Genomic DNA, 140,545 nt, shown 5'->3' with positions numbered 1-140,545 from the left:
TGAGGTTGTGCTGAACTCCTTGCCCTCATCAGGCTCATGGAAGCTCCAGAATAGGGGAGGCATGTCCACAGTGCCCCCAGCAGGCCAGGGCAGTGGTAATGGGTGGGACACCTGGCATTCTCCTCCCTCAAGGCACCTGAACCATCCCACAGATGCAACTCTTGCCAAATCTTGAAAATCTCAGGAGTTTGGCTCAGAAGGGTCTTCTTTGGCTGTTCTTCATCTTATCTAATTTAAATTCTGCTGGCTATTGACCTGGCCTTACTGGATACATGAGTGGCAGTGATTTCAGTGGGTAAAGTAGAAGGCGTTTTCAAGGCTGAAAGATAATGGGCTTTCATGCTGAGGGACAGGTGGGCTTTATTCAAGAGTAGAAGAAGCTAGAAGTGAGATCAGCCTTATGGAGCACAGATTCAGCAATATATAGACCTGTAGAGCAACAAGTCCTCCCGACCAGCCAGAGAGAGGGATTTGTGGGGGGGTAAGAAGTGGGGTGGGGGAGGGTTCAGATGACTTTTGCACCTGTGGGCAGCCTATTGGCCGAGTAGGCAATGTCCTTTCTCTGTGGAGTGAGGGGTAGGGTGAGGATCTAGTGGAAGCAGATCCCTTACTTCAGGAAGTTCCTAGCTTGATTGGGAAGACCCAGGCCCTCCTTTCTGAGAGAAGGGTACATAGGTGTACACACACACGCGCACACACACAAACACACAGAGAATGCACAGAAACCACACTCCAAGAAACACACAAGCCAGCCCAGGGTGAGCGGTTGGACAGAGTGCTGACAACGGTGGTTCTGCTGGAGGGCTTGAAGAGCTCAGAGCTGGGTGGGGCCAGCTCCAGGAGAAGCTGATTTTTGTGTAAGGGTTTTGAATGTAAGGAGAGGGCTTGGCTGAGAAGAAGAGAAAGAATGTTTCAGGTGTGGTGGGTGTGCCCTGTTTGGAAGCTTGGAGGTGGAAGAGGATGAGTCATCCTGGCAAAGGTTTGCTTGTCTCCATTGGAGAAAGAGTTCCACATATAATAATGAAGGAGCTGCCTCCATTTTCAAAGCTGTTATAGGTGAGAAAGCTTGGGTTGTCTCAATGACACAGTGCGAATCAGTCCGCTGTTGTCTAAGATACCAAAGGGAAGCAGCAGCCAGGGACGCTGATCATCTGAGTGGTAGATTTTCTGAGACACTATCCCTCTGGGCCTGGTTTTATACCCTGGAACACTGTCATAAAATGAGACAAGCTACATGGACAGAGCAGCTTGTATAGCTTGTATGTTAGGAAAGCAATACAAGCTCTGAGACATTTGGCCTTTGACTTGGGGTCCTGGGGGTGAGCAAATATCTCTTGGGATGATGCACAAGTTGGACAAGCATTTTGCTCCCGGTGTACGTGCCCACCTGGAAAGAACAGTGGAAGGCAAATACTTGGCTGGGAGGATAGGGGGTGATTCTATGGGATCAGCTGGGTGCCGGCTCACCTTCCCTCGCCGTCTTTGGGACCAAGAATTCTCCTCAAAGAAGTGGCCTTGGAGTGTTCTGGAGCTGCACTTGGCTTCTCTCTCTTCCCTGGTTTACTCACTGCCAGGGAGTTCTTTGGGTGGGAGGAGGGCCTGGTGGAGTAGAATTCTGGTTCCTTTCTACAAGTAAATGGGGAAGTTCAGCCTCTAAACACCAGGCATCTGGGCACCTTCACCACAAGGGTGGGCAGGGCACAAGAGCCAGCCAACTGAAAGGGCCAGCTCAGTCCAGTTAGGCCCAGCCCCAGCCTGTGCCCAAGATCCTAAGCAAAGAAGAAATACAATTTCCGAAGTGCAGGTTGGTGGAGAGATGGCTGCAGCTACTCTGCTGCTGTACAGGGGGGATGAAGAAGTGAGTTCTAGAGAAGTCAGGGGACCAGGAGGAGCAGTGGAAGCCTTCAGAGCTATCACCGTTGCTCTCACTGAGAAACCCCATTTTCTTGCTGTTGAGCTTGACTTTCAGGGGGTGTTACCAGCCAGACAGCCCAAGGTCAGGTGAGGGGAATGTGGGATTCTGTTGTACACACGGGATTCTTACAGACAGAGCTCACCTGAGCCCCTTGATTATGTGGCATACTGCAAGGTGTGACTATGGTATGTAATGTCTCTGGACCCCTCCGCTCCCACACTGCCTCAGCCCCAAGTGAAGCTTGCCTTCTGCCTGAGAAGCAGTACTGGCTGGGGTGAGGCAGCCTCAGTCTCACAGGGGAGCCGTGCAAAGCAGGTTAAGGTAGGCATGGGGCTGTCTGCCTCCTGATTACAGGTGGACCTTAGGAGATACCCTCAGGGGCTGCCTGGAAGGGCCCAGAGGTCTTGGCCCACCCACACTTGTTATCACCAAAGTCCCCACAGGGACATGGGAACTGGATTTGGGAATTATAGGCATTTCAGAGGTTACCTTGTCCACCCTGCCTTCGTGGTAAGAGTCCACCACACCCAGCACACAGAGAAGAGTGTGTGAGAGGAAGGGGCAGGGCGTGGAGGGAAGAGTAGAGAGAGTTACTTCATCTGGGCGACTTCCAGGGAGGTGGACGGCACTGTGGACAGGTTCCCTCTCAGAAGCGGCAGGGCTCAGTGGGCGCTTCTCCCAGCAGGAGGCCTCGCCTGGGCTCTGTGGAGCTCTTTGTCTGTCACCACCTCAGATTTTCCATCCGAAAGTAGCTGGCTGACCCATGCCTGCCCTTGGATGAGAAATACCTGCTCGTGGGTTGAAAGCCAAGCAAACTCCAGCCTGCAGAGTGATGGGAAGGATGATTAAAGTGGGCAGGATGGCGGGGAGGCAGATGAGACTGGCCATCAGCGGCCCAGGGTCCTGATGGGGCATATGTGGCTATGGCCCCGCTTCGCCTGAGAGCTAGTTCTGGACATCTTCGCCCTGAGATTGCCTTCATTCATCTCCTGGTGAAGGCAGCCTTTCCAGAGGGGCAGCTCCTGGAACATTGAGAGGCACAGCTGACTGTACTCAGTAGGAGCTTAGAGTAAGTCAGAGACTCAGAGGGGCCACAAGGCAGAGTTCCAGGATGTCACTCACAGGGGGAAGTCCCTTCAGGAGTCAGGCCTGTAGGTGGGGCTTTTGAGAGTAGGGCTGCCTGAGGCTTGTCTCTCAGGGATCAGGGAAGGATTCTGTGACAGCCCTGAGGCAGGCAGTAAAGGAGGTGATGGGAAGCCTTTGATGTGGACCCTTCTTCCTTGTGAGCCAAGCCCTCTCTCTGGAGGAGGAAAGCTGGACTTCTCTGAATGACATCAGGCTTGTGTTATTATAAACACAGAACCACAGGACGTTGGAGCTGTACGAGATCTTTGGGGGTATAGAGAGGCCAACTCCTCTTTTTACGGAAGAGAAAGCGAGGCCCAGAGAGAGCAAGTGACTTATCAAGTGCCACAGTCAAGACAAATTTCAACACCTGTTGACTCCCAGGGCAAGTCCTGTCTGCCACAACCCAATAGCCCTAATGCCCAGTTGGTCCTCCATGATGGAGTGGGGAGGGTCGGGGACAGTGCCCTGCCTTGTGAGTTATGGGGTAGACATCTGACATTGGACAGAGGAGGTGGTTCCAGGCAGGACCCAAAGCTTCCCCTTTGCTATGCCCTCTGCTCCCTTCTGCCGCAGACCCGGTTCAGATATCCCAGTTCCTGGAAGAGACTTGGGAGTCTGAGTGGCCATGGCAGATGGAGGGAGGGGTTAATTTAGCCAGACGAGCCCGTTCCCATTGCTGTCAATTTGATGCTGACTTATAGCCACCCTATAGGACAGAATAGAACTGCCCCATAGGGTTTCCAAGGCTATAATCTGTATGAAAGTAGACTGCCATATCTTTCTACTGCAGAGCAGCTCCTCAGTTTGAACTGCTGACATTTCTGTTAGCAGCTGACCACTTAACCACTCTGTTGCCAGGACTACTGGCAGCCAGAGGAAATCACCATCAAACCTTCATCTTCCTAGAGGATGTTTTTGATGTGGGAATCTTCCATCACTTTAGAGATAGCCTGTTGCCATTGAGTCAACTCCGACTCCATGAAGGCCCAGATTGTTAATATACTCAGCTGCTAACCAAAAGGTTGGATGTTCAAGCCCACCCAGAGGTGACTTGGAAGAAAAGCCTGGGAATCTGCTTTTGAAAAATCACCCGATGAAAACCCCAATCCCGCACAATTCTACCCTGACACATGTTGGGTCACCACTTTAGAGATTAAAAAAGTAAAAACCAAACCGTTGCCCAATTCTGACTCAGGGCAAGCCCATGCGTTTCAGAGTAGAACTGCACTCCATAGGGTTTTCAATGACTGTGATCTTTCAAAAGGAGACCACCAGACCTTTCTTCCAAGGCCCAACCTTTCTGTTAGTAGCCAATCACTTAATCATTTCTACCACCCGGAGACTTCACTTTAGACATAAGGAGTACATACTCCTCTTAGAGGCCCCATTGGAGCTTACCTTTATGCCCAGAACCCATCATTAACAAGAGGGCCCAGTAAGGAGCAAGCCTTTCTCTGGATGTCCAGACCATAGGGACAGGGCTTGCCCCGCATGGAGTTCATGGTGTAGCTGAGAGAATGGAACATCAGGCAGGATGTGACTTGGGGTACACACAGTAGGCCAGTATGTGTTTAGAGGTAGAAGAGCTTTCCTTGGGCAGGACTGGTCAGAAAAGTCTTCCTGGAGGGGGTGAAGTCTTGAGCTCAGGTTGGTAAAATGGGTGAGATTACATGGTTATGGCCAGGGAAGGAAGGCAGACTCTGCAAGGGGGCTGTGTGAGCAGAGTCATGGAGGTGCAACACGCCTTCATGGACTGCGAACAGACCAGCATGCGTGGAGTTGGGGCTGTCCTTTCAGATCCGCCTCACAGCCAGTGAAGGGGAGAAGAGGGGGGTGGCCCTACCAGGAGGCCAAAATCCAGTTCTGCTTTCTATAATTCAAAATCACTTTGCTGCTAATAACCCTAATGACACTCTGTTCTCCCACAGAGCCTGTCATTTGTGGGTCTCCAAACACTCTGAAAACATTAATTAATCCTCACCAAGGCCCTTTGAGGTTGATCACTGCTCCCCCTTTAACAGCTGGAGCATCTAGGTGATGAAGGAGGGGGTGGAAGGTCACCTGGTCACTGAGGGGGGCCGGACTGAGATTTGAAACCAGAGTCCTGCCCGACTCAGACTAACCAGTCTTCGCTGCTCTGTGGCCCTGACCTCAGGGCTCTAGACCTCTAGTCGAGATCCTGCCAGCCTTCTCTGGGTGGGAAGCTTATCTTTATGGAACGAGGAGTTGTGATTCCTTGGAATGGAACAACGGTGCTCAGAGGCCCTCCAAGACAGCTCTTCGCCTGTAGGTGTCAACCAGACAGCTCAAGAAGCAGGGCAGCCGTTAGGCCTCCAGGAAGGGGTTGGCCAGGACTTTTGCAGCTGTCACTATAGCAGTCTTGCTGGCCCCTCTGCCAGCCCTGGATGTGGAAGATGTGGTGATCAGATGGAAGTGGCCACTGGTGACATCCCACTCTCCTCTTCTGGTTGCTCAGACTGGCCTCCTCCATGGGGTGTGGTGGACTTAGATGCAGAGGTGATACCCTGGGGAGGAGGGGTGGTGAAGAACATGACCGTCACTTTCCTAACCCCCTTCCTTTGCCCTCAAGGTTCCATGTATGACGGCTTAGCTGACAATTATAACAACTACGGGACTGCCAACCGGAGCAGCTACTACTCCAAGTTCCAGGCAGGAAATGGCTCATGGGGATATCCGGTAAGGAACGGCTTCCATTCAAAAAGATTTGGAATGTTTGTGAGGCTGGTTTGGGGTTTACAGTGGAGAAAACCTGCAGTGTTTACTAGGAAGAGTGATGCAGGTAGGAAGCAGCTGCTTTGCTCTGTGAAGTACAGCTCACCAATTTTGACCAGGTCTGTGCACTTGGCCATTATTTCATAAGTGACTCTTAATGCATCCTCCTATTTGGGCTGATTGGATATTTCTGAATGTCTTAAATGAGAGCATTTTAGAAAAAAGCATTAAGAAAAGAGCTTATTTAATTTTTTTCCTTTCCCAATATATCTTAATTAATCATAAATTTAAGAGAAGCTTGAATTTTCTATGTCCATTTGTAGACCAATTTAGATGACTGTAGGAAAATCCTAAAGGGGGCTCTCTGTTGAGTATGGGTTGATGGTCAAGGAGGGGAATCTAGAGGTCCTCTGAGACCAGGAGAGCAAGCCCACCTCAGTGACTCCTGAATAAGAGACTGTGTGCTGGAGGGGAACGTGCTGGAGTTTGTAACAGTCAGACAAACCTGGGTTCAAATTCCAGCTCTTGAGCAAATGACTTCAACATCTGAGCCTCAGTTCACTGTAAAGAGGACATAACAAAGTCTGCCTGTTGGGGTTATTGCCTGGATTACATGGACACGAAAAAACATAATGGTTAAGATTTGTTTTTTTTTTTAATTAACACAGATAGAGATGACTCTAGATCTCTTAATCCTGGCTCAGTCACTATCTTTCTATGTAATCTCAACCTACTATCTCAACCCAACAGATATTTATTGGGCCCTAACTCTGTGCTAAATGCTCTGGATACAACCTTACAAGTCAGGCAGGAGCTGTGTTCTATTACAAGTCAGAACTATTGGACTAGATGACACCCAAGCTTCTTGCAGTCCCCAAATTCTATGAGTTTCATTTACTTTCGTTGATTTCAACAGAAACCTCTATCATTCTTGGGAATTCCTTTGTGAGTCCGGTAAGACAGTACAGATGGGGCTGGAGGCTGCTTTTACATGGGAAGCTGGGAACACTCTCTTCTTGAGGCTCCTTTAGGCGGTATTTGCTTTGAGCAAACGTTGCTCACAGATGTCACCCTGGTTGTTGAAGATCCTGAGGTCCTGGGCTAAGGAGAGGATGGGTAATTTATGAGTCAGTGGTCCTTATATCATTAGTTTGAGTCCTACCTTCCTTCCTAAAGTCTTCTTGGGGCTGATTCTGGAGGATACGTCTTTCTTGCTTGTTACAGATTGAGGATTAAAGGGAAAGGTTAAGTAGATTTGCTGCAAATTTATGCCCCTCCTTTACCTTTTCCCTGATTCTTGATGTCAACCGACAACCTGCAATGCCACATATATACAGTTGACTGAGCCCATTAAGCTGGTTGATCAGGCCCAGGTGTGAATAAAGAGCTTTGACACAAAGGGCCACAACCATGCAGACTCAGAAAATGACTTAGTAACGCAGTGTAAAGACCCAAGAAAAGCAGATCCCTGGACCAACAGTCAGAGTGAATAACCAGGCTGACAGTACAAAAGTTACATGTCTTCACAGAGAATCAGAGGTTGGAAGACTTAGGCTCTAGGCATGGTTCTGCCACTCACTGGCTCTGTGACTTTAGATAAGCCTCTTAACCTCTCCAGGCAGCAATTTTCTCATTTGTAAAATGGGTATGACAATACCTGCCGTGTCTACTTCACCCCCAGGTTCATATCGTGCTTCATTGACTGTGATGTGTTATCAAAGGGGCAGTGTGTGATTATTACACTTGGAAATTTGTAACTAAGGCCTATAAGGGGACAAAAAACCAAACCAAATCTGTGGCCCTCAAGTCAATTGCAACTCATAGCGACCTTATAAGTGCATCTAAAAAAAGATCCGCACATGGCCAACATTGAGAATTTTGCTTCTGGTTAATTAGCTCAATCCTCAGCCATCTCACCAGCTTTTAATGCTCCCAGTCTGCCCCCACCCCTCCCTATGCCCAGTTTCTGACAACCAGTGAAAATCCTTTTCCTTCCCCCCTCCCTCAGACCCAACCCTCCTCACTGGCGGGACTTCAGACATGACTCATGGCAAGGTAGCTGCTGAGGCATGTCCTGTCTCCTCTCAATTCAGGAGAGGCTATGGGAACAGGGAGAAGCTGAGCACACACTAGGTTTTGGCAAAGGGGGCGGGGGGCCAAGTAGGGAGGAAATGGAATAATTGATATTGGAGCCAGACATATAATCAGCCGTGGACTGGGCAAAAGCAAATGGGGTCCAGGCTTAGGGAAAAAGAGAACTGAAGAAGAGTAAATAGAAATCCACGGTGGTGAGATAATGCCATGCCTGTGGGATTTTCCCATGGATGGTACACCTGGCACAGAAGGATTTTAGTTCCTTCCCTCTGGTTAAACCAATATGGCAGCAGAAGGCAGGGAGCGTGGGGGGGAGGGTGTGGCTCTCAGCAGAAGCGTTGTCAGCATGTTCTCAGGAGCTTATTAATACTGATGAAGGACCGTTTCCTACAGATACTTTATGTTCACTCAGTCAGCCAACTTGTATTGAGCAACCGCTGGGGCAAGGCAGTGAGCTGGGTGCTATGGACACAGATGAAAACACTGTCTTTGCCCTCAGCGAACTTCTAGTCAGGTTGGAGAAGCACAGAGGTCAACAGACAAACAGAAGGCTGGTCTTAGTTGCTATACTGGAGTATTCCACCAAAACCGCCATTGTTCAGAATAGTTCGAGAACCTCTAAAAAATTTAAATAGACTGTCTTCAGTATCTTTTAGGAGCCATGTAAGAAAACCAGTCTCATTTCTTTATTGCTGTAGTTTGTGTTTGACCATAAATGACATTACTCACTTTGAACACCTCACTCTTCAGATTTGGCTCCAGTTCCAAATATCAAACCCACCCTTAAATAACAAAGATTTGTCACCACGAAGTATAGATTTTATTTAAATATATAATGAATCTACAGGCAGTTCCAAAAGGGAAGTATTTTAAATGTTTAAAAAACATTCTTAGTGTTATTTTATAGTTTTACCTCATATTCTATATCAGGAGATGCAGATCATCTAAAAAAAAACCATACTATTTGTAGCCCATGGTCACTTATATTACAAATTAAGAAAATTGAAGATAGTTCCTTTTGTAATAGAACAAAACTTGTAACAAAGTCAAAACACGAAACAAACCAACCTGTTGCCTTACAGTCAATTTTGACTCTCATGGAACTGCCGTCCCTTTGGGTAGCAGCCGCTGCTCTTAACCGCTGCGCCACCAGGGTTTCCACAGCCTTGCAAAAAAATATAAACTGGTTTAAGAAAAAAGATTGACGCAAAAAAGGTCATTGGCTCAGCCATTCACCTCTCTTGACTGGCTACTCCTACTTCCTCCTTCTTCAGAGACAAGTAAATGTCTGCTGGGTGACAACATCGGAGCCCCAGGACCTCAGGGAGAGGGAGGAGCCAGGAGAGCTGGGGCAAAGGACCGCAGTCTTCAGCCCCTTTCAGCCCCGATACCCAGTTTCACAAAGACTCGCCTGCATTGCTCTCGTTCTCAGAACCAGACTTGTGAAATATTAGAGCCCCAACTGGACAATTTACAGTTGAGGAAACTCAGGCCCAAAGAAGATAAATGACTCATCTAAGGACACAAAGCTGGTTGATGTTTCAGCAGACTAGACACACTTCTAGCCTAGTGGTGTTTTATTTTGATTACCCCAGACAATTGCACTTTTTATGATGGTCATTTCATGTTTTTCTGCAATCTCAGTATTTTAACACTACAGCCATGTTCTAGGGATTTGCAAGAGATCCGTGTCTTTTAATTCATTGGTTTCCTTTCTCCCTCTGTCCCTGTCCGCAGCAAACAGGCTGAATCCCTCTTTGAGGAGTCATCCTGGCTCAAAAGAGGCAGGAGAGTAGCCATGTTTTGCCATCCTAGACTCAAGCTGGGTTCCCTCAAGCATTACTGGGGGTCAGGGTAAGGTTGCCAGATAAAATACGATGTTTGGGACATACTTACACTAAAAAATTATTTTGTTCTTTATCTGAAATTCAAATTTCACTGAGTGCCCTGCATTTTTATTTGCTAAATCCAGCAACCCAAAGTCAGAGTATCTCCCCATTCATTTCCTGTAGTAAAAACAAGACCCACTAAGGTGCTCCACTCCTAGGCTGGGACCTGAACAGAATTACTACAGGCTGTACCATTTTTGGTGAGAAAATGGAGGCATGGTGACCCGTCTTAGGGGTCCCTGAACACCTTCCAGTTGGTCAGCTGAGGACCAGGATGAGGGGGGTAGAGAGCAGGAGCCATCGGAAGGCACGACCCTTCTATTCCGAAGTGAAAATAGGTTTTTATTACATGAGTTTGTCCTCCCTAGATGAAGCTGAAGCAAGTGATTGATTCTGATTTCCAGGGAATATTTCTGGATTAGATGATAGTCCCTCTTCTATCAACCCCAAATCTAAAGAGTTCTCCTATTTTCAAATCAGGAAGCACACCTTGAGCATTCTGTTCTTCTGGGAGTCATTTCATATGAAACTTTCATTCGTTGTGGATTGGACTAGAGCATCCTGCCCAGGATCTGCCCTGTAGAGGAGAGAAGCTCTGCAGGCACCATCAGCCAGGGGGTCAGGAAAAGGCATACTATGACAGCCACCATATCAAATCACCCAGCCATGCTCAATTAAATCCCGCTGGCTCTCCTGAGGGTGAGAATACCCAGGAATATAACCAGGGAGAATTCTGCCTCTATCTTAGTTTGTCCTGTTCCTGACCCAATTTCTCCACTTTAACCCAGGACTTGCCAGTAAATCTTTCTCCCAGCCTCTTCTCAGTTGTACTTGGCTAGTTGCTATGTCTGTATTGGATGATTCCATTATGACAGGGCCTCATGGACAACTTGCTAGGGACCCTTACGTTGAGGATCCTGCCCTCCTAAACCCCAGAGCAACCTGGGTGACCTCTTTTACAGGCGAGAAGACTGTGGTTGCACCAAGTTTCCATAAAAACCATAAACCAAGCCCACTGCCAGCAAGTCAATTCTGACTCATAGTGACTCTATAGGACAGAGCAGAACTGCCCCATAGAGTTTCCAAGAAGAGCCTGGTGGATTTGAACTGCCGACCTTTTGGTCAGCAGCCTTGGCTCTTAACCACTATGCCACCAGGGTTTCCAAAGGATTGGGAAATCCAAGCACAGTGCTCTGCAGGCTTGTGGTTCAGCCTCGGTCACAATTAGCCACGTTGACTGAGCATCCACAAGGGGCAGTACTCTGTGCCAGGTACTGCAGAAGGGGTGCCAGAAAGAATCACTCAGGACCCTTGTCCTTGAGGTAACAGAAAAAGACCATTCATTGTGGATTCACAGTTAACAGAGGCAGTTCCAAGAGAGCCTGATGTGGTGGAACAAGCACTAGGCTTTTGACAGGAAGTTCAGGTCCAAATCATCCCAGCTCTTCCCCCAGGCAAATTCTTAACCTGGCTGAGCCTCAGCTTGCCCATCTATGAAATGGGGGGGTTAAGGATATGACATATCTGACGAGCAGTGGGAGGCCTGGATTCCATCTCAGCTGGGCTGCTACAAGCCTTCACCTCTCTATGCCTTGGTTTTCTCATCCACGGAACTAGGCAGGTGGACCAGGTCCTAGCCAAGGACTTACACAATGCTGACTTTCCAGGACTTTGTGTGTCTTGAGAACAGACTCTGAGTGGTGGCAGGCCCCCATAGCCAACGCCTGTGCAATCTCTCCAGGCCAGTGAGGACCCGGGGACAGGGTCAGCAACTCTGACCGAGACCTCAGCTCCAGGCCTGCAGATAGATAGCTTATGGCTTCTGCACCTCCTCCCTGCTTTATCAGAGCATCTCCAGGCACCAGGAAGACAGCAGTTAATTAACCCTTGAAACAGAATGGAGAGTTGGCAAGACCTCATTTCCTTTAGGTTTACGGAGAGGGAAACTGAGGCACAGCAAAGTGCTCTGCCTGGTCACTATCTGGATGTAAAACTCAGACCCAGCCCCCCTCCCTCTGCCCCATTTCTCAACTCTGAATGCCACTTTTCAGATGCACAAACCGGGTTCCTTTGGCAATGCCTGCAGGGCCCCTGTGTTTTCTTGAAAAGTCCAGGTGCGGGAAAGATAGAGAGTGGATGCAGGCTCCTATTCCCCAGCAGCTGAGAGGGAGCGACTGATGTGTTTGCCAACTCGGTGTACCTTCTACTTCCAGCTTATGACTCACCCCTGCCCAGCCCTGGGATGTAGGAGGGTCCCGAAGGGCCCCAGGCTCTCACCCAACAAGAAAAGGCAACCATCCTACTTGCTGAGGGACAGAATGTGCCTCCTGGAAGAGAATGGAGGCGAGTGAGCAGAGCAAATGGCCAGCTCTCGAGACGCCCCTCCCTGTGGAGAGGGACAGCCCAGAACTAGCCTGTTTTCACAGAAATATTGCTGCCTCTGGAGACGTTACCTGCATCTGAACTGCAGAGAAGGCTAGGCAAACGTCTAGGCTGTGGAGTGTTCCTTGGGGTTCTTTTGCAAGCCACAGTCCATCAGAATGGCTTTGCTTTCCATGTGCCTAGTTTCTGTCACCTTTCAGGTTGGGGCCAGATTCAAGCGGTTCCCTTCCAGGGCTTGTTTTTCCCTGCATAGCTGATATCAGCCCCTTAAAGATATTTGAGGCCTCTTTGGAAACCCTGGTGGTATAGTGGTTAAGAGCTGGAGTGCTAGAGCTGCTAACCAAAACGTCAGCAGTTAAATCCACCAGACGCTTCTTGGAAACCCTGTGGGGCAGTTCTGCTCAGTCCTATAGGTTTGCTATGAGTTGGAATTGACTCAAAGGCAACAGGCAATGGGTTTGGTTTTTGTTGTTGTTGTTGTTCCTCCTGACTCAGGGTTGGAAAAACGTGGGAGGCCTTTTAGAGTCAGAGATCATGTGGAGAAAAGGAAGAAGCCCTGGCCTGGGGGCGAGGGTTCTCCAACACTGCCCAGATGACCCTTGTAGGACCTCTTCCCTGCTGGGCATCAGGCTTATCATCAGTAAGACCAAATGGTGACTCAGATGGTCTCCTTGCTGCTCTTCTGTCTTTCCTGGTGGAGGGAAGTCAGAGAGCGCCCCCTCCCGATATTAGCACCTCGGACTTGCAGAGGGAGGAGAACAAGGTTCAAGGAATAAAATGAAATGATATCAAGCTCCAAGGGGGAGCTTGAAAATCAATCTGAGGGACCCAGGGACAGGTTTCTAGGGGAGCTGAGCTTTGAACTGGGTGTGAAAAGAGAGGAGGCCTCTATCTTGGCGGAGGGGGCCGCAAATGAGAAACACTCCTAGGTCAGGGGCTGTGGTCTGAGAGCAGCCCAGGGCCTCCCTTTCTGATGCTTCACAAAGCACAGGTGTCACGGGAGGGCAGCTGGCTGGTTGAGAAAGCAGCTCCGGGGTGTTGTAAGTCTCCCTGGGCTTCTGCACCTGGTTTCCAGGAGCACAGACCTCAGGATGCTTCTTTAACCTGAGGGAGCACCCCGGTCCTTCTCCTGCCCCGGGGAGGAGCATACAGACCCAGGAGAAGTCAGATTCTCCTGGGCACTGCCCTGGCTGTGTGGATTCTCAGGGAAGCGAGGGCAATTTGGCCGGAATGTTCCGGGAGAAACGTCACTGCCCAGGGACACAGTGTGGTGGCTACGTGGTTTCTGGGGCCATCAGTGGGCCTTTCTCTCAGGGTCCACAGGGTGGAACTCCACTCTACTTGTGAGAGACGACAGAAGCTGGCTTGTGTCTTCCATTAGCTTCATCAATCAGCAAATCTCCATTGAGCACTTCCGTTCCATTGGTGTAGAGATCTGAGTTTATGGCTAGACTGGGAAAGCTGATGCTTGGATGGACATGGCGTCAATTTCAGCCAACCTGATGTGATACTGTGAGGCAGAGAATTTCCATATAGGTTGGGTGTTGTTCTCCCTGCCTTCTGTCTCACACATGTATTCAAAACCCTAGAAGCTTAGAGGGAACATATGAAGAATAAGAAAAATTATAAACTCCTTTTTTTTTATTTCACTCCAGAAGATAATTAGTGGAGTTTTGTTTTTGGTCTTTTTTTTTTTTTTTTGGACACAAATGAATCTACTCAACCAACAAGTACTTAAAATCCTTACACTGTAGTTCAAAACAACGAATAGATGAAACATCATAAGAGAGAATAGAATTAAATGCTAAATTTTGTAGCACAAGCTTACATCAGCCTCTCCAGGCCTCAGTTTCCTCGTGTGTAAATGAAGGGTTGGGGCCAGGTGATCTCTCAGGCCCTAGCCCCAGAGTCCTGGAGGTTTGGGGATGGGCCCTCAGGTTCTGGATTAGTAGGCAAGTGGCAGCTTGCAAGGCTGCTTGAGTCCCGCCGCACAGATCTTCAATCAGCACTCGTGTGGGAAGGCTTCCAGTCTTCGGCCCCAGTCGTTTAATAGTCCCTTGAATTAAAAAAAAAAAAAAATTTTTTTTTTTTTTGAATTAGTGTAGCATTTTAAACTTACACAAAGTGCTCATGCTCTCATTTCTCTACCTGATCCTGCAGTCTTGGTGAGCTAGGTCCATAAACCAGGCACAGTCATTCTAATTTGAAAATTTCAGGAAAATCAAGCTACAGAAAATGCAGGGACTTGCCCAGAACCTCCCAGATAGATCTGGAAGAACTGAGCCAGCCCTGTGGACTTGGGGAGTTGGGGGTGGGGTGGGGCTGAAGACGGAGGGGAGGAAGGAGCCCAAGGGCACAGAGAAAAGGGAGCCAGGATCTTCTCTCGGCTGGACAAGCTCCACAGACAGGAAGAGGGATACGGGGGGAAAGGCCATCCCAACAAAGCCCTGGGTAGATATTGGGGTGCCTCTTCTCTAGTTTGAGGGTTTTCCTGTTGTCACCGGCCTCAGTGGGATGAACGCAGCAGCATTTCCCAAGCGGGTGGGAAGAGCCATCCCCACCCTTTGCCAGGGTGAGGCTCAGCACTGCCCCAGGGCTCTGGCGTGTCTCTGCGGAGGCCTCCCTGCCCCAGGAGAGCAAGCTCAGCTGAAAAACAAAATCAAATCTGGGGGGAGAGTGGGAAAGGGGGCAGGTAGAGACACTGGTGAGGAGAGAAGTGGCTGTGAGCTCTACAGTGGAGCCCTGCCCTCTGCCGCAGCCTCTACACCATGTACCTGGAAGGTGCAGGGCTGGTGGGGTTTGTTCTGCAGCCCTGGGCGGGTTGAAAAGGCAGCTGTGACTTCCAGCAAGGGCTGAATCAGACTGTCAAAAGAAAGAAGAAGCCTTACAGGTTGCTCTGTAGTTGGGGAAAGTAAGGCTCAGAGAGGTGAGGTGACTTACCCAAGGCTGCATAGCTAGTCAGTAAGAGGACCAGGACTGGAAGCCAATCAATGACTCCTTGCCCAGTGCTCATTGTTACACTGTTACATCATGCTGGCCTTCGCCCCTGTGGCAAGTGTCCCAAGCTCAATCCATTGTATTCCTCTCACAACTTTTGTGAAATCATCATACTGTTATTTACTATTTTTATGGAATCATTTTTCAATTTCCATGCTTTTATGTTGGAAGGAAACTTTATATCACTCATTCAAATAGAAAAACGGTATCCCTTGCCATAAATGAAGGCTAACCGTAATGTTAATAACCATAATAATAAATAGAATAAAAAAAAAAACATTATTTTTTAAAACAAAACAACATTACAGTTCAAAGGACTAATGGACCACGTGAACCATGCAGCCTCCACCAGCCTGAGCCCAAAAGAACTAGAAGGTGCTCAGCTACACCACCCACTGGCTCTGACAGGGATCACAAAAGAGGGTCTCAGACAGAGCGGGAGAAAAATGTAGAACAAAATTCAAATTCCCCAAAAAAAGAAGACCAGACTTACTGGTCTGACAGAGACTGGAGGAACCTCCAAGACCATGGCCCCCAGACACCCTGCTAACTTAGAACTGAAGCCACTCCCGAAGTCCACCTTTCAGCCAAAGATTAGACAGGCCAATAAAACAAACAATAACTCATGTGAGGAATGTGCTCTGAGTTCAAGTATACAAGACCGAATGGGCAACACCTGCCCAAAAGCAAAGACGAGAAGGCAGGAAGGGACAGAAAAACTGGATGAATGGATGTGGGCAAGAGTGCTGAGGGTCTGCGTATCGTGTCAGCACTGTTTGAGGCCCTTTGCCAGGGAGAAAAGTGACAAAGTAGCACCTCTCCTCACCAGGGTAACCAGTCACATGGCCTGGCTGAGTAATTTTTTTTTTATGGGACATTTACAGATGATGTTTCTGACAGTCTACTGTTCTCCGTAATCAAGTGCCTGTGGAGTGCTGAATTCTGTGAGATTGACCTTTGGAGCCAACCTGGAGAGGGTTCACAAGAAATCCCAGCTTCTTCCATCTAACTCTGACCATAATCAGCTCTCAGGGGACTCCACAGTGCTGGGGACCAAGAAGGAGGGAGCACTCTGGGAGGAATCCTGGAGAGAGGTCAGGGACAGCCAGTGACCCGTCCCTCCATTCTGACCCCACCCCCAGAAGCTCAGAGCGGGGTTGTCCAGTGTATGACCAAAGACGCTCAGGAGACTTCCAGGAGACTTCAAGGCCCCTCCTCAGTCTCAGCGTGACTCCCTGTGTTCGCAGCCCAGCTTGTGCAAACTCAGCAGTGCATTTGGAGCAAGGGGTGGCTGGAGGGGGACAAAAACAGTCACTCTTCCATGCCTTCCCTCTCATGGTTCTAGCCAGGATGGACCAGTTGTCATGGCTCCAAGGCCTCCTTGCCCACAGGCGTCCACTGGCACAGAAGGTCTTCCGGCTTGATAGCGTTGGCTCATACAACTGAGCAGCTACACTCTTCTTAAATGTCTCTAAGGAAGAACTTGCTGGACCTCCTACAATCAGCCAAAAGAGGGGCGCTTCTGTGTCTGGAATCCCTGGGGAGGGAGTCTTCTAGGTGTCAGGGCCAGCACTGGCTGGAGAGGCTGGTGGAGTTCTGGAGCACCCCAAAGCCTGCCCCACAGAGTGCCCTCTACCAGCAGAGGTCTTGCTATTGGGACTTGCTAGGCATCACCAGACATGGGGGGCAGAGTGGCTAGAGGGCAAACACTGGGTGGGGCAGAAGTCCCAAATCCTGGTTCAGGGCCTGCTATACCTTAGCTGTGTGCCCCAGGCAAGCCTAGAGTTCTCTGAGCTTAATATGCTCCCAGAGAGAATGAGGGTGCTGCCTTCCCCACAACACCTCCTTGACAGGGCAGAGGGGCTGGTGGTCTTGTGAGTCTCCAATAAGGTGATGAATGGAGAAGCTCTTTAAAACCTGCAAAGCGCCATACACTGCTGAGGTATTCTTAGGATATGCTCGAGAAACTTCCAAAGACCTTCCCTACCTGGGTCCACTCCAGGCTAAGTGATGCGTGTCCCACAGAGGCAGGTGGAAAATGGATATGGAACTGTGTGTGAGAGTGTTGTGTGTGTGTACATGTGCATACGGCATGTGCCTTCCAAAGGGGACGTCCGTTGCCCAAGTGCTGGAGGGCCCAGCCAACTGGCCCTCCCTTCATGTGAAATTCTTGATTAATCAGCAGGAGTGGTTTATTTCAACTGTTGATATCTCCAAGTAGCTCTTTTTGCGGCCAAGTAAGCATATGTCCCTCAGGATTTTTCTACGTCACAGCCTATGGTCCTTCTTTTGAGTGGTGCAAACAGTTAAGCACTTGACTACTAGCCAAAAGGTTGGCAGTTTGAACCCACCCTGAGGCACCTTGGAAGATAGGCCTGGTGATCTGCTTCCAAAAATCGCAGCCTTATAAACCCTATGGAGCAGTCTGTTCTGCACACATGGGGTCACCAAAAGTTGGAACCAAAGGCAATTAAAAAAAACTTCTTAGGGCTGGGAAGCACCTCTTGACTCAGGGCACAGAGGTGGCTCAGGGGACCAGGGGACTTCCTCCTCAGACTTCCCAGCACACGGCAGGGGCCATTTGCACAGTGAGCTCTTCCTGCCCCTCAAGTGTGGCCTTCCACAGCCTGGATCACCATCCAAGATGCCAGGAATTACTTCACACTGGGCATCTGGCAAGGCCCCTTGCCTCTCCCTCCCCAGAACGAACTATCAAAGCAGTCACTCAGGGAGTGGCCGGTCCCCGGGTTTGAAAGCTGAAAGCTGCGACCACAGAACATGGAGCTCCTGGAACATGGAACATGGGGCAGACTGATGAGGTCTTAGGCTTGTCTGAGCCCAGAACAGAGAGATGGGGTTCAGAGTCCTCCACCCTTTGGACCTGTGGGATCACATCTGCAGTGGCAGCTGGCTGCCAGGGGCTCCTTTCCAAACTGAAACAGAGATGCCTGCGTATTGAACCTCAGGTCCTTGCTTCCCAAACTCATCTGGGGGCATCAGGAGCTGAGACAAACCTACTTTCTCAGAGGAGGTGGGGAGATAAAAGAGAAGATTTTCAGACAATCTGCCTTCTCCCACAGTTTAGTGATGAAGAGGGAAGCAGGATTTGGGATGGAGCTGGGTGCCGAAGCTAGCACAGCTGTTTGTTCAGGCATCAGATGTTACTGAGCGCTAGCTCGGAGCTAGGTGCTGGGGTGCGCAGGATATCTCCCCTCTGTAGCCACAAGCAGCAGCAGAAGCCATGGTGGGCCTGACCCTCCAGGTGGCCAGAAAGTCAGACTTGGAGCCTGGAGCCCAGGAGGGCAAGATGCTTCTTTCATCCCAGACTCATGACCTCCCTGGAGAGACCACCACTTTCTTGAAAGACCCACAAGCTACAGCCCTGAGTTTTATCTTTTCTACTTGGGTGTCAGCTGTCCGGATACTTTAGAATGTTTGTTCTGCATTATCCACATCCATGTCTTGATACTGACAGATGTCTGCTCACAATTTCCACCCTTCAGGGGCTCTGAGGGACCCTGACCACTATTAGCCAGATCTCTCAGGATGGGCATCCAAACTTTCATCTCTTTACATTTTAGAAATCCAGGTGATAAAATGTGCCAGCACCTGGCATCAGGATGTTTCAGATCTCATGTGTCTCTTCCCAGTACTTGGGGATCTTGTCATCCACTGGCCATTGGCTGAAGTTCACAAATGTCTATCAAGTGATTTCTGGGGCTGGGCCGTCTCCCAGGTAGCCATTGCTGGTCTTAGAGTGCTGGTGATGGAATTATGAGTACTGCTCCTCCCAGCCCTGGAGGACAGCACAGTCAGACACACCCACCACAGCCTTCTCCTAGGATAAACAGGATTGCTCTTTGCCCAGACGTCAGTGCTTCTGAGTAGTGGCACTGTTCTGTCCAAAGCAGTGTATCAGCCCAGGGTGGGACCCCCAGCTTCTAGTCAGAGAGCGAGGGTGTCCAGGAGGAGGCAGGAATCAGGGCCCTCCCCCTGCTGGAGTCCCATCTTTGGTGACTCAGGCCCAGTGGCTCCCACGCTGACTCAGACTGCCAAGTAAGCAGCCACCCCTATCCCTCTGGGAGAATTCTCAACACCCTGGAGCCCCATCTGCTCTCTTCTGGGCGGCCCTGGGTGGGAGAGGACCTGCAGTCTCCAGATCCCCTGGAGAGGTCAGAGCAAAGCCACCCAGCCCTCGTGTGCATCATTATAAAAGGCAGAAGTACACCTTGCCACCTTGTGACTGGTTGGCTCTGCCCAGCCCCCAGTAAAATGAAGAGTGTTACTGTATTCTTCCTGCTCACAGGGCTTCTCAAATGGGCACTGAGTGGGGAGTGCAGGAACCAGGGGCAGAGCAAGTGGAATCTGTCCTCGAGGTGCTTCTAACCAAGGTCCTCTCTCAGGAGAGCCCTCACCAGGCCTGAGAGTACATGGAACCCGTGAAATTGCGTGAGTGCACGCATGCTCATGAGAAGGGCATTGGGAGATTTACGTTGCTGGAGATGGCCCTGTTGAGCACTTTGCTGGGTGTGTGATGGGGCAGGGATGAGCAGGGTGTATCCTGCTGCAGAGCCCGTTCGGCAGGCCCCATCTTGCTGGCAGAAGCGTGGTTTCAAAATGGACTAATAGCTGGGGACACAGACACTCTTTTCATCTTGGCCTGCCCAGTGCATACTGAGCTCTCTGGAAGCCAGGCAGCTTCTGTCCAGGCAGCCAGAGCTGGAATGAAACTTTCCAGGCTTGGCCAACCAGCTGCTGTCACCCAGGAAGCATCCTGGACCATCACAGATTGAACCCATTCTGTCCCACTCTCATAGACTGGCTCATCCTACCTGGATCCCTGCGCCTTCCACGTAGTTCACTTAGTTCATGGCAGCTCTCCTGTGACCACTGAGGCTGAGGGAACCCCAATGTCCATCAGTAGCCTGGATGGAGTCTCCATCCCCAGCCCAAATTCCCAGGGCAAGTCACAGCACCACTTTCATTGAGTGTTTGTTGTGAACCCAGCCCTGTTCTAGGCACAGTAAAGATCTTCTTTGCCCTGGAGAGCTCGGGGAATGACAGAAGCCTACATTAGCACCTGAAGAACAAACAAGACTAAGACCACAGGCAACTGGGTGTGAGAGTGAATAATTCCAACTCTGGGCACCTTTGGTATCTGGGGAAAGGGCTTTGGGTTGGGTTGGAGCAGGCTTTGTGGAGATGACAGATTTGAGAAGAGGCTTTGAAGAGATGGAGAATTTATGAAGAGGTTGACAAGCACGGCTGTCCAGGGTGGGGAAGAGCCTGAGCAGAAGCAAGGGTGATGTGGTTGGCCGGGGCGGGGCGGGGGAGGGGTGGGAAGGAGGCGTGAAGAGGTGTGTTGGGGCGGGGAAGAGATGACTGGATAGGCAGGGTGTGGCCAGCCTGATGAGTTTGTCTTGTATGTTATAGAGACACTGTAGGCTCTCAAGCAAGGCATGGTTAATGAAAGCTTTGTATGAGGAAGGTCGCCATGATGGCATCACAGGGCAGGGGCCAGAGCCTCAGGGCTGGGTGGGAGGTGGGGCTGAGTCACTGGAACTGCCCAATGGTGAACCGATGAGAGTCAGAGCCAATATCTGAGCAGTGGGGGTGGGAAAGGGGTAGTCAGAGGGCATCTCAGATGGAAAGATGCAACAACACCATTTCTTCCTGGTGCTTAGTTACTATCCTGTCCCATGATCTTGGGTAACTAGGAGCCCTTCCAATGTAGAAGGAGCCTCTGCAGATTGAATGGGACTCATAAGGGTTTCCAAGCTGACTGTATTTGGTTATATAAGGCCTGGGATCTTGGGTTTGTATTGCTTTACTTTGGTCTAGTCATCCTTGAGGACTCAGTTTCCTTGCCTGTGGAATGAGGGGATTGGCCTCTGAGAGCTTCCTGACTTATGCAGTATCAGGAAGAGAAGATTACACTGAGGGGCTGGGGAGCATTCAGTGTGGGGTTAAAATGCCACACTCCTCCAAGAAGGAAGGTGGAAGAAACATAGGTTAGTTACAAGACCTAAGTCATGAGGAGAAAGCTGAGGGAAAGCTCCTTGCTAAAAGCAGCCCTGCATGGCCCAGCCTAAACTGTGATTCCATGAGTTGACCCCCGACGAGCCCCACTGGTCTCTCAGGTAGAGAAATGTCTCTCTGGACTCACCTAGGCCTTCCATTTGGCTCTCCAGCCCAACCTGCTTTCTGGTTGAAGGGTCAGCTCTGCTCCCTGGAAGTTGAGTTTCCAGCCTCTGGAATGTTCTGATCCATGGACCATCCCACTTGAGGCTGGAGTTTCCCAAAGACACGTGAGATAACCTGACAAAGGGTATGTGTGTATATGTGTGTTACTGTCCTTTGTCTTCAAAGAAGAGGACTCTGCCAGCTGTGACCACTAGATCATTATCTGAGTGTGGTGGTGTTACTGGGAGACCCAGCCCAGGCAACAAAGATTTCTGGCTGTTGTGGGCATGTGTGTGTCTGCGCGCACTGCCCTTGCATTCTGTTCTGGCTGCAGCTGCTCACTCAGAACCTGGAAGGGAGAGTTTGGAAATCTGTGGGAGGCATTTTTGCTAGTCACAATGATAGAGAGGGGTTACTGGTATCTAGGTCCTGAAGGCCAGGAGCACTAAACAGCTTACAGTGCTTGGGACATCCTGCACAATGAACAATTGTGCTGCCCCACATGTGAAGTTCACCCACGTAAAGAAACACCATGCCATTCAGTCATAAATACAGACACCACATCATTCAGTCATAAAGCTTGGCTCCCTCTGGTTGCCCCATCTGGAGTCATACTATTCCACATTTATGGAACATATTTAAGCCTGTTCTGTGGCTGTGAGGTGAGACCAGCATGGGGCTCTAGATACTGGCTTGTACCCCTTTCCAGGGCTGCCCTGGCTTCCTTGGTTTCTCTCCCTTGTGACCAACCTGGTAGTTCGTTGAGGTATGGCTTGGGCGATGTAAAACCCTTTAGTCAGCCTGTCTCCCATCTGAGCGTCACGAGAATACTTGGTACCTACTGAACAAACACTTAGGTCATGCACTGTCCCGAGCTCTTTACAAACATTAACTCATTGACCTCTCACGACGACCCTAAATGCTGAGTACTATTATAACCCTAGTTTTACATGAAGAAACTGAGGTACAGAGGGGTTAAGTAACTCGCTCAGGGCCACCCATCTGGCAATCGATATGGCCAGGATTCAACCCAGGCAGTCTGGCTCCAGAGTGTGTTTTCACCCACCATGTCCTTCCTCTGCCGTGAGTCTCAGCTCAGTGAGCTTGAGGAAAGCACCAAGATTTCCAAGACGGCACGGCCACTTCAGCCTTATGGAAGAAAAGGGGAAAGGCTACAGGCTTCAGCTAGGTCACAGGTGGTCTGGGCAGGGAGGGCTAGGGGCTCAGCCTGCCTCATCTGAGCCTCGGAGGGTCTCGGGGGGGTCCTGGCTGAGAGGAAGCACTTCAGCTTCGCAGAGTGCCGGCAAAGAGCCATGGTGAGGGGACAGCCACCCACAGCAGTCCTCGGCCACCATGTTTAGACACCATGTGATGCAGGAGCTGGGCGGGGTTCCCAGGAGTGCGTAACACCCCTGGGGTGTAGCTAATGGGGGGGGGCTGGGAGATGCAATCCCTCGGGGCACCTTGCCTCCCACCGTGCCCACTCCCTGTGGTCAGCCCACCCTTGCTGAGACTTGGCAGGGATGCCAACGCTCCTTTTCCCAGCACAGAGAGCAAAACCCAAAGCCTCAGCCAGGCTTAATCAGCATGATTACATTGGGCTGGGTTGGGGCCAGGAAGAGTGTTTGGACTTTTCATCAGGTGTCAGAGATGATGTCCAGGAGTGTCATTTACTGAGAACAAGGGAGCCCCTTGTGCATTTCCATTTAAGGTTAGCCACCATTCGGCTGCCTTCCACAGTGCCACCCGCCACCGTCTTCCCTGGGAAGGGAACAGAGGTGAGGAAGGTGTGGCCATTGTCTAGCGCTGGAGGCTAGGTGCATATTTGGCACGTAATCTACAAGGCGTGCATTCCACGTCCCAGTGCTCGGGAAACTGCCTGATCCCTCTTCCTCGGCCTTGTTATCGTCTGCTCTTACCTCCCCTGACGCCCACACGCCAGCGCCCTTTGGGGTGGGCTGGTTTGACCTAGTTTGGGGGAGACAGTTGCACCTGCCGGCACGCACAGCTGGGTGTGTGGGCTAAGGAGACGAAAACGCCATTGCCAAGGTTAATAGTTTGTGGCTTCTGAGTTTTGAATGCCATTTCTGACTGGTAGCTCGACACCGAGTCTTCCTGGGAGCCTTAACCACAGGAGGTTTCCAGCTCTCTGAGACTCTCCTTGCAGAGAAAAAGGGGGGCTGACCCCTCCCCAGCCTGGTGTGGGTAGATCTGGTATGGAGGGGAATTACCCAGCTGCTTCACTGCCTCTCCCTACACACACACACACACAGAGTCATGGGGTAGGGAAGGCAGGCTCTGGGCTGCTGGACTTGGCCCTGGCTCATCCTGGGAAAGATGAGCCCCAAGTCAGCACCTGTGTGGAGACATTTTATCAGGCTCAGTGTTGATCCTCTAGTCTGGAACAAGTCAGAGCAGGCCAGATCCACCGGCCTACAAGCTCCTGGGAAAGTCCTCCTCGGACCATTCCTTTCTGGAGCTAATTCCCACCAAGTCTCCAGCTTTGCAGGTGCTTTCTTCCCAGGGAAGGGCTGACTCCCAGTTGGGCTCACAAGGAGCGCTATGGAGCACCTTTTCGGTTGTGTGTTTTGCTTTTGGACTAGTCCTCCACCCAGCTTCCCCACACACCCCACAAGCCTGACATTAAAGTCCGTGGAAGCCCTTACTGGGCCCCACCTGCAGGCCCCCAGCTGCCCCTACGTGTCCAGGTGTGCCAAGAGCAGAGAGTTCCTGTAACAGAGGGCCCAGGGATCAGGGTTATTTTCCCTCTTTGGCTTTTGAGGACTTCGGCCCACAGGTCCTGTTACCGTTTGCTTCTTACCCTGCCAGAGGAGAGACAAGATGAGGGGGTTAGCAGAGAAGTAACAGTGGAAAAGAGTCCTTGGGTTGTACAGTTAACATGCGCATGTGCTAACCAAAAGCTTCGAGATTCGAGTTTACCCAGAGATACTTCGGAACAAAGTCTTGGTGGTCTACTTCCCAAAAAATCAGCCGTTGAGAACCCTGTGGAGCACAGTTCTACTCTGACACACGTGGGGTCACCACGTGTTGGAGCCAGCTCAGCAGCAGCTGGTTTTAGCAGTGGAAAACCAACAGCCTTCAACCAGACTAGGAGGAGTTTTCATGCACTGAGGGCAGGTGGCCTGGGAAGGCTTACTGTGTCAGAAGCTGCTGGCATCTGGGAACAGTGTGGGCGAGGGCTTGGAGACATGGGCTCAAGTCCTGGATTCACCCTCCCCTCCCCGAGTGACTGTTGGAAGGCCGCTCCTCTCTGGACCATGGACTCTCCTCTTTGATTTTGCCAGTGTGGAACTCGATCAGTGACTGTCACACTTTTTGGACTGCAACCCACAGTAAGGAATACACTTGATATTGCAACCCATCTTTCACAAGCCAGCACTTGTCTTTACTACCTGTATCACACTGATATTTTATTTTCTGAGAGATTTTATTCTTTTTTTTGTTTTGTTTTAATGATAGTCACAATCCACTAAATTAATTTCATCATCCATAATAGGCCACCGGAAGCCCTGGTGGCGTACTGGTTAAGAGCTACGGCTGCTAACCAAAAGGCCAGCAGTTTGAATCCACCAGCTTCTCCTTGGAAACCATACGCGGCAGTTCTACTCTGTCCGATACGGTCGCTGTGAGTCAGAATCAACTTGATGCCAATGAGTTTTTGGGTTTAAGGGGCCACAATCTGCAGTTTGAAAACTAATGTATCAGATAATAGCTAAGGTTTCTTCCACCCCAAACATTCTGGGATTCTGGAACAGTCCCCGTAGATAATCCAGAAACAAGATTACCAAGTGGGGTTGGGGGGTGGACTGTCTCCTGTGGCCAGCTGGATTCCAGGATCCCTGGTCAGGAAACTTGACTGAGCCTTTCTCCCTTTCCTTGCCCAGATCTACAATGGGACCCTCAAGCGGGAGCTTGACAATAGGCGCTTCAGCTCCTACAGCCAGATGGAGAACTGGGGCCGGCACTATCCTCGGGGCAGCTGTGCCACCACCGGGGCAGGCAGCGACATCTGCTTCATGCAGAAAATCAAGGCGAGCCGCAGTGAGCCCGACCTCTACTGTGACCCACGGGGCACCCTTCGCAAGGGCACGCTGGGCAGCAAGGGTCAGAAGATCAGCCAGAACCGCTATAGCTTCTACAGCACCTGCAGCGGCCAGAAGGCGGTCAAGAAGTGCCCTGTGCGCCCATCCTCCTGCACCTCCAAGCAAGATCCAGTGTACATCCCGCCCATCTCCTGCAACAAGGACCTGTCCTTTTGCCACTCAAGGGCCAGCTCCAAGTGAGTGCTGCTAGGTTGGGGTAGGGGGCCAGGGTAGGGTCAGGTGGGAGGCAAGGCTTGCAACTCTACAAGGGAGCTCCCAGGATATGATGGGAAAGACAGTCTCTGCCCTCAGGGAGTCCCTGGCCTGATGGCCTCTGGCCTCAAGAGGCTGTCAGTGTGAAGGGAGAGACAGAACCCAAACACTGAAACAAATATGTTGAGTATGTAGGTTTCAGAGCCCTGGTGGCACAGTGATTAGGTGATACAGCTGCTAACCAAAAGGTCTACAGTTCAAATCCACCAGCCACTCCTTGGAAACCCTATGGGGCAGTTCTGCTCTGTCCTTTAAGGTCACTATGGGTTGGCATCTACTCAACAGCAAGGGGGTATATATAGGTTTTAAAGGGTCACAGATTATGAGTAGAGTGAGACTAGTTAGAGAAAGACATCCAGACCAGTGGTTCTCAAAGTGTGTTGCCTGATCCAGGAGCATCAACATTACCTGACAGCTTACTAGAAATGCTAATTCTTGGACCCCACCCAGACCTACTGACTCAGAAACACTGGAAGAGGGGCCCAGCAATCTGTGTTTTAACAAGCCCTCCAAGTTATGGTGATTCACACTAGCATTGGAAAACCTCTGACCTTGGGCATCCATGTTCCGAAAGAGCAAAGGACTGCGCCTTGGTGTAGTTGATGGGAGAGAGGCCATGCTCCATATTATGGCCCGGGTACATCCAGAAGACACACAGGACAAATAGACACACAGAATGACAGACATCATCTAGTGCTAAGGAACAGAACTCGAATCCTGCAGAAGCTGAAGGAGAAAGATTGTCAGATTAATGAATAGCACCGATCATTCAAACCAAACAAAACCCACTGCCGTCGAGTCGATTCTGACTCATAGCGACCTACAGGACAGAGTAGAACTGCCCCATAGAGGCATTAGTTTTCAAACTGCAGATTATGGCCCATTAAACCCAATCTGAGGGAAAGGAGACCAATCAGGGTGTTCTGTAAAGAGTCATGGATACAGGGTGACTTGGAGACAGGTGTCGTTAAAGACAGTGGGCCCACCCTCAGGGCTCGAAGACCCATATGGAACCTGTTACTGTGGAGCTGACACCGACTCATAGCGACTCTGTAGAGCAGAGTAGAACTGCCCTGTAGGGTTTCCAAAGCTGTAAATCTTTACTGAAGCAGACTGCCACGTCTTTCTACCACAGAGTGGCTGGCGGGTTTGAATCACTGACCTTTCGGTTAGCAGCCAAGCACTTAACCACTGTGCCACCAAGGCTCCTTCGGAGACCAAGAGATTGAATTGCCCTTTATCACCACCTAATGATGGAAACCGTGGTGGCGTAGTGGCTAAGTGCTGTCGCTGCTAATCAAGGGGTCAGCAATTTGAATCTGCCAGGCGGTCCTTGGAAACTCTATGGGGCAGTTCTACTGTGTCCTATAGGTCGCTATGAGTCGGAATCGACTCGACAGCAGTGGGTTTGGTTTGGTTTTAATGATCAGTGCTATTCATTAATCTGACAAGTGTTTACTGAGCATCTACTATGTACCTGGCTCTGTGGTTAGTGCTGGGATACCACCACCAACTAGACAGATCAGTGCTGTCCTGGAGCTGTAAGAACTGCCTTAACCACTCTTCACTGAGCCCCAGGAGCTTTGTATTCTTTATCGTTAATCCTTCCAACCCCTTGGAGGCAGGTGGTAGTATTCCTGAGGAGGAATCTGAGGCACAGAGATGTTAAGTAGCTTGTCTGAGCCCACACAGCTGATTCCACATCCTGTGCTCTTCCCTACTGGCACCACACTGTTCTGAAAATAAGCAGAACCCCATTATAAAGCTAGACCTCTGCCAACTACTTGAGACCATAAGGTATATTAGGATCAGGGCAGCTTCTGGCCCTTGCTCATTGCCCCACACCAGAGGCTCTGAGGTGTAGGTAAGACCCCCCATTGAGAGGATGGGTGACAGGCCATTTAGAGGTGTCCTGTGACAGACGGATGAGGGTGATGTTCTCTCATCGTGCAGTGGGGATGCTACAAACCCAAGACCAGGAAGCTCTGCCCTCGGGTGATTTTTTCTAAAAATGGATTTGGGTTGCCAAAGCTAAAAACCATGAATACTTACTGAGCATCTACTATGTCAAGACATTAGGCCAGTACAGATGAGGAGAGGGCTCTCTCTATAAATGGTGGGAGGACATTGACAAGGTAGGGCTGATTGCCACAGAAGGGTTTGCTCCCTGCCCTCAGAGAACCCTCAGTCTCTATTGGAAACCAAGACACAGACAAGCAAAAAGGCAGCCAGTGAATAAGCACCATGGGGGCCAGAAGGGCTCCTGGATGAGAGGTTTCACTTCCCTGGGAAGGCTTCACAGAGGAGGTGGGACTTCAGCAGGGCCTTATAGCATGATTAGGGTCACATGGGCAGGGAGGGGAAGGGGATACATTCTAGACACAGCTATGCTGAGACCTAATCAGGGTATAGTGAAGAGACAGTCTTGCTGGAGTGGATCCTTGTTGGGGGCTGGGAAGTATGCAAGTGGACACAGGGAAGCCTGAGTACTAGGTTGAAACATATATAATTTCTTGTTATGTGGTTAAAAAAATGTTGACTATTGGCTATTTAATATGGTTCAAAATAATACATGTCCTTGAATATCAGTCTAAGCAGTTTGAACTTGAACCTGCAGCATTGGGAAGTCACTGATGGTTTCTGAGCTTTGGAACCACACAAAGTGAAGAGGGTTCTAGGACTGGTAGTCTGGTAAAAAGGTGTAAATATTGGATGGGGGAGCTTGGAGAATAGAGCCAGTATCCACAAGATTGACCATGGTCAGTAGGAAGGTGGTGGCTGAAAGAATGGGAAGAAAGGATTGGGTGTGAGAAATTTTGTGTAAGAAGAGTCAGATAGACTTGAGAATGGGTGAGTGGATGGATGGATGGATGGATGGATGAGTAGGTGGGTGGGTGGTGGATGGATGGATAGGTAGACAGATGGATGGGCTCACACCCATTGTCTTCCATTTTCCCAATCCTAGGCACAAATATGAAAGATGGCAGGGAGGGTGGAGAGCTTCCCCTCAGTGAATACCACAGTTTTTTCTTGGTGCAAAGGTAACTCACTTGCTTAGGTGTTAACCCGTAACCCACAGATAACTTTTCCCTCCTCTGGAGGAGCTGTTCCACAGGGTTGTTCTCCAAATGGGCCTGGGGCTGCTTTGTTCTACTCTCAGGAGAGCACATGAGACTGTGGCACTTACATGTACAAGGAGAATCTCTGAGCCTCACATCAGGGACCCCAGCCTACCCTGTGTAACCCACTTCCACTGCCCTGTTCTTCTCAGGATCTGCAGTGAGGACATTGAGTGCAGTGGGCTGACCATCCCCAAGGCTGTGCAGTACCTGAGCTCCCAGGATGAGAAGTACCAGGCAATTGGGGCCTATTACATCCAGCACACCTGCTTCCAGGATGAATCTGCCAAACGACAGGTAACTGGCTACCACTTTCATCCCCAGTAGGCCTGGGCAGGGTCTGATGGTGTCAGCCTAGCCCTGCATTTAGAGATGGATGGGAACCTTTGCAGTTGGCTCCTTCTCACCCCACCCCGTTGCCAGGTGAGGAGTGTGCTTCGCATTGCCCAAGATCAAAGCTGGGCATCTTAATCCTCCATGCAGAGCAGAGGCCTCTGCTTGAGTGGACACTGCCCCACAGATGTGGAGCCAGGTGTGCTTCCCCCATTGGACATGATTTCAGTGACAGCCATGAGTTCAGCAGAAACCCCCTTTCTCAAACTCCACTGAAGAACAGGACTCTCTGCTCCTTCCTCCCCATCCGCCTTCCTCTCTTTTCCTGTCCCTCTCTCTCTTTTTCTGTCTCTCCCTCTCTCTCCCCCATCTCTTTCTCTTCTTCTCCCCCCGTCTCTGTCTCTCCTTCGCTCCCTGTCCCTCTCTCTCTCCCTTTCTGTTTCTCTCTCTCCCTCCCCCCCTTTTATCTCTCTCTCCCTCCCCCCCCTTTATCTCTCGCTCCTTCTCTTTCTCTCCCTCCCTCTCTCTCCCTCTCGTTCTCTCCTTCTGTCCATATCACCACATCTTGAGCGCTTCTCTCATCAGATGTCTTTGGTGGAAACATGGCTTTTCCCCGCCTCTCAAATTTGGCTCACAGGGAGGACACCCACAGGACTCTGCCATTCAGTCCAGTGCTGTAGTGTTATAGATGCGTTTCCTAGAGAGTCCAAGGCTAGTTGAGCTACTAGGACTACTAGGAGAAAGAGTTTCTTGGGAGGGTCTCCCTTATGTCTGTGTTTTGCTTTAGAATTTTAATGACTATTTATGTCCACTTTCTCATCTGATCCTCACCACTGTACTCCAGAGGAGGAAAATGGGGTTCAGGGTAGAAAGGGACTTTCTGAGGGTCCCCCAGCTTAGATGTGGTGGAGGTGGGATCAGAACCCATGCCTTCTAGCTTCTGGTCAGAGTCAGTCACCCCTACTTCACAGTGCTATTTATTTTGGTTGACTTGGATGTTTCTGAACTGAAAGTAGATATTTTTTGGTCTGACAAAAAAAATCTGCTTCGAGTAGAAAATTATTAGAGTAACTTAACCTCCCTTGACCGGGCAACGTGGCGACCCTGTTCTGGCAGGTCTATCAGTTGGGAGGCATCTGCAAGCTGGTGGACCTCCTCCGCAGCCCCAACCAGAACGTCCAGCAGGCTGCAGCCGGGGCCCTGCGCAACCTGGTGTTCAGGAACAACACCAACAAGCTGGAGACCCGCAGGCAGAATGGGATTCGTGAGGCCGTCAACCTCCTGAGGAGAACCGGGAGCACCGAGATCCAGAAACAACTGACCGGTAGGGAGACCCAGCCACAGCCAGCCACAGTGGGAGCTGGGCAGGACCGCTGGCTGGGCCTCAAGCTGGTGTGGGCTGTCCTCAGGGCTGAGCACGGCACAGCTATGTAGATCTAGGCTCAAGCTAACATCCTGGGAGGCCAGTGGCACTGGCCTTGGCCTGATTAATGAGTGCAGGTGCTGACTCTGGGTGGCATGCATACCCATAGAGGTCGAGGTCTTTTTGAGGATAGAGGGCAAGAAGAGGAGGGCTGATGTCCAGGCAGGGTCTATATTCAGCAGACTCTGGGGTTGGCAAGTGATGTGGAGAAAAGAAGGAGAAGGGGGCAGGAGGCAATAGGTCTTAAGCACCTACCCTCTGTCCCAGAAACAGGCTAAGTGAGTGGAGTGGGGAATATAAGAGATAGAAGTCACTATGAGGGCCTCAAATTGGACTGGGAAGATGAGGCCATGTAGAGAGTAACAAATGATAAGTTACTCCTGGAATAACTTTCAGGTGGAAAATAAAGAACATTTTAGAAGATTCTGAATGCTAAAATGTATCGTAAAACCATCCATCAAATGTCCTTTGATCACCTCCACGTTATAATTGTGACCTAGGTAGAGAACTCTAAGACGCTCCCTGCTCTGAAAGAGCCTGCAGTCTGATTGGGATGTTGAGAAAACAGGCTGATGAAACAACTGGGCTTGGTAGACCAGGCCTACCTGGATGGTGACGTCTCAGTAGGGCCCAGGCTGGGGGTGGTACTGTGGTCCCTGGGGCCTTCCTGAAGATGACACATGTTGGATTGACTGTCATCAACCCCCAGGATTGCTCTGGAACCTGTCTTCCACCGACGAGCTGAAGCAGGAGCTCATTGCCGATGCCCTGCCAGTCCTGGCCGACCGTGTCATTGTCCCCTTCTCTGGCTGGTGTGATGGCAACAGCAACATGTCCCGGGAGCTGGTGGACCCTGAGGTCTTCTTCAATGCCACCGGCTGCTTGAGGTGAGAGAAGAGTGCAAACAGGGTCTTGCTGCCCCAGCCTTAGGCCCTTCACCAGGCAGCCCCCTTACAGCCAACATTCCACCGGGCCAGAGAACATAACCTATAACCAGGTGCTGGTCCTCCAGGCAGGCTTGCAGACACAGGGATTCCAGGCATTCCTAACTTCCCTGAATATGTTAAGGCTGAGGACCCTGGGACCACCATTGAAGGGGACAGGTGACAGTAGTTAGGAATCCAGTTGTGGAAAAGCCTGGCTCTGCAGATTCACAGTGGTTCAACCATTTCCCCCTCCTCTACCCCTGAAAAAATGCATTTCTCAAACTATCTTGAAGAGCCTTCTTTTAGCCAAAAGTCTACTGATCAGCAGCTAACAAGTCACTTCCTGGCTGTCGTGCTAAATCCACTTGCCATCTTGGTTGATATGAAGATGGTGCTTCTTTGTTCAAAGTTTCCCAAGTTTCGCACCAGGGTGTGGCAAGTCCCTGGGGGGCTATTGAAGGCAGGAATCTTGGTGTGCTTCTTCTAGCAGCTAAGGTGAAGTTGGGGGTGGCACAGGGGTAGGGTGGGTGCTGGTATGGGGGTGAGGCATAGGGGGAGTGGAGCAGTAAAGCAGAATCCCTTTAGGGTCACCCCATGCTCTAGTAGACTTTGTTGTCCCCAACTCCTGAGAGCCCCCCAGACTGGGGGCTACAGTTAGCACACATTTCTGTTCCTCAACTTGTACTTCTCCTTAAAGCCTCCCCACCAGCCTCCAACAGGAGCCTCCAGGGAGCAGGGAGGCTGAGAGATGAAAAGCCTGTGTAATTAGAGACTTTATGGGGCTGCAGAACTGTGGGAGGAACAGCAGCCACGCTCCACCTGCACCAGGCAGATGGGCCCCAATTGCTTGGGAAGGAGCCTGCTGGTGGGAGATGAGCACAGCTTTGGTGGGAGGTGCATCTCATCCCCAGCCCAGCCCTGCCTTCCTCCATTCCCCATTGAGCACCTGGTCCCAGCACCCACCGGGCTTCTTCCCACCTCAGAGACAGAAGCTTCCAGCCATGCTCACAAGCACCACTAGTGGCAGATGTGTGCCTTGGGCGCCAGCTGCAGCAGAGGCATGGGCAGTCATAAAGTCACAGGCTGGAGAATGAGTGGGCAGAACCGGTAACCAGTTTCCTTTGCGTGTTGGTGTGGAACTGTGCTCCATAGTGTTTTCAGTGGCTGGTTTTTCCAAAGTGCCTCTGGGTAGAGTTGAACCTCCAACTTTTTGGTTAGCAGTCAACCATGTAAACCTTTTGCACCACCCAGGGACCACCCAGAAAAAAGGGCAGAAAAGAACTGGGTTCAAACAGGACCCCATCTCAGCCTCCCCCATTACTGGACAAAATTAAGCTAAACAATTTTTCTTTCCTTCCTTCTTCCTAATTTCTTTTTCCCTTTTCCTTCCTTTTCTCTTTCCTCTCCTCCTCCTACCACAACCTCCATCCATCCTCTCTGCCTGTCTGTTCTCTGCCCCCTGTGCCCCCCTCCTCTCCCCACCCTCTCTGCCCTCACTCCCATCCTTCCCACATCCTCCTTCTCTCTGCTCTCTCACAGGAACCTGAGCTCGGCAGATGCAGGCCGCCAGACCATGCGAAACTACCCGGGGCTCATTGACTCCCTAGTGGCCTATGTCCAGAACTGTGTGGCAGCCAGCCGCTGTGATGACAAGGTGAGAGACCGGCCCCCTGGTGGCACCCGACAACACCAGCCCCAGCTCCAACCTTAGCCCTCCTCTTTGCCCAAGTTCCAAGGTCCAGGGCCTTGCCTCCAATAGTGAGGGCAGCTCCTTGGACTCCAGGTCCTGATATTTTTCTCTCTCAGACTCCACGAGTCAGGCCTGCACTTTCTGGGTACCTTTGAGGTACGGCCAGGTGACAGACAGGAGCACAAAGACTGGGACAGAGTGGAGGGGACATCTGGGTGCAGAGTGCTCTGACCCTTCCCACTGCCACCACGGTAGTGATCAGTGGTACAGACGCTGCAGCCAGCCTGCCCCAGTGACCGTCCTCTGTCCCTCACCTAGACACATAATCTCTCTATCGGCCTGTGTACTCTTCCTCAAATGGAGATGATCACAGTAATGGCTGCCTTATGGGTTGTTGTAAGGGTTTGATTGGTTACTTAAGCAAACACATAGGGGGGCGTCTGGCACAGAGCAGGTTCTCAGTGCTGCCGCTGCTACTAGTGGTGGTGAGCCCCGGGGAATCCATGCTGGAGCGGAAAGGCAGCCCCCGCATGTCCTCCTGACACAACTGCTATATTCCCACTGCCTCTCAAAGAGCCGTGCCAGAGCCCTTGTTCTGCTCACTTTGGAGTTTTGGACACAATGGCACAAACAAACTAAAAGAAAGACCGTGCAGTGAGGAGAAACTGAAAGCTACGGTATTCCCACCATGCCAGGACAGTGACCAGGAGTGGGACTTTTAGGAGTGGCTGGGCGCCATGGGCTCACAGGCCCTGAGCACAGTGTCCCTCTGGAGAAATTTTTTCCTCTGCTCCCTTCGCTGGGAGCAAGAACAGGGCCTCAGGGAAGGGCCGTGTCACTTGGTTGCTCGGCGTGGTCCCGGGGTGCAACCACTTTTCTGCCATGTGTGGAATACCTGCCACACCTGTGTAACCTAGGGCCCTGGAAGTCAGATTCCCTCAAAACTCAGCAGTGGCCAAACCTTCTTAGAAGAATAAATCTGCTGCCCTCAAGCCTCAGCCTGTGAGGCTGACCAAAGGAAAATGGCAGATCTGCAACCAGCTGTTCTTGTGAATTACTGGGTCCCACGTCTCTGTGTGAACTTGGGATGGGCTAGCGCTCTTGATATTGGCAGCCGAGGGCTGGCCACGCAGAGGGAATGGTAGGAAAGTGCAACTGCATGGCTTCTGAACCCAGAAGATACTGGGGGTGCCGAAGGAGTTTGTGCCAGGAGGGAGGGTGAGTTCTTTAGCCTCGCAGTCAGCCTGTCGGCACGCGGTCCGTAGCAGCGGTAACAGTAGCCACTGTCTGGCGAGTCCTTCTGTGTGCTGTGTGCCCCATGGCAAGTGCTTCTCACATATAATCCTCCCGATAGCCCAGTGAAATAGGTGGTTTTAGTCCCATTTGACAGCTGAGGAAACTGAGGCCTAGAAAGGTGAAGCAAGTCACCTTTCAAAGTCACACAGGCAGGAAATGATGCAGCCGAGATTCAAACCTCGGCCGGGAAGGGTCACTGGGAGGTGTTTTCAGACTGAGTGTGGGCTGGGTGTCCCATGCTCACCTGCTCCACCTGCAGATTGAAGTGTTGGTTCGGGGAGGGAGTGAGCTGGGGAGCCCCTGCAGGGCTGGGCAGAGACTGAAGCGCTGTGCTTCTGCTCGTGCCCAGTCCGTGGAGAACTGTATGTGTATCCTGCACAACCTCTCCTACCGCCTGGATGCGGAGGTGCCCACCCGCTACCGCCAGCTGGACTACAACGCCCGCAACACCTACGTGGAGAAGTCCTCTACTGGCTGCTTCAGCAACAAGAGCGACAAGATGATGGTGAGCCTGTCCTTCTGCACAGCCAGGGCCTGGGCCCCACCAAGCACCCCACCAAGCACCACTGCCTCTTCCACCTTTCCTCTGCCCTCCCGGAGCCTGAAAGCAGCCCTAGGGGACACGCCCATCCCAAGGCCTTGGCCTTGGGATCATCTGTACTCCAGGGAGCTGGGTAGAGGGCACGGCCATCTTGCATACAGAAGGGATCTGTGTTCTTGGGATTGTAGGAGCACAGACCACCCCAAGGTCAAAAGCGTCAGCTCTGTGTTGGAAGGCCTCAGTCTCCCTTACTGTGTAATAGGTAAAGCCTTCCCCTGTCTTCTCCCTCACCCCTCAAGAATTCAGGGATAGCCAGAACTTTAACCCTTCTCCAGCTTTGGTTCCTATGGCCTGCCTTGCAGATGACACCTGAGCTCTCCCAGGCTTCCCCAGAAGCAGAAGGGCGCTGTGGAGGGAGGATCAGGCTTCCTCTACTGGGGGGAACGTGCTGGGTGCACCTGTGGAAGGCAGCCCCTGGACCACCCCTGTTGGCCCAGGGAGGATCGAGCTCAGGGTCTGACTCTGGGAGGGGAGAAACATCATGGTGTGAGACCCCCAAGCAGCCTCTCCCAGCTGGAAGGTTTGGACAGAGGCTGCCCGGGACCACACTGCCTGAGATACCAGCGGTGCTCTCTGCCTCCCTTGGACACAGTCCTGAGGACCATGGCTGCTCCCTTGTCCCACAGAGCTGCCGCAGTGCACAGAGGAGGGGGATGCAGCAGGGCTCTCACTAGGCTCCCTGCCTCGGTGGCCATTCTCCAGCCGGGAGGCTCTTCCCTACTCCCTCCTGTCCAGGAACCACCACCCCGGGGTTGAGGAGGGGAAGGCAGAATACTTGGGTTGGGCCTTCTCATGGGGATCCCTGTTGACCTGCTTTTTGTCCCCAGAACAACAACTATGACTGCCCCCTTCCTGAGGAAGAGACCAACCCCAAGGGCTGCAACTGGCTATACCACTCAGATGCCATTCGTACCTACCTGAACCTCATGGGCAAGAGCAAGAAGGATGCCACCCTGGAGGCCTGCGCCGGTGCCCTGCAAAACCTAACTGCCAGCAAGGGGCTGGTAGGAGGGGCCCTCCTTCCCATGCTCCTCTCCCCACTCCTGCGGCCACGGTCACGGGCCAAGCTCTGTTTCTGGCTTTTCTCATGAAACGCATTTGGGCTTCAGAGCTTCATTCTGCAAACCTGTGTAGAGCCCCGGACTAGGCGAGGCTCTGGGCTAGGCATTGGGGAAATAATGATGGAGCAGAAATATCTCTGCCCTTTAGGAACTCACAGGGGTGTATAGTGGGAGGACCCACTCCGTGGACTGTCTGTGCCCACAGAATCCCCTTTGCCTCAGGACCCTGCTGAAGTACAATGCCCACTGGCCCTCTTGGGCCCTGTGCCTGGGGCTGGGGACTGGGATGGAGGGTGCGTTTGTGTCAGGCAGAGTGCCTTAATTACCTAGTCCTGCTGTAACAGAAATACCATACGTGGGGGGCTTTAAAGAACAGAAGTGTATCTTCTCGCCACTCAGGAGGCTAGCAGTCAGAATTCAGGGCGTGACTCTAGAGGGAGGTCCTTCTTTGTCTATTTCAGCTTCTAGTAACTCCCATCAATCCCTGGTGTTCCCGGACTTATAGATGCATCTACCTCTAGTCCTCAGATTGTGTCAGTCTTGACCCTGTGCCTGCATGCATCTGTGTCTAGTCTCCCCTTTATAACTCAGAAGTGATTAGGTTTAGGACACACCCTACACTGATATGGCCTCATTCACATAAAAAAGAAATCCCTATTTCCAAACAGGGTCATGTCCACAGTTATAGGGTTTAGGATTCCAACACATATTTTGAGGGGGGCACAATTCAGTTCCTAACAGGAAGCCTCCTATATGTTGAACTGGCTGGGATGGAAGTATAGGGTTTGGGGCATAGGCAGGTCTAGAGAAAGATGTGGCAGAATCAATATAGATTTTGATATCAAGTATAGTTCAGAGGGCATGATGGTATGGGGCAGAGCCATAGGAGAACCAAGAAGGGTTTATGTGGGAGCTATTCTTCATCTTTACTTAGAACGAGGGAACTGGGCACCAAGAGGACAAGGGTGAACCAAGAGTAAAGATGACCTTCCCTGACTCTGAGGGTATGGGGCTGGTGGTCCTAGGGAACTCCAGACCAGCCAGGACCAGGTTAGACCCAGGGTGGCTTTGTTGCTTGGAGACCCAGAAGAGCTAATCTACCAGCAGGCAACACTGGATTATGGATTATGTCTCCCCGTGAGCCAAGGCCTTCTCTGATCCATCTTTGTCTTGCCAAGCAGTCAATACATGTATATTGAATTCTACCAAGATAGGGAAGTTGGAAGGGGTTCCTGGGTGGTACGAACAATGAAATGCTTGACTACTGGCTGAAAGGTTGGTGATTTGTGAATGCACCCAGTGGTGCCTCAGAAGGCAGACCCAGAGATCTGCTTCTGAGAGGTCAGAGCCTTGAAGACCCTTTGGAGCAGCTGTGCTCTGTGCACATGGGGTCACCATGAATAGGAATCGACTTGATGGCAACTAACAGCAACAAGTTGGAAGAAGCAGAGGCTTATGGAGGGTAACAAGAGCACCCAGGGGCAATCTCTAAGTTTCCACCCCGCCTCGTCCACAGGGGTAAGAGAATGATTTGCTGACCAGCTTGGTCTGGCGCCCCCTTGGATTTGCATATAGAGGCAAATGCCCTCCTCTAACCCCCCTCGCAATGCTTCTGGGAAGAAGATGGTCAGGTCTTCTTTAATTGACAAGTGTCCTCAGCTGCATGGTTTCATGTGAGCAGAAACTCCTGGGAGAGAGAGGTAAGGGAGGCAGAGCTGAGACAGAGGGTTGAGGAGTGAGTGGACCTGAAAGCTGATTCTGGGTCACCCCCAAGTGAGCAAAATGCGGCTTCCCCCTCACCACCCACCTGGGCTCCAGGCTCACCCAGGAAATGGGGATCAGAGTAAGGAAAGGAGGAGGTGTGTTTTGGTCTGGTGGTCTGTAGTTTTCCCTGCCTGAGTAAAATTTTGTCTCTCTGCCAGTGCTTCCAACACAAAAAAGTTCCAGAATGCCTTTGTTAGGGATTATTTGCCCCTCTTCTGCCCTCCATAAGCCTGGAAGCCACAGGCTAGGTTCTCACTTGATCTTTGTTTCTTAGATGTCCAGTGCCATGAGCCAGATAATTGGGCTGAAGGAGAAGGGCTTGCCACAGATTGCCCGCCTCCTGCAATCTGCCAACTCTGATGTGGTGCGGTCTGGAACCTCCCTCCTGAGCAACATGTCCCGCCACCCGGTGCTGCACAGAGTGATGGGTAAGTGCCGCCTCTACGGGCTTCAGGACCACTCATCTCTCCTGCCTGTCTAGAGGGGAAGGAGACCCCCTTTAGGTGCCCTCAGCAGACCCCCCACTTTCCAGAACCCGCTGGAAGGTCTAGATCTCTACCTGTGCCCTGGGGTGAGCATTCCAGGAGGGGAAGCAGGATCAAGAGAGGTTGGCGGTAGGAAGGGGCAGGTCACCTACGGGGGATGGGGAGCAGGTTAGCAGAGTCCGACCTGGGTCTCAAGGCCCTAAGTTAGAGCTGGAATGAGCCCTGGTGGGATACCTTGCTCAGAACCTGGGTAAAGGCAGTCCAGGACCGTGGCCCCAGAGGAAACCCCTCAACCCCTCTTTCCCTCAGACTTCCTGACCTGTGCCTTTTACTCCTTTTTTCTGCCAGGGAACCAAGTGTTCCCAGAGGTGACCAGGCTCCTCACCAGCCACACTGGCAACACCAGCAACTCTGAAGACATCTTGTCCTCGGCCTGCTACACTGTGAGGAATCTGATGACCTCCCAGCCGCAGATGGCCAAGCAGCACTTTTCCAGCAGCATGCTCAACAACGTCATCAACCTGTGCCGCAGCAGGTAGGCACCCTCTCTCACCCTGCCCTACACCACAGCCCTCCTCCCTGCCAAGCAGGCACAAATGAAGAGCAGGAAGCTGTACTCAGTGCCCGGGTGGGGACTGGGCTGCCGAGGTTTGAATGGAATGGAAGCTCCAGAAGCTGACAGTGCTGTGGAGCTAAGGGTCCAGCATCCAGGCCTCAGGGCTGCACAGTGGGGATGGAGGCAGCTCACTTCTTGGCTGGGGGACTCTATGGAGCACTGAGTTCTCAGAGGGCCAGCCGGAGGCATGAAACTGTAGACCCACCTGAGTGGGAGCACTGTCCTGCTCCACGGGGCTCCGTCCTCCCAGAGCAATGGCTGGGGGAGGAGTGGGATGGCATGTCCTGCTCCATGGTGTTCCATCCTCCCAGAGAAATGGCTGGGAGCAGGAGTGGGAGAGCACGTCCTCCCAATAGCTCCCCAGGAGAATCCGGAGTGCCTCTAGGTGGGCAGGGCTGTGGGGCTGTGCCCAGCGTGTAGAGTGACCAGAGATCACCACACCCCAGTGGGGCTCCCCTCTCATGTACCCTTGGGGTCTCCCATGTCTCCAAGCGCTGGCAGTGAGGGTGGGAGGGTAGAGAATGCTCCATCTCATGCCTCACAAATGGACTTCTCACCTGCCCAGTGCCTCCCCCAAGGCTGCAGAAGCTGCCCGACTCCTCCTGTCGGACATGTGGTCCAGCAAGGAACTGCAGGCTGTCCTCAGACAGGTGAGAGCCCATACCACCCGCCCCATCTAGCTAGGCTGTCCCCGCACCTCCGCTGAACTGAAGGCCCAAAGGATCAGGAAGGAGAGGAAGACCAGCTGGTGAGATACACATGAGACGGAGTTGGAGAAATAAATGTGCGTAACAATGAACGTGACCGTTGGGATCTAAGAGGAATGCCCAGCACAGAGGGCTGAGGGAATCCAGGAAACCTGTGAGCAGCCTGGGGTGGGGTCCTGTAGGAGCAAACTGAAAAACAGTGTGGACAGAAGACACGCCATTCATTTGGGGGCTTGATGTGTATACTGGCTGGGAAGGTGGGTTTGGGCTGCATTACAAAACCCCTTTAATTTCAGACTAAAGAGCTTGGACTTTTGCCTTTGGCATTGGGAGGGAGGGAACTGAAGGTTTGAGTCAAGGGTTTCATGATCAAAGCAATACCCTAAACAGACAAATTCTACCCCTGTGTGCAAGACAAAGCAGACTGGGAGACGCCAGAGGCTGCTGTGCTTGTCCAGGTGACCTTGGCTCCTCTCTGTCCTTAACACCTTCAACCAGTCACAAAGTCCTCTATCAGGTCTTGTTTATAAAATCTCTTCCCATTGAACATTCCTTCTCATTCTTGGAGCAGCTGTTCTTTGGACTGAGATGTAGGCAGCCATAAGGATGGAATGAAGGACAAGAGGTGGAAGAAACGGAATAGCAGGGCTGACGATGGAGCTTGGAGGCACTGTGGTTACGTTAACAGGAATAGACACTTTGGGGAGGGGTAGAGGATGCTTTTGACTGGGAGAAAGAGGAGTTTGGACACGGCAAGGTTAATCTGAAAGGATTAGGTGGAGTCCAGACAAGGATGTGGCATGGGGCTTGGAAGCTGCGATACAGATTGGAGCATTGTGCAGATGGCAGAAGCCAGGAGAAAAGGCAAGACCATCGTGAGGCACATGTCCATGGAAAAGTATCAAAGGACAAGGGCTGAAGCATGGAGAAGATGCTCACCTGGGGGCTGAGGAGAAAGAAGGACCAGGAGACAGGAGAAACTATGGAAGGCCAGAAAGGGGCTGAAGTCTTTCTGGGAAGAAAAAGCTCTAATGAAGGGAGAGCAGGAGTCTCCAGTGCTGCTGAGAGGGCAAGGAAGAGGGAAACCAGGGGAAGGCCTTGAGCCTCTGAGAGCATGCTGGCAATGCTAGGGGAGCTCGTGGAGCCTGCGGCCAAGGGTGAGGCAGTGGATGGGCAAGGGAGGAAGTGGGGGCTCACCTCAGGGTGGCCTGGAAATAAAGGAGACAAAAGAATGGGTAGAAAGAGACCTATTTAAAGGCAGAGGATATCCCAACATCTCTGTGAGAGGAGTGGGAGTGGGAATGGGCAGAGAAGAGGACAGTGAAGGGGATGAAGGATGAGGAAAAGGAGAACCAGATGGGTCTTAGAGTATCAGGAGAGGCCTGGTCAGGTGGGGGAGGGGAGGGGAAGACGCCCACTCTGAGACAGAAGGAAGGACCGCTCTTCCTTCAACACATCAGGGGAGACAGGGTGGGAGGCTCCTGAGGCCGCTGTGGTCAAAAAAGTTTAGGAAACTGAGGCTACAGCAATGAGTGGCCCTTGTTCTCTGACAGTCCAGTTCTCTTTTCCCTCAACACCACAGTGAGAGTGGGCTTGGCCAAGGGACAGCTGCTGGAAAGGCCAAGTAGGTGAGGCAGGTAAGGAGGATGGCGTGAGGGTGTCCTCAAGTTCTCTGATGGTGGTCTAGAGGCCTCGACTCACTCCAAAATGTAAACAGAGATCACGCCCAGCCTAAGACACAAGTACAGAAACCACTTGCTGAACGCTGGGTCTGAATTCCCTCCTGTGCAGTGCCTTAGGGAAAACCAGCTTCTTCGCTCAGTCTCTGCTCTTTATCCCTCTACCTGTGGTTGACGACAGCGTCAGTGTGCTCTAGGTTGGTGCTCCTGTTCCCAAAGCACCTTCCCACCCATCGTTCATTGGGTTATCGCAACCACAGGTGAGGCAGGCCTGCCTGGCTTATGTCCATTTTGCAGAATAGGGAACCACGGTCCAAGGAGTTTGAGTGCCGTGATTCCGTGAGTTAGTGCAGGAGACAGGATGAGGACCCAGCACTTCTCACTCCTGGGCTCTTGCCACCAAATTCAGCCAAGCTTAACAGGAATGAGCAAGCAAATCTACAGGGGAAAAAACAGCAGGCATGGGGCTTTGAGCCCGTTGCTGTTTTGAATACCCTGGTCTCCCGTCGTGTTCCCACAGGCTGGTGAAAGCCAACTTGACTCCCCACGCCTCAGAGCTCAGGGCTGACACCAAGGTCTCTTCTCATGGTACCTGGGCCCATTGGGGCTCACATTATACTGTTCTCCTTCACTCCAAAGCATTTATTGAGCACTTGCTGCATGCTAGGAGAACAGGAACAAGATGCTGTCTCCACCAGCAGGAGTTCAGGATCCAGTGAGGCTGGGGATAGCAGGCAGACAAGTAGAACCTTCTAGCACAGTGGCTTCTCACTTCCTCCTCTGGCCCCTGCTCGGTGTTTGAGAAATGCTGAGCACAGCCTCCTTGCCCAGAATTCTTGTCAGGATTAGCAACAACAAAAAAGACAGGCGGGTCAGAGGAAAGAACAGCTAACAACTTCTCTCATCTGAATTTGGTGATCGTCCTGTTTCAGGAGTAACGAGTGCTAGCCTAAATCCTCGCGCCTGGATTCAGGTGTCCTCAAATGCAAGTAGAAAATTCAGACACGTTGAAGGGAGTCCAAATGCTGCGCTAACTCATGGGTATGATGACATTGAGTGCGGTTGCACATTTGACGAGGCCAGTTTTAGCCCTGACACTTGGGCATAGTGCTCACAGTACACCTGTGTCTAGAGGGCTCGGTAGAGTAGCCAGAGACCATGGTTCAAGCTTGAGGACACTCCAGGAGTGCAGTTTTGACCTCACAGGGAGCCCTGCTCTGTTTTGTCCTAGGATAATTCATGTGCTTGCTATTTCTCTTCTTGCAGCAAGGCTTTGATAGGAACATGCTGGGAACCTTTGTTGGGGCCAATAGCCTAAGGAACTTCACCTCCCGATTCTAAAGAGAGGCTGTCCAAGCAAGTACAGCTTGCAGGTAAGGATCAGCATTCCCACCTCCCAGGGTAGAGGGCACCTCTAGGACAACTGTGGTGGCCTCAGCCAGCCTCAGAGAGAGGGGCCAGGCCTGTGCTCCCCAGGAATGTAGGAAGCAACCTTGTCCTGGGAGACACAAAGGCTGCAACAGTGGCTGTGTGGACTGCTTGACCAGGTCACGGGCTGTCCCACCACAGGACGTTAGGGATGTGCAGCGTCCGGGTAGCGTCAACAGTGCCAGAGGTCTGGGCGGGGCTGCTGCATACAAGCATGTAAGTTGTGTGCTGCATAATCCAGGTCGTGTCATCCACGTGGACTACAGTGTGAATGCCCCCCTCCCTCCCAGAGTGCACACCCACAGTTTACTTTCTTATCCTTTTCAATCCACTTCTCAGTCTCTGCACATGCCACCATGGATAAGCTTATTTCCAGCTGACCTAGGAACCAAAAACTCAGAACCAGTATCTGTGATAAGGGCTCTCCAAGCGTTCATCAGAATGACCTGGGATGCTTTCTAAAATGCATGGTTATGACCCCAACACCAGCAATTCTGACTGGGTAGCTCTGGGGCGGGGTCCAGGAATACGGCTTTTTAGATAAGCATCCAAAGTGTTTCTGAGGCAGGTAAGCCAAGGACTACATTTAGATATTCAAACCAGACACTGTCAAACCTAGAGAGGGTCACCAGAGGCAGCCCTGGTATGGAGCTTTCTGCAAATAGCCAGGGATGAGGTCAGGGCCTCTGAGCTGAAGGCCTTAGTGCTCCTGGCTCTCTGCCAGGCCTCCTCCCCCAGTCTTGGGACCTGAGGAGGGTCCTGGTAGGGGAGAGGGCTGTAACTTTGGCTCAGATGAGGACTGATAAGACTTCAGCCGCCCTCTTCTGGCAGAGGAGCTTCCGCATGAGGGCAGATAAGGGGGGAAGACTGAACTCAGCAGGCCCTGCATGAGCTCAGCCCAGGTGCTCAGCATCGTGCTGTGTTGGTGGAGGAGGGCGGGCAGGGGACGGCGGTGGGGGACAAAACCAACAAGCCTCTGAATCAACAAGAGCAACCTATGAATTCAACACGGTGGTCCTGAATCCAGTCTGAGGCCCGAGTGCACCTGAGAGGTGGGCCAGAAGGGGCAGGCAGTATTGGCCAGCCTTACTGGTGTGGAAGCTTCTCAGTATAAATGCTAACTTGAGGATGTCTCTTTTTCCAGAACTGATATGTCCCAGCTGAGAAGACCTCAGGCTTTGCTGGATGGATGATTCTGCCCACCCTGTGCAGTATTTGGAGAAGTTCAAAAGCAGCTGAGAGCAAACCTGAAAACTGTAGATGGTGGAAATATTTTTAGATTCTTTTTTTTCCTTGGGGGAACTGGCAGGCAGTGGGGGCTGGGGGGGTTGGGAGGGCTGGGAGGGGCCTTTCTTGAGTTAAAGGGGCTTATGTCTTATGTCAATACTTCTTGCTCTGAAAAATCATATACATATGTGTATAATGTAAGTGTGTGAGTGTGTGTGTGTGTGTGTGCGTGCGGGTGTGTGTGCGTTTGCATGACTGTCTGAAAGAATGACCACAAACTGTAAAAACCTAGGTAAGCTGTTTTATTGCGGCTTATGAAGTGGTGTAAAGGACTCTCCCGTGTTTCTTACTCATAGACAAGTATGATATGCTTTTTGGTTAGATGCCCATAGTTACTGAAATATATTGTGCCAGAGCAGGGGAACCCCGCCAGAGTCAGGCACACAGAGGTATCCTGTGGGCCCCCTGCCTGATGTCTTCCAGGGGGTGGGGTGGGAAGAAGAGATCAGGGCTGGGGCTAACCCCCGCTCTTAATAGGCTGTTTGCAGGAAGTGATATTGCGAAGGTGTTCAGGTTCAATGTATCTAATGAGAAAAAATAATAATGATAAGGCTGCCCTTCCCACAGTGCCACCAGGACTGGGGCCGGGCAAGGTGTGAGGCTGTAGAAGATGAGCAAGGTCAGCCACTCTGGTTTTGCTATTTGAGGTCTGACCTGGGGAAATAGAAGCCAGAGAGATGGGTTTCCTGAGCAGGCTCAGTCTACAAAGCCCCTGCCTTCAGGGGGCTCGTCATCTACAGGCTGGAGGAGAAAGAAGGCACACATGTGCTCAAAGCCAAAGAGCTGTTCAGAGAATAGCTGTTTGGTCTTCACGTTCCCACTGGAGGAGCGAACAGGCTGGCATTGGGCATCGATCAACCTGTTGCAGATTCCAGTGGACCAGGGGTGTAGGTATTCAGAAGGGACGCAGGAAGATGCTGAAACTCAAGTGGGGGAAAGTTTGGGAACTTGGGTAGGCCGGGAGAGAGAGCATCATGCCAGGGCCCCTAGCAGCACTCGCCCCCACTGGAGGCCTCTCTCCAGTTCCCTGAGCCTCAGCCATCCTAGTCTCCTCTTGTCTTTGGGGAAGCTCTAGGGGATGCAATCAAAGAGGCCTGTCAGTGGCACCAGCCACACCCAAGGCCCCAGACTCTTGTGCATTTCAGATGGATAGTAGAAGGGCTTCAGGACCTCATGGGAAAACTTTCTGTGTAAACAGCCCTTAGCACAAGCTGCAAAATAGAGTGGAGCCAAGGGCTCTCAAGGCTTTCCTGGTCTCTGATTCCACCTCCCATGCTGGCACCTTTGGGCTTAGATAGGAAGTAACTCCCATAGCTGTAACCTACTCTAGAAGATGCTCCTCGGGCCCTCTCCTTCATCCACGTCTCCTCCCCTTCGGCATCATGCACCCCCCACCACCACCCTGCTTCTTACCCCAGCAATTTGAACTGAAAAACACCTGCTGGACTCAGGATGCGCCTATTAAGAGATGCGACACTGAGGCTGAGGGGGAGAGATGAGAAATGAAGCTACACTCTTCCTTGAGAGGCTGCCCTGCCCATTAACCAGGTGTCCCCCGGTGCTGTGGTTCTGAGTGCCCTCCCCTTGCTCCTCACTCAGAATTGAAGGCCCACTCCTGGCTCATCCCTCCCTCTTAGGGGCCCACATGGGCATGACTCCTTCCAGTCATCAGGACCCAGAGGACTGTATTTCTTAATATTTATATTGAGTGCCCCACATGCACCAGGCACAGTTCTGAACACTTAGGATACACCAGTGAGCAAAAGAGACTATTCTCATGAAGGGGAGAGAAGACATGGCATCCTTGGTGGGTAGTTAGGCCAACCCTGCTTTTAATAACCTCTCTCAGGCCAGCCAGCTGGGTCTGTCACCCAGACCCCTGGCCCATGCCTGTCCATTTGGAAGAGGTAAAACAGAGGAGTTTGAGGATGCCTTTCCTGGAGAAAGGGAAGAAGGGGTTTGCCAGGCTTTATATATCCGAGGTGTGTTTCAGTATAGTAAGTCTACATTGGCCTCACACTACCAGGGTTGACACCCAAAATTAAACATTCCTATTTGGGGCCAAATGAAGAAGGACATAGACCACTTCATCTCTTCTGTCCCTGTCCTGACCCCAGGATCTTTTGACCTGTTTTTAAGACAAATCCAATTGTTGCCCCCAGCAACCTTTCCAGTGGGGTCCCAGGCGCCCAAGAGGATCAGTGATGGTCCCCTCACCCACTTTGGAGCCTTGCGAAGAGATGAGATGGTGGGTGACCATGTCTGGGACTGTGGAATGGGCAGGGGAGGACACATTGGGGTGGCCACGAGCCTTCCCACAGCTCATCCCACCTTGCTCCGTGTTTGTATAAGAGCCTTGTGCTGGCCAGGCCAGATGCCCTGTGTGGTACACTATGTATTTGCTTTTTTGGAAATAGAGGAAATCAATAAATTGCTGGAGTTACTTTGAATTTTTTCAAGTAGTGGATTATTTAGGGTGCTGTTGAGGAATGTGGAGCCGCTCACTTCTTGGCAGGATCGCCTCTTGTGGACCCCGTAACAGGCAAAGATTGTCCCGAGGGGGCGGGACAACACCATCCCTGCACACCTGCTCTGCATTAGCACATTTGAGCCTCACAATAGCTCAGGACGCTAGTATGGCTATCCTAATTTTACAAGTACGTGAGACTTAGGGAGGGAACAAATATGCCCAATGTCACAAAGCTAGTAAATGGAAAAGCCACCCCAGTATAGACCCCCTCACCCCACAAGGCAGGGTACCTGTGAGAAGGAACTTCAGGGAGGTAAAAGGAGAACAGGTATGTTGAATGCACACTCCACCCTGGCTCTGTATCAGGCACTGTTGTTAGCTGCCATCAAATCGGCCCCCAGCTCCTGGTGATCCCATGCACAACTGAACAAAACGCTGCCCAGTCCTGAGCCATAATCCTAACGGGTGGTGGTTTGGACCATTGTGATCCATAGGGTTTTCAGTGACTGAATGTAGGAAATAGATTACCAGTCCTTTCTTCCTAGTCCATCTTAGTCTGGAGACCCCACTGAAACCTGTTCAGCATCATAGCAACACGCAACCTCCACCGGCAGATGGGTGGTGGCCGCATATGAGGTGCATTGGCCCGGAATTGAACCCAGGTCTCCTGCATGGCATGGCGGGCGGAAATTCTGCCACCAAACCAATAGCCTTGTATCAGGCACCAAGCCAAACCCATTGCCGTCGAGTCAATTCCAACTCATAGCAACCCTATAGGACAGAGTAGAACTGCACCATAGGGTTTTCAAGGAGCAGCTGGTGGATTCGAACTGCCAACCTTTCAGTTAGCAGCCAAGCTTTCAACCACTGCGCCACCAAGGCTCCATATCAGGCACTAGAAAGTTACAAAAACAAAGAACACGGTGGGCTCCAGCCTCAAAAGGCTCACAGGGACAAGGCATGCACACGTTACCTTAGTAAGACACAGGCAGTAAATCACATCACAGGGTGAGCGTCGTCGTTGCTGTGGGCCAGCAGTGGGAGGTGTTCACCTCATGACTTGGAATTTACCGGTTAGAGAAGGTCGGATGCTTAGGGCAGGAGCTGCAAGGGGCTTTTCCTAGCCTGGGTGGGTGAGGACTGGGTGGCTACTCTACTAGAGCCCAGGGCCCCCTGGGTCATCCCTCAGGGTAAGGGGTGGGGCAGGCCAGGCACCGGGAGGAGAAGCCTTGACACAGCCCTTTGCAGGGGGAGGGAGTTTGGCCTACCTGTGGCCCAGATTGCTAAATACTGTATATTTATGCAAATAACCCATGCCCTCTGCTTTTGTTTGCCGGCCTCACCCTCTCCCCATGAGACACCGTCACAAGTGCTGCTGAGCCAATACTCTTCCACATGTTGCTATTAAAAAAAATTAGTGTAGTTTGATTACGACAATATCTTGCTGGGGGTAGGGTGGGGTGGGGACAGGGCCGGCAAGCAAATGTGTAAAAATATGGTACACTAGACCTAAGGCCTCTAAAAATGTTCTGAGACCTGAAAAACCTGTATTGGCTCCAAAATATAAAATCACATCGCAAATCCAAAATTAACAAATGTTCTGATTTTTTAAGCTTTTATTGAAATATAACATAGATGCAGGAAAGTACTCAACCGTGTGCAGCTGTTTTCACAAACTGATCACACCCTCTAACCAGCACCCAGATGAAGAAACAAAACATCACCAGCACCCCAAAGCCCTTCTCACACCCCTTCCTGTTCTCCCCTCTCCAAGGGTAACCACTATTCCTATTTCTAATACCATATATTATTTTTACCTGTTTTTGAACTGTATATAAATAGAGTTACTAATATATCTTTGTTTGTGTCTGGCTTCTTTAGCTCAACACTACGTTTGTGAGATTCATCCATTGTTATTGCGTATTACATTGACTGCTGTGTAGTAATCCGCTGTGTGCGTGTGGCACGGTGCACGGCACAACATTACATCACCGTCACTGTTTACAAACATTTGAAAACGATTATTGGATTAGTTACCTCATTTCCCCAAAATCACCAAGTGCGATTCCTGAGAAATTATACCCAACAGTAAAATATAATGGTCTGTGGGCACATTTAGTATGTAAGAGTGCCAAAGGGCCACAAAGGTCTTAACTGAGCCCTCCTTAACCAAGAGGGTGGCCGACCTTTCTGACCCCTAAGTGCAGTAGCCAATGAGAATGGGAGGGCCTTGGGGTCTGGGGGCAGATGGGCAAGACCAACCTAGGGCCATCGAGGACACCTGGAGGCCTGGATTATGGCGAGGAAGAGGTCTTGTGGTCCTAGAGGCCGAGTCTCCCAGACTCCCCTGTCCAGGCTGCCCTGTGTCTGTCTGCCCTGAGCCTCGAAGCCATTTCCTCCTGCCCCCTTTGCAACTGATGGGGCCCAGGGCCCAACTTTCCCTGCAGGAGTCCAAGTTATTCACTTTTTAGAACCCAGTGCATTCTGTGGCCCAGCCCAGTCAGGGGAAAGAGTGAATAAAACCAAAAACCAAACCCATTGCCGTGGAGTCGATTCTGACTCTAAAGAGTAGATAAAAAAAAAAAAAGAGTGGATAGAAGTTGTTAATAGTAACAGTAGTTTTTTTCACTTGAGAGGCCACGAAATCATCCCTTTAAGTGGCAAAGCTTTTGTGTATTCCTTGTCTGTTTTGATCTTTACTCCATCCTAGTGAGACGGACAGAGCACAGTATATTAGGTTCCAATTTATAGATGAGGAAACTGAAATCCAAAGGGAGAAAATGACTTGCCCAGAGTCACCCAGCACGTTTGCGGCAGAACCAAGACCTCTGTCCCATCCGAGTGCAGTCTGAACATCTCCTCAAGCCTCCCGGCTGTCAGAGCCCTAGAATACGTTCGGAGACAAGCCCGACCTAATTAAACCTTTGCTGAATCAGAGTCTCGCAGCATCACAAGATTGCACATCTCACAAGCTGTGGCTGCTGTGCAGTCACGTCAATAAATAGGAAGCTCTGATTAGTGGAATATCAGACGCTAGAAGCTACTGCGTGTGTAATCTAGTCTAGGGCCAGCTGCTTTGGCTGGTTGGTTAGAATATGGGGCCACAGGGGAGCTTCCCATAGAGGGAAAAAAGCTTCAAGGGCCACAGCAGGTGTCCCTCCACCCTTACCAGTCAGCCTGCAGACACCTGCCACTGGTCCAGCAGAATACAAACGTCACCAATCACCCATCAGCCGTCTCCGGGAAGCGTGTCAAAGCTGATAGTCCCACTGATGGAGGATCAGAAGATTTCTCATACACACAAAGGACGTCATGCTCCCAATACGCCAACCCCTTTCATCAACCATGAAGAAGTTTTATGATTGGTGGGTTAAAAACAAAATTATTTTTTTCAATCTCAGTATTTATCAAGTGGTTCTAAATCTCTGAGCTGTACAATGCCACAGTCTCTACACGAGGCCGTTAACATTCTGCTCTCACCACCTCACTCAGAGAGGACTCGTCTGCCAAGTCTCCAAGGCCACTGGGCCCACACTGAGCCCGTGTCTGTCGCTCTGGAGTCTCTCAGGCTCACACGCCTACATTCTGGAGCCCAGAGTTTTCCTGGAGGACAGCCGGGCTGTAGGGCTCAGTATAAACCTAAGGAAGAGTGACCACCTCTGACATGGCCTCTTGCGGAGGAGCAGGTGCTGTGCTGGGCAGTTACATACATCACCTTTAATCTTCATATGAATGCCCCAAGTAGGTATGGCCATTTCTGTTTTACAGATAAGGAAACCGGTTCAGCGAGGCTGAGTAATTTCTTCAAGGTCACACAGCTAGCAGGTGATGGACCTGGAATTTGAACCGGGACTGAGACCAAGGCTCGTGCATGCTCCTTCCCTTCTGCTATTGCTGCTTTCAAGACGGCAGTTGCCAACACTGTTAGGTTGGCTCCTAAACTGCCCTCTAGTGACTCCATCCACAGACTGGCGCCCCTTCTGAACCTTCTGTAATGTGGGTCTGAGACTGAGCAGTATCTGAGAATAATACACTGGTCACCTTTTTCCTCTTTAATTCAAGAATTATCTGGAAAAAAAAAAAAGAAAGAAATTCTTGTTCTCTTTGGAGAAGCTCCTCAAGACTAAGTAGAAGTCACTTCTCTGCCACCTCCTCTAGGCCGAGACAAGCCCTTTCCCAGACAACCCACCAGCTGTCCACTCCTGAAATGAAAGGGGCCACTTCTTGCCCAGGCCCTCCGTTTCTTTTTCTCTTGTTGGCTCTGCCTGGTTCCCGTGTCTCTCTGAGTTTGGGACCTTCTAGGGAGCAGAGCCTTTGTTCTTGGCCCCAACAAATCAGAGGTCCTTGATGGCTGGACAATTGATAGGACTGTATAGGATGGGGCCATAGTCCCCAGGTACCAGGAGCTGGAAGACAGGGTGGCTGGAGTAGCATGCTGGACTTACCATTCCATGCCAGGGTCACAGACGTGACAGCTGTAGGGTCCTCAGAGGTCTCCTAGTTGGTGATTTTCACACATTGGAGTCTCTGAGTGGCTGTTAACACACTTGGGTGTTAACCGAAAGGTTGGAGGTTTGCGTCCACCCAGAGGCACCTCAGAAGAAAGGCCTGGCAATCTACATCCAAAAAACCAGCTATTGAAAGCCCTATGGAGCACAGTTCTACTCTGATACACATGGGGTTACCTCATTGTCAACTGGTTGGATTTTTTTGTTTGTTTTTGTTTTGTCAGACACAGAATGCTTTCAGTAAACAATCTATAACATGGAAGGCTGAGACACCAAGCATGCAAGTTTGAAATGGCCCTGATGGAAGAGGCTGGGGCAGGAACTCCAAGTGCCCCCACCACCCTCCCAGGAAAACCCTGATCTAGTCCAACTCTCTCAGTTTGCAGGCGAGGGAGGCAAAGTGACTTGCTCAGGGTCACCAAGCAGCACTTGTAGCAGGGTCAGATCTAGAGCTCAGGTCTCTGGGTTTCCAGGCAGCCCCTTTCTCCTACACCGCCTGCCTTCACCCTCACCACTCTGTGTCAGCTGCGTCTCCCCTCCCCACTGCATCAAGTGTGCCTCCTGGCACTCCCTCAGCCCTGTGCTGGAGCCAGCACCCACCACCCCCATGACAGCCTGTTTCTCTCTCCCTTCCGGCCACTAGACTGTGGGCTTCTTGAAAGCAGGGATCTGAGCAGCGCCTGCCACAGAGCAGTCCCCATATTTGTTTTTAAAAATGAAGGAGGAGTCTGAAAAAGCTACATACTGTATGATTCCAACTACATGACATTCTGGAAAAGGCAAAACTGTAGAGAGTAGTAAAAGGATCAGTGGTTGCCAGGAGTTGAGGTGGGTGTGAAAAGATGGAGCACAGGGAATTTTTAGGGCAGCGAAGCTATTCTGCATGATACTGTAATGGTGGACATAAGCCATTACGCATTTGTCAAAACCTATAGGTCCATACAACACAAAAAGTGAACCCTGATGCAAATGATGGGCTCAGTGAATAATAAGGTTATCAACGCTGGCTCATCAGCTATAACAAGTGTACCATAGAAAAGCGCCATAGCAGCCGCATCCGTAATGGCACACTAATACTAGGAGGAACTATATGCAGAGAAAATAGGGTATACAGGAAGTCTATTTTCTGCACAATTTTTTCCATAAACCTAAAACTGCTCTAAAAAATAAAGCCTATTCAAAATTTTTTAAAGCACAAGCCAGGAGTATGCAGTCAAAATAATATTATAGAAGTCTGTCAGGCAGCTATAATATTTATAATATTAATAAAAATATTATTGTTTTAGAAGACATTCAGGCAGCTAACAGACACATGAGGAAATGGTCGCCATCATCCATTAACCATTAGAGAAATGCAAACCAAAACTACAGTGAGATACCATCTCACCCCAACATTACTGGCACTAATCAGAAACACAGAAAATAACAAACGTTGCAGAGATTGCAGGGAGACCAAAACTCTTATGCACTCCTGGTAGGAATTAAAAAAGATAGAACCACTATGGAAAATGATATGGCATCTTCTTAAAAAGCAAGAAATAGAAATACCATACTATTCAGCAATTCCAGTCTTAGGAATGTATCCTAGAGAAATATGAGCCATCACACGAACATGCACACCTATATTCATTGCAGCACTATTCACAATAGCAAAAAGATGAAAACAACCTAAGTGTCCCATCAAAAGATGAATGGATAAAAAAATTATGGTACATACACACAATGGAATACTACTCAACAATAAAGAATAACAACGAATCCACAAACATCTCACGACATGGATGAATCTGGAGGGCGCTGTGCTGAGTAAAATAAGCCAATCAAAAAAGGACAAATATAGTATGACACCACTGTTACAAAAACTCAAGAAAAGGTTTAAAAAAAAAAAACCAAACCCATTGCTGTTGAGTCAATTCTGACTCGTACCAACCCTAAACGATAGAGTAGAGCTGGCCCCATAGGGTTTCTGACCTTTTGGTTAGCAACCAAACTCTTAACCACTGTGCCACCAGGGCTTCTAGAAAAGTTTTACATGGAGAAAAAAAAATCTTTGGTGGTTATGAGGGAGGGGAGGAGTGGGAGGGAAATCACTAACTAGATAGTAGACAAATGTCAACTCTGGTGAAGGGAAAGACAACCCACAATATACGGGAAGTCAGCACTCCATGTCCAAGGCAAAGTCCTGGAAGCTTCCTAGACACATCCAAACACCTTGAGGGACTGAATTGCTGGGGCTGAGGGCTGGGGACCATAGCTTTGGGGGACATCTAGGTCAATTGACATAACATAGTTCATAACATGTTCTACATCCTACTTTAGTGAGTAGTGTCTGGGGTCTTAAAAACTTTCAAGAGGCCATCTAAGGAATATCTATCGGTCCCATTCCATATGGAACAAAGGAGAATGAAAACAAAACAAAACAAAGACACAAAGAAGGCATCAGTCTAAAGAACTAATGAAATATATGACTCACAACCTCAGCCTAAGCTCTGAACTAGATGGTGCCTGGCTATCGCCACCTACTGCTCTCACAGGGATCCAAAATAAAGAAACCCGGACAGAGCAGGAGAAAAACGTAGAACAATTTCACACACACACACAAAAAAGATCAGATTTACTGGTCTGACAGAGACTGGAGTAACTCCCGAGACTGTGGCCCCTGAACATTCTGCTAACTCAGAACTGAAGCCACCCCAAAGTCCACATTTCGGCCAAAGGTTAGACAGGCCTATAAAACAAACAATAATACACGTGAGGAACGTGCTTCTTAGTTCAATCAAGTATATGGGAATAAATGGGCAACACCTGCCCAAGAGCAAAGATGAGAAAGCAGAAAGGGACAAGAAAACTGGAGGAATGGACGTGGGGAATGGGGGGTGGAAAGGGAAAGGGGGAGAATGCTGACACATTTCAATGTTGCAACCAATGTCACAAAACAATTTGTGAATACTTTTTTGAACAAGAAACTAATTTGTGCTATAAACTTTCACCTAAAGCACAATAAAATCTTTTAAAAAGCCCAGACTTACTGGACCAGTTGAGACTAGAGGGCTTCTCGAGATTATTACCCTGAGATACCCTTCAAATCTTGAAACAAAACTATTCCCTGAGACCACCATTTAGCTCAACAACAGATTGTCTCATAAAATGAAGAATATCACCTGTGAGCACTGTGCTCCTTAAAAAAACATCTACATGAGACCAAACAGTCAACAATTACTCTAAAGCAAAAATGAGGAGGTAATTGGGCAGGAAAACTAGATTAATGGAAACGGAACAACCGGAATGGAAGTGAGAAGATTGAAACACTGTGAAAAATTAAGCAATGTCACTGAACGATTTGTGTAGAAATTGCTAAACGAGAACCGAATTTGCTGTGTAAACTTTCACTGAAAACACAAGAAAATATTATTTAAAAAATAATAATAATACTGGCTAAAAACATCTGTCACCTCCCAATTTTCTGGAGCTAGAATTTTTAGGCTGTCCCCCAAGGCCCTCCCAGGCTGGACCCAGTCCACCCTCCTGCACCCGTCTCCTTGGCATTCACTCCCTGTATCCACTCCGGTTCAGCAGCTCCCCAAACACCACATGCCTGTTTAATTCTACTGTCATTACTGCTGCTTCGCCCTGGTGCTCCCTTCCCCGGCTTTGCCTGTCAAAATCCTATTCATCCTTTGAGGTCAACTGACAAGTCATTCCCTTTGTGAAGCCTGCATGTCCCCATCCGTGTGGAGCTCTGGCCATGTCCTGACTTGTGCCTGTGTCTGTCCCCCTCTGTGGAATGAGTTCTGGTGGGCAGGGACGTCGACTTATTCATTTCTGGGTCCTTTCCCAACATCCAGTACCGTATCCAGCATGGAGCATGTGCTCAGTATGTGTGGTGTTGAATTTGACTGTGGACATGGAATCACAGACTCTTGGGGGTCAACTGATCTTAAAGGTCTTCCAGCTCCCTCCCCTGTTTCTGGCATGTGTAGGCCCATAACCACAGCCTTCCAAGTTGGCCATGCAGCCTCGTCTGAGCACCTCCAGAGACAGAGCTCCCCACCTGTCAATGCTAGTTCACCAGGTTCCTAGTTCCTCTAGCTTTCACTCACTGGCTCTTGTCTTTACCTTCTGAAGCCATGGAGGACAGGTCCCTTCTCTCCTCCCCATGACAATCCTCCTAATACCTGAACACAACCCTCTTGCCCTGAGTTTTCACATCTCCAGCCTAAGTCTGTTTCATCAGCCATTCCTTACAGAATTTGATTCGTTGTTGTTAGGTGTCCCTGAGTTGACCCCCGACTCATGGCAACCCCATGTACAACAAAACAAAACTGTGCCCGGTCTCGTGCCGTCCCCACAATCAGTTGGGGGTCAGACCGTTGTGATTCATAGGGTTTTCACTGGCTGATTTTCAGAACTAGATTGTCAGGCCTTTCTTCCTAGTCAGTCTTAGTCTGGAAGCTCTGCTGAAACCTCTTCAGCTTCATTGTTGTTAGGTGCCGTCGAGTCGGTTCCAACTCATAGTGACCCCAGGTACAACAAAACAAAACAAACCAGTCCTGCGCCATCCTCACAATTGTTGCTATGCTTGAGTCCATTGTTGCAGCCGCTGTGTCAATCCATCTCGTTGAGGGTCTTCCTCTTTTTTGCTGACCCTCTACCAAGCATGGTGTCCTCAAGGGACTGGTCCCTCCTGATAACATGTCCAAAGTATGTGAGACCAAGTCTTGCCATCCTCGCTTCCAGTGAACACTCTGGCTGTACTTCTTCTAAGACAGCTTCGTAGCAGCACACAGGCCCTCCACTGACCCATGGGTGGTAGCTGCGCATGAGGTGCACTGTTCAGGAATTGAACGTCGGTGTCCCACACGGAAGGTGAGAATTCTACCACTCAATCACCAATGTCCTCAGGATTTGGTTTAGTGTCCCTCTTATTGTCTTAGTCTCCCTTCCCTCAGCACGTCTGAGGTTGTCATTGTCTGTCTTAAGGACTGGAGCTCTGAACAGGACACGGGACACCAGATGTGGTCTGAGTAGCACCAAGTACAGTGAGGCTGGGACCTATCTGATCTGAGGCATCCATTTCTAGCCTCTTCTGTCATCCAGGCTTGGAAATTGTCAGGTTCCAGTCCTTGGAAAGTCACATAGAAGTCTTTTTTTTTTTTTTTTTCACTTCAGGGAGCCCTAGACAATCAAGCTCCTCTCAGCCTGCAGTGGGCCTACTCCACAAGTTTCTCAGGGAACTGGGTCTAGGAAGAAGCAAGGGAGTTGGGTGTGGGACATGTTGGCATTTAGAAATGGGATTCTCCAGTGCAGATGGAGCCAGCTTTGGGACAAACTTATGCCCAGGTAATTCTGAATACGGCAATTCTGGCTGGAGAAGCAGCCCAAAAGCCACAAAAAGTGATGTCTCCATATAATTGTCAAGAGATCCCAAATCTACTAGAGTCCATGTGTGGCCTTGGGAAAGGTACCTCACCAGTTTCCTTCCTGCTAAAATGAGAGGAGCTTGATTGTCTGGGGCCCCTTCCAGTTCTGCCACTGTGTGCTCTCAAAGACTCCTTTTTCCTTGTTCACCAGTTTCCCCGGTATCTCCATGAGCCCCAAACCTAGACCCCAGCCTGTCCCAGCTCCCCAGGCAGGGCTGGGGAGCCTATAGCCTGGCATTCCTGCATAGATTCCCACACTCGCCCTGGTTCGGCTTCCTCAACCACCCTGGCGAGAGGTGGGGGACCAAAGAATTGGATGAGTCAGGCTGTCAGAACTGGCCCTGCCAGTTCCACCTTCCATCTAACCATGGTGTCAGCAAAAGTCCAGGCCAGGGTTTGGCTAGAAAACTGCCAGCTGCTGCCACAAATTCTCCAGGAAGTGGGGTGCGGGGGCAAGGCAAATAGAACTTGCCTGCACAAACCCAGCCCAACTGCTACTAGATTTGTAGACGTCCTCCTCCCCTCCCCCTTCCCTCAGGTGGGGATCGTGGCTTCCTTTATAATAACCATCAGGCCCATGGGAACAGCCTTCCCCCTGCAGGGAGTGGCTCCAGCTCCAGGACTAAGCTGATAGATTTCGGAGAACAGATAGCATTGGAGACTCGAAATGTGAAAAGTGTGGCGGGAATGTTAAATAAAAGCCAAGCCACCAGGTGCACGGCAGAAATCGAGGCAGGTGAGGACAAGCTGTCCCACAGGCCCTAGATGAAGTAGCATCACTTGCCCCAGCATGACCACTGCCCAGTACAGCATTGAAAGGGAAGTTCCCCTAGACCTCTTCCCAACATCTCAGGCTCAGATTCTCCAACACCACCAGACTCCAACACCAAATGCGTGCAGGGGGGACCACTTAACAATTTAGGAACCTCACATAAAAATCTTAATAATTGTTGTGAAAGAGAGAGTGTGTGTATATGAATGTGTGTGCAAAAGTGTGTGTGTGCATATGTATGAGTGTGTGTGTGTGTGTGTTGACAGGGATGGGACTTCGATTAGCATTTCCCCAAGTTATTTACACGAAGTGCTAAAGGAGCCCTGGTGGTACAGTGGTTAAACACTTGGCTGCTAACTGAAAGGTTGGTGGTTTGAAACTACCAGCTGAGGAGAAAGATGTGCAGTCTGCTTCTGGAAAGATTACAGGATTGGAGGAAAGATTAGTCCAAAGACTGACGGAACACCACTACTACAGCCTCTACCAGGCTGAGTCTGGCACAACCAGATGGTGCCTGGCTACCACCAGTGACTGCTCTGACAGGGATCACAATACAGGGTCCCAGATAGAGCTGGAGAAAAGTATAAAACAAAACTCAAACTCTGAAAGACCAGGCTTGCTGATCTGACAGAGACTGGAAAAATCCCGAGAGTGTGGCCCCTGGACACACTTTTAACTCAGTACTGAAGTCACTCCTGGGGTTCACCCTTAATCCAAAGATTAGACAGGCCCATAAGACAAAACAAGGCTAAATGTGCACAACAGGCCAGGGGCAAGGAGGAGAAGGCAGGAGGAGACAGGAAAGCTGATAACGGGGAACCCAAGGTAGAGAAGGGGAGAGTGTTAACATGTCGTGGGACTGGCAACCAATATCACAAAACAATGTGTGTATTAATTATTTAATGAGAAACTAATTTGCTCTGTAAACCTTCTTCTAAAGCACAATGAAAAAACAAAAACAAAATATTACAGCCTTGGAAACTGCATGGGGCAGTTCTACGCTGTCCAACAGAGTCATTGAGTCAGAATCGACACATTGGCAATGGGTTATTCATAGGTGCTAATTGACAAAGGAGCCCTGGTGGTGCACTGGTTAAGAGCTCAGCTGCTAATCAAAAGTTGGCAGTTCAAATCCACCAGCCGCTCCTTGGAAACTCTATGGGGCAGTCCTACACTGGAGCAGGGTCTGTTTCCCTGTACTGTGGAATTTGAAATGCTCTGTCCACTGTCTCCTGTCAGTCTGATCCCAGTGCATAGCCTGACACAGGGTACCAGAACCTCCATCCTTTCAGGAACTGGAGGGCTGTTGGAAGCAAGGTTAACCGAGCTTAGTACCTCTCAGACTCTAATGTACGTATGGAAACCCTGATGGTATAGTGCTTAACCAAAAGGCACTCCTTGGAAACTGTATGGAACAGTTCTACTCTGGCTTATACAGTTACTATGAGTCAGAATCACCTCGATGGCAACAGGTATGGTTTGGAATGTGCATATATGGAAAACCTGGCGGCACAGTGGTTAAGAGCTATGGCTGCTAACCAAAAGGTAGGCAGTTTGAATCCACCAGGAACTTCTTGGAAACCCTATAGGGCAGTTCTATTCTGTCCTATAAGGTTGCTATGAGTCAGAATTGACTTGACCGCAATCGGTTTGGTTTGGTTTGGCTTGGCTTGGCTTGGCTTGGCTTGGCTTGGTTTGATTTGGTTTGGTTTGGTTTAATGTGCATATGAAACCCTGGTGGCATAGTGGTTAAGAGTTTGGCTGTTAACGAAAAGGTTGGCAGTTTGAATCTACCAGGCGCTCCTTGGAAACCCTACCTACAGGGCAGTTCTACTCTGTCCTATAGGGTAGCTATGATTCGGAATCAACTCGAGGACAACGGGTTTAATGTGCATATGGACCACCTGGAAGTTTGTTAAAATGCAGATTCTGGGGCCCATCTGGGTCTGGGTGTGAAATTCTGCATTTCTGCAAGCTCCCAGGTATTGTGGTTGCTGCTGGTCTCTGGACCACACTTTGGAGTGGCAAGGTCCTGGCTAATCTAGGAAGGCTTCCTGGAAAGGCAGACCTGCAAAAGAAGGAAGATATGAGAAATCAGAGCTGAGACTGCAAAATATGAAAGTGGGAAGGGAGTGTAAAAGCGAGGAGGTGGGAAGGGTGGGAACAGGAGGTTAAAGTTTTAGGAATAGGATGTGAGAAGCAACAGGGCTGGAGGATGGACACTAAGGCCATGCAGCTGTCTTTCTGTACCCGCACAAAAGGGGTTGACAGTGATTTGGGGGCAGGGTGTCGGGACCGCACCGGGGTGAGAGTTAATCCCTAAAGGAGAGGAGTGCGGCAGTTGGGGGCTCCGTGTTCCTCCACTCCTCAGAAAAGACCTGGGCCATCCCAGCTGGAGGTGGTGAATGTTGTCACCCTCGGTCTCTGGTCGCTGCTTGGCTGCACATGGCAGGGCAAGGCAGGCCAGCCGACTCACCCAGCCAGGCCCATCTTCCCACGACTGCAGGGGCCCAGGCCTGGCTGGAAGGAAGGAGAGGGTGGAAAGGAGGGGCCTGGCCAAGGCCAACCCTATGCCCCTGGCTTGGGAGGGAGGGGAAGCCCAAGCTGAGGGAAATTAAGAGGGAGTGGAAGGAGGGGTGGGAACCATAGGGAGGGAAAAGGACAGGCAGATGCACTGCACTGCGGGGAGGGGCCTCCTTCTGTCCCCACAATATCCCAAAGGTAACAGCAAACACACGCCTTGCCGTTGTCCAGGCCACGTTCTGAGCACTTGTATTTAGGTAACCTCATTTAACCCTCACAGCAGTCCAGTGGTGCCGTTGATGTTGTTAGGTGCCATGGAGTCGGTTCTGACTCATAGCTACCCATGTGACAGAGTAGAACTTCCCCATAGGGCTTTCTAGGCTGTAATCTTCACAGGAGCACATCACCAGGTCTTTCTCCCATGGACCCGCTGGGTGGGTTTGAACCACTAACCTTTCGGTTAGCAGCCAAGCACTTAACCATTGACCTCCCAACCCCACCCCTCAGCCAAGCAGGACACCAAACAGGCTACTCATGGCCAGGGCAACAGCACCTCTCCATCGGGCATGCCAAGGCAGCCCGTTGTCTTTCTTGTGAAAAACTCCTCTTCAGCTGATATCCACCAATCATTTATTCAGGATGCTGTTGTCCTGGCCTCTTATCCACCATCAGCTGAAAATGGTAGCCACTGAGCTCTTCATATTGCCAAATATCCAAAGGTCTCTGGCCCCCAAACCCCTCTGTTCATCTATCTTCAGAGCAGGATTCTCTCTCTGCCCTTTCTCCGTCTGTGTATTTGTAACCTGGAGTCTCAGTTTCCTGAGAATAAACAGGTATTCATTCATTCATTCTGCAAAGAGCTACTGAGTGCCACCAGGGGCCCAGTTACGCTCTTGACGCTGGGATTCAGCAGTGAACAGAAGAGACAAATCCCTGCTCTCCTGGAGCTTACAGTTAAGAGAGACACACAAGCAATAAGATAAACAATGAAAGTACATAATTGTGGTGAAAAGCACTAAAGAGAAAGGGGAGGCAGGGACGGGACCTGGAAGTGCTGGAATGGCAGGGAAGGGGCAACAAGTCAGCTTTTGTGGCCAAGAATGTCCTCCTCGCAAAGGTGGCTTTTGAGTAAAGACCTAAAGAAGGTGAGGCTCAAATATGAAAACCTTTCATTTGTTTTTCTCAATAGCCACTGCCTGCTGCACTTTGGGGGATCCCCTTCCCGGCTGGGCAGTGGGCTCTGTTCACGGTTCCCTAACTTAACAGCCCCTTTTGATTCTTGCAAAAGTCACATTTTAGTTGTTAAGACTCCACCCTATCATCTAAGATGCATCAATGAGTCTCAGCCCACCTGGATCAAAGGAGAATGAAGAACACCAAACTCACAAGGTAATTATGAGCCCAAGAGACAGAAAGGGCCACATGAACTAGAGACTACATCATCCTGAGACCAGAAGAGCTAGATGGTGCCCAGCCACAACCGATGACTGCCCTGACAGGGAACACAACAGAGAACCCCTGAGGGAGCAGGAGAACAGTGGGATGCAGACCCCAAATTCTCATAAAAAGACCAGACTTAATGGTCTGACTGAGACTAGAGGAATCCCGGCGGTCAGGGTCCCCAAACCTTCTGTTGGCCCAGGACAGGAACCATTCCCGAAGCCAACTCATCAGACATGGATCGGACTGGACAATGGGTTGGAGAGAGATGCCAATGAGGAGTGAGCTACTTGCACCACGTGGACACTTGAGACTATGTTGGCATCTCCTGTCTGGAGGGAAGATGGGAGGGTAGAGAGGGTTAGAAACTGGCAAAATTGTCACGAAAGGAGAGACTGGAAGGAGGGAGTGGGCTGACTCATTAGGGGGAGAGTAAATGGGAGTACGTAGTAAGGTGTATATAAGTTTATATGTGAAAGACTGACTTGATTTGTAAACTTTCACTTAAAGCACAATAAAAATTACTTAAAAAAAAAAAGACTCCAGCCTAGTCCATTTCAAATTCCAGTCTAATGTTCTATTCGAAGCTCTCCCTTCCCTCCTTCTGCCCAGCACAGGCTTGACTTAGGGGAGGCGGGAGAGGGGGCTGGGGTCTGCCCTCACACCTGCTGGCCCTCTCGTGTTGGGGTGGGGCCTGGGATGGGTAAGCTGGCTCCTCACTCGGTTCCTGTGGGTGTCATGCCATCCCCCGTGTCGATCCTCACAGCACCTTGGGCTCATTGTCTGTAGATTCCGAGGGGACCAGAGGAGGCCCCAGTAGGCTGAGGAGGGGCAGGTCCCAAACAGCAACTCCTAGCACTGAGAATCTTCTGCAGTCTCACCAGAGCCCCAGGTCTGCCCTTTCCTGTGATCCACCCATCTCTGGCCAGGAACATTCAACTGTCCCCAGGATTGTCCCCACATCACATTCTCAAGACCCACTTACAGCTCTCCACAGCCAAACCCCAAGCCTTCTCTTGCCCTGGGGAAGGGTGGATATTTCCAGAACGAGGCCTTCTCTGAGCCTTTCTGAAGTCTGCAGTAACCTCTCATATTGTCACCTCCTGGGGCAGGGAAAGACCTCAGCCACTTCCTCATAGCACTTTGCTGGCCATGGTGGCCTCAGCAAGTTTGGAGAGTTATGAGGGCCTTGGCCAGAGACTCCCAGGAAAAGCCAGGCCTCCCCTAACCTTGGTGGCCTGAGGCCCTAGTCAACAGCCCATCCCCATTTCTTCCCATCCCTGATTCCCTTTGGCAACAGGAAGGTCCTTGAGTTCCATTTCAGCCCCACATTTAAGCTCCATCAGTCCCCACCCTTCCCACCTGCAAACAGAAATGCTGTGACCCCCTCTTGGTCAGGTGACACTGTCTGTCCTCCAGGGAAGAGGCCTGCACATACCCCAGATAATGGCTCAGGCACCATTTATCAGAGAATGAGAGGCCCCAGGACCCTGAGTGTGGCCTAGAGCAGCACTATTCAGAGTGTGGTCTGCTGTTTCCCATCCATGATTCTCTCATTCATTCATTCAACATGTATCGAGGGGCACTGGGATGTATGGATGAACAAGACAGGCCCCAGGCCCTAAGAAACACCCAGTCTAGGCAGGGAGGAAATCCACCCCCACCACTGAGTGGGATGAGTACCACTTAAATGCACAAGTACCTTTATCTGATAGAGGAGTGGTGGTAAGAGCTTACATCCCTGACCCCAACTTTCCAGGCAAGCGATTAGAACTGTACAACAGACAAATGTGAACATTGTTTCACACATGTTTTCCTACGGAAAGGACTCATGCACACATATGTTGATGTGCGCAAACATTTGTTAGTTATAAGACAGAAGCAATTTTTTTACCACATGCTTTTGTTTCTATCAGTTACCCGATTTAATTTGGTAGAAAGCGTACCATGCTAATCATAAAGAAATAATAATTAAAATAATCAGGATCCTGCCCTGTATGACCTTGAATGAGTCACATAACTTCTCTGAGCCTCAATGTCCTTATATATAAAATGGAGTTACTTATATAGGACTTACCTTTAAATGTCACTACAATTAGAGGGCATATGCAAATTACACAGCACAGGGCCCCGCAAACATTAGGTGCCCAATATGAGGAGGTTAATGCTAGTAGTCCCTGGGTGGTGCAAACAGTTAAGCGCTCAAGTACTGACCAGAAAGTTGGCAATTCCAACTCATGCAGAGGTGCCTCGGAAGGAAGGCCTGGTGACCTGCGGCTAAAGGTCACGGCCTTGGAAACTGTGTGGAGTGCAGCTCTACACTGCGACCTAAGAGGCCACCCAGAGTTAGAAGTTACCTGAGAGCAATGGTTTGAGTTTGTCTGTTTTCATAGCATTTATCAGGAGTTCCCAGGTGGTACAAATGTTTAACACGCTAGGTTGCTGCCCAGAGGACTGGGGATTCAAGTTCACCCAGCGGTGGCTCAGAAGAAAAGGCCTGACGATCTAGTTCTGAAAACTCGTCCATCGAAAAGCCTGCGGAGTCCCGCTTTACTCCGGCACACACGGGGCCGCCGGAGTCGAGAGGGCTTGACGGCGGCTGGCGGCAATAGCCCTTATTAGTGTCGCCGCGTGGTGGGTTCTCAGGTATCTTCGGCGTTCCCAGCAGAGCCCTGTGCTCCCCACCCTACCTGGGCCCAAGTAGGTGGGAATGATGCGGGGCCAGAGAGGTCTGTGTGGCAAGTTCAGAGGGAAAAATCGCGCTTTGTGAGTTGCCCCCCACCTCCCCAACCTGTAGCCCCAGTCGCTGTCTGCTTTGGGGAATTAGTAGGGTGCGGGAGGGTGGGGCGAGGAGAGGGCTGAGACGGCTCATCCTGAACAGATCACCCTGACGGGCAGTTCTGCCAGCCCAGCACAAACTCAGCACCACCCCCGCCCCCCGCCCCGGAATTGCACCACCGCTCCCACCCGCCCTCTGCTTCCTGAAGAGCAGCCTGGCCCGCCCCAGCCTCCTTCAGATTGGCGTTGCCCAGGCCGGACTGGACAGGGGAACCTGCTGCTGAAGGCGGGGCTAGAGCGGCGCACTGAGTGCCGGCCACGGGGTGGGGCTGCCCCAGGGCCTGGGTGCTTCACACAGTGTGGAAACATTCTTCTCCTGAGTCTTTCAGTTGAGAGCAATTTAAATTCCTATAGAAGTTGGGGTGGGGGCTGAGAACCAGGAATGAGCAGTGGGTGGGGCTGAAACTCCAGTAGGAGTGCCAGGGAGGGAGGGCTGGGACGGGCACTCAGACTAGGTTTCTGTGAATCACAAGCCCGGAGTGAATGGGCCTCCAGTGGGGGCGGTCTTGGGGTAGCACTGGGGGCATTACCAGAGGGGCCACAGGGACTGAGGAGGGCTGGGAAGTCTTTGTGGAGAAACGGGGACTTGAGACCCTGAGGAATGGGGAGAAGTTCAGAGTCTGAGAGGCAAGGAAGGGCACTGGGGGTAGAGAAGAGCACTACAAGGTGGGAGAGCATGGCACATTTGAGGAAAACAAAAATAGCCCCATGTGGCTGCAGAGGAAGATTGGAGGTAGACAGAGGAGGGCCCTGAAGCAGCCCCACCACTGCCAACAGCAGCCATCAGTCCTGTGGACATCAGTCCCAGGACTGTTTACCCTGGACTCCCACTCTCTGCAGAGGCCAGGGGTGACTGACTGACAAGACAATGACAGGTGCTTCCATGGTCCACCTGGTCCCCCAGGTTACCCCTGAGGAGGAGGAGGTGTGCCTGAGGGTGTTCTCCCCCTGGACAAAGCACCCCTCAACACCCTCCTCTGCTACCCCTTCCAGAAGCCACCTCCAGGCTGGGTTTCCTGTGCTGGACAAGCACATCTGCTCACCTCAGGTCTGTGGGCTTCCTCGCAGGCAGAAAGACCAGCCGTGTAGGCTGACAGGCACAGGGCAGAGAGGCTGCCAGGAAGGGGCCGCCATTTCCCCGGGGTGGCAGGGGGAGGAGACAGAAAGGAACAGAGAGAGATGAGCCCCTGGACTGATGCCTAACCCCCGGGCACACTCCAGTCAGCTTCTGAGAGGCTCCTATTCTGGCCCAGGCATTGCAGTTTGGAGAGATTTGGGGTGCTCCTCAATCTACAAGGTACCTGTGCTGGGAAAAGCCCTGGCTCTGGAGTCACATAGACCTGGGTTCAAGTCCCAGGATTGCCACTGACTAGCTGAATGGCCTTGAGCACGCTGCTTAAACTCTCTGAACCTCAGTTTCCTCATCTGCAACATGGGGGTGTGCCCTGGGGATCGTGGGTGGCTGGCAGGAGAGAACACGTGCGAAGAACCCAGCACGGGCGCCTGGCATGGGGGCACAGAGCGTGAGCATGTGAGGGGCCTGCTGTGCAGGAGAAGCGGTGCCTTTCCCTCCTTCAGCAGCATTTCCCCTCGTTTTCACACTCAGTCTTCCTCCTGGCAGGGCTGACAGGGCAGGGCAGGCACTGCCCGTGGCCACACTGTGGGAACATGGCATCCAGTCTGGTTTCCTGGCTCCTCCAGCCTGTTCCCCACCCCCAATTTGGGCCAATCTGAGAACCTAGCCCTGGGTCCTGCTCCCAGTCCCGGCACTTCAGGAGAGCCAGCCCTGCCTCCCTTCAGGGCGGGTGCCCATGGAAGCGCAAGCCCAGCCCCACCCTTTCCAGAAACCAAGCTTCGGTGTCAGGGAAGGAACCCACCTTGGGAGCAAGTTCTGCCACCTCCATCCAGGCACTGGCACCAACCTGGGCAAACCACCCGAGGGGCAGCCTCTAGGGTGGGCGCTCAACACCCTACCGGGAAAAGACACAACCCTGGAACCCAGAGGGGAGAGAAGCCTCTGGGGCTCCATAAAACACCATACTCAAGGAGGGGCAGCCCGGACCCAGCACTGGTGAACTCAGTTTCCCCAGAACTGAAGGCCTTGAAAGGGGGCCAAACCAAAAATCAAATCCATTGCCATTGAGTCAATTCTGATTCATAGAGATCCACAGGACAGAATAGAACCGCCCTTTAGGATTTCCAAGGAGTGCCTGGTGGATTTGAACAGCCGACTTTTGGTTAGCAGCCTTAGCACTTAACCACTACGCCACCAGGGTTTCCTGAGAGGGAGCAGTAACATAAAAATATCAATAGCATGGGCTGACATTTATTACGAAGGAGCCCTGGTGATGCAGTGATTAAAGCTAACAGAAAGGTCAGTGATTCAAACCCGCGTCCCATCTCCGTGGGAGAAAGATGTGGCAATCTGCTTTCCTAAAGATTGACAGCCTTGGAAGCCCTGTGTGGCAGTTCTACTCTGTACTACAGGGTTGTTATGAGTGAGAATCGACTCCACAGCGAGGGGTTTGGTTTTTGGGGTTTTAACATTTATTATTATTATGGGTGTGCACTGGGTGCCTCTGAGAGATCCACAAGCCAAGGGGTGCACCCAAAGCTGACAATGTGGGGGCCACAGAGGCGGAGGGGCTTTTGGTGCACCATTAGGATTCAGTTCAGCAAAGTGGAGGGACTAAATGAAATCAGGAGGAGGAGAGTCAGCTCTTGGTGCCTTATTGTTGATGTTGTTGCTGTTGTTAGGTGCTGTGGAGTCGATTCCGACGCATAGCGACCCTACAGGACAGAATAGAACCGCCCCATAGCGTTTCTAAGGCTGTAATCTTTACAGAAGCAGACTGCCGCGTCTTTGTCCTGCAGAGAGGGTGATGGGTTCGACCCACTGACCCTTCAGTTAGCTTACTGAGCACTTAGCCACCGCACCACCAGAGCTTCTCTCAGCGCCTTGGTGCTCAGGAATCCACCGCAGTGTTCCTGAGCATGTGTCCGTGGTCCCTCTGATTTTTGGAACTATCATGGGGAGAGCTCGGGTCCACTGGGCTGAAGCCTGTGGCGCAGGCCTATGGGGCTAAAAAGCAGTCCCTGCCCTGTGCTGATGGTCCCCCCCCCAACCCCCGCCGGCACACCCTCTCCTTGGTGACTGGGAGAGGACGGGGCCCCTTCCCTTATGGAGAAGAGCTCCCCACAAGCAAGCACCAAGGTTAAGCCATGCCGCTCCTATTAAGATGCCGGCATTGGGGGCTAGACTGGGCAGTGGCTGGGGCACTCAAAAGATCTTTCCTGAACACCAGGTGACCCTAGAAAAAAGGAGAGTAAGTGGGACCTGACTTCAGGGAAGGCCCTGTGTGTCCACCTCCGCACTCTTTTTAAAGGAGAGGCCACAGCTACCAGAGCTTTGCTGGGAGAGGAGAAGCAGGAGGAGACAGGATCATGACAGTGCCAACATTATCTCCTATTCCTCCAGGGAGACACTGAGGCAGGAGAGGTGAAGCCTCACAGAGAGTTGATGAAGGTTGGAAAATTCTGATGCCCCAGTTCTGGACTCAGTGCCACTCTTTCTCTAGGCTTTCCCCCACCTCACCAAGGTGGCAGGTGAGGGTGAAGTGTGCTGCCTGCCCTGTTACCAGGAGAGGGGCTGGCACCATTGGCATGGAGCATTGACTCAGCAGTCCCACCTGGCAAATCGGGTTAAGTGGGGCTGGGCGATGGGTCTCCCCGAGACAATGGTGACAGCCCTCCTTGCGCCTGAGGCCCTGGCTCCTGCCTCCTGCCTACTCCTGGGCACTTACAGAGGAGCCTGCTAATTCCCTGTCAGAAGACGCTTGGATTTTGTAATACACCAAACACACCATGCTGGCTCTTGCTCCTAGGACCTCATATATGCTGCTCCACCTTCCCACCTCTGAGCCTTTCTCCTTAGCTTTCTCTTTCCCCCCCTCTGGGGCTCAGTATAGACATTCTTTCCTCCAGAAAACCCTCCTTCCTGCCAAGTCCAGGTGGGGTGCCCCTTCTCTCTGCTTCCCAGCCTCCTACACCTCCCCTGCTGTCACTGAGCTAAAACCTCCAGTTGACTTTTCTGTCTCTCCCACTGGGTTGTGAGCTCCATAAGGGCAAGGACGTGTCTGTTCAAATCTGCTTAAATGCCCAGCACAGTGCCTAGCATATAGCTGTTGCTCAGGAAATATTTATTGAACGAATGAATGAATGAATGAAAATTCAATGAGGCCAAGATGCCAGGATAGGTGCCTCCCAGTTACCCAAGCACTATGTCCTTTCATCTCTCCTCACTAACATCTATCACAGTGCCTGGCACAGAGCACAGGGTAAGTAGGTCTACGGAGCAGTTCTACTCTGCACACATGGGGCCGCCATGAGTTGGAATTGAGTTAACGGCAACTAACAATAACAACAAGTAAGTCTATGCTGTTTCTTTCAATACAACTTACTGGATGCTATCGAGCTAAGACAAAGGGGCAACACCTGTAGGAACGGATGAGTCTAATACAATGTGGTGACTCTGTGACAGCAGCTATAGTCCAGGCTGCTCAGAGCAAGGAGAAATGAATTCACGCTGGTTAGAAGATGATGGGAAGCCTCCTCAGACACAGTGATCACTAAGCTCTATTTGACGGATGACTTGGGGCGTGGGGAAAGGCATTCTAGGCAGAGGGAACAGCCTGAGCAAAGGTATGGAGGTGGAAGAGAACTGGCCCTACTCGGGGATTTGGTCTAGAGTTGAATCAAGTACTCACTCATCCCTATCATATCTGTGTCCTCTGCCCACTGGAATCAGTGCCGCCATGCTGTCTTTTCCACTCAAGGGGCCCTGTGTCCCTGGTTGGTGGCTCAAGCTCTAGAGGACATGCAGTTCACAGACATGGAGGCACCCAGATTAGCTCACACCTCTCGGCAGCTTAGGCCTGAGAAGCTGCCCCATGAAACTGGCTTTTCGCCTTTCCTCGAGGGCTCCTTGCCCCTCAGATGCCTGATTTTGAGTGACCCGGCCAGAATGAGAATGAAAACAATGACAGTCCAAAGCGGCCTCCATTGTTCCCCTAGGAGTGACTCACGTGGGAATACAACGTCCCCACTTGACCAAGTGCTTCCCCAGTGTGTTGCCCTTGCTGACTCACAGTGGCTCAGGTCACAAGCCCTTTTGGCTGTCTGTGCCTCCCTCCTCTGCTGTGAGAAAGTGTGTGTGCTCCCTGGGCCATCTGCCCTCTCCCTGCTCTGTGGGTGCCAGGCCTCTGTGGGTGCTGGAGGCAGGCCATCAGGGACCAAGTGGGCAAGCACCCCTCAAGTCTGGCAGACACCAGGGGCCTGTGTCCCTGTGGCTCTGACGTCCACCTGCCTCCCTGTGAGACCAGGGTCTCCCCTCAGTGTCCCTCCCTCTGAAGGGAAAATGACAGAAATGCTATTTGGTGTGTGGTGCTTTTTATTTGGGGTGTGGGGGTGGGGGCTGGGGCAGGCATGAGTGGCAGCTTCTATATTGGCCAGCTCCTGGTTTCCAGACTGAATTCTGCTTGTGGTCTCCAGGAGCTGGGGGGCATGGCGTGCAAGGTGGGAACACAACAAAGAACAGGTCCTTGGTGAAGGAGGCATGGCCTTTAAGGAGGCTGCCATCTCTACTTCCAGCGCCCAGTGACTTTGGCCTTCCCACAGGTCTTGGAGCTGCAGGGGAAGAGGACCCAGTCAGATGGGGGACCCAGGGCAGAAGAGCAGGTCTCTGTAGTGGGGGGCTGCTGGGAGTCAAGAGGAGCAGCCAGGGGCAGAATAGGGCAGCTGCCTCAGGCCCCACACCCCTTTTCCCACTGGCCAGCAGTGCCCAGGGGAGAGAAGAGAGAGGCTCAGGGAGGGTGCCCAAAAGGAAGGCTGTGAGCCGAAGGAGAGGAGGAAGGGATGGGAACCCACAGCCCTCAGAGGCCCTCAGAGGAGGGGTGAGGGGTCGGGAAGGGAGGGGAGGAGGGGGCAGGGGAAGGCTGAACTCAGATACTCACACTTTCTGGTTATCATTGATCCTGTTTCGGAGAACGTTGATCTGCAAGAAAAGTGGGAAAGAAAAGAGCAAGGTTGGAGCTCGTTGGGCTCAGGTCCTAGCTGGCCTGGGGTGGCGGAGAAGGGGGCGCAGCACAGCAGAGGAGGGGGTGGGGGAAAAGGATGAGGGGGAGGGGGAGGGGAGGAAGATGAGGGCCATGCCACTCGGTTGAAATAGGTAGGGGTCAAGATAGGCCCAGGTCCCCAGAGGCAGAAGCCAAAGAGAGGCTTCCTGGCTGCCCCACTGGGCTCTCACTGTGAGGTCCCGGGGCCACAGGAGGCTCAGGCTGAGGGTCCCATAATTTGGGCCTCTTGAGAGCTGGGGATGAGCAAGGTGGGCACCTGTGTATGGACTCCAGCCCAGCCTAAGACCACTCTCCCCACCCCCACTCTGCCCCGCCCAGCTGTCCACCCCATGCCCGAAGCTTGACCCTTTGAGGCACAGCGCCATAACTTGGCCAAATCTGTGCCCCGTAGGCCAAGAGCGGAGTTAAGTGTAGAGCCAGAGGACAGCTGGAAGCCACATGGCCTAGAGAGACCTAGACAACGGTTCACACCTGTGGAGCACTTAGTGAGTACCAGGCTCTGTTCTAAGCACTTCCCTAAACATTAACCCATGGGATTGTAATTCAGGCTTAATAAATTAATACCTGTAAAGTGCTCAGAACAGTGCCTGGAACATACAAATTGGCTATTGCTATTTTGTTTATTCTTATTATCTCTGTAATCCTAACAATGGCCCTGATTGGTACAAATGGTTAATGTGCTCAGCTGCTAACCAAAAGGTTAGAAGTTCGAGTCCACTCAGGCACCTCAGAAGAAAGGCCTGGCAATCTACTTCAGAAAAATCAGCCATTGAAAACCCTACGGAGCCCGGTTCTACTCTGACATACATGGGGGCATCAAGAGTTGGAGCTGGCTCAGCAGCAATTGGCTGAATCTTCACAGAAACCCTATGAGGTAGGTCCTATTGTTATCTTAGGATTAGATGAGGAAACAGAGGCACAGACAAGTTAAGTAACTTGGTCACACAGCTAGTAAGTGGCAGAGCCAGAACTCTGACCCAGGCGGTGTGGCTCCAGGGTCCACGCTCTTCATTACCACCTAATGCTGCCTCTCTCAGTATAGGGGAGAGAGCCACCCTATAGCCATGGGGGCCTGAGCCAGGCTCAGGAAAGGGCCCCCTTGGATAGGGTGGTGAGGTTTGGCAGGAGAGCTAAGCAGACCCTCCAGGGAAGAGGCTTTCCTCCTTAGCCAGACCAAGAGGTCGGGCGGGCAGGGCTGGCTCCCAGGTCTGAGTACATTGTGCAGGACCAGTGTCAGTTCAGCTATTTTCCTGCCTCATGTCTGTACACCTGAGACCCCCATTCATGCTCCTGGGACCCTGTAAGGCTGAGGGCTTGAGGCCCAGCCTGCCTATGTGCACACTGGGTGGGGTGGCTGCATCTCTGGTGGCCCTCTCTCAGGTGGCCAGCTTTGTGCATCCAGGTCTTCCCATGTGGCTCAGTGCATCTGAGCTGCTGCCTCTGCCTCCAGGGATGTCTGGCTGGGAGGCAGGAAGACCCCGGGGTTGAAGTCCCAGAAAAGTATCTCTGCTCTGCCCCAGCAAACCCTCAGGTGCCCCCAGCAAGCAACGGCACACTGGTGGGCACTGAACATGGTGGGCTGGAAGGAAGTTGAAGGAGGGTAAGGGAAACTGGGAAAGGCCTGACCGGCGGCAGCCGCATGAGACCCAGTCAAACCAGGAGAACATGCAAAGGGGACTTGAAGGGGCAGAGGAAGAGCAGCATGTGGCTCACTTCATATTTCTGCTGCTTGAACTTCTCCTGCAGGTCAAATTTCTCCGCCTCCAGGTTATAGATGCTCTGCCACAGTTCCTTGGCCTTCTCTCTGCACAGGCCGAGTCAGGGATGGGATATTAGGAAGGGCCCTCATCAGGCTTCACATGGTCCTGACCCAGCCCCAGGGACCGCAGCCCTCCTCCTTGCTCCAGTCCTGCTGAGGGTGAGTGCCCCAGCCCACCCCACAGCCTGGCCCAGCCTGGGGTCAAATGGAGGTGCCAGCACTCCAGAACAGACACCAGGACCTGCCAAGAGCGAAGTTCTGGGGATGGTGAGGAAGAAGGCACAGCAGAGAGCACCTAGCTCAGTCCCCTTCCTGCCACCACTATGCAGATGGGGAAGCCGTTGCTCAGAGAGGTGAGGGGCCTGCCCAGTTTCTTTGCCTATGATCCAAGCACAGACTGGAGAAGGCTCACGCCCAACTGCAAATATGCCCTGGGAAATGGCCCACCACACATGCTCTCGGGAATATGTGAGGGAGTAGCACCCCCTGGTGGTCTCAATGAGAACGTCCCTCTGCCCTGACATCCCAGGATGGACATTTGCAGGCCCTGAGGACCTTCCCTCCTCGGCCGACCTCAGCTGATCTTCATTCAGGTGGTCGATGGCCAGCACCTTCCTCCTCTCAGCCAGAATCTTCTTTTTCTTCTCCCGCTCTGTCTGCCTCTTCCCACTCTTCCTCTCCGTCTGGAGGCGGTGGTGCAAGCAGGGGAAGTTGGCGAGAGACCACCCGCACCTCATCCCCCAGCCCCTTCAAAAAAACCCCAATGGGAAAAGGACCTTGTTCCTGCCAACCACCCCCTACCCCACCCACACACCATCAATCGTCTGGATTCCCCAGAGAAACTGAGGCAGAAGCAAGAAGGGTCATTTTGGCCCCTTCCTCCTTTGCCTCTTCAACCTCTTCCATCTCTCCCCAGGCTCCTGCCCCCTCATCCAGCCCAATCTCCACACTCCTCCCCTCCAGCAAGGTGCCTTCCCCTCCCAGGATGCTCCCCTAAAACTACAGGGAGGAAGAGCGTTTGGTACCCACCTGGGCCTGCAAAGCCAGGAAACCATGAGAGAAAGACCAAGAGAGAAAGACCGAGACCGCAACAGAGACACAGAGGAAGGGCAGGGCATAGGGCGAAGACAAAGGCAAAGAGAGACACAAGGGGGAGAAGGAGAAGATGATTCAGATGCTCACTGTAGCAGCCACGTTCACTAGGACATGAGTCTGGGGGTAGCAGGGCCATGACAAAGATTAGGCTGGTAGGGTCACCATGGGGGCAGAGATGGGGTGGCTGGCCTGGTTCTGAGCTGGGGACATTGGAAATCTAAGAAAACGTTCTGGACCAATTTTACATACCCCATTCTCCCTTGAGAGTGGAGTATCTGGTAGGAGTAGGCCATAAAAATTAAGAATTAAGAGTGAGTTCCCAAGAATAAATACCACCTCACATCTGCATAGCACATAGGTGCTTTTCATGTCGGCTCATTTGATCTTCTCAAAGCAGACAGGGCAGGCAATATTAATCCCATTTTACAGATGAAGAAGCTGAGATTCAGAGAGGTTGCATAAGGCCACATGGTTGTATGTGACAGAGCTGGCTCTCCAACCAGAACTCTGACTCTAGAAACAGGACACTTCCAGCTGCACCTGGCCACCTCGGGGATTCCTGGGCCTGGCTGCAGCCCAGGGTGAGGTGAAGCATCGGTGCCTCAGCCTCTGGCTGCTGCCCTTACCCCAGCAGGTCCCTCCTAGTAGATGCCACAGCCAGGCTAAGAGCCAGCTCAGGGGCTAGGCAGGCAGAGGCCTCAGCTTCCCTCCCATAGCAGCTGAGAAGTTCTTCCTGGAATCCAACCTAAAGTCTGTCTGCTGCAATGGACACCTCCTTCTGCACGGATACACCAGGGCCTCATGGTGACTGCTGCTGCTCTCCTGCGTACCTTCTGGATATATCCTCCAAAATGCATCATGTTGGACAAAGCCTTCTTCTTCCGGGCCTCATCCTCAGCCTTCCTCCTGTTCTCCTCCTCCTCTCGCCGGGCCCTCTCTTCCTGATTTGTGGGAAAGAGGAAGAAGAGAGCACATTGAGGGGGAGGGGGACAAACCCTGATTTTGAAGCTAGTAATCTTAATTTTTTTTTTTTTTTTTAAATCTTAATGGGCAGGCTGAGCTTTCTCTCCACTGGGCAAGGAGCTTTCCAAGGGCACAAGATGTGTTTATTGAATGAATGAATGAGGTTCTGGACCCCATGTGTGAGGTCCCATCATCCTCTCAGGCTGGGATGTTCCCCAAGAAAGCCTATTGCTTGGGAAGGGTCTCAGCAGCAGCACAAGAAGAGAGCCAGGGACCCTCAATTCCTGGGTAGCTTGGTCTGGGCAAGGACTGAGGACTGGAGTCTAAAATACTGAGTGCATAAGGATCTATACAGTGTCTGTCTTGTTCACAGGTGTATTGTCAGTGCAGGTCAATGCCCAGCACTTGGCAGGTGTTTGTTGTCTCTTGACTGAATCAATATCTAGGAGTAGAGGGGAGACTGGGGAGCTGGAGCGGTCTCCATGGGCAACGCAGGAGCTGGAGGTATGTCAGGGGGCTCTGTGTGCCGAGGGGGGATCACTCACAGCCAGGCGAGTCTGACGTTCCTTCTCACGCTCATTCCGGATGCGCTGCTGCTCTGCACGCTCTGCCCGCCGCTTCTCCTGTGGAGGGAGGTGAGTACATATAGGGGAGGGGTCATCAGAGATGCAGGGGCCAGTGAGGAGCTTTCCCTCACAGGAGTCTCAGGGTGTGGTTGCCCACACCCAGAGGCACAGTCAAGGCCTGTCCTCGAAAGGCCAGTTTCTCGGGCATAAGCAGGGGCCCACTGCATGGGTGAGCCAGTAAGGAAAGCATCCTAGTTAAGTAAGGCTGGCCCACTCTGGGGCATGTGAGGATGGCCCACATGGTACATTATTCACGGTGAAGTCTGAAACAATTTGAACAATGTCAAGCGGGCTACTGCTGACTCCTACAGAGCTACACCCAACCCCAGCCCCAGCAGCTGCTCTGTGCTCAAAGATAGCCCAGTCCTCAGCTGCCAGCCAGAGCAGCATGTCTGCAGGAAGGCAAATTTGGTGGAGAAAAAATAAAAGAAATAAAGGGACCACCCTGCCCACTCCCCCTCTCCTCGGGATAATTTGGGATTTCACACACATCTTCTCTTTCTTAGTGTTGTAGATGTTTTCTATAGCAACTTTGGATTACCAGGATTTGAACATGCCTTTTATATTCTCTGAAGGAGGAAGTAATGCAGAGTTTCTCCCGTTCAAGTACAGGACAGCAAAAGCAATGTAGTTTTGCTAAGTAAACCTTGTGTGCTCTATGGGAAGGAGGCAGGGGGCAGCTGGACGACAGGCCTTTTTGATTGGCCATTCCATAGCCAGGGCCTGAGTTAGGCCCTCTGGGGGGCCCAGAGATGAATAGACTCAGCTCCTGGCATAAAGGAGCATCCAGTCTGGTGGGGAGAGAAGGCAGAGACCCAAAAACCAAGGTGCAGGGCAGAGCAGGAGCTTGCTTCAAGAGAGGCTCAAAGTGCAGCAGGTCCTGCTGGAGGGAAACATCTACCAGGGCTAGGGGCCCCAAGGAAGGCTGCCTGGAGGAAGCGGGCCTAAGGAAAGGGGATGGAAGACAGGAGCATTGCACTGGGAGATGGGACACCTACGATCCTGTCTTTGAGCGAAATGAGCTCCTCTTCCTCCTTCTTCCTGTTCTCAAAGTGAGCCTCGATCAGCGTCTGCAGCTCGTTCAGGTCCTTCTCCATGCGCTTCCGGTGGATGTCCTACAGGTGGACCACCAGGGGTCAGAGGCTGCCACACGCAAGTCCAGGGGAGAGATATGATGGGCGGGCTAGACACCCCCTGTTCAATCCAAAAAGGCCCCTGGGGTCTGGGGCCTGGCCAGGGAAGGGGCACCTGGGGCCTGAATCCAGGATACTTCTCAGGGGCTGGCACCCAGCCTGGCTGTTGTAGGCACCGTCCTACCTGCCCCCACAAGCCTACAAGGTCTTGTCAGGGCCCTCATGACCACCCCCATCCAGGCCTGCCCTCCCCACAGCACCACTCACATCAAAGTCTACCCGCTCTCCATCAGGGATCTTGGGTGGCACCAAGTTGGGCATGAATAGCCTGTTAGAGGAATAAGGAGTTGATAAGCATCAACCCTGCTGTGTACCTGAGGGAGACTTTGGGTGCCTGGAGCCGGCAGAGTCCTTCTTCCTCACCACCACTGCCCCAGCCAACCACAGCCATAATAACAACAGTGACATTAACAGTAAGAGACCTCACACTTGCTCTGCACCTTGAAATATACAAAGCTCTTTTACATGAGTCATTGCATTTCATGCCCACAGTACACCCAGGACGTGGCTATCATTAATCTCATTGAGAAAGCAGAGACTTGGAGAGGTGGTGACTTGCTCAAAGCTGCCCAACAAGGAAACAAAGGATCTGTGACAAAATGACAGCTTTGCCTGCCTCCAAACTCCCATGGCTGACCCCACAGAATATCCCCACGAGCCCAGGAGTCCTGCGGTTTGGTGCCACCCCTGGCTCATACTTGCTGTGTGACATCAGGCCCAGGCTCTGGTCCTCAGTTTCCCCATCTGCCCTCAGGTCTGGGCAGGGTTATGGGGAGGCTGAAATGAAATACTACAGTGTACGTACAAGTGGCCGGGAAAATTGCTGGGCAAATGGAGCTGAGATTTGCTTTGGGCTGGGCTGTGTCCGTTTTCATAAGGGGCCCTGGCGGCACAGTGGTTAAGAACTAGGCTGCTGACCAGAAGTTCGGCAGTTCGAATCCACCAGCCACTCCATGGGAGAAAGATGTGGCAGTCACTTCCGTAAACTGCTTCCATAAAGATTACAGCCTTGAAAATCCTATGGGACAGTTCTACTCTGTCCTATAGGGTCGCTATGAGTTGAATCAACAGATTTGCGTTTGGTTTGGCTCCAGTCGGTCACACTGAAATGGGAATGTGCTGAGATGCCACCTACTTGTGGGTTTAGCATCGCCAAAAGGGAAATGCTCCCTGTCCTCTAACCCATCCAACACCACCACCTTCAGGTGGGTTTCACACGTGGGTGGTATCAAAGCACCCCGCCCTCCCTTGGTGACTCTCTGAGGAGACCCCTGTGCAGAACACGGCCCGTAGAACTACACGTGGTGGTCTGTACCTACCACATCCCCAGCCAGTGAACACTCCTGCCCCATTCCCACCATCTGCCATTGGCCTTCCACACTCAGGGCCTCACACAGGTGTGTCCCACTCACCTGGGCTTGGGTTTGGACTCCTCCACCTGGCCATCTGGAGGGGAAAGAAGAACAGACCCACAGGTCATGAGGCCTGTTCTGGTCTTAGCCCAGCCCCTTGGTGCCTGTGGGGCTCTGTTCTGCGTCTGCACAGTGACTCTTTTCTACCCCTGGGATCCCATGAGCCCAGGCACACCAACAAGAATTAAGGCAGCAAGGGCTGCAAGCCCCACACTTGGTCTCCCAGTGCAGCTCCCAGTGGGGTATCCCTGGGAAGGGCTGAACCCTAGAAGGGAGCACACACACTCGGTGCGCAACTTCAAAGCCTTCTACCATTTACCAGTTCTGAGTGAGGAAATGTTGCTTAGAGCTTCAGGTTCCTGTGGAAATGTCCCTGGGGGTCCTGGCCCCAGAGTCCCCTCCCACGTCTTTGCCTCCTTGGTCACCTCCTAGACTTCTGGTAGCCACAGGGCAAGGAAGCAGATTGGCATGAGTCCAAGCCCAGGATAATTGCCCTCACTGCTGGAGGTGTGACTGGGGCCAGCACCTCTCTGGAGGTGTGACTGGGGCCAGCACCTCTCTGGAGGTGTGACTGGGGCCATCTAGAACCCTCGTACAGGCTGCAGCGTCACGGTGCTGACAGCAATGATCCACACGGACCATTTCTCACATGCCTTGGGATTTTGTCCTAACAGGCACTGCACACCCTATGCGTGATTTCACTGAGCTCTGGGAGTCTCGTGTATGGACATGACCTCTGCCTGCCCTGCCCTGACCAAGGAGCTGGGCACGGGTCCCCTCTTCCTCTGGGCACCATCAAGGCCACCTCTCTGGGACAAAGGGCAGTTGTGTGGAGCCCAACATCTGAAGCACACAGCTGCCACCACTTCTGTTTTCTCTTCTCCCAAGACCCTGTCTTCACCGCCCCCACCTTCCTGGAAGGAGCCCTGTGGGCAGTCTCCCCCAAAGCTTCTGTGAAGGGTTCCCTTGCCACCTCAAACTCCCTTCTGATGGCCAACAGTCCTTACCTTCAGCCTCTTTAGCCTCATCTTCTTGTTCATCTTCTAAACAAAAAGTAAGAATTCTGTCAAGCCTGAGCTCAAGCCCCACTGCCAAGAGCCTTCCCCACAAACAGGTTCTAACCAAAGTGCACCCTGCTGGTTATAGAGTCAAGGACCATGTCTTATTCACCACATGTGCTCCTGGTCTCAAGATTGCTTGACATAAAAGAAGCACCTAGTAAATGTTCACTGATTGAACAACTGTTGAACCCAGCCCAAATGAGGTCTCAGAGACAGGAGGAGCAGGACCCCAGGTTGGAGATACACACAGCTTGGAATACACAAGCTCTTTCACATACGTCATTTCATTTTATTCCCACAATACACTCAGGAGGTGGGTATCATTAATTCACAGGTGTGTTTCTTACCGCCATAGACACGGCCTTGGGAACTCTCTACCCCACTATGTACCACGACTAAATTTCTTACACGCTTACCCCAAAGCCTTACCTTTTGCCCTAATCTCCTCAATCTCAGCCTCCTCAGCCTCAGCTTCCCCTTCAGCCTCTTCTTCCACTGCCTCCTCCTGCTCTGGAGAAGTGAACCAGGCATGTGAATAACCAGGCCCCCATTTCTTGTACTACTAGGCAGAGCCCAGATCAGAGAACAAGTGGAGGGATCAATGATACCCAGGTTCCAGATGAACTTTGGGACAACTGGTGTGAATAGCAGGGAACAGCTCCATTCTTGGTCTAAACCAAAGGTCAGCAAATTACAGATTAAGGGCCAAATCTGGCCCCCAGCCTGTTTCTGTGCATAAAGCTTTATTGGAACACAGCCCTTCATTTACATCCTGTCTATGGCGGCTTTTGTGTTACAATAGCAAAGTAGTTGCAATAGAGACCATATGACCCACAAAGCCTAAAATATTTACTATCTATCCCTTCACAAAAAAAGTTTGTTGACTCCTGATCCGCAACAGAAGGACATGAGCAGGCTTGTGAGCAGTCTTTTAGTTCCAAACATTCCTCTCTGGGAGTTTTGGGATCAGAACTGTGCCTTTTCAAGTATGAAGGTCCTTTCTGTACCTAGAGGCCTCTAGGCGGGCCAGAAGTCTGCGGTAGGAGTGAGTTAGGATGTGGTGGGTGCTGTGGGCAGCACCAGAGAAGGGCAGGCCCAGCAAGATTCATTGCTCCAGCGGTCAGTTTGCCCAAGATGGTTTCCCTTTCCCCTATGACACCTCTGGTGCTGTGACCCCATCCTACAATTTCACAGAATGTGTCTTACTTGAGGTGAGGCGTCAGGGAAGTTCCTGTCCTGATCCCTGGGACCCTCCAAGTCTAGAGACCCTTCATCTGTCTCCAAAGAAACCACACTATTTGTACTCCATGGAGAGTTGGCAAGATTTTTCTATTTTCATCCATTTGCATGGTAGAGTGTAGACCCCACCACAATCAGGCACTTGAAGTAGACAGACAGATAAGACAGAACGACACCAAGCACACTGAGCCGCCTGTAGGAAGTATTTGATCAATGCTTGTTGACTGACTACGGACTGACAAGAGGTGGCCTCTTGTCAGAGGGAGAAGAAAACCCCTCAGGGTGGAAGAAGAGGCCATCACGCCACAGGGCCATGTGGGTGCTCTGGGAGAAACAATGGCCTCTGTCACCTGTCCTTCTTTCATAGGTCTGAGTCTTCTCTGAGGCCTGGAGGTGCTGCCTCTTAGATCCTTGTAGCTGACTTACCTCAAAAAGAACCTTCCAGAAGAATAAGAGTAGCGAGCTAGTGAGCAAGGATATGGTCAGTCGTGAGGTCCACCCTCAGGCCATGTTGTTACAACCTCTCCCCACCCTCTGATATTCCCATTCTCTGTATAGTATACCCCACCCTGTCCAGTGGTCAGGCAGCATCTGCTTGAATGCTCCCATGATGTGGAACTCACTGCCCCCCATGGCCACCCACTGCATCTTTAGATACTGCTATTAGAAAGCTCTTCCTAAAATTAAACCCAAATCTGTCTTCTGAAAGGTCACTCCCTGGCCCTAGTCCTAGCCTTGGGGACTGGCAACAAGTCCAGTCCGCATCACCCCTCAGCAGCCAGTGCACACTCAAAGGCTGTCATCACGTCCTGTCTGCTCTGGCTAACTATTTCAGTTCCTCCAGCTGCTCTTCAGATGACTTTGTCTCAAGACTACTTGCCTCCTGGCCACCCTGCCTGTGTAGGGAGGGGCCTAGCACTAAACAATGCTGTGTGCAGTGGGGGCAGAACAGGGCCACTCGTTCCAGAGGTTAATCCTCACATTTGCAGCAGGTTGGGAGATAAGCCAGCTAGGGTTCTTCTCACTGCCCAACCTAGCCCCCAGAACTAGGACTAGGACCAGGAGGTGACAGGAGACAGATTTGGGTTTAATTTTAGGAAGAGCTTTCTAACAGTGGTGTCTGAAGATGCAGTGGGTGGCCTTGGGGGGCAGTGAGCCCCCCATCATGGAAGCATTGAAGCAGTTGCTACCTGACCACTGGACAGGATGGGGCATATTGTACAGAGAATGGGAACATCAGAGGGTGAGGAGAGGTTATAACAACATCCCCTGAAGGTAGACCCCACTACCGGCCATATCCTTGCTGGCTAGCTCTCTCATTCTTGTGGAAGGTTCTTTTTGAGGTAAGTCAGCTACAAGGATCTAAGAGGCAGCACTTCCAGGCCGCAGAGAAGACTTGGACCTATGAAAGAAGGACAGATGAAGGAAGCCATTGTTTCTCCCAGAGCACCCAGGTAACCCTGGGGCATGGTGGCCTCTTCTTCCACCCAGGGGAAAGAACAAAGACCAGGAAAGAGGAGTCGGTGGCCTTGAAGGAGACACAAGATGAAGAGCTCAGTACTGGGGTCCTGGGCCATCCTCTCAGCTCGGGAAGAAAATGACTGGCCCACCCTACACCTGCCCTCCACACACTTCCCCCTCAACATACACTCTGGCTCTCAGGACAGCAGGGAGTGGGAAGCAGAACAAAAGTAAAAATTCTACTACCGTCATCATCCTCTCTCCAGTCTTCCTCTTCTGAGGTTCAGGGAATGGCAGCCACAAAGGGGAGAAGCGAGACAGGTTAGTCTGGGAATGGACAGCCCGGGACTGAGTAGCAGGACAGTGCAGTGGCTTTAAAAGTGTGGGTTTTGGAGCTAGGCCTGAGTTTGAATTCCTGATGGCCTGCTTTCTAGCAACTTGGGACAACTCACTTCTCTCAGTAACTTCCCTGAGTTATTTCTTCACAGTAACTGATCAGGTGCTTATCAGCCAAATGGAAATAATTACACTCAGTTCTGGGCCATGGTGAGGATTAAACTATCGAGCACAGAGAGAGCATCTGACACGTGCTTGGAAAGCAGGAAGCATTCTGTAAGTGGTAACTGGTAGCTCCCTGCCTCTAGACTACAGGGCCTCAGCTTCCCTCTTACTAAGACCAAACGACTCATAGCGACCCTATAGGACAGAGTAGAACTGCCCCACAGAGTTTCCAAGAAGCAGCTGGTGGATTCCAACTGCTGACCTTTTGCTTAGCAGCCAAACGTTTAACCACTGTGCCACCAGGGCTCCAGATGGATGCCCCAAAAGACAGAGTGGGCGGCAATAGGCGTGCATCAAACTTCACCATTTTCTTCCCCAAATTAGCCCTTCCAGTTTCTAGGAGTCACACTTCTGATAGCCCTGCTTAAGAAACTTGCACCGGGGGGATTTACCTGGCCTGTTGGAAGGAAGCCATCTAAGGAAGACCCAGCATTATAACACTACGGAAATGAACGGGGCTGTGTTGTTCTAGATACAAATATCTGCCCAGAAAAAGAGGTTAGAGTGATTTGTTGTACTTCTCTTCTGGAAGAAGAAGACACGCTCCTGGAATCGCCCATCTGCAGGCTTAGTGGGCATCTTTCTAGACCTTGCTCTCTTGGTCATTTACAGCCAGATACTTAGCCATGAGCAGGGTGCAGTCCATTAATTGCAAGCAAGGCAGATGCTACATGGAGCTCAGATCACCATCACAGTGGAGGATTATTTTGTTCATTCATAACCAAATCCTACTCTGTGTAGCAGGCTGGTTGGTTCCAAACCCAGAGGACTAAGTCTCAAATCCCACCCCCAAAAGCTGTTGTAAAGAGCTGGCAAATCCTTCAAAGCAAAGGAAGACCCACCATATCAAGGATCTGCGCTGGAGGAAAGCTGGTAACAGGGAAACCAAGGTCGAGAAGGGGAGAGCGTTGACATGTCGTGGGGTTGGCGACCAACGTCACAAAACAATATGTGTATTAACCGTTTAATGAGAAACTAATTAGCTCTGTAAAACTTCATCTAAAGCACAATTTAAAAAAGGAAGAAGAAGAAGAATCTGTGCAGGGAAAACGGCAGAAACTGAAGCCAGCTTAATTTTTCATTCAAAAATTATTTCAAACAGCTTCTCAAGTGTTTGGTATTCAAACCAAAAGTGACTCCCATAGCCCTTCTCAGTTTTTGCTGTGAGTTTCTCCTATGATGGCTCTTTGGCCAGATACCCTTGGAACAGCCTAGATGTGTGAGAGGCTCCCTATTTTCCTGAGAAGGCATGGTGAGTAATGGAGGGGCCAGCTACCCAGCACCGCCACCACCCCCCGTCCCTTCTTGGAAACTCTCCTCCCAATGGCCACACTCCACGTGCTGAAGTGATATCCCTGAGCACTTCCTGAGCCACTAAGGGACAGGAGCCAGCCTGCCTGGGATGCAGCAGGCTGAGACAACTGAGAGCCATCCTGGGCCATTTAGGGGTGAGGGGGGACTGGAGCCAGGCCTCTTCAACGCTTCAATATTTCTGACACTCAGGAAGAAGGAAAGGTTAGGGTATTCTTTCAGGAAGATCAGGGACACAAAACTGAAGGGAGAAACGTGTTCAGAGTGGAAACAGCAAGAATCTGAGGATCGAGGGTCAAAATGGGCCTATGGCAAGGAGGATGATGATGGAAAATCTTCACGCCTACATAGGCTGTGTCAGATTGCTGAGTACTTCCATGCTCATCATCACATTTGAAAAACTATTAAGGTGAATATTCTTATGTGTGAGAATGGTAGTGAGGTTATTTTTTTTTTTAATAGTGCTTACAGTGGTGCAGTGGTTAAGCACTCAGCTGCTAACTGAAAGGTCAGCAGTTCGAACCCACTAGCTGCTTTACAAGAGAAAGACGTGGTAGTCTGCTTCTATTAAAGACTATAAAAAAAAAAAAAAATAGCCTTGGAAAATCATGGGGCATTTCTACTCTGTCCTAAAGGGCCACTATGAGTCGGAATTGACTTGACAGCAACAGGTTTTTGTTTTTTTTTTTTATGAGATGCAGACTGAAATATTTAAGCATGAATACGGGAATGGAATTATTTTTTATGTCTGCTCCAGAACAACTGGGGGGAGATGGAGCATAAACAAAAGAAGCTTGGTCATCGGTTGATGATTGTCGAAGTTGTGTAATGGCCCCATGGGGGGCTCATTATTCTATTCATGATACTTTTATATGCATTTAAAACTTTCCATGATAAGAAATATTGGGGGCAGGGGGAAGCAAAAATAATTCCTTGGAAAAAGTGGTGATTCTGTTTGAACTTTGGACAGACGGAAGACACAGGTTTAAACGTTCGCCTCAAGTCCTGAGCAATCGAGGTCAGGGCCGATTCCCATTTAGGAGTCCCGGTTGTTGGGGAGTATTTGAGGGTGAGAGGCAAGAACAGACAAGCTGTTTTCCCAGGGCTCCCAGGAATCCCGGATTCCCAGCCTTCCTCCTTTCTGGCCCTCCTCCTCCCCAAGGTACATACCTTCCACAGCTTCTTCTGCTCAGAAGAGGAGGCCCAGGCAGCAGGAGAGGAGAGAAGAAAGGTGGGTCAGTTTCAAACCACACTGGCCTTGATCCAAATGAGTATACCTGTATGCGCTTACCTTCCTGCTCCCTGCAGTGGAAAAGGAGTGCCGTCAATAGTACATACCACAGGCACACACACCACACCCCACACACACACACCCTGACCTCTCTCAGCACATTACCCCATTTTTATTTCCCTCATTACCTCACGGAGCTCACGTTCCTCTGCTGGCCCTGCAGAGGCACCCGCTAACCTGGCCCATCCTTCTCATCAGTGCTACCTCGCAGCTGAGGCTGGTCCCAGCCCGTTTTGTCTCCTCAGCCTTCTGCCCACTTACTGTTCTCCTCTCACCTCTGAACCTGTTTCCAGGCTATTCCCCCTCCTAGAAAGGCTTTCCCTTTCCCTTCTCTCTCTTTCCAAATCCTACTCAGGTAAGACCTGCCGTTTCCACACAGCTTTCCATGACTATTCCAGCCCTCACTGGTCTCCCTCTGCCAGACCTCCTGCCCTACAGACAGCCTGCCTTGATGCCAGGCCCTGTTGGCCAGTTCTCTCAGGCATTTCATGTCTTTACATCCCAAGAGGGGAGCACGTTTTGTCAGGACAGAGCCATGCTGCACTTCTGTGTTCTCTCTGGTGACCTTCCCCCATGGCTGTTTGGTTGTCTCCTGTGCCCACACTAGCTTCTCTCCAGAGTAGGATCGTGGATGGGTGTTGTCAGGGCCGTGGACTGGTGGTGTCAGGATCATGGACGGGTGTTGCCAGCGCTGTGAACAGGTGTTGTCAAGGCCATGGATGGGTGTTGTCAGGAACACTAGGATGTCCAGATGGAGTGACAACATTGAGTTCTCATTTGGCTTTTGTGGGGCACAATCAGCTCTGTGGTCTCAGGAGAGTCACTGAAACTTTCTGGATCAGTTTTTAGGAGACCTGGCTTCTTTGCTCCTCTGCTAGTGGCCACTCTCCTAGCACGTAGGACCCCTGTGGACCCTGGAGCTCAGCCTATTTACTTCCAAAAGTCCTCCAGCCTGTGGCCTGCCAGGGATCAGGAGCCCAGTGGCCCACGGGTGGGAGGAGAGGGGGTATATTTCTCCTCTGGGTCCTGAAAGCAGGTATGGCCACTTCCTGGAGTCCTGGTGCAGGTGTGAGGGGCAGGTGGGGGAGGAGGGCAGCGCTCCATATACTCACTCTTCGTACTCTTCCACGGCGTCTTCTGCGTCAGACATGGTCTCGCTCTCCTTCTAGAAAGAGAAAAATGTCAGAGTGAGCAGAAACAGAAGTCCATCATCTTCAGCTCTAGGAGAACAGCTCTGACCCACGATTGTAAGGAGAGATCTGAGAGACTGGGATGTGAATCTAGCCCTGACCCTTATTAGCTGTGCGACCTTTAGCGAGTCTTCTTCCTTCTCTGTGCAGAGGAGGTGGAGCTCCTGGGTGGTGTAAAAGGTTAACTCACTCTGCTGCTAACTAAAAGGTTGGAGGTTCAAGTCTACCCAGAGGTACCTCAGAAGAAAGGCCTGGTGATCTACTTCTGAAAAACCAGCCATCGAAAACCCTATGGAGCAAAATCAGTTCTGCTCTGACACACATGGGGTCGCGGAGTTGACTGGAAAGCAAAAGGGCAGCCAGCTACTGTTGGTTTCATTTCTTCCCTCTGAGCTCGTGTACTATCTGGATTTCCAGGTTATCGGGTTCAGAACTCTGTAATTCTCAAAACGTCTCTAATGTTTCTCCGCTTTTTCAGTCTGAATAAGCCCGGGGGGGTGGGGAGGGAACCGAGTGCCACATGGCCTCCATCCCACCCCACATGCTCTGTTCGTCACTGAAGAAAGTTCTCCTGGCTGAGTGGTTAAATGACCTCAACTGCGGTACATCCAGGCCGTGGAATACCATTCAGCAATGAGAAGGAACAAGCTATTGAAACCCTCAACAATGCAGATGACTCGCCAAGATTCAGGGAATTACGCTGATCGGAAAAAGCCAATCCCAAAAGGTCGTATACTGTATGATTCCATTTATATAACATTCTCGAAACGGCAAAGTTATGGAAATAGAGATAGTGGTCATTAGGAGTCAAGGATGAGGGGTGTGTGGTGGGGATGGGAGGGAGGTGGGTGGGGCAATAAAAGAGCAACATGAGGGATCCTTGTAGTTTTGGAGCTACTCAGTGTCTTGACTGTGGTCATGGACACACACACCTCCCCAGGTTAAAATGATACAGAACTTGATAATACACAGACGTGTAAGTAAAACTGGGGAAATTTGCATAAAATCAGAGATTGCTTCCATGTCAATATCCTGATTGCGATTCTGTCTATAGTTTCGCAAAATGTTATCTTTGGGGGAAACTGGGCAAAGTGTACATGGGTTCTCTCTTCATTAAATTTTACACCTGCATGTGAGTCTACAATTATCTAAATTAAAATTTAAATTAAAGAATATTTTCACCAGGAAACTCACCTTGAGCTACTCGCTCACTGAGACAGGAACAACCTAGATTCAGAGCTGGCTGAGTGTGTTTGGACAAGTCTTTTTGATACCTCTGAGCCTCACTTTCTGCTCTGTAATATGAAGTAAGCATACTCATCTGGGCCACTCAGGGGGTTTTATGAAGAACAAATGGATGTAAATAACTTTTGAGAACTGGAGAGCACTGGGCAAATGTCAGGTATTACTGTGCAAGAGTCATTACAGGAAGAGGTGAAAAGAGCAGCACGTGGGTGTGAGGCCAATCTCGTTTTGGATGCATGTGACCTTGGAAAAGTCACTTGACCTCTCTAGACCTCAGTTCCCTCGTCTGTGAAATGTAGATATTCCACCTCTTCCGTGGTGGCTGTGAGGATTGGAGCTGGTATAAAGTGCCTTGCACAGTTCCAGGGAGGCTGTTCTCTTTGAAATGTACATGGTACCCCCTAGAGTGGTATGACATAACGGCTCTGCAGCCTTCATGGTGCTGCAGAGAGCAAAAGGACAAGGTGATGGAAACAGGGCTAAAGAGTGGGGCTAAATTTAGGCTGGAATGAGATCCAAATGGTGGATGTGACCACCCTCGGCGAGGTTTCTCCTTTGCCCCCTGCCTCCTGCCCCATTCCAGGTCCTGCCAGCGCTGCAGCCACCCACTTCTGACCCTAGCTGCAGGTTGAGGACAGCAGCACAATAGTGAACATTCTCGTGCTCACTCCACTTCTTCCTGGTGGGCACATCCCACTAGAGTGTCTGAGAGAAGCCCCCAGGCACCCATCTGTAAACCATCATTGAGACCCAGTGCTTGGTGGGTTGGGGTGATGTCCACAAGGCTGCCGCTTTGAGGCGGAGGGGTTCCAGGGACCTGCAGCTCCTGGCTTCCCCCTGGGTGAGGCCTCTGCAGATCCGACACCCACTGCCTTGGGTTGGCTCCCTCTGCTGGAGGGCGGGTGAGGAGAGGCCCTGTTTTCACAGAGCTCTGGGCCAATGGAGGCACTTTTTGGCTCCGCCCAGACAAACAAGAAGAGGACATGCCAAATGTGTAAGGTGCCAAGATGGGAGATTGAAGTCTCACACTGCTGAAGAGAGACCCAAACCCCAGCGGGTTTCCAAATGGGGATGGGAGTCAAAGAGAACAGCCTCCTGGCCCCAGGGCGGGTGAGGACTCTTGGGACAGAACCCCAGGGAAGCAGACAGAGCTAGTGGACTGAGAACTCGGGGAGCTGCTGCCTGAGCCCCTGGAGGAGCCTGCCACCCCAGGGATGAGGAAGATGTTTCTAGGGAAATGGTGCGTGGCCAACCTGGGCTGCATGGTCTCTGCTTCCTCTCACCTCTCCTGCCCTGCCCTCCCACCAGCTCAGGGCCACTGGGTATGGGGCTGGGGCTCGGAGGCAGAAACAGCAGCCTGGACCTGCTCCTGGGGCCCTAGCCAGCTCCTAAAATAGAGTGCAGACCAGGAGAGGGCTTTCAGCTGAGAAGGCACAGCCAAGCCAATCACTCTAAGCAAGGCCCAAGGAAGGGCCAGGAGCTGTGCTGGGGCTGGGGGCTCCAGAATGGCAGTCATTCAAGAACCTGACAGGCAAGGTACAAGAAGTCCTAAGGCACCTTAGCCTCACCCCCAAGCCCTGGCTTGCTTCCCAGGGCTACTTTCTAGCCTGCCTCACTCAGGGTCACCTTTCCTGGGGCACAAACACTTATAAAGTAAAAACGATAGAGGGCAAAGAGAATACTTGGCCTCGGGGCCAAGAGATCCAGGTTTGAAACCCAGTTTTTGCTACGCGGCCTTAGTTAAGCCACTTAATCTCTCTATACCTATTAAAAAAAAAAAAAAAAAAAACCCAGTGCCGTCGAGTCGACTCCGACTCATAGCGACCCTATATGACAGAGTAGAACTGCCCCATAAAGTTTCCAAGGAGCACCTGGTGGATTCAAACTGCCGACCCTTTGGTTAGCACCCGTAGCACTTAATCACTACGCCACCAGGGCTTCTTCTCCAATACCTATAGATAGATAAAAACCGAAACCAAACCCCTTGCCTACGAGTCGAGTCTGACGCATGGCAACCCCAGCTGTTACAGATTAGAAAAGCTCCACAGGGTTTTCTTGGCTGTAATCTTTACGAAAGCAAATCTGAAGGCCCTTCTTCGTTGGCGCTGCTGGGTGGGTTTGAACTGCCAAACTTCAGGTTAGTATTCGAGCACTAACCAGGGACCACCTAGCTATAAAACAGGTGAGGTTCAAGTTCCAGTCTTGCAGAAAAGGTCTCCGAGTTTCTGAGGAACTCAGGCCCTACCCCTAAGCCCTAGTCCTCAGCCTTCAGCTATTAGCCCACCAGGAGACCTGGGGACAGGGGAGTGGGAATGGGAGTGGGAGTGGGAGTGGGAGTGGGAGTGGGAGTGGGAGTGGGAGTGGGAGTGGGAGTGGGAGTGGGAGTGGGAGTGGGAGTGGGAGTGGGGGCAGGAGGGATTGGCAGCAGGCAACGCCATCCTCTCAGATTCCTGAGGAAAGGAGGGCTTGCCCCGTGAGACAAGGGTCAGAGGAGGAATATGGGGAGATCAGGTGGCTTCCCAGCTGCACTAAGCTGGGGAATGTGCTTTGAAATTCCTTACACTCCAAGCACTCCCCACCCCCATATATCTCCTCCGCCTGCCCAGGAGGAGCTGAAAAGTCAAGGGAACCTTTCTGTCTACTACTCCCCAGGCACTACCAAGATCTCTCCCTGTGGGGTGGGCTGGGGAGGGGGAGGGTAGGGCAAGGTTCCCACTGGCTGGGACACCTGGGGCAGCTAGGTTCAGGGTTAACGCTTTAATACAAATGAGCTGGGTTCACACCTATGAAAGATGTCCCAGTAGGGGCCTTTCCACCATCTGCCCCCGCTCCCCGCCCCCATGCTCTTGCTCTGGGGAAAGGACTGGTGCTGGGTCAGGAAAGCCGAATGAAATTTAAGTGTCAGGTTGGGGAGGCACTCCAGCCATCCCTGCGTACCTCAATGCTTCCAGAATCTCAAGTTCCTGGAGACGAGAATTTGACCACAAACCTTACTCTGCTCTCTGGGGTTCAAGAAGGACCTGTCTGGAAATGTTTAGGTGGCCCTTTGCCTGGAGGAAAGCAATTTGGACCAAGCAATTTGGGAATATCCCTGTTGGTCAGAGCTTCATAATATTTAGAAGTATGTTAACTATCAGGTCCACTCAACAGATAAGGAAATTGAGTCCAGTAGTAACTTGCCCTCTTGGGCAGCCTCTTTTGTGGCAGATTCAGGGCTCAAACCCAAATCTCCACTTTTTAACACCGGGTTCTTTCCTCTCTAGTGCACTACTCTTGGTGTCCAATCCCTGTCACATCTTATCTAAACGTGGTCTGCTTTCCCACGGAAACGCTCAGGCCTTCTCTAAGAGAGAACATGGATCGCTATCGACCTCGACATCCACTCAGCGTGGACACAGAGAGGCTGGCTCAGGGACCCTCACATCATAACCTCCACTCTCTGCTCTCCCCCTCCCCACAGACGTGTGTCCAAGTCTTACCTCAGAACAGGAGCGGCAGGGAGATCCTAGAGCTGTCTGCTTGGCCTAGGTGGGAAGTGAAGGAGGGCAGAGGATGGAGAGGGCTTTAAGCAGGCAGGTGGGCTGGGGCCTCGTGAGCAGGCCGTGTGGTAGGAGGAATGTACAGCAGGAGACACTGGGGTGTGGCAGCGGGGAGTGGGGGTGTTGGCTGCTATTTTGGCAGGTGCCAGGGACAGGGCTAAAGGAACATGTACCCCATGCCATATAAGCCTATGTGGTCGTCCAGCTGCCCAGATAAGCTATTTAAAGCTGCTCAGATATGTGGGGAACAGAGGACAGAGCAAGCATGTAACACAAACCAGCTGTCCCTCTTGAGAATTCTGATAAAGCAGATGCCAGCGACCCAGGCCCCAGGAGGGCAGGCTGGGAGCAGGGTTGGGAGGCAGAAGGCAACCTCCAAGATACTCCATGAATCTCTGGGCCAGGGTTCTGGTGGGCAGAGGACAAGGGCTTATCTGCAGCTCCACATGAAATGAACTGTGGGTAAAGATGTCCTCCAGGCTGCTGGCTCTGCAAGCTTTGCTTCTGCTGGTCTGGGCAGCCCTGGACAGGTAGCAGGCTTTGTGGGCCTGAGGGATGACATCTGCAAGGTGGGCCTTCTTTGTGACCCCAAAGCCATGGGACAAGCTCCCCTCCAATGGAATAGACTTAAACCACTACGAGTCGTCAGATATAAGACAGAACTTAAGTTCACCTTACAGACTGCTGGGTTGTGGGGTGCGGGTAGTGAGGGTTATGGAAGCTTATTCCTCAAGGCCTTTAAAATCAAGTGATACAGGTCCATGATTCTATAAATCTACTCAGGTCAGGGCCCAGGGGGTTTCATGGGAGGATATGTATGTCCCTGTGATGGTTAATTTTATGTCTCAACTCAGCTGAGCTATGGTGCCCGTTTGTTTGGTCAAACACTAGATGTTGCGAAGGTTATTTTGTAGATGGGATTAACATTTACAGTTGACTCCAAGTAAAGCAGGTTACCCTTGTGAGTGGGCCTCATCCAACCAGTTGAAGGGCTTAGAGCAAAAACTGAGGTTTCCCAAAGAAGGAATTTTGCCTCAAAACTATAACATAGAAACTGTCAGTTTCCAGCATGCTCCCTGCCCTGTGGGATTTCTGACGTGCCAGCCCCCGCAATCACATGAGATACATCCATTTCTCTCTCTCTGTCATGCACACACACACACACATATACATTGTTGTTGTTAGGTGCCATTAAGACGGTCCTGACTCACAGCAACCGTATGTACAACAGAACAAAACACCGCCCGACGCTGTGCCAGCCCCATGAGCTCGTTGTCTGAGCCCACTGTTGCAGCCACTGTGTCAATCCATCTCGTTGACAGTCTTGCTCTTTTTCGCTGACCCTCTGCTTTACCAAGTACGGTGTCCTTCTCCAGGGACTGGTCCTTCCTGATAACATGTCCAAAGCACGTGAGATGAAGTCCTGCCGCCCATCCATGTATATAGATCACCTGCACCAGTTGCCATCAAGTTTGACTCCAGCTCATGGCAACCCCATGTCATAAGGAGATAGCCAGGACTTTCTTCTGAGGTACCTCTGGGTGGACTTGAACCTCCAACCTTTCACTTAGCAGCTGAGCATGTTAACCATTTGTACCACCCAGAGACTCCTCTCTCTATCTCTCCAGATAGATAGATCTCCTATTGGATTTGTTTCTCTGGAGAACCCTAATGGTCCCCAACACCAGCACATTGTAGGGCTCAAATGCATGACAAAAAATGAGCTGAAATGACCTCATGCATGCACTTGTTTCCGTGCTTATTAGCTACCTCGTTGACAAAAACAAGGGCAGGGTCCTCATGCGTTGGATGAATGAATATAAGGGAGAAGTTCTGTCCAGCAGCCTGCCCACAATGAGCACCCCAGGGAGGGCATGTGCAGGCACAAAGGCTCCACCACCCTGAGACAGCAGCTGCTGGAATGGCCCCAGACATCCAGAACCAAGCGAGCACCTGGGACCCCTCTTGGGCTCCCTGAGGAAGGCTTCCAGGAGCCCCTCCTAAAGAGAAGTCTATGTGGGGACAGTTTTTGCCCACTGGGTTTCCAAAGAGTTACCCTGCCAGGGAGTTGTTTCATATCATAGAACATGAGCATTCAAAGGTCGTTAGGGGTCATCTGGTTGAACCCTGTGGCTGGGAGAAGGGAAATGCTCTGTCCAGGGTCACACCCTGAGTTTCCAGCAGGACCAGAACAGTAGTTCAGATCTCCAGAGCAGACGTTTAGATCTCCAGCATTTCTGGCCGGTACCCATCCGTGCCTCTGCCCCGCCTTGGGCTTTGTCCTCAAACTCTCAACTACAGGGGTGGCATGCTTGCAAATGCTCTAGCCCTGGTAGGGAGGGGGGCATTGGGCAGGGCCTCCAGGCACAGAGCAGACACAGGGGACCAGCCATAGGAGGCTCACCAGCTAGAGATGGGCAAGCCTGGGGGCTCCAGGCTGCTTCTAGGGACCAGGGAGTTCTCCGCAGATTGGGGCTTTTGGCCCTTATGTTCCCGGACCATCGGATCCAGGGCAGGAGTCCTTGCTCCAAATCATAAGGGCTGGGGTAAGGCTAGCTACCCTGGGTTGGCTGCTTCTGTCCAACAAGCTTAGGGACCTGGGACCTAGTGATGCCCTTCAGAGCTGTGCTCTCAGATGCCCTGGAGTGCCCCAGGCATTGCGGGGGGGTGGGGGGAGGCAGGGCTCTGAACCTGCCCCCACCCCCACTTGGTTCTGGGTAAAGCCAGGGCAGTCCATCAGGATTAAGCATTCTAATGATTAAAAGGAAAAAAAAAAGTTTTTAACTATACCATTAAAGGGATTGGATAGGGCATCAGACTGGCTTTTTTAGTTTGGTTTGGCCTAGATGCTCAGGAGCCTCAGCATTCTCCAAGCTCACATGGGCCATGGTGTTGAGGAGACGGAAGACTGTCCTTTGAGAGAATGAGGGGGTGGTGGCAGCCGACTTGGCACTGTATCTGAAAGTTCTGACCCCTCAAATTGCCATATTAAGACCACTGTGTCAAGCCCACTTTAACATGAGAAGAGGGAGACTGGGAAAATGAGCCCCTAACCAAGTCAAGACATAAAACCCTCTTCACGCACACAGCAGATGGCTCCTGTTCGAAAGCAAAGCCTCCAGGAAGGAGCCTATTTCCAAGGTATCACCAGTCATTTACACCTGAGAGTGAATGAGTTTATCAGATCCTTCCTGAGCACATAAAGGCACTGGGCTCTTGGCCAAGGCAGCAGGTCAGGGAAGCCAGGAGAAGACAGAGCAGGGAGATGGGACACGTGGACGATGTACTGCACCTCCTTCACAATCCAGCCTCAGCAGGCTGGGAGCAGGCCCAGGATGGGGGTGAGTAGCCCGGGCCTCAGTAAGGGAGAAATATCACAGGTACCTGCTGGGGGAGATGAAGCAGGTAACCCTAGAGTTCCTGAAAGATGGCACTACCCTGATCCTCGAGGTGAGCAGGAAGGAGGGGACACCTCTGGACAGGACTTGAGGCCCATAGTGCTGATGTGTGTCAGTGCTGTGCCCTGGGCTGACACTGGGTCCTGCCTGGCAGCCCCAAGGATTGGCTGTGCCTGCAGTAGGACAAGAAGGTGCCAGGGCAGACCTGCCCCCAGAGGCTGGTGGGAGGGAGCTGGCTGCATCTCCCTGACATTCCTGGCCCCAGGGGCCGTGGCCAGGCAGGTATAGAGGCAGAAAGGAAGGGAGCAGGGCCATGACAGGCAGAGATGCTGCTGCAGGAGGCAGGGCTGGCACAAGGGCAGACCCTTGAGACACAGGCTTGCAGATTCATCTTGGCAAGACTCATCACACCTGTGGGGTAAAGGTGCATTAGAACAGGGAAGGGGGTCCCTAGAACTGGGAGGGGGAAGGGGGTCTCTGGACAGGAAGGCATCCCTTTTCTTAAGACCCACCCCCAGGCTGGGCCAGACCCAAGGTCTGCTGGTTTGCTGAGCTGTAAGGAAGCAGAGCCAGCCAAGGGATTCGAGCAAGTCTTCTCCAGGTTGGGTCCAGTCAATGAGAGAGCAGGAACAGGACTGGAGGGGGGATATTCTGGGTCTTTGAACTGTGTAATTGTCCCAATGACCATGTGCATGCAGCTGAGTGTGTAAAGTCTCCCACCACCACCCCAGCCAACCAAGGCCCCCTCCGCCAGGGCCTGGCCTCCCCGCTCCCCTCACCTCAGCATCCAGGGAGGTGTCTAATTTCTTTTTCCACTGGGTCTTCTTGGTGGCTGCCGACTCTTTCTGCACCTCCTGAATGGCAGCACCAGGGTGGACACCAGGGACTAAGTCAGGGCTCTGGAGGGGCTCAGGATCCCCCATGATCCCTACCTAGGACATTCTCCTTCTTCCTGGAGGGGTGAAGGGCCCCCAGCCCACCTCTCCTCTCTGTTGCCTTCTTCTGACGCATAGTTCCATCCACATCCCTCCCCCTCTCCAGTGTCTCCAATCCTGGAATGATTCAATTGTTCTCCGGACTAGACCACTCCACCATTAAAAGGCCCACAATGAGACAATGGAGAGAGACAAGTTACCTCAGCATCCTGCTCTCCGGACTCCTGGGTCCTGCTGACCCACAGGTTGAGCCTTGATGTCACAACCCCTGAAAGCTTCAAGTTCTCCTAAAAAGAGAGCCTTCCATCTCAGATTTTGGGGCTGCTGACAACAGCCAGGGGATTTTCAAAGGCCCTGGAACATGGATAGGACTCTACCTCTTTCCCACATACGTCCAGCCGTACATATCTGGGACATCTCCCTTCCCTCAGGGGGTGATGGGCACCCTAAAGTGACTTGGGCTCAGGAACAATGAGTGGCAACTCAAGTCAATGACAGGGCCTGCCAATGTTGACTGGCATATGAAAATACAGAGTTTTCTACTCTGTTAGGACCAGGGTTCAGGGTTTGGAGATCTCAGGCATAAACAGCCTACAGACCCCTAGCTGGGCCTGAGCCCCTCACCTTCCAGCTAGAGGCTGGTTCAACTCGACTCTGGCTAGCCAGCTCCTTCTCAAAGAGGTGGCGTTTGCTGGCTACACCCACAGGAGCCACAAAGAACTCTGTGCGGGAAGAGCCTGGAGACTTGACTGATTCTGATCTCTGGGAAGAGAGAACAAAACCTGCTGAGCCACACAAGTGAGGTGCACAGGGCCCTACGCACCCGACTCATCAGGTCTCATCGGCTCCTCTGCAAGAGCGACCCCCCACCCCACACCTGAATCGCTGTGTGGTATCTCTCCAGCTTCTCTCCTAACTTGACTGTGCTGGCTGGGAGCCGCATGCTGGCACTGCAGGAAGAGAAGATAGAGACGAGACACACCTGGTGAGGACCCCACCCCCGTAGAGACCAGGCCTGCTAAGGAGTAGCCCCCACCCCACCCCACCCCAGCATTTCGGCAAAGAGAATATGGCCTCCCATAGAGCTAGTCTGTGACGACTTGGCCAAGGTGAAGATCTACAGATGCCCATGATTTTCCTCACGTCCCGTCAGCTGGACATCCTCAGACATCTTCCACTCCTCCCTTCTCCTCCCACATCCATCACCACAGCCTGTCACTTCCACCTCAAAAGGGTCTCCTGAACCTTGCCCTTCATTTTCCCTCTACTACTGTCTCTCCTACCCACCTTCCCTGTCTGCCTCCCTGAGCTCCTTTCCCCACTGCCACCAGACCACTTCTACCCAACAAATCCCACGCTGCCCTTCCAGCTCAGACCTCTCAGGTGCCTATGTTCCACCCAACCAGACACACCATGCTTCTCACACTGCCATTCCATATTCTGTTCCCTCTGCTTAAAATGCCATCCGTCTAGCTCTCCATTTAGAAGTCTTCCACCAGCTCTTCAAGTCCCATGTGGAATATCAAGTCCTCTGGGACTCCGTCCCCATCTCTTGCAGGCTACAGGGTTGCAGATACTACGGAGCTCCAAGCCCTTCCTTTTTATTCCTGTCCCCACACCTCCCTGCTGGGCAGCTCTTGCCAGTTGGGTGGTCTGATTCTTTCCTGAGGCTGCGAGTCTCTGCAGGACAGCAACTGTGTCCTATTCATCTTTGTAGGCCCTGCACCCCATCGCAGGGCCTCAGTAAATGTTTAGACAGCAGGTGGATACAGCATGGGGTGATGAAATTCCTAACACAAGCCCAACTGCTTTGCAGGTCCTATTTCATTTTTTTTTCAAAGCATAGTCCTCAGATGACTTGCATCAACATGAGGAGACATGGGGGTGCTTATTCAGGCCCCCACACCAGGCCTGCTGAAGCAAGGCTTCCCCTTCCTTACACTGTTCATAGCCTCCTTCCTGGAAAGCCCTCCTACCCCTCCCCACCCCTACATCCCAAGACTAAACCCTCCTCCAGCTTCAGAGCCCCTACCAAAGTCCTGCCTCCTCCAGAAAGCCCTCCTGGATCTCTTCCTGCTCCATCTCATCTGGTCTCAGCCACTCATGTTAATCCAGTCTCCCTGCCAGATCTGGGGCCCCCAGCAAGGACTGTGCCCTCCCTCAGGTGCCCTATAGCACAGCCTGGCACAAGGAGGGCAGAGGGCAAATGTTCAGTAAATGCCATCTGAAGGCAAAAAGCTGAAGAGAGCTAGAGCCTCCTCCCAGCCCCTGACCTGCGGGTAAAGGTCGTTTCTGAGTTGTCCTTCCTGGGGCTCATCTGAAACGAGAAGGAAAGGCGATGGTGAGTGGGAGCTCCTGGGAAACCAGTGGTCTTCCACCCCAAGTGAGGGGGACAGCCATAGCATACTTCCTCCTGCTCGGCACCCTGCCCAGTGAAATATGTGGCCAAACTGCTTTTCTAGGAAACACCTGGCCTCTCCTTGGGCTCCCCCAGCCCTTCTCGGGGTCCCTGCAACCACCTGTTTTCCTGTCTGCCTCCCCACTGCCCATGAACCCTTGGACAAGGTACTGGGCACCAGTCAGCATCACTCCTCCAGCCTCCTCCCCAGGGCCTGGCACACATTAGGGGCACAGCACACAGTCAGCCAAACAAATGAATGAATGACCCAGTGAACAGAAGAACTAGGAAGAAATACTGGAAGAAGGCATGATGAGACTCCTCCTCAATTCATATAATCTATATGATTGGGGCAGGGACAGAGCAGACAGCACTAGGAGAGCCCTGCTGCTCTCTGTTCCTACCTTCCCTCCTAGGCAAGTCTCCCAGGTGAGGACAGGAATGGAGGAAGGCAGGAGCGGGGTTCCTGCAGCCCAGCGCTATCACTGCAGAGTGCCTCCTCCCTGCAGTTCTGACCTTTCCCACTAGGTGGAGCTGCTCATGATTGTTCACATCCACCTTCTGGATCATTAACCTGTTCTGTCTTATCTAATTCAACCTTTTCTGTTCTTGGACACTCATGGGAATCCAAAGACCCTCTCTATCAAAACGAGCTTCCTTATATCTAACCTGAGACCCTTATGCCATAATGGATGTTGATTTCCTTGGCTTCCCTTCCAGTGGATTAGATTAGAAAGACAAGTGTGCCCTGGGCTCTCACCCGAAAGGAGATGGTCCTGGGGCTGGAGCGTTTGAGGGAGCTGCTGTAGGTGACCTGGGTAGGTGACGTTATGTCTGCTTCTTCCTCCTTGCTGGGGATTTTCACCTGGATGGAGTAGGGGGAGTGTCAAACAGGAGGTATGGGGCCCTATCAGGCCCTGGCTGACCATGGAGACCCTATGTGGCCTGGCTCGTGCCGGGAACTGCAGGAGGAAGGGTGGGCAAGCTTCCTCCCCTGCCTCCTGCCCTTTTGCATCTACTGTGGGGGTGGCGACACAGCCCTGTGAGGCCAGGCAGCACTTTCCAGGGGAGCTTCTGGAAGGATCCAAGGCTTCCCAAGAGTCTGCTAGGGTTCTAGAGTACAGGCCCTGGATGCGGGTGTGGCACTAGGTACCAAGTACTCCCTGTGACACACCTGATGCCCCTTTCAGCTGCCAACAGCTGGCTCAGCACCCCCTATTCTGACAGTGGCAGGAAGCAGAAAGGGAGAGAAGAAACTGCTAAGGCCAGCCTGAAGGTTGGAGGCACCAAGGGACCAGAGACCACCTGAGGAGGGCTAGAGTGGCGGGCTTGCCCGGGAAGGGGGTTCAAGGGTAGGAGAGACAGGAGGACTGCCAACCTGGAGTATGAAGGGTGGGAGGCGGGAAGCCACAGTTGGAGAGTCTGGCTCCCCCTGCTCTCTTGGCTCGGCAGAGGGAGGGGGACTCTTCTCAAGGAGGGCCCTTCTTCTTTGCTCCTTGGTGGTGGGTTGGGTCGCCCCAGGAGTCAGCTGCTCCTGGGCCTGGGGCTGCTCAGAGGCTGCTGCCCTCTTGTGGGTCTGCTTGGTCTCTGTGGTCAGGGTCTTCTCTGCAACCAGCATCTTCTCAAAGATGGATGCTTTCTCAGGCACCAGTCTCCTTTCCGAGCTTGAAGATTTCTCTGGGGCCAACTCCGAGATGCTTGTTTTTTCTGGAACCGATTTCTTCTCTGAGATGGATCTTTTCTCTGAGACCACTATCTTCTCTGACACTGAGGATTTCTCTGGGGCTAGCGTCTTCTCCAGAGCTGGTGTCTTCCCTAAGACACTTGTGGTTTCTGGAACCAGTCTCCTTTCTGAGGTGGATCTTTTCTCTGAGACCGCTGTCTTTTCTGACACGAGTGTTTTCTCAGAGGTGGGAACTGTCTCAGAGATGGATCTTTTCTCTGAGACTGATCTCTTCTCGAATGCTAACATCTTCTCTGGAATGGAGGTTTTCTCTGAGACTGGGGTCTTCTCTGGATCCAGGGCCTTCTCTGGGACCCCTTCCTTCCCCTGTCCTGGCTCTCTGCCCACCAAGCTCTCCTCTTCCCTGGCCCAGGGGCCTCGCTGCTCCCGGCTCAGTCTCCGGCGAGGCGGGGTGTCCAATTCCTTCTTGGGCATTGGAGGTTGCGGCTTGGCCTGCCCAGGGCCTGGGCTGTCCCTGCTGTCCTCTGCCTTCAGCTTCTCCCGAATGGGAGCCTGGGCAGCCTCTACGACCTGCCGCCTCTGCTGCCGCTCCTGCCTCGTCCTAAGGATGGCCTGGAAGTCCTCATCATCATCTCTGGAGGCTTCGGGGGATGGCGTCGGGGCCTCTGCTTCCTCCACGCTCAGCAGTCTGAGTCAGAAAAGCAGGAGATAGAATCAGAGGATATCAGAGGTGGGAGGTACCCTGGGGTGTACCTGACTCAACAGAGATACCTCCAGATTCGCCAAGGAAGGGGTGAGGAAGTGGGGCCCTGGATCCCTTTTATCTGCTCTATATATTAAACTTCCAAGTTGATATTTGAACAAAACTCTCCATGTTTTTTAAAGAAAAAGTTTATTTATAAGCCTCTATAATCATTCCATGTTCATACTCAATTAAAAAACACTGATTGAGCACCTACTTTTAAATCTCCCAGGCCCTGTGTGGACACTGTGGAGTCAAAGGAATAAGTACAATCCCTGCCCTTTAGAGCCTGGATCAAGATCAGAGAGGTTCAGGGATTTGTCAGAGGTCACACAGCTAATTAGTGGTGGAGCTGAGAGTAAAGCCCAGTGCACTATCCAGCATGCTTGTCAATCGTGTGGGTGCAGCCAGGACTAGGTGGCAGCCACAGGAGTTGGTGCATTCCAGGACTTAGAACCTAATCTCCCTTCTCTAGGGGACCCAAGGGAGCAAGAGCAACAGGAGAGGGTTGTCCAAAACCCATAGCACTTGTCATCCTGCAAAAAGAGATTGTTTTCCTTCCTTATCACCCTCTTATCCCTCCCTTTCGTTCTGCAGAGGAAAGAGAACTAACTGGGGATCACATAGGGTGTGATTTCAGGCAAGTTATCCCACTGTCTGAGCCTACGTTTTCACACCTGCAAACTGGGCTTGTTAGGAGGATGGAATGAGACTCATCCCGGGAGGCTGCCCAGCACAGTCATGGCACATAGGTGGCATTCAGTAAATTCCAGGCCTTTTTCTTCATTTCCCTCCTAACCCTAAAATCTAGGTGGCAAGACCAGCCCCCTTCTTTGTCTCAGAAGCTAGTTATGGAGCATTAGGGTCAAAATGAGGTAGCCTGGTTTATGTAGATAGTTGAGCTACAGAGCCTGATAGATCTGGATGAAAATCCTGGCCCTGTATTCTTTAGTGGTATGATCTCAGCAAGTCACCTAAGTACTCTTCGACCCGGTTACTCCATCTGTAAAATCGGTTAATAATACCTCTCTCAGGGGTATCGTGAGGATTAAGTGAGCTATGTCCATAAAATGCCAGCAAAGCATAGCTCATGGTGGGGCTCAACAAATAGCAATTGTAATAAAAAGGTGGAATCTGGTGGTGCTGAGGAGGGCTCTGGGGAAGGTGAGGAACTCGAATTTCATCTTCATACCCTTCAGCCTCATTCCTAGGGGGATCAAATACGTTAGGCTTGGTGTATCTGGGGCAGCTGAGCCAATCCCCACCACCTGAGATCGGGAAATGGCACTCTCACCCAACCCGATCAAAGCACCTCTCCGCAGGGGGCTGGTCTCCGTTCTGGGTGAGCCGGGGAGCCTCATCGTCATCGGTGGTGGTGGTGGTGCTGCTCAGATTGCGATGGCGCCGCCTGCGCTCCCGCTCCTGCTCCTCCTCGTCTTCTAGAGTTCTCTGCCTGGCCAGGCTGGGGAGGGAGGGAGGGGACGTCAGGGCAGCCCTGGGGAGATGGAACGCCACTCCCAAGCAGGGCTTCTGCAGAGCTGGGAGAACAGACAACGTGACCCTAGGCCAGCCCTGTCCAATAATGGCGTTGAGCACTTGAAGTGTGGCTAGCCTGAATTGAGACCTGCTATTTTTTTTTATAAGGGGTTTTGTTTTGTTTTATAAGGGTAAACTTATACTCATATGAGTCGGAATCGACTCAAAGGCACTGGTTTTTTATATATATATATATATATATATATATGGATAAAAGAGCCCTGGTGGAGCTGTGGTTAAGAGCTCGGCTGCTAACCAAAAGGTCAGGGGTTTGAATCCACCAGCCACTCCTTGGAAACCCTATCGGGCAGTCCCACTCTGTCTGATAGGGTCGCTATGAATCGACTCGACAACAATGGGGTTTTTTGTTTTTCCGTAAGCGTAAAATACACACTGTTTTTCAAAGACAGTGCGAAAAACAGAATGTAAACCATCTCATTAATAATTTTTTCTATTGATTACATTTTGAAATGATAAAATTTAGACAATATTTTGGCTATATTGGGGTAAATCAAATATTATTAAAATTAACTTGGCCTGTTTCTACATTTTTTGATGCGACTAGAAAATGTAAAATTTCAAATATGGCTCAGGTTATATTTCTATGATATTTCTACTAAATTTCTATTGAAGCTGCAGGGATTTGGGCCAGACTAGGGTTTCTCCAACTCAGCACCATTGACATTTTGGCCGGAGAATTCTTTTTTGTGGGGGGCTGTCCTGTGCAGTGGAGCCCTAACAGTGCAGTGGTTAAGTGGTCGCTGCTAACCAAAAGGTCCGTGGTTCAAACACACTAGCCACACAGGAGTCTACTTCTGTAAAGATTTACAGCCTTTTTTTTTTTAAACCCTATAGGGCAGTTCTACTCTGTCCTATAGGGTTGCTACGAGTTGGAATTGACTCGATGGCAATGGGTTTGGGTTTTTTGGTTTGGTCCTGTGCACTGTAAGGTGTTGAACAGTATCCCTGGACTCTACTCAGTAGGTACCCATAGCACTGCCCAATCGTGACAACCAAAAATATTTTCAAACATTGCTCAATGTCCCCTGGGGGTGAAATCACCCCAGATGAGAACCACTGGCTTGGACTTTACTCCAGATCTAGAACACATTGATGAGTGGGAACATAGGGCCTCCCTCTCTGGAGGTGACTAAGAATGTGAGTGGGTGGGCATCGTTCTGCCTAAAACAGGTAGATGAACTTGACAAGTCTTTTCCTCATTTCAGCCCTGGGATTTTTAGATAATATCTCTCAATGGACAATCACAGAGAAACTTCCTTAGAGTTACTCAATTCCCTGTGGAATTTCTCAGCTTGGGAGACGGAGACTCACAAATAAGACCAGGTACACTAAAAAAAAAAAAAAAATTTCCAATTCATCTTCTCTTCACTCTTTGAGCTTCTTTCACCTGTTCTGGAGCAAGGAGACCCTACACACCCTACTTCTGGTTCCTGTCCCCAGTCACCTTCAGTCCTGTGATCAACCACCCACCAACCCATCCATCTACTCCTTCACTCACCCATCTATACATCCAGCTACTTATCAATCCAAACACTCATCACCCAGCCACCTTCCCATGTCCCTACCCATTTCCAACCATCCATTCATACTTATCCACCTGCTCACCAGCCCACCTTCCCTTCCATCCACCCAACCTCCCAATCTAACCAAAGAGCAACTGCAATGGGCCAGCACCAGGTCAGCAACCGTGGGTGTTCACAGAACAACAAGGCAGGCTCCCTGCCCTGAGACACGTACAGTCTAATGAGAAAGAGAGGGACGTACACCAATAACTAACCCCACCGAGGTGCTGCAATTGCTCCGGAGAATGAAAGAATGGTTACTGGGGGCCAAGATGATCAGGAAAGGTTCCTGGAAGAGACTGAACCTGGGCTGGATCTCAGAGGATGAACAGGATTTCAACACATGTGAGGGGGGTTGGGGAGAAACCCAAGCAGAAGAGTGGACTAAGCAAGTCTAGGAGGTCAGAAGGTCAGATACAGAGTGTTAGGGGTGAGGAGGCTGTACTTCACACAGAGGTGAGAGAGGGTTCGAGCAGCAGAGTGGTAGGCTGTGAAGGTCAGCAGGATAAGCCTTCTGTGCAGCATCCCTCTGACTAGGACCCATATTGGAAGATTCTAGAAATGGCCCCTTCTTCTCTCCCAGAGTTAGTGCAGCGGACTCCCATTGCCACTGTCAGGCGCTAAACTCTCCACTCTGTTCTCCTTTCCAGTTGCCCAGCCCTCTTTCTACTGGGCCTCTCCCTTCCTGAAAGGTCTCACCATGCAACCGTGCCTTGATTTAAGAAGACATATTTCTGAGGAAAAATTACATAAAACCACAAGTTTTATAAGTTGATTTGCACATAAAATACATCTATGGGAGTCTTTTGTAAGACTTGTATAAGAGAGTCTGGTTTCTAGTCCTCCTGCCCTTGGGAAAGTCACTTCCCTTCTCTTCCTCAGTTTTCCTTCCTAAAATGAGGAAAAACCCCACAATGGCTCCGATTTTTTTCCCCCCTAGGTCCAAGCATCACCCTTGTTTGCCCTACATTCATGAAACAAATGCTGTGTGAGCAGCTACTATGTGCCAGACATGAATCCAGGGGCTAGGATATAGTGGAGAACAAGACCAACAGGGTTCCTCCCTTCATGAAGCACGTATCTGGGGTGGGTAGAGAGGCAGACAATGAACAAGGAAACAAACACATGAACAGAATGACTTCGAATAAGTGGCACAAGGACAATGGAACAAGGTGACATGAGAGAGGGTGACAGAGTAGGGGAAGGCCTCCCTGAGGAGACCTGGTTCATGAGAAGGAGGCAGCAGAGTGTTCCAGGAGGAGGGAACAGCAAGTGCAAGGCCCTGTGTGTGAATGAGCTGAGCTGGCAGCGAATTCAGGGCACAGAGGGTAAGCCATGTGGGGGGAGTCTGGCCTGCGGTGAGGTTGGACAGGGAGGCAAGGCCCAAGCAGAGGGCCCTGTAAAGCAGATAAAAGAATTTGGATTTTACTCTAAGTGAACTGGAGAGCCACTGGAAAGTCTGACACAGAGGAATGACAGGACAGGATTTATATTTTTAAGATCTCTCTAGCTGCTGTGTGGGGAAAAAATTGAGAGGAGGAGGAAAACCTGTCAGGAAGCTCCCACAATGGCCCAGGCGAGAGCTATGGTCGCTTGAGCTGGGGTGGGAACAGTGGAGACAGGGAAAGTGGTTGGTGTGGGGCATATTTTGAAGGTAAAGCCAGCAGGGTTTGCTGATGGATTAGATTTGGGGTGGGGTGGGGCGGGGGGAGTTGAGAAGAAAAGAATCAAGGAAAGCTCCCAGGTTCTTGGCCTAAGCCATTCCTGGTGCTGCTATTAGTAAGATGGGAAAGGCCAGGAGAGGGAGGTTGGTGTGATGTTAGGGTGGCAGTAAAAACCAAAACTCAGACCACTGTCATGAGTCAATTCCAACCCATGGTGCCCCCATGTGGTACAGAGTAGAACTACCCCACAGGGATTTCTTAGCTGTAATCTTTTTTTTTTTCATTAACTTTTATTGAGCTTCAAGTGAACGTTTACAAATCAAGTCAGATTGTCACATACAACTTCACATACACCTTACTCCATACTCCCACTTGCTCTCCTCCTAATGAGTCAGCCCTTCCAGTCTCTCCTTTCGTGACAATTTTGCCAGCTTCCATCTCTCTCTATCCTCCCATCCCCCCTCCAGACAGGAGATGCCAACACAGTCTCAAGTGTCCACCTGATATAATTAGATCACTCTTCATCAGCATCTCTCTCCTACCTACTGTCCAGTCCCTTTCATGTCTGATGAGTTGTCTTCGGGAATGGTTCCTGTCCTCTGCCAACAGAAGGTTTGGGGACCATGACCGCCGGGATTCCTCTAGTCTCAGTCAGACCATTAAGTATGGTCTTTTTATGAGAATTTGGGGTCTGCATCCCACTGATCTCCTGCTCCCTCAGGGGTTCTCTCTTGTGCTCCCTGTCAGGGCAGTCATCAGTTGTGGCCGGGCACCATCTAGTTCTTCTGGTCTCAGGATGATGTAAGTCTCTGGTTCATGTGGCCCTTTCTGTCTCTTGGGCTCATAGTTGACCTTGGTGTTCTTCATTCTCCTTTGATCCAGGTGGGTTGAGACCAATGGATGCATCTTAGTTGGCCGCTTGTTAGCATTTAAGACCCCAGACGCCACATTTCAAAGTGGGATGCAGAATGTTTTCATAATAGAATTATTTTGCCAATTGACTTAGAAGTCCCCTTAAGCCATAGTCCCCAAACCCCCGCCCTTGCTCCGCTGACCTTTGAAGCATTCAGTTTATCCCGGAAACTTCTTTGCTTTTGGTCCAGTCCAGTTGAGCTGACCTTCCCTGTATTGAGTATTGTCCTTCCCTTCACCTAAAGTAGTTCTTATCTGCTAACTAATCAGTAAATAACCCTCTCCCCCCTCCCCGTCTCGTAACCACAAAAGGATGTGTTCTTCTCAGTTTATACTATTTCTCAAGATCTTATAATAGTGGTCTTATACAATATTTGTCCTTTTGCCTCTGACTAATTTCACTCAGCATAATGCCTTCCAGGTTCCTCCATGTTATGAAACGTTTCACAGATTCCTCACTGTTCTTTATCGATGCGTAGTATTCCATTGTGTGAATGTACCACAATTTATTTACCCATTCATCCGTTGATGGACACCTTGGTTGCTTCCAGCTTTTTGCTATTGTAAACAGAGCTGCAATAAACATGGGTGTGCATATATCTGTTTGTGTGAAGGCTCTTATTTCTCTAGGCTATATTCCGAGGAGTGGGATTTCTGGGTTGTATGGTAGTTCTATTTCTAACTGTTTAAGATAACGCCAGATAGATTTCCAAAGTGGTTGTACCATTTTACATTCCCACCAGCAGTGGCAGTGTATAAGAGTTCCAATCTCTCTGCAGCCTCTCCAACATTTATTATTTTGTGTTTTTTGGATTAATGCCAGCCTTGTTGGAGTGAGATGGAATCTCATCATAGTTTTAATTTCCATTTCTCTAATGGCTAATGATCGAGAGCATTTTCTCATGTATCTGTTAGCTGCCTGAATATCTTCTTTAGTGAAGTGTGTGTTCATATCCTTTGCCCACTTCTCGATTGGGTTGTTTGTCTTTTTGTGGTTGAGTTTTGACAGAATCATATAGATTTTAGAGATCAGGCGCTGGTCGGAGATGTCAGAGCTGAAAATTCTTTCCCAGTCTGTAGGTGGTCTTTTTACTCTTTTGGTGAAGTCTTTAGATGAGCATAGGTGTTTGATTTTTAGGAGCTCCCAGTTATCTGGTTTCTCTTTGTCATTTTTGGTAATGTTTTGTATTCTGTTTATGGCTTGTATTCGGGCTCCTAATGTTGTCCCTATTTTTTCTTCCATGATCTTTATCGTTTTAGTCTTTATGTTTAGGTCTTTGATCCACTTGGAGTTAGTTTTTGTGCATGGTGTGAGGTATGGGTCCTGTTTCATTTTTTTGCAAATGGATATCCAGTTATGCCAGCACCATTTGTTAAAAAGACTATCTTTTCCCCAATTAATTCACACTGGGCCTTTGTCAAATATCAGCTGCTCATATGTGGATGGATTTATATCTGGGTTCTCAATTCTGTTCCACTGGTCTATGTGTCTGTTGTTGTACCAGTACCAGGCTGTTTTGACTACTGTGGCTGTATAATAGGTTCTGAAATCAGGTAGAGTGAGGCCTCCCACTTTCTTCTTCTTTTTCAGTAATGCTTTGCTTATCCGAGGCTTCTTTCCCTTCCATATGAAGTTAGTGATTTGTTTCTCTATCACCTTAAAAAATTACATTGGAATTTGGATCGGAAGTGCATTGTATGTATAGATGGCTTTTGGTAGAATAGACATTTTTACTATGTTAAGTCTTCCTATCCATGAGCAAGGTATGTTTTTCCACTTAAGTATGTCCTTTTGAATTTCTTGTAGTAGAGCTTTGTAGTTATCTTTGTATAGGTCTTTTACATCCTTGGTAAGATTTATTCCTAAGTATTTTATCTTCTTGGGGGCTACTGTGAATGGTATTGATTTGGTTATTTCCTCTTCGATGTTCTTTTTGTTGATGTAGAAGAATCCAAGTGATTTTTGTATGTTTATCTTATAACCTGAGACTCTGCCAAACTCTTCTATTAGTTTCAGTAGTTTTCTGGAGGATTCCTTGGGGTTTTCTGCGTATAAGATCATGTCATCTGCAAATAGAGATAATTTGACTTCCTCTTTGCCAATCCGGATGCCTTTATTTCTTTGTCTAGCCTAATTGCTCTGGCTAGGACTTCTAGCACTATGTTGAATAAGAGCAGTGATAAAGGGCATCCTTGTCTGGTTCCTGTTCTCAAGGGAAATGCTTTCAGGCTCTCTCCATTTAGAGTGATGTTGGCTGTTGGCTTTGCATAGATGCTCTTTATTATGTTGAGGAATTTTCCTTCAATTCTTATTTTGGTAAGAGTTTTTATCATAAATGGGTGTTGGACTTTGTCAAATGACTTTTCTGCATCAATTGATAAGATCATGTGGTTTTTGTCTTTTGTTTTATTTATATGGTGGATTACATTAATGGTTTTTCTAATATTAAACCAGCCTTGCATACCTGGTATAAGGTCGTGGTGAATTATTTTTTTGATATGTTTTTGAATTCTATTGGCTAGAATTTCGTTGAGGATTTTTGCATCTATGTTCATGAGGGATATAGGTCTGTAATTTTCTTTTTTTGTGATGTCTTTACCTGGTTTTGGTATCAGGGAGATGGTGGCTTCATAGAATGAGTTGGGTAGTATTCCGTCATTTTCTATGCTTTGAAATACCTTTAGTAGTAGTGGTGTTATCTCTTCTCTGAAAGTTTGGTAGAATTCTGCAGCATAGCCATCCGGGCCAGGGCTTTTTTTTGTTGGGAGTTTTTTGATTACCGTTTCAATCTCTTTTTTTGTTATGGGTCTATTTAGTTGTTCTACTTCTGATTGTGTTAATTTAGGTAGGTAGTGTTTTTCCAGGAATTCATCCATTTCTTCTAGGTTTGCAAATTTGTTAGAGTACAATTTTTCGTAATAATCTGATATGATTCTTTTAATTTCAGTTGGGTCTGTTGTGATGTGGCCCTTCTCGTTTCTTATTCGGGTTATTTGTCTCCTTTCCTGTATTTCTTTAGTCAGTCTAGCCAATGGTTTATCGATTTTGTTAATTTTTTCAAAGAACCAGCTTTTGGCTTTGTTAATTCTTTCAATTATTTTTCTGTTCTCTAATTCATTTAGTTCAGCTCTAATTTTTATTATTTGTTTTCTTCTGGTGCCTGATGGATTCTTTTGTTGCTCACTTTCTATTTGTTCAAGTTGTAGGGACAGTTCTCTGATTTTGGCTCTTTCTTCTTTTTGTATGTGTGCATTTATCGATATAAATTGGCCTCTGAGCACTGCTTTTGCTGTGTCCCAGAGGTTTTGATAGGAAGTATTTTCATTCTCGTTGCATTCTATGAATTTCCTTATTACCTCCTTGATGTCTTCTATAACCCAGTCTTTTTTCAGGAGGGTATTGTTCAGTTTCCAAGTATTTAATTTCTTTTCCCTAGTTTTTCTGTTATTGATTTCTACTTTTATTGCCTTGTGGTCTGCGAAGATGCTTTGTAATATTTCGATGTTTTGGATTCTGCAAAGGTTTGTTTTATGACCTAATATGTGGTCTATTCTAGAGAATGTTCCATGTGCACTAGAAAAAAAAGTATACTTTGCAGCAGTTGGGTGGAGAGTTCTGTATAAGTCAATGAGGTCAAGTTGGTTGACTGTTGTAATTAGGTCTTTCGTGTCTCTATTGAGCTTCTTACTGGATGTCCTGTCCTTCTCCGAAAATGGTGTGTTAAAATCTCCTACTGTAATTGTGGAGGCGTCTATCTCACTTTTCAGTTCTGTTAAAATTTGATTTATGTATCTTGCAGCCCTGTCATTGGGTGTGTAAATATTTAATATGGTTATAACTTCCTGATCAATTGTCCCTTTTATCATTTGTCCATTTTATCCTTTGTGGTGGATTTAACTTTAAAGTCTATTTTGTCAGAAATTTATATTGCTACTCCTCTTCTTTTTTGCTTATTGTTTGCTTGATATATTGTTTTCCATCCTTTGAGTTTTAGTTTGTGTCTCTAAGTCTAAGGTGTGTCTCTTGTAGGCAGCATATAGACGGATCGTGTTTCTTTATCCAGTCCGAGACTCTCTGTCTCTTTATTGGTGCATTTAGTCCATTTACATTCAGCGTAATTATAGATAAGCAAGTGTTCAGTGTTGTCATTTTGATGCCTTTTTATGTGTGTTGTTGACAATTTCATTTTTCCACTTACTTTTTTGTGCTGAGACGTTTTTCTTTGTAAATTGTGAGATCCTCATTTTCATAGTATTTGACTTTATGTTTGTTGAGTCATTACATTTTTCTTGGCTTTTATTTTGATTTATGGAGTTGTTATACCTCTTTGTGGTTACCTTAATATTTACCCCTATTTTTCTAAGTAAAAACCTAACTTGTATTGTCCTATATCGCCTTGTATCCCTCTCCATATGGCAGTTCTATGCCACCTGTATTTAGTCCCTCTTTTTTATTATTGTGATCTTTTACATATTGACTTCAATGATTCCCTGTTTTGAGCGTTTTTTTTTTTTTTTAATTAATCTTAATTTGTTTTTGTGATTTTCCTATTTGAGTTGATATCAGGATGTTCTGTTCTGTGAGCTTGTGTTGTGCTGGTTTCTGATATTATTGGTTTTCTGACCAAACCATTTCCTTTAGTATTTCTTGTAGCTTTGGTTTGGTTTTTGCAAATTCTCTAAGCTTGTGTTTATCTGTAAATATCTTAATTTCACCTTCATATTTCAGAGAGAGTTTTGCTGGATATATGATCCTTGGCTGGCAGTTTTTCTCCTTCAGTGCTCTGTATATGTCATCCCATTGCCTTCTTGCCTGCATGGTTTCTGCTGAGTAGTCTGAACTTATTCTTATTGATTCTCCCTTGAAGGAGACCTTTCTTTTCTCCCTGGCTGCTTTTAAAATTTTCTCTTTATCTTGGTTTTGGCAAGTTTGATGATAATATGTCTTGGTGTTTTTCTTTTTGGATCAATCTTAAATGGGGTTGGATGAGCATCTTGGATAGATATCCTTTCGTCTTTCATGATGTCAGGGAAGTTTTCTGTTAGCAGATGTTCAGCTATTTTCTCTGTGTTTTCTGTCCTCCCTTCCTGTTCTGGGACTCCAATCACACGCAAGTTATCCTTCTTGATAGAGTCCCACATGATTCTTAGGGTTTCTTCATTTTTTTTAATTCTTTTATCTGATTTTTTTTCAGCTATGTTGGTGTTAATTTGCTGGTCCTCCAGATTTCCCACTCTGCATTCTAATTGCTCGAGTCTGCTCCTCTGACTTCCTATTGCGTTGTCTAATTCTGTAATTTTATTGTTAATCTTTTGGATTTCTGAATGTTGTCTCTCTATGGATTCTTGCAACTTATTAATTTTTCCACTATGTTCTTGAATAATGTTTTTGAGTTCTTCAACTGTTTTATCAGTGTGTTCCTTGGCTTTTTCTGCAGTTTGCCTTATTTCATTTCTGAGGTCATTCCTGATGTCTTGAAGCATTCTGTAAATTAGTTTTTTATATTCTGTATCTGATAATTCCAGGATTGTATCTTCATTTGGGAAAGATTTTGATTCTTTTGTTTGGGGGGCTGTAGAAGCTGTCATGGTCTGCTTCTTTATGTAGTTTGATATGGACTGCTGTCTCTGAGCCATCGCTAAGATATAGCAGTGATTTATTCTGTATTTGCTCACTGAGTCTTATCTTGTTTTGTTTTCTTTCAATATACGTGGATGGGCTACTAGATTGTGCTGTCTTGTTTGTTGTAGCCCTTGACTTACTTATGACCTATTACCAGCTGGTTTGGGCTGTTGCCAGATATATATGCCTGAGTCTATTCACTATTCTTGAGTACAATCTGATTTTGGGTCATCAAGTGTGTGCTGCACCCTAACACCTATCCACCTCGAGAAGTAGTGGTGATAGTTGTGTGCACCAGATTCTATTAGCAGCTGGGGTTCACACTCCAGGGGGGGCAGGATGCTGACAGGCTTCCCCCATTAGCTGTAATCTTTATGGAAGCAAATCTCCAGGGTTTTCTTCCGTGGCACTGCTGGGTGTGTTCAAACCACCAACCTTCCAGTTAGTAGCCAAGAGCAAACCATTTACACCACCCAGGGACCCAGGATGGCAGTGGGGAGAGGGAAACTCAGAGTTCTGTCTCTGACACATCCAGAGTGAGGGGAAGAAACCAGTAAGGAGCAAAGGAGATCAAGAGGTAGCAGCCAGGGAGATGGAGGAAAAGCAGGGTAGATTGTTGACCTGGGGAGAGGAGTGAGGGCCTCCGTGAGGGTGAAGAAGGTCAGGACAGAGCACTGGGCATGGATTTAACGGTACAGAGGTCCCTGGTCACCTATGGAGAGCAGCTTCGGTAGGTGGGCTGAAGCCTGACCTGGGGAGGAGAGAATGGGAGCCAGGAAAGGGGAGTTAGCGACTACCCACAACTGTTTTCAGAAGATTCACCGAGAAGGAAAGCAGATAAAATGGGGCAGTAGCTAGAGGAGAATGTGGACTCAAGGAAAGCCGAGGTATAGTTTAAAAAACCAAACCCACTGCCATCGAGTCGGTTCCATCGCATAGTGACCCTATAGGACAGGGTAGAGCTGCCCCGTAGAGTTTCCAAGGAGCGCCTGGCAGATTCGAACTGCTGACCTCTTGGTTAGCAGCCGTAGCACTTAACCACTACGCCACCAGGGTTTCCAGGTATAGTTTATGTGCCATAAATTCACAGATCTTAGGTTTTGCTCTTTTTTAAAAAAAGATGGGCGAACAAAGGCGAGTGAAGAGGGCATGAGAGGTCTGAAAAGAAACTGTAAAGAAGCCCTAGAGGAAGGACAGGGTATCTTTCTCTCTAGGACCCAGCATGGCGCCTAGCATACAACAGGAACCAGCAAATGGGGGATGAACAAGCATAAATGTCAACTTTCGGTAGGCAGGGGCCTCCTCCACCCTGGGAAGTCACCAAACCTCACCTTGACAAGAGTGAGCACCAAGTGGGGAGGAAATCTTGAGGCCCCCAAAGGCAAGCTGCCCATCTCTTGGCCAAGGGGCAGTGAGTACCTGCCATCACCCACAGGAAAGGAGGTGCCTTTGGAAAGGAACATTCCAGAGCTTCTCTATTGTGACCATAAAGAGCTCTTTTTGATGGGAACATCAGTTCCTCCTGCTTCAGTCACATCTCTGCTCCACCTTGCTGGAGATGGAGATGGGCCCTGATCAAAGTTCTCTCCCCACGGCCTTAACCATGAACTTGAGCAAGACTCCCCTGGACCTTCACAGGACACCTGTGAGCTCCACGTGTTTTTGGACTGATCATTCATTTGTTCATTCACCACACAAAGACTGAAGTCCTGCCTCTATGAGCCAGGCGGTGATACCCCAACTTTCCCTTATTCAGACTTAGGAACTCCAGCTTCTGCTGGCTTTGATCTGAGGCTAGGTTTTCAATCCTCTCCTCCTCTGGAGAGGCCCCCGACCCTAGTTCAAAGTTTGGGAACTGCTCTTGCCCTCCGAAGCTGAAGGATCCATATGCTAGGGAAAGTAGCCCATAAAGCTGCTGCTCCTCTCTCTGGCGATACCCACGGCTGGGCTGGGCCGAGCCTTCAAGATTCCTTGATCCTGAGCAACATGGTCCCCACACTCTCCCGTCTCAGCCCCGAGGAAATAGTTACTTGTTTGTCCTCCAGTGGGGCCATATATGGTATATGATCAGTCATAGCCGGGCTCCTCGGAAATGACTCACTCCCAAGGCCAGCCCTAGCCCTGAGGGGTCTCCCAGGACCAGAGCCACAGAAGGTGAGGCCCAGGTGTCCTTGAATGTCCCCTGGCCTAACACCCAAACCCTACAGCTCATCCAAGAAGATGTGGTCACCACCTCTGCTGCTCACAGGGCTGCCTTCACCCCTAGCAGCCTGGCAAGACAAGATTCCCACCACTACTACCACCACCCACGGACCCCACCCACCTCCTGCCCTCTAAAGATGAGGAAATGATAGGAAAGGAGAGTCAGGAGGGACTTCCAGCAGGGACAGTTGTTGAAACCTCAAAAACAAAGCTCTTAGAACAGTGCTTAGCATTTGGTAGCACTCAAATTTTTGTTGAATATGGTGAGCAATGATAAAGAAGTGAGAACACGAACATTTAAGTGCTTGCTATAATGGCAGGCCCTGGTCTAAGTATTTTACAAATACTGAGGCATTAATCCTCACAACCACCCTGTGAGGTAAGGTGGTGTTATCCCCATTTGGCAGATGAGGAAACTGAGGCTTAGATTGGTTAATAACTTCCCCAAGATTAACACAGCTAAAAAATTAAGAACCAAGATTCTGACCTAGGGTCAGTCTCTCAAAAACCCGTGCCTTTAACCATGATACTAACTGCCAGAAAAGGCCATCCTGGATGGGCCAGCCCTGAACCAAGCCAGGAGCCACCTTCCTGGGAGGTTAAGCCTGACAGTGGAATAGGCAAGGGAAGGGGCACATCTTTAGCCTCTGAAGGTGTGGGATTCCCCTCGCCAGGATAGGCTGGAGCTCATGGTGCAGCCTGGGAGAGCAAAGGTTTGGGGGAAACCCAGTGGCCAATATGCTGATCACTGTAGCACCAGAGCCCTGGTGAAGCAGCGGTTAAGTGCTTGGCTATTAACCAAAAGGTCAGCAGTTTGAACCCACCAGCTGCTCTGTGGGAGAAAGATCCAGCAGTTTGCTTCCGTAAAGATTACAGCCTTGGAAACCCTATGGAGCAGTTCTACTCTGTCCTATAGGGTCACTATGAGTCGGAATCCACTTGATGACAGGCAACGGGTTTTTCTAGCCCCAGAGCCAGGCCCTGGGTAGAACCTGCCAGTCCTGCCCCACAGAAGTCCTAGCCACTCTCACCAGCTGATGCCACAGCCCTGGGCAGCTGCTCCTTTCTCCCTCCCTTGCGACCCCCACCCCTGTCCTCCTAGCCTTCATTTGGGGATACACAACCCTCTCTTTGCCTCAAGGTAGGACTGCTATCTCCCCATTCCTGACTTCACCAACTCCATCCTAGACTTGGGGTTTGGAGGCCCTCTTTTCCTGTAAACAATTCTAACAGACATTCTGCCTGGCTGCTCCCTGGAGAGCTTGTTTGGATCTCTCCCGTGGAGCGCTCTTCCCAATGTCTAACACCCATCCATCTGTTACGCAGCAGCTGATAGTAGGGGTGTAAGTCCAGTGGTTTTAAATATTATGCTTAGCAGTAGAACTTTTTCTCTCAAACTGAATCTCATTTAAAACTATTGCCATCAAGTTGATTCTGACTCATGGTAACCCTACAGGACAGAGTAGAACTGCCCCATGGGGTTTCCAAGGCTGTAATCTTTACAGAAAGGAGCGCTCATGGTACTATGGCTAAAGTGCTCAGCTGCTAACCAAAAGGTCAGCAGTTCCAACCCACCAGCCACTCCTCAGGAGAAAGATGTGGCAGCCTGCTTCCGTGAAGATTTACAGCCTTGGAAACCCGATGGGGCAGTTCTGCTCTGTCCTATACTTTCACTACTGAGTTGGAACTGACTTGCCGGCAGTGGGTAATCTTTCTCCCACGGAGCAGCTGGTGGGTTTAAACTGCTGACCTTTCGTTGGCAGCCAGACACTTAACCACTGTGCCACTAGGGCTCCTTGAGTACTATATACCGAAAAAACCAAACCCATTGCCATCAAGTCGATTCCGACTCCTAGCCACCCTATAGGACAGAGTAGAACCGCCCCATAGTTTCCAAGGAGCATCTAGTGGATTCGAACTCTCGGCCTTTTGGTTAGCAGCCAAATGCTTAATCACTGGTGCTACCAGGGCTCCTGAGTATCATACAGAAGCCCATTTTACAACAGATTAAGGCTCAGCTGCTAGGGTTAAAGCCGGCGGAGGTGTGAAGGCGGTCCTAGAACCATCTCTTGGAACCCTGCGGCTCAAGGAGCAGGATTTGCAAACCTTGGGTGTTGGGGATGGGGAGAACAGGGAAGAGAGCCCAGGCCTGGCCAGGGCTGGGAGGCCCAGCTCAGACTGGCCGTGTGACCTTGGGTGACCTGAGGCTACCCTTCCACATAGTCAGGGGTCATTGTGGGGTGGTCTCTGAGGTCAGTTCCGGCCCTGGAAGCCTTGAGAGAGGTGTCGGGGGAAGCGGAGGGCAGCAGAGAGCTGCTCAAGGCCCAGGCAGGGAAATGATTAACCAGCTGGCTGCTCACTCCCAGCAGCTTTCAGATCCACCCCTCACCCCCCGCAGACAGGCCCAGCCCCGTCTCGCCTGCCACCGGACCTGCCCAGGGGAGAAAGGACAAGGCCCTTGACCTCGCACTCAGCCAGCCAGCTCACCACTGCATGTGTCCCAGGCTGGAGCATCTGAATTTTACTTTATGCCAAGGTCAGACTGCACGCCCGTCCTCAGCTCCCACTACCTCCTATTTCCCCTCCGCGCTAGGCTCTGGTTGGAACCACACGCGTCACACCCTCGGCACAGTCCTCCCAGCCTGGGAGGCTCAGTTGACAGTGACTCACGCCCTCTCCCGCCTGCCCGCTGAGGCTTGTTGTTCACACAAGGAGCAGAGAGGGAGCGGTCCTCGGTTCCAGGTGTCTCATCGGGGTGACTGTTGGCAGCAGCTGTGTCTGCCCACAGGGCTGTGAGGGCGGGGGCTGGGCAGGGAGGGCAGGCCAGGGGCTTCTGTGGCAGGACTGGTTCCCCAGGGCTTCCCTGGCACCTACACTGGACATCCTGTGGGAACTCAGTCCCACCCTGCAGCCACCTGAGACCAGGTCCTGCTGAGCAGTGGACAAGTGAAGACCAGATCCTGCTCCCATTTGAAAAGTCCCAGTGCCCCAGCTGCCCACCACACACACCACACTCTCACCCTCTACATATCTGGGCATGCTCTCAGACACAAAACCACATATATCCCATCAGACTGAGCTTCTGAAGAAGTGGTGCCTGGTTTGCGTTTTTAGCGCAATGCACGGTACTGCAGTCTTCAATAAACATTTAAACTGAATATACTTGGACTCCCAAGCCCCAAACTCAGCAATATAAGACCCCACTACCCACACAGCCATGTTTTCACTACAAAGGCCATAAACATGCCAGCCCACGCATACACCCACACACTTATAGTAAGCATGTATGTTTATAGGCTCAGGTATGTCCACACCTAGAAGCAAGGTATTCCCACATCCATCCACATGCACACTGACCCACATGCAGAGTCCAAGTCCTTGGCCTCCAGCCCCACCCTCAGCACAGACCTTGCCTGGGGTGTGTCCGGCCTCAGTGGCAGCCTGGGTTCCTTTGCCAGAGCACTGGACTTCCTCAGTTCTTAGGCTTACCTTTTCCCTCTCTAGATCGTGTGGGCCCCTCTGCATTGGGGTAGCAGGCAATGGTGCTTTAGAGCCTTGTGAGGTGTTAAGGGTCTGGGGAGGCAGGTTCCCCAGTCCTGGGGGATGAGCTGTGGGACAGCTGAGTCTAAGGCCTTGGTGGACCGTTTCAGGGTAGGGAAAGGGAGAATGAGACCCCAGAGCATAGGAAAATGTGTGAAAGACACCTAATGGGGAAAGCCCGTGGTACCCACATGCTGGAGGGTGCTGGTCTGCAAGTGCAGAGACAGCCCTGACCTCAGAAAAAGCCTCAATACCCAAAGGCCCACCTGGCAGGAGGTCCTGAGGCCAATTTCGACCTGGCTAGAGCCTAAGGGACCAAAGGAACAGGGCTCCTGCTCCGGGCTCTTGTCTGAGCATCAGTTCCCTTCCAGGCGAAGCATGTGTGAGAGGGGCCATCCAGGAGGACCTGCGGAGGTGCAGATGCTCATCTGAGCACCACTGGAGAGAGGCAACGGGGAGCCCCAAGAGGAGTGACCAGGGGTCACCACCCACAATGAGTGCTGCTGGACCCCAAGCCCTCTCCCCAGGCTTCTCTAATTCTGACAGGATGTCCAACAGACAAGGATAAGATACCCAGCCCCTGGCTGTTTGGGTGAGCAGCCTCCAGTGAGCTGCTGGTAAACACTGCAGCACAGAGGGGGTCAGCAACTGTCTCCAGGTCACCCAGCCCAAGCAGCCGCCACCCCAAAATGCCTTCACAGAACCGGAGCCTCCACTGCTGGAAGGTGGAGTTTTGTTTCTCTCTGGTCCCACTCACCACTGGTCATTGTGCTGCTGACCCTCCAAGATGGCACTGACTCCACTCCTGGCACTTGCCCTACCCCCTAAGAGGTGCTGAAGGGCTCCTCCCCAGGGGCCATTCTACAACCTCTACCAGAAAAATGGGGGCAGTGAGGGAGGTTTCTCTCAGAAAAGGAGACTTAGAGGTAACTCCTAAACGTCTCCCCGAACCCTCGAAATTTTCCTTTCCCCCCGACTGGGTCATACCTAGGGGCTGTCCATGCTGAAGAGCACCCTTCCCCAGACACCCCGTTTGGGACCTCAGCCCCCAGGAAGAGGAAAGGAAGCTGTGGAGGGACAAGAACACCCACCCTGTCACCTGAGGGGGCCCGCGTTTAGCACCGATTCTGTCCCCTCTGAGGAGCAGCAAGGGGCGGGTCCGGCTTCAGCGCCAGGGCCCCCGGGCGGAAGGAGGTCGGGCACCCTGGGGCAGGGGAACCCAAGGTGCGCCGCTGACCCCGCTCCCCCCGGCCGCGGCGGCGCTCACCTGGACAGTGCTGACCAGTCCTTTCTGCAGACAGACATGCTGCTGGAGCCCCTGCGGCCGCCGCCTGCGTGCTGCTCTTCCTCGGGCCCTGCCGCCGCCTCACCTGCGCGCCCCTCCCCCGCTCGCGCCCGCGCGCCCAGCCCGGCCCAGGTGGGGTCACATGGCCGCTTATCTCACCCCCGCTGGCGTCCTGCGCCGCTGCGCTGCGATTTGTCGAGGCCGAGCGGCCTCGGGGGTGTGGACGTCCCAGACAAAGCCGCGTTGGTCTCCGCCCCGACCCACTGGGCCCGCTGGTCGGAAAGCGCCGGGGAGGCGGCCGGAGGGCCACGGACCGACCGACGGACGCCGGGACAGCGCCCGGACCGGTCGGCTGCCCGGGGCGAGGGCGGGAGACTTCCTGCTCAGAACCAGTCGGACCAGCTTGGCGCTGGGCCGCCTCCTCTCGCGGGTGTCGCGGCCCGGGGTGCCGGGGTGCCGGGGAGCGGGGCGGGGGGCGGGGGCCCGAAGATCGGGGTCAGGCTGAGCTCACTGCGGGTAAACCGGCTTAGCCCAGAGAAACCCAAGAGCAGGAAGCCAAGTGGAAAAGTTAGAGCAAGTGCCGTAATCTCGGGTCTAGAGCGCACTGCGCTCCTGGCCCCTTCCCAGGGAGGACCCTACCGGCTCCCGGGCTTCAGAGCCTTCCAGCCCAAAACGCGCCCCTCGGCACCCGGGCCCACCGCCCCCAATAGGCCCTGCAGAGGCGAGCCGAGCACTGCTTTCTCTGCGATGCGTACATAGAATAAAGCCAACCGCTCGCAAATGAGAAACTTCAACTCAATTCAGCAAACATTTGAGTGCTCTGAAAACAAAGATGTCATAGGCACTGTCCTTGCTCAGTCTGTAGTAGGTTTCTTTTCTGATACTGGCCTTTGGCCTGGAGGGGCAGGGTGTGTCACAGGGCAGAGGAAGCTCAACTTTTCCCCAGAAGGTCAGAGTGAACACAGGTAACTGGGACCGGAATTTTGAGCAGCTTGAGGCAACTCAGGCCGCACCACCTGGATCCCTTTAAGTGCCCATCTTGGCAGGTGAAATACCAGGTGCTTTCTACCCAGGAGCCAGGCTCAGGTGGGCAGCGGGAGGGTCAGGTGCTGAGCAGGGGAATCCTATCTTCCCTGATGGATCAGAAGTGCAAGGCCAGCGGCACCAGCTTCAGCGTGAGGGACAGCCCCAGGCTCCAGGATGAGAAGGTGGAGAGGAGCCGGAACTGTGGGCATTCTTACGGGCCCTGCTCCCCTTTCTTGGCCTCCTTTCTGTGCTGCTGCAGTGATGGTGGTCTCTACACTGCCCTCCACCCTGAGATGTCACAGTGAAAATCAAGCTAGCTGCTGAGCAGAACCTGGAAACATACACACGTAGCCAGCCTGCAGAGGTATCTCCTTCCCAAAGCACCCCCTCCTCCAGGGCACCTTCCTTCCTGGCATAGAAGGAGAGCTGTGAGGGGCGAGAGTCAGGGAATGAGTGATGGACTGAGAGCCTGGAGATGAACTTTGAGCTGTATTCTGCCATTTGGCAACTCTGTGGCTTGGGGCAAATCACCTCAGTTTTCCCATCTGTGAAGTGGGAATAATGACACCTTGTCCTGCTTCCTTCCAGGTTGTGGGAATCAAATTGGCTCACTGCCAGCGGTGCTGGAGTGAGCAGCATGAGAGTTGTCAAGGCCCCAGAGAATTCTGAGCAGAGGTCAATATGGGACCCTGAACCTTTGCTCTTTCAGAGAAAGAAGGAGTGGCAAAAGTCTAAGTCCCTGGATACTCTGATCAAGGGCGTGACGCATCCTACGGAGCCTGCTGAATGTTCACACACCCTGGGGACCTAGCAAATGTTCTTCCATGCTTGGTCAGTGGTGACACCTCAGTACGGGGAAGAAAAACACTCCTAGTCGTTTGACACCTGGCCCTGCAAGGGACACTTCATGCTTTCTATCCAGGAACCTGCCTCAGGTGGGTTAAGGGTGAGTCAGGTACCTAAAAGCGCCAAATCTCTATGGTTATAAATTCCCAAAGATGGGGGGGTTGGCATCCAGACAACTCTAGAAGGAAGGAAAAAGAAATTATGTACATATTAGTGCCCCCAAAAGTTCCTTGGGGGCAGGCATTGTATCTTACTAGACACTTTCTAGGTGCCAGGCACCATGCTTAGTGCTGGATCAGCAAATGACTTCAATAACACAGAGATGATCAGGACCTGGTTCCCGACTGAAAGATGTTCAGAGTCTAGCCACGGAGATACACATGCTGTTGCACGCATGTACGTGCACGCACACACAGACGCACACACACACGCACACACACACACACAGGCATTCCTACTCCCCAAGCCTCATTCAAGTCAGACTGGGATAAGAATGGGAATTGTGTCATCAGGAGGGATTGGGGAAGTCTTCACAGAGAGTGATATCTGGACTGAGACTTGAAGGTTAAGTGGATTCAATTGTCAGAGAGGTGGTAAGGGCACCCACTACAGGGCACAGCATAAACAAAGACATAGGGGCATGAAAGTGAAAGGTTGTGGAGCAGACGACTGGTATGCCTGAAGCATCGAGTGCCTTCTGAGGCTGAAGGGAGAGCTTGGAGACAGAGAGTAAGGAACTTTGCATGTTGTCTGAGAAGTTGGCCTTTATCCTGTTGAATGGGTGGAAGTTGAAGAAAATGAGAAGGGTTAATGTACTCTGAGTGGCAGGCCCAGGAGATTTAAAAAGACAAGTCTGGAGGCAGTGTGGAAGTGGGGAGACGCCTTAAGCAGCTTTTTTTTTTTTTTAATAATTTTTTATTGAGCTTTAAGTGAATGTTTACAAATCAAGTCAGTCTGTCACATATAAGCTTATATACACCTTACTCCATACTCCCACTTACTCTCCCCCTAATGAGTCAGCCCTTCCAGTCTCTCCTTTCGTGACAATTTTGCCAGTTTCTAACCCTCTCTACCCTCCTATCTCCCCTCCAGACAGGAGATGCCAACACAGTCTCAAGTGTCCATCTGGTACAAGTAGCTCACTCTTCATCAGCATCTCTCTCCAACCCATTGTCCAGTTCCTTCCATGTCTGATGAGTTGTCTTCGGGAATGGTTCCTGTCCTGGGCCAACAGAAGGTTTGGGGGCCATGACTGCTGGGATTCCTCTAGTCTCAGTCAGACCATTAAGTCTGGTCTTTTTATGAGATTTTGGGGTCTGCATCCCACTGATCTCCTGCTTCCTCAGGGGTTCTCTGTTGTGCTCCCTGTCAGGGCAGTCATCGGTTGTGGCCGGGCACCATCTAGTTCTTCTGGCCTCAGGATGATGTAAGTCTCTGGTTCATGTGGCCCTTTCTGTCTCTTGCGCTCATAGTTATGGTGTGACCTTGGTGTTCTTCATTCTCGTTTGATCCTGGTGGGTTGAGACCAATTGATGCATCTTAGATGGCCGCTTGTTAGCATTTAAGACCCCAGACACCACATTTCAAAGTGGGATGCAGAATGTTTTCATAATAGAATTATTTTGCCAATTGACATAGAAGTCCCCTTAAGCCACAGTCCTCAAACCCCCTGCCCTATGAGTTTTGTAGATGGGGCTTGGGTTGGGGGATTCCAGAGCCTGAATGTCTGTTCTGTGGCTCCTCCAAAGCTCGAGGGAGGAGAACAGAGAGGTGACCACTCCCCCAGGACTAGGCTGGGAAGTCTTCAAAACCCCTGCCCTTGACCAGGAAATTCCCACTTGTGGTAAGCCCTGCCTTTGAGGGCTCCCCGCTGAGGAAGTGACCAGCACGTGCTTACATTTTGAATATATGTACAATTTAAAGAATTATGAAATGGCTACCCATATGTCAACTGCTCATTTTTATTGTCATGATAAAACAAACAAACAAACAAAAACGAGTGGTTGGCATATGGGTGTCCATTTCATGTACATATATATATAGTTGTTGCTAGGTGCTGTTGAGTTGATTTTGATTCATAGTGACCCCATGTGACAGAATTGCCCCATAGGGTTTTCTAGGTTGTAGTCTTTACTGGAGTAGATTGCCAGGTCTTTCCCTCAAGGAGCTGCTGGGTGTGTTTGAACCGCCAACCTTTCGAATAGCAGCAAAGTGCCTAACCATTGTGCCACCAGGGCTCATATATATACGTATGTATGTGTATGTATATACATATATACATATGTATATGACATAACATTTGGCATTTCAACATTTTTCACATGTATACTTCAGTGACATTAATTATATTTACCATGCTGTGCAACCATCACTACTGGGTCACTGTCACCCTCCTCCTGCACCCCCATCTCATCAAGGGCACCTGCCCTCGCCCACTCCCTCAAGCTAGGGAGATGGGAGAACCTTGCTTTCTCCTCCTCACCAGCCATGTTTTATCAGCTCAGTCCCGGCAATTCAGTCTTCCAAAACTCTCATCAGTGCCCCTTCTTCCCCCTCCTCCTGGCTGCCCTTGCTCAAGCCCCCTCTGTTTCTTCTCTGGGCTGTAAAAAATAGCTGCATAAGTGGTCTCCCCACTTCCACTCCACTTTCAGATTCTTCCATCGCCTTAACAGAAGCTCAGTGCCAACCGCTCATTTTAAGAACTAGGATGTGGCAAGAATTTTTAAAGCCCCTGTGTGCTGCTCCCCAGTTGTAATTCCTTCCTCTACCCGGAGGTAAACCTGTCTCAAAGTTTGTGTTTATTATTCTCTTCATAGAAACCCTGGTGGCGTAGTGGTTAAGAGGTAAGGCTGCCAACCAAAAGGTCGGCAGTTTGAATCCACCAGGCCCTCCTTGGCAACTCTATGGAGAAGTCCTACTCTGTCCTATAGGGTCACTATGTGTCAGAATCGACTTGAGGGCAAGGGATTTGATTCTCCGGATTTTTTTTTTTCTATAACTTCAGTACATGCTTATGAATCCCTAAACAAGACACTGTTTAGCTTTGCGTCCTTTTATAAATCTTACCTAAATGTATATTTTTGCTTTACCCCCTTCAACATTACAAAACAAACAAACCAAACCCACTGCCATTGAGTCGATTCTGGCTCATAGTCACCCACTATGCCACCAGGGTTTCCCCTTCAACATTAAGATTGTAAAAATCATCCCCCTTGAGGGATGTAGTTGTAGTTCATTTTCACTGCTGTGTGGTCTTGCATTGTATGAAAACACTACTATCTATTCATTCATTCATTTTCCTGTGGATGGACGTTTGGGTGGTTTCCAGGTGTTTGCTATGACAAACAGCCCTGCTTTGTCATTCACGAGCCTCTCTCTTGATGTTCACGTTCAAGAATTTCTCCACCCAGGAGTGCAGTCATCTTTGCCAGGCTGTACCGATTGACACTCCTCCCAGCAACTATGAGAACATAGCAGAAAACATCCTGGTCTTTCCAGGTCCTGGAAGCTAGGGGTCCTGGATACTTAGGACCTTCCTGACCTCAGCTTCCCTACATTCAGCCTCCCAATGTTATACTCGGCAGAGATTCTCAGGCTATTTGGGTTTTCCTGTTCTTAAGTCAAGTTAATACAATTCTCCAAACCTTTACTGAGCCCCTACTATGCCAGGGATCGTACTAACGGGATACCAACGTGAATAAAGCATTCTTGCTCCTGGCAAGACACCACAGCACACTCAGGAAATCAGGACATGAGCACAGTCAACTTGAACACCAACTCCTTGCCCTCAAAGAATCACTCTCTCCCCCTGCTTGCACTGCAGTTTGTCCTTGGGTGCTATAGGAACATGATGCAAAGCTGTCTCCTGAGCTCCCACACCCCAACATCCACCCATCTACTGGACAGTTCCATCTGGCTGTCTCCAGGGCTCTGAGTGGCAGGCTCATGAGATTTACAAAGACAAGTCTGGAGGCAGCGTGGAAGTGGGGAGGCCATTGAAGGAGCTATTTACAGTACAGAGAAGAAACAGAGGAGGCTTGAGCAAGGGCAGCCAGCAGGAGGGGGGAGAGCACAAGGATGCTGCTCACTATCCTACAATGGACAGGATAGCCCCACAACAAACAAGTGTTGTTGTTCGTTGCTGTCGAGCTGGCTCCAACTCATGGTGACCTTACGCATAACAGAACTGAATGTTGTCCTGCGCCATCTTCAGGATCATTTGTATGTTTGAATCCACTGTTGTGACTATTGAATCAATTCATCTCATGAGGGCCTCCCTTGCCTTCGCTGCTCCACTTTACCAGATGTCATGTCCTTTTCTAAGCGATTGGTCTTTCCTGATGATGTCACCAAAATAAGATCTGAAGTCTCACCATCTTCGTTTCTAGGGAACGTGCTGGTTGTATTTCCCTTTTTTAGCACATTCCTCACGTGTGTTATTTTTGTTTTATAGTCCTGTCTAGTCTTTGTCTGAAGAGTGGGCTTTGGGAATGGGTGTCTAGGGGCCATAGTTTGGGGGGTTCCTCCAGTCTCTGTCAGAACATTAAGTCTGATCTTTTTACATGAATTTGAATTCTGTTCTACATTTTTCTCCTGCTCTGTCTGAACTCTGTTCTGTTCCCAGTCAGGGCAGTCGTTGGTGGTAGTCAGGCACCATCTAGTTCTTCTTCTTCTTGGTGGAGTCTCTGGTTCATTTGGTCCTTTAGTCCTTTGGGCTAGTATTTTCCTTGTGTCTTTGGTTTTCTTCATTTTCCTTTGCTCCAGGTGGGATGGGATCAATTGATGTATCTTAGATGGCCACTTGCAAGCTATTAAGACCCCAGATGCTACTTACCAAAGTGGGATGTAGAACATTTTCTTAATAAACTATGTTAAGCAAATTAACCTAGAGGTTCCCAGAAACTCTGGTCCTTAGGCTGGTTGTATTTCTTTTAAGACCGATTTGTTGGTTCTTTTGGCAGTCTACGGTATATTCAATATTCTTTGCCATGCCACAATTTGAATGTGTCAATTCTTCTTCTGTCAAAGAACTGCCAGGCCCAAAATGTCAACAGGGCCCAAGTTGAGAAATTCTGGTCTAAATTCACCTGCCTAAAGACAATACACAATATAGGGGAAGTCAGCTTAACATGTCCAAGGCAGAGTCATAGAAGCTTCCTAGGCATATCCAAACACCTTGAGGGACCGAGTTGCTGGGGCTGACAGCTGGGAACATAAGTTTCGGGGACATTTAGGACAACTGACATAACATAGTTCATAAAGAAAATGTTTTACATCCTACTTTGCTGAGTGGCATCTGGGGTCTTAGAAGCTTTCCAGTGGCCATCTGAGATACATCTATTGGTCCCATCCTGTCTGGAGCAAAGGCAAATGAAGAAAACCAAAGACACAAGAAAAATATTAACCCAAAGGACTAATGGCCCACATGAACCACAGCCTCTATTAGCCTGAGCCCAGAAGGTGCCAAATACCACCACTGACTACTCTGACAGAGACCACAGTAGGGAATCCTGGATAGAGCGGGAGAAAAATGCAGAACAAAATTCAAATTTACACACACACACACACACACACACACACACACACACACACACACAGAAGACCAGACTTACTGGTCTGACAGAGACTGGAGGAACCCCCAAGGCTAGGGCCCCAAGGCCCCTGCTAACTCAGTATGATAGCCACTCCCACAGCCCACTTTTCAGCCAAAGATTAGACAGGCCTACAAAACAAACAACACATGTGAGGAATGTGCCTCTTAGTTCAACCAAATATATGAGACCAAATGGGCAACTCCTGCCCTAAAACAAGATGAGAAGGCATCAAAGACAGGAAAACTGGACAAACAGACACGGGGGACCCGAGGTGAAAAGAGGGAGAGTGCTGACACATTGCAGGGATTGCAACCAATGTCACAAAACAATTTGTGTATGAATTTTTGAATGAGAAACTAATTTGCACTGTAAACTTCCACCTAAAGGACAATAAAATTATTTATAAAAAAATAACAAAGTCCCTCTCTTCCCTAAATCTCCTCCTCCTGCACCCCCATCTCATCAAGGGCACCTGCCCTCACCCAGTCCCTCAAGCTAGGGAGATGGGAGAACCTTGCTTTCTCCTCTTCACCAGCCGTGTTCCATCAACTCAGTCCTGATAATTCAGCCTCCCAAAGTTCTCATCAACACCTCTTCTTCTCCCTCCTCCTGGCTGCTCCTGCTCAAGCTCCCTTCATTTCTTCTCTGGACTGTAAAAAATAGCTGCTTACAAAGGATATGAACACGCACTTCACTAAAGAAGATATTCGAGCAGCTAACAGATACATGAGAAAATGCTCTTGATCATTAGCTGTTAGACAAATGCAAATTAAAACTACGATGAGATTCCATCTCCAACAAGGCTGGCATTAATCCAAAAAACACAAAATAATAAATGTTGGAGAGGCTGCAGAGAGATTGGAACTCTTATACACTGCTGGTGGGAATGTAAAATGGTACAACCACTTTGGAAATCTATCTGGCGTTTTCTTAAAAAGTTAGAAATCCCACTCCTCGGAATATACCCTAGAGAAATAAGAGCCTTCACACAAACAGATATATGCACACCCATGTTTATTGCAGCACTGTTTACAATAGCAAAAAGCTGGAAGCAACCAAGGTGTCCATCAACGGATGAATGGCTAAATAAATTGTGGTATATTCACACAATGGAATACTACGCATCGATAAAGAACAGTGAGGAATCTGTGAAACATTTCACAACATGGAGGAACCTGGAAGGCATTATGCTGAGTGAAATTAGTCAGAGGCAAAAGGACAAATATTGTATAAGACCACTATTATAAGATCTTGAGAAATAGTATAAACTGAGAAGAACACATCCTTTTGTGGTTACGAGGGGGGGGGGGAGAGGGTTATTGACTGATTAGTTAGTAGATAAGAACTACTTTAGGTGAAGGGAAGGACAATACTCAATACAGGGAAGGTCAGTTCAACCGGACTGGACCAAAAGCAGTTTCCGGGATAAACAATGCTTCAAAGGTCAGCGGAGCAAGGGCGGGGGTTTGAGGACTATGGCTTAAGGGGTCTTCTAAGTCAATTGGCAAAATAATTCTATTATGAAAACATTCTGCATCCCACTTTGAAATGTGGCGTCTGGGGTCTTAAATGCCAACAAGTGGCCATCGAAGATGCATCAATTGGTCTCAACCCACAAGGATCGAACGAGAATGAAGAACACCAAGGTCACACGATAACTAGGAGCCCAAGAGACAGAAAGGGCCACATGAACCAGAGACTTACATCATCCTGAGACCAGAAGAACTAGATGGTGCCCGGCCACAACTGATGACTGCCCTGACAGGGAGCACAACAGAGAACCCCTGAGGGAGCAGGAGATCAGTGGGATGCAGACCCCAAAATCTCATAAAAAGACCAGACTTAATGGTCTGACTGAGACTAGAGGAATCCCAGCAGTCATGGCCCCCAAACCTTCTGTTGGCCCAGGACAGGAACCATTCCCGAAGACAACTCATCAGGCATGGAAGGGACTGGACAGTGGGTTGGAGAGAGATGCTGACAAAGAGTGAGCTACTTGTATCAGGTGGACACTGGAGACTGTGTTGGCATCTCCTGTCTGGAGGGGAGATAGGAGGGTAGAGAGGGTTAGAAACTGGCAAAATTGTCAGGAAAGGAGAGACTGGAAGGAGGGAGCGGGCTGACTCATTAGGGGGAGAGTAAACGGGAGTATGGAGTAAGGTGTATATAAGCTTACATATGACAGACAGACTGACTTGATTTGTGAACGTTCACTTAAAGCTCAATAAAAATTATTAAAAAAAAAGAAACAAACTCAAAGGGCAGCTTCCACTTCTGTGGGCCAGAGGGGAGATCCAGGGGATTCCCAGCCCCAGGCCAGCTGGGTGGAAGTGAGACCCCGACGTTTCAGTTCTGTTCCCATTCATGTATTCATGTTTCTCAGCTGAGCAACAGCTATGCGCCTGGCACTGTTTGGGGAACAGGAAGAAAAGAAATGAATTAGCTGGTAAGACCCACATCCTAAAGAACCCAGGGCGGGGGTTCCCTAGGTTTGGGTTTTTATAAATTAATAATATATTGTTTTAAAATGAATACTCAAAGGCAGTTGACACCCTGAAGTTAGAATATTAAAAAAAAAAACCACTGTCCACTATCCTCCCACCTGGAGCCCCTGGTGCTGCAGTGGTTAAGAGCTCGGCTACTAACCAAAAGATCAGCAGTTCGAATCCACCAGTCACTCCTTGGAAACCCTATGGGACAGTTCGACTCTGTCCTATAGGGTCGCTATGAGTCGGAGTCAAATCGACAGCAGCGGGTTTGGTTTTGGTTTTATTAAGTAAAATTCAATTAAAGCATGCATGCTTTCAGAACAAAGGGCAGCACTTTTTACTGAATACATTTAACTTTCTGACGCCCTCAGGACAGTGGCCCTGGTTTCCTTATTGTGCAGTGAATCAGGCAAAACTTGGGCCACAAACAGCGAATCAGGAGAAGAGCACCTGGGAGGCACGGGTATGGGGGACACATCAACATCCATCACACTCACTGCATGCAAGCCAGCACCCTGTACACTGCACACACGCACACACACCAGGCTGACACCTTCAGACGGAAAATAGTGAACATTCACAGTCACACACACACACACTCGTCCCCCAGGGTCCCTATGTTGGAACACCTGCTCTGGTGCCCCAGGTTAGGTCATACCTCGTTTCTGAACCCAGAGCAAAAGGCCAGGCTCACCCAGCTTGGGCTAGCCAGTGAGAGAACCCAGTCGGCGCTGGAGCCAGGGTGCTGAGCCCAGGCTGGAGTTGGGGCCGGGGTGGGCCGCCTGCTCAGGTCCAGGGCTTCTGCCTTGGGCGGGAGACCAAAGCTCTGCCCACAGTGGACAGGGAATCCAGGGACTGGGGTCCTAGTCTCAGTTAGGTCTGTGACCTTGAGCAAGTCACTTTCTCTCTCCAGGCCTCCAAATGTTGGTGGCAGAGCTTGGTGCCAGGAGCCATGGGGTTATAGGGCTCACGCTGCTCAGCCCTGGCCTCAGGGAACCCACAGTCCAGCTTATGAGCTTGTCTTAGGAGCAAGAGAACACTCCTTGGACCTCACCTCCATCAAGGACCTGTAGGTGGCAAGGTTTGGGGGTCTTTGAGGAAAGGGTCAGGAGAGGCGGCTGCCGCCTGCACTGGTCTCAGGAGGGGCGGCTGCCGCCTGCACTGGTCTCAGGAGGGGCGGCTGCCGCCTGCACTGGTCTCAGAGACTTGTCCCAGGCTGCAGTAGTAGCTTGGTCACCCACCTGGAACGAAATGGCCCCCCTGCTGCTCAGCCCTGGGCCCGGTGGGAGGCCGACCCACTCCGTGGGGTGCCATTGTGGCTAATGTTTAATGGGACTCCCTCCTTCAGCAGGGCACTTTAGCCCTGGAAGCCCTGCCCGGATCACCCCTGCTGCTAGGTGGCTCAGACACAAAACTGGGCTCAGCTCACTGCCTCCTTCCCCAGAGGGGTGGGGGCAAGGGGGTGATAACAGCTGGCCTCCTGAGGGCTCTGGGGCAGGTGGGGGATGGTAGCAGGTGGCATCCTGCCCTGATCTTCCCTACCAAGAAGAGAGGAGTGTCAGGCCTAGCTCCAGCTGCAGGGGTGGTGCCCACCCACCTGGTGTGTGTTGGTTAAGGACAGACATTCCGCCAAGTAGCTCCCCACCCCACCCCAGCCCCAGCCCTACAGTTGGAGGAAGACCTCACTTTTTCTCATTCGCATCTCGTTTGAATGTTTCCCCTTTTAATCGGGATGTTGGGACTCATCCAGGCACCTTAACTACAGAGCCCACCCCAGCCAGCTGTGTCCCATCTGGAAAGTGGCTGGTCGGGCTCTCTTGAGGCAAATCTGATCCCAGAGAAGGGCAAGTTCTAAGGGCAGATAGGCCTGGGTTCAAATCTCCAGTCTACAGCTATCGAACCATATAACTTGGAGTAAGTTACGTATACCCTCCAAGCCTCCATTTCCTCATCTGTGAATTTGAGATAATAGTATTTACTTCTTAGATCTAATGATATAATTCTGATAAATTATTATTATTATTGAAATAATGAATAAGAGCATGGACTTTAACAGGCCGCCTGAGTTAAATCCTGGCTCCACCACTTACTAGCTGTGTGACCATGGGAAATTACTTACCTTCTCTCTGCCTCAGTTTCCTCGTCTACAAAATGGGATAGTAATCATAGCTGTCACGTAGGGTTGTTGTGAAGGTTAAATGAATGTATCAGAGAGCAGAACATAGTGCTGTGCCTGGCCCACAGGAAGTCGGCCGTAAGTACAGCAGCCCTGCTCTCCTTGCTTCCAGGTAGGGTTGTGTCGGAGTACAATCAGGACTCTCCAGAAACCATGCCTCCAACCCCCGGACCCTGTTCATGGCTGCAGCTGAAATATCACCCCTGTCCCATATAGGGGCCCCCCACCCCACCAAGAAGCCCTTTGAAGAGACCTCTTTCTCACTCATCCACTCAGTGCCTCAAAATCATCCCTCGCAGGAAGTGTTTCTGCCTATCTTTGCTCTTGCTCGATCCTCACAGGAAATGGATTAGGTCCAGCCCTGCCTAGAAGCAGAGGGAAGGACCAGATGACCTGCAGAAGATTTTTGGAGTCTTCTGGCCTTGCCCCCAGAGAGCCGCTGCTGAGTCTGCGGAGTCGGCCCCAGCTCTGCCTCCCAGGGGCTCTCTGCACCCAGGTGTTTGCTTTGAGTCAGGCCCAGGACTGGTCTCCTGCCTTTGCAAGGCAGGGTGGAGACCCCAATCTGCCAGGCTCTGGGTTAACAGTCGACTGACAGAACTGAGATTTGGCTTTAGAACTTGGGGCCAGGCTCTGTAAAAGGGCTGGTAAGAGGCAAAGCAAGAACCCCGGCCAGTCAGAAGGAGCCCTCTGAGGCAGGGAAGAGGGATTTCTGTGGCTGCCTGGGCACAAAGCCCAACCTCATCACCTAGAGAGAGAGAGAGAGAGAAAGGGAGAGGGAGAGAGAGAAGGAGAGACTTGGTGTGTCTGTACCTAAGAGCTGGTTTGCCTGGTGGGAATTGTCTTTGCACATATCTGCCTCTCTGCCTACTGACCTGCTCATAGCAAGGACCCTGGGCAGAATGCTGCCTCCGCTGACACATCCCAGGTTGCTGGTCCCCACTGCCATGGCCTTTGGAAGGGGCTGGCAAGCTGAGCAGCCCTGGGTGCTAGGCCATGCCCGGAGGATTACCTGGCACTGCACTTTGCACCCAGTTTCTGGCATTTACTGCAGATAATGTACTGGGAGCAGAGGGTAGAAGGGCGACCCAGCAGAGGCAGGTGGAAGGGGCTGCTTAGACGCTCAGCCTCTCCTGGGGCCAGTGCTAGGAGGTCAAAAGGCCAAGGGCCCCAGATCTGGGACCAGTCACTTCTCTTGCAGGCTTAGCTCAGGAAGTCACCAAGACACTGCCCTGTGAAGTTATGTTCCACTCTGGGCCAGAACCTGATTGCTGCTCCACAGGAGCCACTCTTCCTCCTTGTGTGTTGTAGGGGGGTGCTTACTCTACCCGAACAGGCTCGAGCCCCTGACAGATGTCTGTGGGATGGAGAAAGACCCAGCCCAGAGGGCAGATCATTTGGCTGCCCCGACTTGGGAGAAGAATCAGGCCTGGGGCTATGGCTAGTCAAGGAGTGCAAAGGAAAAAGAATTGGGAGCTCAGTGAATGAAGGTGGAGAGAGCAGGGGCTAGGAGCAAGACAAAGCCCAGGCAGGAAGAGAAGAGAAAGAGCCACCTGGTGGCCAGGCTTTGGAACTGCAGGGTGTCCCTTTGGCTGGGCCAATCGACTTTTTTTTTTTTTTAGTTCACCATGCTCCTCGGGTGCTGTGCTCATAGGATGCGGTGACCTTTTGAAATGGCCCTGATCTCTTAGCCTACTACAGTCAGGGACATCCAGCAGGCACCAGGGAGAGTTGATCCAGGTTTGCAAAGGAAGGGGAGTGTGAAATCAGGTAGGGCAAGGGGCTCTGAATGGAGAGGGCCATATGGATGGCAGGAGCCGGGCAGGCCCGGGTCTGTCCTCAGATCAGCGATTTTGAGCCAGGGCTTCGGTGGGCTGGGAGTCCTGGGATGGTGAGGGTGAGCTGTGAGACAACACTGGGACTGGGAAGAAGGGGTCCTAGGTTACCGTAGCAGTAACCAAGTTCTTAGCCCTCCATTCCGATCCCGAGCTCAGGCAGAGTGCTTGGAGCCCAGCAAACCCTCTCTTCACAGATTCTCTTGCTTCCCTTTCTCCCATGTGCTCACAGCCAGAGCTGCAGAAATGACCAGGTGTCATGGATTGAATTGTGTCCCCCCAAATTATCTGTCAACTTGGCTAGGCCGCGACTCCCAGTACTGTATGATTGTCTACCGTTTTGTTATCTGATGTGATTTCCCTATGTGTTGTAAGTCCTATCACTATAACGTAATGGGATGGATTCCAAAACAGACCCAAACCCTATGAGATGGATCAGTGGCAGTTATATTGATGAGACCTACAAGATTAGACAGTGTCTTAAGCCAATCTCTTTTGAGATATAAAAGACAGAAGTGAGCAAAGAGACATGGGGACTTCATACCACCAAGAAAGGAGCACCCAGAGCAGAGTGTGTCCTTTGGACCTGGGTTCCTGCACAGAGAAGCTCCTAGTCCAGGGGAAGATTGATGAGAAGGACCTCCAGAGCCGACAGAGAGAGGAAGCCTTCTCCTGGAGCTGACACCCTGAATTTGGACTTGTAGCCTACTAGACTGTGAGGGAATAAATTTCTCTTTGTTAATGCCATCCACTTGTATTTCTGTTATAGCCGCACTAGATGACTAAGACACACCAGGAAACTGGGTTTTAATGAAGAGGCCTGATGCTGTGGATACTCTCCTGTACAGAGCAGCAGAGAAGGGATGTGGCAGGGGCTGAAGGGAGGGTGCTTGCTCAGCCTCCTCGTCAGGTGACTGTACCACAGGCTGTCCAGGAAGGCCTCCAGTGCCTCATGGGTAGTGGAAAAGCTGCTGGGATGAGGTCTTCAGACACTTGCACTTCTCTTCTCTCTCATGTGTCTGTTTAGTCTCAGCTCCAGACGAGGGCATGGCAGTCTGGAGGAGAGAGATGGGACAGGGGCAGGGGAGAGTGCTCCAGAAATGGGGCAGAAAGGTGGGTGGGTAGGGTTGGAAAAGGAACATTAAGCAGGAGCAGGGAGCACAGAGCAGAAGCCAGCTGTAGGGACAAAGAGGAGGTAGCTGTCAGTTCAGGAGACTGGTGTGCAATTTACAAATCCTGATTTATCCACAGTACTTGCAGTCTACACCAGCATACCCCGGCCTGGACCATTGTCCACAGGGGCTCCTAGGCAGCCTCAGCTTCTGTGCTCCAGGCCCCGAGCTCCCACATGCACCTTTCTGAGCCCGGCTCACTAGCCCTCCACACTGTCTGGTCTTGCCATCCTCTTCATGGCCAGCTAGTTCCCACCTCGATGCCTTTGTTGCACCATCAGCCCTTCTGCCACATCCTTTCCCTTTCCCTACTAACTTCCTCACTTCCTGTCACTTCCTCAGAGAGCTCATCTCCAGAAAGCCTTGTCTGCCCTACTCCACATTCCCTCAGCAGGCCCATAGGGAGAAAAATAAAAAGCCCATTGCCCTCAGGTCAATTCTGACTCATGGTGACCCTATGTGTATCAGAGTAGGACTGTGCTCCATAGGGTTTTCAAGGCTGTGACCTTTTGGAAGCCTTTCTTCTGAGGTACATCTGGGTGGATTCAAACTGCCAACCTTCCAGTTAGTAGTCAAGCATTTAACTGTTTACACCACCCAGGGACTCTGAGGGCAACAAAAAGGGCCCCAGTTTGGAAATGAAGTATCCAAGGTCTCACGGTGCAGAAGCCAGGACTGAACCTTCTAATACGTACCCTGACCCAATGCTCTTTTCCCTGCACCACGTTGGGCACAACCCGCTCGCCCTTATCCTAGGGTCCCTAATTGTCCTTTGGGACTCTGATCAATCCCGGAGAAAAGTTACCTCTACTGTGTGGTTGGAGACTTCGCGGCATCAAACATTTTCTTCCGGCCTTCCATTCCAGACATGGCCTCCACGTTCTTCCGCCAGTCGCCCACCTCCACAGGCCGCTCCTGTAGGCAGGCAGCACACATGTCAAGACTTACCAGGCCCTCCCAGCACAAGAGAAAGTGGGTGCTAGAAAAGTCCACGTCTTCAAAAAAGTAAGATGTTGAAATACCAAATGCTTTGTTTTATATATGTACTTGTTGTGTGTTGTTTTTTGTCATCGAGTCATTTCCAACTCATGGCAACCCCATGTGTGAAAGAGTAGAACTGTGCTCCACAGGGTTTTCTTGGTTGTCATCTTTATGGAGGCAGATCACCAGGCCTTTTCTCCCGCAGCACGGATGGGTGGGTTCAAACCTCCAACCTTTTGGTTAGTAGTCAAACACAAACCATTTGCACCACCCAGGGACTATACAGAGATAGAGAGACACTATATATATGTGTGTGTGTATATACACTTATGTTTATATATACTTACCACAAAAAAATAATTAATTTAATTGAATTAAAAAATAAATTATTTTTTTAAAGAGAAAATCTTGGCCCCCCTACCAAGCTGGTGAGGTCCTAGGACTCAGCCAGGGAGGTGGACATGGGTCAAGCTGAAGCTCAGCAGGAAGGAGGACACTGAGTATGCTGGGAGTTCTGGATAACGGTTGTGGGGTTCCAGAGCAAGTTCCCACCCTATGCACCACACTCCGACCTTGTCCCCATGCCCTCCACCACCTTCCTGGGCTGCCACTCTGCAGCTCAAAGCCACCTTGTCCAAGAAGTCTTCCCCGTACTAATTGGACTCCTTTTCCATTTCATACTGCCCGGCCCAGGTCTTCTCTTCATGAAGCATCTTGGGCCAAAGACTATGTCTTTCACCCACACTTTTTACAGGGCCTGTCAGTTCTGGGCACACACATTATAAGCTCAGCCAATCTTGAGTGATTTGTTGCCGAGTGAGTGATTAAACTCAGTTCTCTAATTTCAGGGCTCAGGTGTACCGATAACCATGACAATGTGCTGTCTTCCTTCCCCTGTAGTGGCAGAGGGCAGTTGTCTCCACAGTCACCCTAAAGTTCCCACCCTCTTCATACTAGGTACTGGGTTCTCACTTATTCACTGCTCTGGATTTCTTTGTGTCCCAGTCTCCCCCTCAGACTGGGAGCTCAATAGGGAAGAGAGTGAGTCTCTGTCCCCCAGGACAAAGTGATAAGACTTTATCTTTGGTCTCCCGGGGGTTCTAGAATGTTCTGACTGTCAAGCTGGCCTCTAATAGGAGCCCCTGGGCCTGCCCGAGGTTGTGTGAGGGGTGACAGGTGAAGGCTGGTGGGGTTAGGGGGTGAGAGGCTCTGAGGAGAGCCACCCTCACCTTCTCCGTGTCTTCCTTCTTCACAGACTTGAGGTTGGCCCGCAGATCCATGGACACCTTGTGCTTGGAGCCCAGCAGGGCCCGCAGCATGGCGTCGGCCGAGACACGGACCCGACGCAGGGGTGGGCGCTTGAACTTCCCTCGGAGGTCCAGGACCTTCAGCTTCAGGTCCTTAATCTGCAGGTGGGAAGGGACAAGGGGTTACAGGAGGAGGAACCAGCTACGGGGCAGCCTTTCTGGAAATCTCAGACTTCTAAGGTCCAACCAAAGACAGCCCCCAAGAGCTAAACCCAAATTCTCCAGCCTCTAGGCTAGACTCTCTAGGACACTCAGGCCCACCCATCGCCTTACACATAGCCACGCATTTGTTGATAAACCAGTAACTGAGTAAATAGACAGAGCACAGTGGTCATCCTGTCTCTGTAGCCAAGAATCACAGAGGCAGCCCCAACAGGCTCAGCGCATTTGTGGTTTAGAATCCCTGTTTGGAGCATGGGGCTGCTTCCCCTATGGCTGCAGCCCCGTTCCTGTCTCCGTCAGTCCCTCCTCAGTCAGCCCTTGGAGCAGCTCATTGCAGGCACAGCCTCGGTCCAGCTGGTAGGTAAATCTCCAGGCCTAGACTTCTGGGTGAATTTCCAGGGTGTGATCTTTAGAGGGAATTCTGGGGAGATTTGTCATCCTAGACATCGTCATCCCTGATGAGAAGACGTGGGAAGGAAGGAAGTGGCTCTGGACCCTCCTAGCCCCTACTCACTGCTTGAACAAATGCCCAGAAGCAGCAGCAGCAGCCCTGCCCTGCTTTGCCCTGCTCTGCCCTGCCCTGAGCAGCCCCACCCTATAGGAGCGGGAGCCTGGATGCAGCTCCCAACCACTGGAGTAGGAGTCAGAAGACCAGTTCAGTCCCAGGACCGCCACTGTGTGACCCAGGCCAAGTTGCTTAGGCTCTCTGAATCTCAGTGCCCTCATCTGCGAACTGCAGATAACAGCAGGTAGAGAGCACACAGGTACGTAGGGAAGATCAAAGGGCATAATGCTCATGAAAGCACTTTGCCAAGGTAAGAAGTTATTAACAGGCTTATGATTATTTGTATGGGTGAATAAAGAAGGTGGCTTCTGTTAGACTGCAGAGCCCACGTGCTAGGTAGGGAGGAAGTCTGTGCTTTTCATCTGTGTGATTACACACTTTCTGCCCATCTCCAGTCCTACCAAAGCTCCCTGGTAATTGGCTGCTTCCCAGACCCAAGAGAAGGAGGGGACCTGGCTCCCAGCTGACATGTCACTGCCCACCCCCACCCCACACAGACATCGACCACCCATGTCCCTTCCCCTCCTTCAGGCTCACCTCCCTGGTATTGTGGAGGCATTTGGCCTCAATGTCGTATCTTTCCTCATCCACCACCTCCACCTTGGCGTGCAGCTCCCGGCACAGCTCCTATGGGGATTGATCAGGCAGGAGCGGAGAAGAGGGGAAGGGAGATACTCGGTGTCCAGACTGCTGTTTCTGCCTCCAAGCCCACTGCCCTTGGCCCTCCTCCACCATCCCCTTTTCAAGACCTGTGCCCCTGAAAGGAGCTGACAAACTCATTCACTCTGCGGTTCACAACAGATAATAACTCAGAAAGTAAGCCTTTTCTTTTCCTTCTGAATGTACTTCTTTACTTTCTTTTCTTTTTTTGAAGTTTCTTTATGATAAAAGTAGTATAAGTTAAATGTAGAAATTTTGAGAATTATGTATTAAACAAAAATAATAGAATAAGAACCACTAGTAATGCCACGTTCTGGAGAGAACCGTGGGTGATATTTTGGTCTCTTTCCTACCAGTCTCTTCTCTCCGTAGCCACTGGCATTTAAACAGATGCCAGCGTCTTAAAACATTAAAGACCTGTCTCTAGAGAAGGCACGGGGCAAGGGTTTGGAAAAATGGGACCTCCCAAGTCCTTTGACTGGTCTGGTATGAAGCCAGGCCCCTGGCTCTGCCCCGCCCCAGACAAGCTGCTTCACCCCTCTGAAGCTCACGCCTTGCTCCTGGAAGGTGAGATCAAGCATCACCCACCTCACAGTCTGCTGTGAGGATTAAATGAGATCATGTGAGGAAAAAGGGGTGTTATGGGTTGAATTTTGTCTCCGCAAAATATGTGTTGTAAATCCTAACCCCTCTTCCTGTGGTTATAATCCCACTTGGGAATGGGTTTTCTCTGGTATGTTAATGAGGCCATATCAGTGTAGGGTGTGTTTTAAACCAGTCACCTCCGAGATCTAAAAAGTGTAGATTAGGCAGAGAGGCAAGCAGAGATGGGGGAAGAGACATGCCAGGCCCCATGAAGATCACCAAGAAGCCAAGGAACAGAGGCTGAAAAAAGACAGAGACCTTCCCCTAGAGCCAGCACCCTGAATTTGGACTTCCAGCTACCTAAACTGTGAGAATATAAATTTCTGTTTGTTAAAGGCCACCACTTGTGATGTTTCTGTAGAGCAGCACTAGGTAACTAAGACAAGCGCCTTGTAAATTACAAAGCATTGAGCAGTGTGAGTTCAGGCTCCTGCCACCTGGTCCCTGGGGTCACCATATGGAGCCCTCCCCTGCCCCAACCCAGCCTGCCAGCTCACCTGCAGGGCGCTGAGGGACAGGCCTCGGGTCTGCAGTGACGGGATGCGCTCAGCCAGGTAGCGCACCTTCTCAGCCTCCTGCTCTTCATGCTCCTGCTCCCAGCACTCCTTGGCCTTGGCCAGCATCAGGCTCTGGGCAGCACAGAGCCCTGTGAGAAGGGGCCCAGGGCTCTCGTGGGCCCCACCGGCACCAGGGAAGGAGGGGAAGGTGGGCCTAGGCTGGGCCGGCTCTGGCCTCAGCTGGCTGTGCTGCTCCATGTTCTCACATTCATCAGGGCCTAGACCAATGAGCCCTGGGAGCATGTGAATGAGCCGTTTGCTAAGCGTGGAAGCGCATACAGTGGCTGTGTGTGAACAGCCACTGAGCGGTCACATACGGCATTTCTCTGACCCTGAAGCTTTTTTTTAAACTCCTGGTCCTCCTCTTGCCCACTTTTTGTCTGTCTTATCCCCAAAAAGATCCAAAAAGGGAAACTCTTACCCAAATACAGCAAGTCCCTTGGCCACCACCACTCCTCTGAGTATCCCAGACAGGCACCAGGACCCCATAATTTGAGGTTCTTACCCACTGGCCACCTGTGCCTGGTCACTGGCTCCAAGCAACAGCTAGGCTCCCTCTTTTGGCTCCAGCCCCAAACTGGCATCCTTGCTCTGGTCTCCTTTGTCTTGTCTTCACCCTCCTATGCTCCCCTCTTCAGCCCCTCAGAGACTGCACTGCATCCCCTGTGCCTCCCACTGGACAGCCCCCCAAAGCCAGACCCTGGCCTCACCTTCAGCAGGAGTTTGCGGGAAGCAGTGATCTTGGGTTTTCTCTGAGGGTGAGAAGGGGAGAGGCATGGTTTACACACTGAGATGCAGATGCCCCATTGCAGTTTTGCTTTCCCCACGACTCTAGAGCTCATGAGCCACCTCACTGAACCATCAGTCAATGGGAACCCCCTTTAATATAAGCCCCAGCAAAACAGAGTTAGAAATCCACTGGTTATAGAAAAAGAGCACAATCAAGTCTCACTGGGAACCTCTGTGCCAAGTGTCCCCTCCAACAGGGCTGCTAATTCTCCCTGCCCTGTCATTCTTGCAGTCCCCAGTCTTGGGTGTGCACAGGCTGTGTTCTCAAAGCCCAACTAAAGCTGGAGTGTGTAGGATGGCCAGAATCAGGGTTATCTAAGACCTGAAGGGAGTCTAAGAATGCCTCTGCTCCCCCCTCAATGTTCAGCCATTAAGCAAAATGGCCCAGTGGGTGGGATGGCCATCCCTTCTCACCTTTCAAGTATGGCTTTCCACAGGACTGGCTCGAAAATGGTCTCCCCAGTACAAGGGAAAGATTAGTCCAAAGGACTAATGGACCACATCTACCACGGCCTCCACCAGACTGAGTCCAGTACAACTAGATGGTGCCTGGCTACCACCACTGACTGCTCTGACAGAGGTAACCTTAGAGGGTCCTGGACAGTACTGGAAAAAAATGCAGAACAAAATTCTAACTCAAAAAGAAAGACTAGACTTGCTGGCCTGACCAGAGACCGGAGAACCCTGTGAGAGTATGCTCCCCAGACACCCTTTCAGCTCAGTAATGAGGTCACTGCTGAGGTTCACTCTTCAGCCAAAGATTGAACAGGCCCATGGAACAAAACAAGACTAAAAGGGCACACCAGCCCTGGGGCAGGGACTGGAAGGCAGGAGAGAACAGGAAAGCTGGCAATAGGGAACCCAGGTTTGAGAAGAGAGAATGTTGATGTGTCGTGGGGTTGTTAACCAATGTCATGGAACAACATGTGTACTGTTGGATGAGAAACTAGTTTGTTCTGTAAACCTTCATCTAAAGTACAATAAAAAAATTAAAAATTTAAAATGGTCCCCCCAGATCTGAAGAGCTTCTGGAGTAGGTGAGGGTGAACTGGCTCAGTGCTCAGCAAGGGTCAGAGTGAGGAGACGGGTGCAAAGTCATGCTCAACTCCACTATGGTCCCAGCTCCAAGACTGCCTTCACAGTGATGTCATGCACTGGGCACCAACTACCTGGACCCTGGGAAGCCCCACCTCTAGAATCTTCATGGGAGGTTTTTATTCTCCTGGGAATTTGCTCAGCCACTGGGCATCTCCCTGGTCCCAATCCAAGTGCTGTCCTTTCTTCAGATGCCTATTCCACCTCCACCAGGCTGAAGACATACCCAAGGCAGGGGCACCCCAAATGTCACTTACCTCACTTCAGATGTCCATCACAGGAAGCATGGGAGGAAAGAGCAGAACACAGAGTGAGTATAAACGGTATTGTATATGTAGCAGAGGAGCCATGCAGACCAGCTTCTGGTGGGGAGGGGGGAGGAAAGTGCACAGGAAGGAAATCAGGCAGGGTAATGGGGGCAGGGGGCAGGGGCAGGGGGCCAACTTGCCGGTTCTGGCAAAATAGAATAAAAACTCAACGGCCCTTTAGGCTTCTGGAAGTTGAGAGATACTGGTCATTTTACATGTGGAGAAGGGTGGCAGAAAGGTCAGGGAATCAGGGTTTTGTCAGCTCAATGTAGGGTTCAAAAAATCCAAAAGGTTCCATCGCAGGTTTATGGATAAATTTCCAAAGTCTCGTTCATCTATTGGGTCAGTGTTAAATCACAGCCTGGCAGCATGCAATTCATTGGATCAGTGCAAACTCCAAAACACGACCAAAAAGTTCTTCCCCAGGTAACCTGGAAGTGTGAGTTGGGCTCAAAGTCTGGGAGGGGTGTGGCAACATTGGGGAAACCACCAAGTGCAGACCCAAGCCCACAGGACTGTCCCTGTTTCAGGAACTGGCCTACTGGGGAACAGCTTCAGGGTTGAACAGAATGGTGCCTCCACTCTGGGGTGAAGTTCCTGGCAAAGAAACTTGTCTTCCATGAGTATTAGAAGAAGGGTAGAACTACTTACACTTCCGGCATGGTGGCGGTGGGGC

The 140,545-nt window shown here is 50.7% G+C and overlaps 4 protein-coding genes across 5 annotated transcripts in view; 1 reads left to right on the top strand and 3 right to left on the bottom strand.

Moving 5' to 3' along the window:
- The window catches only part of PKP1 (plakophilin 1), a 52,378-nt gene extending 5,812 nt beyond the window's left edge, over positions 1-46,566 (top strand). Inside the window, exons 2-14 of the mRNA XM_003410210.4 lie at positions 5,634-5,740; positions 25,227-25,621; positions 28,969-29,113; positions 30,266-30,473; positions 31,282-31,459; positions 33,038-33,152; positions 34,834-34,989; positions 35,913-36,089; positions 38,185-38,338; positions 38,744-38,930; positions 39,577-39,661; positions 42,664-42,770; positions 43,970-46,566. Coding sequence (XP_003410258.1) covers positions 5,634-5,740; positions 25,227-25,621; positions 28,969-29,113; positions 30,266-30,473; positions 31,282-31,459; positions 33,038-33,152; positions 34,834-34,989; positions 35,913-36,089; positions 38,185-38,338; positions 38,744-38,930; positions 39,577-39,661; positions 42,664-42,738 — 1,982 coding nt within the window. The 3' untranslated portion in view covers positions 42,739-42,770; positions 43,970-46,566. The remainder of the gene's footprint in view (positions 1-5,633; positions 5,741-25,226; positions 25,622-28,968; positions 29,114-30,265; positions 30,474-31,281; positions 31,460-33,037; positions 33,153-34,833; positions 34,990-35,912; positions 36,090-38,184; positions 38,339-38,743; positions 38,931-39,576; positions 39,662-42,663; positions 42,771-43,969) is intronic.
- Positions 46,567-69,514: 22,948 nt separating this feature from the next.
- TNNT2 (troponin T2, cardiac type) lies at positions 69,515-78,816 on the bottom strand. The gene is made up of 11 exons (XM_064273413.1): positions 78,756-78,816; positions 78,273-78,308; positions 77,266-77,299; positions 76,061-76,121; positions 75,659-75,775; positions 74,580-74,657; positions 73,902-74,012; positions 72,550-72,659; positions 71,931-72,021; positions 70,095-70,135; positions 69,515-69,768 (listed from the first exon to the last, which is right to left on the bottom strand). The coding sequence occupies exons 4-11, from the start codon at positions 76,112-76,114 to the stop codon at positions 69,723-69,725; spliced, it is 648 nt and encodes a 215-aa protein (XP_064129483.1). The 5' UTR covers positions 76,115-76,121; positions 77,266-77,299; positions 78,273-78,308; positions 78,756-78,816; the 3' UTR covers positions 69,515-69,722.
- LAD1 (ladinin 1) lies at positions 77,262-117,749 on the bottom strand. Its single transcript, XM_064272991.1, has 14 exons — positions 117,648-117,749; positions 100,615-100,782; positions 98,273-99,266; positions 97,655-97,759; positions 96,770-96,813; positions 95,374-95,446; positions 95,121-95,258; positions 94,697-94,783; positions 94,341-94,415; positions 85,302-85,354; positions 84,190-84,200; positions 78,756-78,836; positions 78,273-78,308; positions 77,262-77,299 (listed from the first exon to the last, which is right to left on the bottom strand). Exons 1-14 carry the CDS (start codon positions 117,683-117,685, stop codon positions 77,262-77,264), a joined length of 1,941 nt encoding a protein of 646 aa, XP_064129061.1. The 5' UTR covers positions 117,686-117,749.
- Positions 117,750-132,426: 14,677 nt separating this feature from the next.
- Positions 132,427-138,662, bottom strand: TNNI1 (troponin I1, slow skeletal type). Of its 2 annotated transcripts, XM_064273412.1 has the most exons (6): positions 138,388-138,662; positions 137,618-137,749; positions 136,353-136,442; positions 135,011-135,187; positions 133,606-133,715; positions 132,427-132,804 (listed from the first exon to the last, which is right to left on the bottom strand). In XM_064273412.1, exons 1-5 carry the CDS (start codon positions 138,517-138,519, stop codon positions 133,608-133,610), a joined length of 639 nt encoding a protein of 212 aa, XP_064129482.1. In that variant the 5' UTR covers positions 138,520-138,662; the 3' UTR covers positions 132,427-132,804; positions 133,606-133,607. The 2 variants fall into 2 exon arrangements, with proteins under 2 accessions (XP_064129482.1, XP_010588507.2); XM_010590205.3 differs by lacking the exons at positions 132,427-132,804; positions 133,606-133,715 and having other exon boundaries at positions 134,855-135,187.
- Between the last annotated feature and the right edge of the window lie 1,883 nt (positions 138,663-140,545).

Source organism: Loxodonta africana, chromosome 20, assembly GCF_030014295.1.
Source record: "Loxodonta africana isolate mLoxAfr1 chromosome 20, mLoxAfr1.hap2, whole genome shotgun sequence".
Lineage (NCBI taxonomy): Eukaryota > Metazoa > Chordata > Mammalia > Proboscidea > Elephantidae > Loxodonta > Loxodonta africana.
The sequence above is the reverse complement of the archived record's forward strand: the minus strand, read 5'-3'. Positions and strand labels throughout refer to the sequence as shown.

Excerpts from the sequence above, each read along its gene's own strand:
- TNNI1 (XM_010590205.3), bottom strand. The coding sequence starts at position 138,519 with ATGAGCTCTAGAGTCGTGGGGAAAGCAAAACTGCAATGGGGCATCTGC. Across the intron at positions 137,750-138,387 it reads CCCGCAAACTCCTGCTGAAG|AGCCTGATGCTGGCCAAGGC; the intron begins GTGAGGCCAGGG and ends TGTGCTGCCCAG. Across the intron at positions 135,188-136,352 it reads GCCTCCACAATACCAGGGAG|ATTAAGGACCTGAAGCTGAA; the intron begins GTGAGCCTGAAG and ends TCCCACCTGCAG.
- LAD1 (XM_064272991.1), bottom strand. The coding sequence starts at position 117,685 with ATGTCTGTCTGCAGAAAGGACTGGTCAGCACTGTCCAG. Across the intron at positions 100,783-117,647 it reads GACTGGTCAGCACTGTCCAG|CCTGGCCAGGCAGAGAACTC; the intron begins GTGAGCGCCGCC and ends CTCCCTCCCCAG. Across the intron at positions 78,309-78,755 it reads TGAGGAGATTAGGGCAAAAG|AAGATGAACAAGAAGATGAG; the intron begins GTAAGGCTTTGG and ends CTTTTTGTTTAG.
- TNNT2 (XM_064273413.1), bottom strand. The coding sequence starts at position 76,114 with ATGCCCAACTTGGTGCCACCCAAGATCCCTGATGGAGAGCGGGTAGAC. Across the intron at positions 72,660-73,901 it reads TTGGAGGATATATCCAGAAG|ACGGAGAGGAAGAGTGGGAA; the intron begins GTACGCAGGAGA and ends CACCGCCTCCAG. Across the intron at positions 72,022-72,549 it reads CTGAATGAAGATCAGCTGAG|AGAGAAGGCCAAGGAACTGT; the intron begins GTCGGCCGAGGA and ends CGGCCTGTGCAG.